Source organism: Vombatus ursinus, unplaced genomic scaffold, assembly GCF_900497805.2.
Source record: "Vombatus ursinus unplaced genomic scaffold, bare-nosed wombat genome assembly UNPS02000749.1, whole genome shotgun sequence".
NCBI lineage: Eukaryota > Metazoa > Chordata > Mammalia > Diprotodontia > Vombatidae > Vombatus > Vombatus ursinus.
The window spans coordinates 23469034-23613212 of record NW_020940527.1 but is presented as its reverse complement, the minus strand read 5'-3'; the positions used below and the strand labels follow the sequence as shown (position 1 = coordinate 23613212).

At 41.3% G+C, this 144179-nt stretch overlaps 4 protein-coding genes and 1 pseudogene across 10 annotated transcripts; 2 read left to right on the top strand and 3 right to left on the bottom strand.

Moving 5' to 3' along the window:
- Positions 1–1069: 1069 nt before the first annotated feature.
- SLC25A28 (solute carrier family 25 member 28) lies at positions 1070–13298 on the bottom strand. 3 transcript variants are annotated; one of them, XM_027860897.1, is made up of 4 exons: positions 13008–13298; positions 4740–4968; positions 3234–3290; positions 1070–1909 (listed from the first exon to the last, which is right to left on the bottom strand). In XM_027860897.1, exons 1-4 carry the CDS (start codon positions 13296–13298, stop codon positions 1392–1394), a joined length of 1095 nt encoding a protein of 364 aa, XP_027716698.1. In that variant the 3' UTR covers positions 1070–1391. The 3 variants fall into 3 exon arrangements, with proteins under 3 accessions (XP_027716698.1, XP_027716704.1, XP_027716702.1); XM_027860903.1 differs by lacking the exon at positions 13008–13298 and adding an exon at positions 10585–10664; XM_027860901.1 differs by lacking the exon at positions 13008–13298 and adding an exon at positions 5781–5981.
- A 10948-nt stretch (positions 13299–24246) lies between these two features.
- ENTPD7 (ectonucleoside triphosphate diphosphohydrolase 7) lies at positions 24247–62286 on the top strand. The gene is made up of 12 exons (XM_027860476.1): positions 24247–24461; positions 26244–26426; positions 36952–37157; positions 38805–38955; positions 46740–46843; positions 47965–48021; positions 48299–48426; positions 49330–49493; positions 50231–50555; positions 57089–57174; positions 57518–57679; positions 58135–62286. Exons 1-12 carry the CDS (start codon positions 24454–24456, stop codon positions 58364–58366), a joined length of 1806 nt encoding a protein of 601 aa, XP_027716277.1. The 5' UTR covers positions 24247–24453; the 3' UTR covers positions 58367–62286.
- A 5007-nt stretch (positions 62287–67293) lies between these two features.
- LOC114042674 (cytochrome c oxidase assembly protein COX15 homolog) lies at positions 67294–86774 on the bottom strand. 4 transcript variants are annotated; one of them, XM_027861361.1, is made up of 9 exons: positions 86583–86774; positions 85394–85584; positions 84548–84670; positions 83625–83811; positions 81598–81765; positions 73018–73099; positions 71951–72105; positions 69974–70087; positions 67294–67750 (listed from the first exon to the last, which is right to left on the bottom strand). In XM_027861361.1, the coding sequence occupies exons 1-9, from the start codon at positions 86664–86666 to the stop codon at positions 67619–67621; spliced, it is 1236 nt and encodes a 411-aa protein (XP_027717162.1). In that variant the 5' UTR covers positions 86667–86774; the 3' UTR covers positions 67294–67618. The 4 variants fall into 4 exon arrangements, with proteins under 4 accessions (XP_027717162.1, XP_027717170.1, XP_027717176.1 ...); XM_027861369.1 differs by having other exon boundaries at positions 86659–86768; XM_027861375.1 differs by lacking the exon at positions 85394–85584 and having other exon boundaries at positions 86583–86668.
- A 135-nt stretch (positions 86775–86909) lies between these two features.
- CUTC (cutC copper transporter) lies at positions 86910–105215 on the top strand. 2 transcript variants are annotated; one of them, XM_027860865.1, is made up of 9 exons: positions 86910–87087; positions 88379–88450; positions 89534–89593; positions 90747–90956; positions 92993–93028; positions 95242–95375; positions 101089–101116; positions 103606–103711; positions 104745–105215. In XM_027860865.1, the coding sequence occupies exons 1-9, from the start codon at positions 87027–87029 to the stop codon at positions 104854–104856; spliced, it is 819 nt and encodes a 272-aa protein (XP_027716666.1). In that variant the 5' UTR covers positions 86910–87026; the 3' UTR covers positions 104857–105215. The 2 variants fall into 2 exon arrangements, with proteins under 2 accessions (XP_027716666.1, XP_027716669.1); XM_027860868.1 differs by lacking the exons at positions 95242–95375; positions 101089–101116.
- Positions 105216–130328: 25113 nt separating this feature from the next.
- On the bottom strand, positions 130329–131198 carry LOC114040061 (annotated as a pseudogene).
- Between the last annotated feature and the right edge of the window lie 12981 nt (positions 131199–144179).

Sequence of the window (144179 nt, the reverse complement as noted above, 5' to 3'; positions counted from 1 at the left end):
AATGCCCTTCTCTAAAACAAAGAATCCCATTCTTTTCCATTTTCCCATTTGATCATATGCTCTTTTCCACATAGCCCCTTGGGACTAGGCACCTGGTGCTCCCTTGGCATCATCCCCATGGCAAATCCTCAGGAGGCACCTCACAGGTCTCTAGCACCATATTCTTGTCAACACATAAATAAAACTCCTGTAGCCACTACTCAGAATTTTTACCATCTTCTTTTCCCTTCTCACTTCTTAAATTTGAGGGGAGGACATGGCTTAAAATAAGCTTTGGAAAGGAAACCAAAAGAATGCTGTCTTAGGACAAATAGGTCAAGTCACTTTCCATCTCTGTCCATCAGAGTGAGTCACAATAGGCTGAAAACCCTTTTTCCTAGTTGACAGGGCCGAATACTGTGAATTTGAAAGAACTGAGCCCTGGGGCCAAGAGTTTGGCTCCTAGATTTTCCCACATCCAGTATAGCAGGCCTCCCGAAGGCAGGTCCAATACTTAATTTGCTTTACCAAGCATTCAGGTCAGCATAAACCAAAGAACTGAGGAACTACCTAATGGCACTTAGGTATTATCTGAAGTAAAAAGTTCAGCTCCTCACAGTCTGTGCACCATGTAAAAGCACAATGTGAATGTAAATACACAAAACCCCTGGCATCGTAGAACTCTTTCCCAGAGGCCTTCCAAGTTTTATTGTAAAACATAAGATCTTGAAAATACCCTAAAATGAGATACAGACAAAATGAAACTTTTATTGCAGGTGGTGTGAAGAGCTACAAATCAGCCCAGACAAGCCCCAGGAGCTCTCCAGTGTGGCACTATTCCTTCAGGGAAGAAAGACAAGTGGTGGGGCCTGAGTGCCCACCAGTGCGGTTGGGCACTCTGACAACTGCCCCCAGAGCCATAGCTGTCTTAACATCCTAAGTTCTCCCCTCCAAACCAAAGACAACCCAAGGAGGAAGAACAGAACGCTAGGAAAATTCCAGGCCCCTTTAACTCATTGCTTGGGATGGAAGCAAAGGTGGCCAGCAGCTTTTTACTTCCTTGTTTTGTAAGACAAACCCAATGAAACCATTTAATTTAAAGAAGCCTCTTTATTCGGAACCAGGAGAAGGAGCTCGACTTTTCACTCTATAATCTGGAGCGGGACACCTGGCCAAGGACGATGAATGAGCTGTGGATGTTGTGCTGCTATGTGCGGCACTGCCCTTCCTTGGGGGAAGCTCTGCCAGGAAAGGAAAGGCAAGAGAGCTGCAACAGGTACTGGCAAGAAGTGGCATTGGTGATGACACCCACATCCTCAGAAAAGCCTTTTCCACCTCCCCTCCAGCATGAATCGGAGCTGGTGACAGGGCAAAAGGAGCAGGGCAGTACCCAGCCCTGGGATGATGCTGCCTCATTTCCCAGCTCTTCGCTCCTCCTGGTGTTTGGTGATTAGGTATTTGAAGAACTCGTACACGGACCACGCAATGGCCGTGGAGGGGATCTGGTAAATGACTCTGGCCTGCACTCCTCGGAAGTAGGCGGTCACCCCGCCTACTTGGTACACCGTCCTGAAGGCACTAGCCATGCCTGTGATATGTCCACTAATATTTGAGTTCAAAGCCAAGGATTCCTGGGTGTTGAGCAGTGTTTTGCAAACGTCCAAAGGGGTAGTGAGGGCAGCAGCTACGGCTCCTGCACAGGCCCCAGAGATGACATGGGAGCTGGGGTCGTACTGTCTGTGTGGGTTAAAGTGCTCTTGCAGGAATTCGTAGGTCATGAAGTGAATGGCTTGGAAAGGGACATTCATGGTTAACTGGGTGGTGTAGCTGCGGTAAAAGGCTCCAGCCCCTTCGTTCTGCCACACTGCCCGAACACAGTCTGTCACCCGATGGTATGGTGAGTTGTACATCTGCATCCTCTGTTTGACCACTGGTGATGGCCAAAGAAGAAGGGAGGAGAGTGGTGGTGTCCAGGTTCAGATTCCCAAGCCAGCAGATCAGCCAATGAAAGAGAAGAAAAACAGAGATAGATAAGCTACGAATTCTGTAAAGAGAGATTGAGAGTGGAGAATGAGGACACGACAGATCCTTCATTCAGAATGTCTTACAAATACTTATAAGCCAATTAAAACATCCTTAATGTTCATAGACTTTCTTCACCTCTGAAGACTAAGCCACCTTGTGGCTTACTTACACCTACTCTCGTTCTCTCTAACACTTCCCCACATCCGAGCTAGAAATGTGGGGGAAGCACGGTCCCAGAGGCAACAAAGGCTTAGCTGTGGAGGATCACTGAACCTGGCCTCAGGACCGAGCTCCGTCTCTTACTAGCTTGGGGATGTCACAGCCTCGGAGCCTCAGTTTTCTCAGCTGCAAAATGGGGTTACTACTGAACTACCTACCTCAGAGGACTGTTGTAAGGATCAATGGCAGACAGGAAGTAAAGAGCTTTGTAATAATTAAGTGCTACATAAGATATTATTATTATTGGCAACAATAATAATAATAAACACAGACCTAACATTCCCAATCCCTTCTCCAGATACAAGAGCGGCTAACTCTGAATACAGAGACTGCTTCCCTCCTGGAGAAGCTGCATGAAGGAACGCTGGTACCAAAAGGAAAAGAGCAGTTAGCCAGAGAATTTAACTCTGATATCAGAGCACCTCCCCCTAACCAGGGAGAGAATGCTGAGGGAGCTACGTGTGTCTGCATGGCTTCTGACCTTTCATCAAAGCTGCTGAGCTCTGCAGATTCCCTCCACCTGGCCTTGGCCCAAGCAAGTAAGGACCTATAGCAATACGAGGTAAACCCAACTGTGCCACAGACAAGCCCCATTTATTTCTAGTTATATGGCTGCTTCTGTTCTCTACTGACCCTCTGACTGAAGGGTTAAGCATATTCCTCTAAGAAAAGGAATCCAGACTTCATCTTTACTTCCCATTTGAAGAAACCAAGGATGCTCAAACCTGGGTCTGCGCCCCACAGATGGACCATAAGTAGGCTCTACAAAACCCAGCACTTTTCCTGTCGAACATCCACCCCCTCCCACTCCTGCCCCAGTGATGCAGGGAAACACATCGTTACTGCCCACGGGGACTGCCCCACCAAGCAGAGAACATGAAGGACCCAAGGTGCAATAAGGGTGTGGAAGACTGAGATCCCACCAGCTCTCTTCCCCTCAAGAAGCCAAGGGAGTCCAGAAGAGCAGAGACCAACTCCCTATTCAGGGAGAAAGGTGGGAAAATTGTTACCTTCTGCTGGATTCATGGCCGCGTCATGGAGTAATGTTGCTACACACCCTGCTGCACCTGTAAATAAGAAAATAACTTCCACATGTGAGGCCAGGAGACGGCGAGCAGAGTGCTGGAGTGGGAGTCAGGACCTGGTTTCAAACCCCACCTCTGACTCTTACTAACTTTGTGGCCTGGGCAATTCACTTATCCTTTCTGGTCCTCATTTCCTTGTCTGGAAAATGAGGGTAATAACAAAGTGTTCTGCAAACTTTAAAGAGAACTATCTATACATATATCTACGTATCACTTTGAGCTGTTATTACTGAGATCCTAGGATGAAGTAGGACCCACCAGACATCAATCGCTGTGTCCCAAAAGTCATCCAGTGTGCTGAATGGAGGTGAAAAAAGGGAAACTGAGACTATACCAAGGCAAGAAATCAAAAGTCAACAGCTGTTAAAATCTAGAGATGGATGATCCCACCAACTTAAAACGAAGACAAGCCAATATAAGTCAGCGGCTATACACAATGGGAAGGAAACTTCCTGGCATTGCCAAATCTCTGTCAAGAGGCCCAGGAAGAGTCAATGAATATTACCCAAAGGTGTGCCCAGAAAAGACCTTTTTAGAATGGAATCAGCCTCTGAGGCAGTAGCCACATGAGCTACCCAAGAGCTGGTTTGTCTGAACAAGGGGAGAGGTAGGGGGTGAGTCACACAGGGATGTGACCTTACAGGGCCACCCTGACTTCACAGAGCAAGGGACTCACCTTATAGCTTCCTGACCCTCCTCTTTAAAGATCTTCCTGCCTGCACCTCTCCTTCACCCCTCAAACCACAAGCTCCCTAGCACATACCACAATCAACTCTTGAATTTGGGCATACGCTAAAGCTACAGCCTAACCTGCCTCGTTTTCTTCATGCCCCAAAGTCCCTGTTTACATATAACTTGCATGCCTTTTACTATCTGTCTTATAAACTGTTTCCACACCTATTCCAAAAACTTGTTGAAGATTCATCTCATTGTTCAGGACATTTAACCTCTAGCCTTTCTGCTCCTCTGAATATCTACTAGGGAGTGCCTCCTACTTTTTAGTCACAGTCAACAGATATCTATCGAGGACCTACTCTGTGCCAGGCACTGTGCTAAGTGCTTGCTTCCTATACCACAAGTAACCCTGCCCATGAGATATGACAAGTGCCTATCTAAGGAATGATGTGGAGACAGGTCATTCCATGGGTGTCCCCAATCAGCATGGCACTAGAAACTCTTGACTCCATGAGAAAAGAACATGGGGTGCAAGGAAGAGGAAGGAATACTAGGAGTGCTGTTGAAGCCAATGGGTTTTTTTAAGAACATATGAGGAAATTCAAGGTTTGCTGGTGCTTCCCTTCTAATCTGGCCTAATCTTGCCCAAAGCTTCACTTCAAAAATGTTTTGAAGCAGTTAAATGTTGAGAGCAGCAAAAAGACCAAAGAATAGGTTGGGGGTGGGGTGAGGTTGCAGCACAGGAAGGATCAATACCATTGGCAATATGGCTATTGCCCCCAGGATGGATTACATCACTCAATGTCTTTTTTAACTTTTCATAGCAGGCAAAATACAGGGCATGGGCAGGCCCGGCACCGGTTGCAGTGATGTTCAGCCCCCGCATGGGTCTCCATAGGCCTTCGGTTCGAACAATCCTCCACAGGGCCTCCAATACATTGCGATATCGAGCAGCTGGGTCTGGCTGTAGGCTCTGCATCCGGGTCTGAAACCACAGAAGAAAAGTGACATTAATGATGTCAGAGAGCTAGGCATCCTCCCCCGACCCCAACAAACACAAAGGTTCTGGGTAAATGGGAGGGCCTTCCACATGAAGTCATGCCATGCCCATCACTACTGATCTTCGGGAGTGATACCTGACTTCTGGCTCCAATTTTCTCCAAAACAAAAGGTCTTTCAGAGCCCCATGTCCCCTCTTACTCTAGCCAGCTCTGAACCAGAGAGTGGAACACCATTACTCCCCTTGAGAACAGTACAGCTCTAGATTTATAGAAGTGTCCTTTAGGGGAATCTCAAAATGAATTATACACGCAAGAGCAAAGAGGCTCCCTGTAATTCAGAGAGGGAAGTTTCCTCCAACCTCCATGAATTAGATACTTAATATCCAAATAAACTCAAGTTATCTGAGAGCTCTTCTACAAAATAGGTTTCCAATTCAATTTGACCAATACTTATCTAGTGCCTAGTTCCTGCCCACACATTATGCCATCTAATGAGAGAATGGCTAAAAGTTTTGACAAGCAGCAAGATGCCTTAGATTCTCTGTGGTTGGAATGATAGGCTCATGCTGGAGATTTGGTTTCCAAGGGACTGCCTTAACAGAGAGGGAATTCCTACTTTGTTTTATAGAAGGACAAAAGACACATAGGACTATGGTCTACTTGGAAACCATGCTTTCCTGAAACTCTAAAAGTGGTTTAGATTTACTTGGAAATCAATTCTAGACAGTAAAGTATCTCATATCATTCTTGTGGAGAAGATGGGGAAATATGGATTAGACTAGAATTAAATTCAGACCTGGTTGGATGACTGGATTCAAAGAGGAGTTAATGGTTCAATGGCAGTGTGGCAGGAGGTCTCCAGTAGAGTACCCAAGGGATCTGTGTGTGGCCCTGTTGAACATTTTTATCAACGACATAGATGGCATGCTCATCACATTTTCAGATCACACAAAGCTGAGAGAGATGGCTAGACAGAGTCAAGGTTCAAAAGGATCTTGACAGGCTGGAGCATTGGACTGGATCTACCAAGATGAAAAAGGGATAAATGTAAAGCCTTATCCTCGAGTATAAAAAAATCACCTTCACCAGTACAATTTAGGAGAGGTGTGTTTAAAAAGCAGTTGTTCTGAAAAAGATCTGGGGGTTCTAGTGGACTGTAAGCTCAATGAGCCAGTATTGTGATGTGGGAAACAAAAAGATGATGTGATCTCAGGCTGCATTAAAAGAGGGTGAGCTTCCAGGAAGAGGGAGGTGATGGTCCCACTGTACTCTAGGCCTCTATCAGCCAGATTATTAATTTAGTTCTAGTAGCCACAGTTGAAGGACATGTATAAGCTGGAGACCCTCCAGAGGAGGGCAACCACGATGGTAAAGAGCCTTAGGTGCATGTCACATGAGGATCAGTTGCAGAAACTGGTCACATTTGGCCTAAAGAAGCCTCAGGGAGGCCATGACAACTGTCTTCAATCATCTGAAGGACTGTTGTGTGGGGGAGGGATTCCACTTAATCTGTCTGGCCCCAGAAGATAGAATCAGGAGCAATGGGGAAAAGTTGCCAGAAAGGCTGCCTCAGGCCTGACGTCAGGAAAAACTTCCCCTAACAACGACAGCTGTCCAAAAGAAGAAGGGGCTGCCTTCTTTAAGAAGGGAGTATATTCTCCTTCCTTGAAGTCTTTCAAGTAGAAGCTGACTGATCCCTTGTTGAGTGTGTTAGTGCTGGGATTCCTGTGGTGTATAGGTTGGACTAGACAGTCTCTCAGATCCTTCCTAGCTCTCACATCCTGGGGTTTTGTGCAACGATGTGGCACTGAAGTTTCTGTTACCAAACTGGCCAAATGCCAAAGTGGTCTCAGGAGGCAGAATAAGCCCTGGAAAACGAGAACCCCAATAGTTCTCATGTGTGCCATCACTGAACCAAAAATGTGGTAGAAAATGCCATTCATCATTGGTAAGAATCCTCCTATGTGGTCCATGGGCAAATATTAATGTAAGTTAAGAAGTTAATCTTACTTGAAAAACCCTTGCAGACCACAATATCCTCTTGGCAGGTACTCCTCTGAAGAGCATTCTGCAACCCAAACCACTGTCTGTTCATCTGTGTGTTCCAAGTAAATGCCTGGAGGCCAGGAACCCTATCTCCAGCATCTTCTGTTCCTCTCAGGGCCCAACACACAGAAGTCACTGAATAAATGTTTGTGGTGTTGACTTGAAAACTTGAAATATCACATGGACCTGGGATCAACATAACACATCCTTTTATTGCATAACTGTGGCAACCCAGATTCAGAAGGTACCAGGCACATTTATCAATGAGTCAAATTGTGCCTGAATATGGTACTCTGTTTAAAGCTGCAACATTTTAAAATCTAGCTCCCTTTCCCTACTCTTCAAATCACTGGACTCAGTTGAATCTAAACAGCTGACCCTTTGGGCAAGTTCACTGTAATCCAAAAGTTGTATCACCAGAGTAAGCAACTGGAGTCCATGGGAGGCTAGATTAACTGGTCACTAATGAGAGCGCTCAGCAATCCACGTTCCTCTGCAGTCCTTTCCGAATGGACAGTCACTATGGATATGGCTGAAACCTAGAGGGGTGGAATCCCAGGGGATTATACAAATATATACTGACCTAACCATCACAGTAAGCCATTGTTCTTTTCCATGGAAAATATAAGTAAACATATTTACTAATCTTTCAGACCACCCAGAAAAAGAACTGTTTAGATGAGTAGCCTAAGCAGCTAACTGGCACTGAGTGGACAAGGTTACTGGTGAACAAGATGGAGAACAACCCCAACAGATCATCAAAATCTGACAGAGACTCAAAAATAAATATAGAATTGTGTTAATCAATAGAATTAAGTGGCCATTGGATCACTGGATAATAAGATTTGGAGCTGGAATGGAACTTGAGATTCATCAGGTCTAGCCTTTTCATTTTACAGATGAAGAACCCAAGCGTCAGACAGGTTAAGTGCCTAGCCTACAGAGGCAGGATTTGAACCCAGATCTGGCCTCCACATTCAGTGCTCTTTCCATTACATTGCCTCTCTGCAGCTTCTGGGCAGAGGTGGGGAGAGGGGGGAGATTTCTAAAATTCTTATTGATTCTTGCTGGAGTCAACACTGTATTTGGGTAATCTAGCTTGAATGTATCTTTGAGGAATTCTTACCACCAAAACAGAGGAAAAGAAATCAGAGTATATGTAAATTGATTTATTTCAATAACTCTAAGTCTACACCTAAACCCCATTCAAAAGGCTCATTCTGATGAATGTAGACGCTTGGTGAGAAGACTCATTTAGAATTTGAGAGAGGTGCTCACTTGCATAGCACACAAGTGGCTATGCAAGCTTGTAGGTAAAAAAGACCAAGCTTTCATGAAAATGAAGGGAGTATCTTCAAGCAAGGATTTTGACAGAACTTTGACGAGTTCAGTGTGAAAGTGGTTCCTGGCCCCTCTAAAGAAAACAAACTTGGTTATTACTGCACTTAAAGCCACCACACACAGTATCTTATCAATAACCCAGGTAGGGCCCCATTAGTGGGAGCAAACGAATCTCCTGAAATGATGACATGTATTTAAATTCTCATTCTTTAAAGTTTTAGTTACATAAAATATGATCATTGATTCAAGCCCAATGGGAATATGAAGAAAGAATTTCAGTCATGTGAACACTTCAGAGGAAGTTTCCTTATTCTCACCAACTAGGACGTCACTGTAGCTGATATTTACACAGTATTTTTAAGATTTATAAAGTGCTTTACATGTTATGTCATTAAGGGCTCACAGCAACCCTGTGATGTAATTACTTCACAGATGAGAAAGTCAGACCTCAGAGAAATTAAGTGACTTGCTTATGGCCACACAGATAGTTACTGAGTGGAATCTGAACCCAGGTTCTCCTGATTCCAATTTGCCTCCTCTGCCTCTTAATCTCAGAATGAATAGATCCAAACAATGAGTTCAATCATATTTATGATGACTTGAAGTAATTTCATTAGATATCTTCAGACTATGGAATTTAACTAAATAAATATCTAATTCTGGATTTGTTCTTATGTTAAAAGAACAAGTATTTTTTAGACTTAATAAGATATGTAAAAATTTTGAATGCCTAGAATACAATGAGGAAAAAGTCATATTCTTTGGACTTTAAGTATATATTATTTATATTTGGAGTTGGGAGGAACTTGTAGCCTTCTGCCTCCAGGCACATGACTATATCACTTTCAATATATACAAGGAAGATTTTAGTCTCTTCTTTCTTAACCTGTTAACACAATCATAAGAGAATCACAGGATTTGGACAGGATGGGTCTTAAGATCATAGATTTAGTGCTAGAAGAACGTTAGAGATGATGTAGTTCAGGGGAGGAAACTGACGCCCAGAGAGTAGGCACATGGGCACAAGTGACTTGCCTATGATTATATAAGTCACAGTAAGTGACAGAGCTAGGATTTGGGCTCTTGGATTCCACATCCATTATCTTTCCATCAAACTATACTGCTTGCCCCTCTTCTATCTAATCTTTGTACAGGTCTTTCCCCATGCCTTTGGAGAACATTTTTGTTGAGTTCATACCTCAACTGAGGCTGATTCTCAGCAGGCTGATGAACAACCTCTACGAATGCTATTGAAGAAGTCACTTCATCCAGTACTAAGGGCTAGGGAGGTTGTGACCTGCCCAAGGCCCCACAAGTACATGGTTACAGAGAACAGCTGGGATTTGAACTCAGGCCTTCTTACTCCAAGCCAATGTTCTTTTCCCTAGGACTCTCGAAAGTAGGGTGAGCATTTCCTCAGATGATGTTAAGGAGGTTACAGGACTAGGATGAACGTGTAGAACCCTGCTGATCAAATGTATACTGGTTTTGGAGGTACACCAATGGGAAACAGTGCTTCTTAGGCCCAAAGGCTCAAGGGATTTGGAGGCCATCTAGTTCAACCTCCTCATTTGGCTCCTACACCCAAATCACACACCCTTCAACTGTTTGTTAGATTACAGGCTCTAAGTGGTATGTCTGGCTCTGGTTCTGCCCTGCTGTGGCTGTGGCACAAAGCTGGGTATCTCTAGTTCGTGACCCTCATAAGGAGATTTCAGGCTGGCCTGATCTTGATAAGGCATCTGAGGGTTGTGCACGTTTGGATGCTAAGAGGAAGTGACAACTTTCAGTTACAGAGTTGCTGTGAATGTCCTTTGTCGTTGTGGGGTGAGGATGTGTGGCCAGAGGGCTTTTCTCCTTCTGCTTTTCCCCTTCCATTTGTAATGTATCTGCTGCAAGAATTGTCAGGGAAGGCTTCAAGGAGAAAGGAAGAGAACTGCATTTCCATGTGTGTAATAGGATCTAACTTCCTCTCACAAAATGTTATCTATGTTTAACCTACTTCTCTCCAGTAACTTAAGATCTAGCACCAGGGGAAAGAAAAAAAAATGTTTCTACTTAAAATAGCCTTTGTATACTTGAAGACAGTAAAACCTCCCCAAGGACTTTTGTTCTCTAAACCAACAAGATGAGAGTATCATCAAGTAGTGAGACTTTTTTTTTTTAACTTAAGAATTAATCCATTTGAACAAGTGCTGTCCTTCAGCAATTACCTTATACTCTTATTCAACTGGTGCTGTCATTGCTTAAAGCTTTCAGGGACTTCTGTCTAGTAGATGTCTTCAGGGTTGGTTTCTGGGCTGCACAAGAAAACTAGCTCCATTACTGTTATCATCTACAAATAGGCTTACTCAGACTAAACAGTTACAATGGTCACCAGGCTTCCCTCTGAATGACTTAGGACAACCTCTCAGTTCCCAGATTTTGCACTGAGGAGGGTGTTCCAAAGGACAGAGGGACCCGACAGCTATTCTTGGAGGAGTTTGTTCTGAGCTATGGCAGTATTAACTGGCAGCACTAGCCTTGCAAGGTGACACCTCTCATTTGAAGGCAGGCGTTTTGGTCTGCTTGTGAGAAACTAATCTCATTTCAGAGTTACTCATTTTAGTAATTTTCTGAATCACAAAATGATTTTCACTGCTCTTCCTTGGCTTGTTTCTTAATTTCCTGAAACTTTCCTTAAAGTATATAGCACCTTGAGCTAGATGAAACAGTCTAACAGTCTAAGTATAGTACAATTACTTTACAGTTGGACCACGCTAACTTTCTCAAATTTAATTGCTGATTTCTTTAGTCTAAATATACTTCATTGTGGGTTTGAATCTTTTTTCAACTGGACCCTTATCTGCTCTGTGTTTATATGATCTTGCCTTCTGTAGTTCCCTACTTGCTACTTGTCTCTCCTGAATTTCCTAGGCTCATAGAATGTTGAAAGGGATTTTGGAGAGCATCTCATCCTTTACAGATAAAGACAGCAAGTACTCATTCAAAGTCACACAGCTAGTTAGTAGTATAGATTAGATCTGGGCCTAGCATCCAGGTTTCCCAGGACAATATTCAACACATTCATTTCTATTTCTCCAGTTTATTGAGATTATATAGAATCTTTAACATTTGTAGCATCATGAGATCACAGATTTTGAGCTGGAAGCAACCTCAAGTGATCATATAGTCTAACATTCTCATTTTACAAAGGGGGAAACTGATACCCAGACAGGTTACATAACTTGCCCAAGTTCACAGAGGTAAGAATTAGCAGAGAATCTTGTCCACCAAAGTAACATTCGGTATCTTCTGTTTCACACTTGATATCACCTCCCCCAGCACTAGCTAGTCCTGTCCATTCACTGTCATTCATAAAACTTTAACAAGCATGTTCTCTATTTCTTTGTCCAGATTACAAATGAAAATATGAAACACTGCTGGAGCAAGAGGAGATCCCTGGAGAAGACTGTTTACCATGTATCCTCCAGGACATAAAACTAGGTTACTTTTAAGATACAATTCTCCACTTCAGTAGAAGAACAGTGTACTCTAAATCACATTTTCCTGTTTGGAAAAGAATACTTCACAGGGAAGAGAGCTTGTCAGCTGTCAGCTACTGTCGGATCTTTCGTGATGTAGTTGGGCCTCAGGACACTGCTGTTTTGTTATCACAACTCTTCCCTCCACAACCTGCTATTGTTTCTTTCAATTCTGCCCTCCTTTTATTCATCACCTTGACAGCTGCTTCATCGGCCAAACCAATAAATAGTAGGAATCTGCTAGCTTCCATAGCCTCTTTTGTCATGGGATCTAACTTTCTGATTCATTAATCAGACTGCTTTGTAATGAGCTGGTTCTGATTGGGGCTGACTTTGCCTTCAAGTGAATCAGACCAGATATTCTGGTGCTGTCTCAATCAATATGCTTCAAACACACTAATTTTCTCCTCATCTTCACCCCTGCTTTTGGACAGTAGCAGGTGGCCACAGAAATTCATTACCAGTTTAAGGCCCTGCCCACCTCCCCTGTTGGGGGTGCACACATCTATGTCCTGTTTCCAGCTCAATTTTCATGTTCAGGACATCACGCTCAATGCATTAAGACACTGGACACCCTCCTCTTCAGACTATGCCACCAAGGACCCCAGAATTCTGGCTGCATTTCTGATTCCCAGTCCCTACAGGAGGTAGAAGCATGACAGGCCAAGAGTTTCTCCTGCTGCCAAGTCCCAGACTCTGGGATGGCAGAGATGGCAAAGAGCTCCCAGGGCACATCCGATAACCGGGAAACACCCCCTCCTCACCCAGTGACTGCGAAGACCCCCAACCACCACCACCTGGCCATGCAGCCAGGAGACACCCCCACCCCTACTCACGCGCCTCCGGCTGCCCCTCCCTCCCTCCTTCCCCATCCACTTGGTGGTCCCAGGTCCGACCACGGGCCTTTTAACCGACGGCCTCATTTTGGATGGGACCTCTGCCTTGGGCCCGGTTCGGATGTCAACCCCAGTTCGAATCAGGTCCCTGCATCAGGTCTCAGTTCGAATCGGATCTCGGAGGCGGGTCCCGGCCAGGAGGGTGGCTCGGACCCGGGCCCGAGATTCCGGTCAGGACCAGGTGGTGCTGGTGGGGGATCCCGGTCCGGGTCTCACCTTGACACAGTCGACGGGGTACATCACGCAGTGCTCCAGGATCCCGGCCACGGCGCCGGCCACCATGTGGGTGGTGACAGTGGCTCCGGCGGGCAGCGCCTCGTAGTCCGGGTTGGGCTCCGGCTCTTGCCGGACCGGGGGCCTACAGGCCCCGGCCTCCCCGCCGCCGGCCCCCCGGCCCACGCCCCGCTGCAGCCATCCGTCCAGCAGCGCCGACTCCCCGGGGCTCCGCCCCGGCCCAGTCGTCGGCCCCCCCGCCACGCCGCCGGCCCCCCGCCCCTCCAACTCCATCCACCCGGGCCAGCTGCGGCTCCCACCCCTGCAGCCGCCACCGCCGCCGCTGCAGCCACCTCCCCCCAGCCCCGCCGTGTCCGCTCCAGCCGCGGCCCAGCGAGTGCGGGGCCTCCGGCTCCCGCTTGGCCCCCGCGGACACGCCCCCCAGTCAACCATTGGCGTAGCGGCCTTCATAGCCCCACCCCCGTCCTCGCGTGCCGGAATTGTGCACGTTCCATTGGTGGATCTACCCGTCGCTCCTTCATCCTGAGGCGTTGCTAGAGTTTGGGATCCGCCCCTTCCCCTTTGATCTTCAGAGCTTCTTGTTTATTAGCCATTGATTGGATCCTCTCCGCAAGTGACCCTCCCCTGTCCCCTTTGGAGGGCGGGAGAACTTCACGTTGAGCACTGATAGGCTAAAGCCTCCAGGAGGTTTGGTCGCAGCCATTGGACCCCACCACTTTGATATCTGGTTGGCCACAGAAAGAGAGGGAAGCCTCGCTGAGGGGAAGTGGAGTCGGGTGCGGGCTTCTTATTGGCTCCTTCTTCTACCGGCGCTGCGGGCGGGATGACGTAGGGGGCGGGGCGAGGGCTTCAAGGTCAAACTGGCCAGGGATGCCGTTACAGTCGCAGATCGAGCTGTTGGTCCGGCTTCTTCGCTTTCGCAGCGTTGCGGGCACTGCCCTTTTGTTTAGCGGGACTGGGGATGAGAAGGTGGGGAGGAGGGCTTGCCTTAGGAGCGAGGGCTCCGCCCCCTGGACACCGGGGAGCCTCCCGGCTCACCCCGCAGACGTGCCCGGTGTTAAGTCCAGGCAGGGCCCTCACATGTAGATCTAGTTCGTGGCCGGGCTTGTGGGCCGCCATTATAGAGATCATGTGTCCCCAGTGATTTAGTGCCTACTGTGGGTCAGGCGTTGGGGATACAGAGGCAAAATGAATCCTGTCCTCAAGGAGCTTAGAGTCTGCTGGGCATCCATGGGCCTGGAAGGCGCCCCCTTCCCAAGACTCAGCTGAGATCCTACCTTCTACAAGAGGCCTTTTCGGATTCCCCTGTCTGCTAGGGCCTTGAGGTGATCTTCCAATAACATTGCATATAACTTGTATGGATGGGGTTAAGATTATGAGCTCCTCGAGGGCAGGGACAACGTGTTTGCACCTGTTGCTGTTCAGTAGTGTCTGACTCTTTGTGGGCCCCATTTGGGGTTTTCTAAGCAAAGATAATGAAGTGGTTTGCCATTTCTTTCTTCTGGTTAAGGGACTTGCCCAGGGTCACACTGCTCGTGAGTGTCTAAAGCAGGATTTGAGCTCAGATTTAACTGACTCCGGGCCCAGTGCTGTATCCACTGAGCCACCTCATTGCCTAGTAAGTGTTTAATCAGTGCTTCATAAGGATGTCAAATGCAAAATCTCCAACAAGGCAATTTCAGGAGGTAGGGTACTCCGACCTGAAGCATCAGGAAAGGCCTATAGGGCACTTGGACTGATCTTTGAAGAAAGCTAGGAATTCTATGAGGTAGAGATTGAGGAGTGCCTTTGAGGCATGGGGGACAGTATAGTAAAACAGTAGGCTTAAGACTAGCATTCTCAGTTTCTCCTTCATTTGAAAGTGCCGAGTTACTAAATTCTATATCCATGTAAAGGCATAAAGATAGAATGTATCATGTATTTGAGTGAAAGGCTATACAAACATCGATTTATTTGCCCACTGGCAGTGGTCTGTGTCTGCCAGCCCTTCCCTAAAGGACACATTGGTCTTCCAGATGTTCTTCTTAGCGAATTGTAGCCTTAGTCATTGTACCCTTTGCTGTTCGGAGGACAACATAAATGGACAGTTTTCATCTGTGTTGTGAAAATATGTGACTGCCTGTAGAACTTGCTTGGTGCAGTCTTCTGAGGAAGGAGGATAGATGTTCAGAAAAGAGGGAGGAAAGATTGGGTGGAATAATCAGAAGGCAGAGGGATGGAAGATTGGACCTTTGGCTCTCAAATTTAAAGTAGTATTCCCAAAAGTCAGGAATATGTAGGGATGGGATAGAGACTTGACATCTGATTTTCTTGGTATAGGGAACTCCCAGGTAAAACATCAGGAGAAGTCATGTCTGGTCTGGGCCTCCTTAAAATGAAGGACTTGGAAGGAACCAGCTAATCAGAGCAAGGGGAGCACAAAGAGGACACATAGATTATTAGACATACAGAGGTTTTCTCTTCATCTCAGGTCAGCTTTTTAATTTTCCCCTAATACGAGCAAGCATATGTCCATGTCTCCCATCTGTCCCTCTCTGCATGCCCTTCCCTTTTATTGATAAAGGAAAGAAGGGAGGAATGATAAGGATGGTCTATAGGAGGACAGATTAGTTGTTGTGTTAGATGTTGGGGAAGATGAATAAAGCCATCTTTTATGGTTTAGTAGGAGAGATGAGACATGTAGACAAGTTAAGTATGAGACATATGGTGAATTGCAGTAAAAGGTGCTGTCTGCTCCGAGAGTTCAGAGGGACAGATAATTACTGGTTAAGAACATTACTCGTTGATAACAACTGGATCTGTGATTTCATTGGTCAGAAAACACCTGGTGAGGAAACAATGTGCCAATGCAAATTGGCACCTCCAGTTCTCTCGCACCAGTGCAAATTGGCACCTTATAGTCTTAGCTGCCTAGCGCATTGAGAGGTTAAGTAACTTGTGTAGAGTTACACAGCCAGGATGTGTTGGTCAGTACTTGAACTCAGGGCCTCCTAGATTTGTGGCTCTTTTCCACTTCTTACACTGCCTCATTGGATCATAGGATTTAGTTACAAGAGACCTTTGATATTACTTGGTCTAACTCCAGCATTTTACAGATGGAGAAAGAGTGGCACAGAAAAATGTTAGCTATTTGCCTAAGGTCACAAAGGTAAGTAGCAGAGTTGAGGTTCTGACCCAGGTCTTTTGACTCCAGATCCAGCGCTCTTTCCACTACTGTTGTCTCCCTTTCAATTCCATTCTACTCCAAAAACAATAAGTACCTATTATGTTCATTCCATCTTGACTCCCCGTGATGTTGCATCGGCTGCCTCCCATGCTTGGCATGTATTGCCTCCTACCCATCTCCTCTCAAAATCCTTTGTTTCCTCCAAACTTAGTTCAAATGCTTTTTTCTGTGTGAAGCTTTTCCTGATCTTTCGACTGGTGCCTTCTCCCCAAAATTACCTTGTATTGATTTTGAGTATAACTGTATACGTACAAGTCTCCCCTAATAGAATGTAAGTTGCTTGTGTTCCACTTTTGTCTTCATATCCCTAGCATCTAGCACAGTGCCTGACACTGTATCCAACTAATAAATGCTTGCTTGATTAATGGACTACCTCCCATGGGAACCAGAGCCAATCCAGAACAATTTGATTAATGCTTGTCTTCACTAAACAGCCACAACCTTAACAAGCAATGACTTGTCCTATGAGACCTGAACTGTCATCTCTGGCTGGTGGTGGCAAGAGCATGTCTAGATCAACTAATTAGTATCTTCTATCCCTGCTCCCAACACCTGACCCCTTCCTTTGCATTCTTTAGCAGGTCAGGCTGAGAGTGGGACCCAGAATTTGTGTGGCTGGAGCCTGGCTAGCATGGAAGTAGACTGACTCACCACCCCTACATGATGAAAGATGCCTGAAGGAGACTTTCCCCAACCCCTACTGGAAAATCCATCTCATTTTTTAGTACGCATGCTATCCATGTCAAGCTCCCTAGGGGAGCTGGCTTTGGTATAGATTCAAAGCCACACATGTAGCAGGTGGCAGCATTGAGTAAGTCAAGAAAACAGCTAACAGTGAGATTACCTTTGGCCAATACAGTTAAAGAAAAAAAATAGATCTTAAAAACAATCTAATCTAACCTCCTACACAGTGGTGAGTCCTATCTGTGACGTCCATGGCATGATTATCCAGCCTCTATTTGGACTCAACTAGTGATGTGTCAAGGTCACAATTTAGGAATTTTTGGATAGCTGTAATTGTTAAATCTGGAGTTAAAATCTGCTTTCTTGGTAACATCTTCTGTTCCCAGCCCTGCCTTCAGAAAGCAACACATGTCTTTTCTGTCCCACATGAAAAATCCTTCAAACACTTGAAAGATAACTGCTGTGTGTCATCCATAAATATGTTCTGTGCACATGACTACTATGGAAGTGTTTTGCATGACTAGACATGTATAATCTGTATCAAGTTGCTTGCCTTCTCAATGAGGGTGGGTGGGGAAAGAGGAAGGGAGAAAATTTGGAACACAAAGTTTTAAAAGCAAATGTTAAAAATTGTTTTCACGTGCACCTGGGAAATAGGATATACAGACAATGGGGTATAGACATCTATCCTGCCTGACAGGAAAATAGAAGGGGAAGGAGATAAGAGAAGGGGGGGTGATAGAAGAGAGGGCAGATTAGGGGACCGGGTATTCAGAATGCACACCATCTTGGGGTGGGGGGGAGGGGTGAGATAAGGCGAAAATTTGGAACTCAGAAATCTTGTGGAAGTGAATGTTTAACTAGAAATAAATTAATAAATGTTTAATATAAAAATATTTTTTAAAAATAGGTTCTGTGGGTTAAACTTCCCAGGGATGCTGTCAAGTCAGATCTTTCCCGTCCTGTATGTGTGGAATTAGGTTGTTTTAAATCTGAATGTATTCCAACAAAGTTTGTCCGGCAGTAGAAGATATGCCTAATGTGTAGTCAAAGCATATGAAATGTCATAATTATAATAAATGATCACAAAAGTTGGCTTTTTATAAAATGTATAGAATGTGTTTATTCAGCATCAATGCCTTCACAGTTAAATATCTTAAATTTTTATCCCTCAGCCCAGGAATTTTTCACGGGCCCTTTTCAGATACCAGAAGTTCAGCAACAATAGCATTGAGGATGTGTCTTGTGATTCTTTTTGGCCTAGAACCCACTTTATAAACCCAAATATCTGCAGAATACAATCTCTCACTCTGTTCTTACCCATGCTCTGTATTCTGTCAGCCATGAGGGATAGGATGGGATTGAGGACAGTGAAAGTAGACTTAACAGATGTGGTTAGAGGGGAGACCTTGGTGATCTTTGAAAAATCAATTTCTTTTAAATTTTATTGAATTTTTATTATGTATTCATTTATTTTGAGACTGGGTCTCCCTATCTCACCCAGGCTGGAAGGACAGCAGCTACTTATGGCTTCATGCCAGTCCTGGCCACTATACAAGCTTTACCCTATGGTCCTTTTCTCCCTGGAGCTTATCACACTGGTGCAATGCTTTGTGTGGACACCAAATAGACTTTAGAACTCTCCAACTCAAGCTGTCTACCAGCCTCAGCCTCCTAAGCAGCAGGGACTGTAGACATGGGCCCCCGCCTATCCTCAAATCAGACTCAATAGGATAGAAGGCACTAGATTCCAAGGGCTTGGGGAGTGAGTGGTGAGGAAGCAAGAGGTTAACTAGTTGTCCCCCAAGCCCTACATTTCATCTTCACCTTTTGTCTTTTACATTTCAGCTGCCCTCTGTGCCTGGGACACATAGTTTTCTCACAGCTACCTCTCAGAATCTCTAGTTGGATGGATAGCCTAGTTGAACAGTTAGTTGGTGCAGTGGATAGAGGGCTGGATCTAGAGTCAGGAAGACTTGAATTCAAATCCAGCCACGGACAACTCCTAGCTGTGTGACCCCAGGCAAGTCACTTAATCTGTCTCAGTTTCCTCATCTGTAAAATGGTGATCTAATAGCACCTACCTCCCCGGGTGGTTGTGAGGATCAAATGAGATTATTGTTAAGCACTTAGCACAGTCCAGTTCTATAGAAATGTTAGCTATTATAGTTTATTATTGTTATTCATCTTCAGTGCTACCTCCTACACAGGCTTTCCTGATCCCAGAGTTTGTTAGTGCTTTCTCTCTCAAACTACCTTTTGTTTACATATCTATGTAAAGAATATATTTATGTAAATATCTGTGTAATCATATACTTCCAGAAAAATGTGAGCTCTGAGAGCAGAGGTTATCATTTTTGTCTTTTTACCCCCTGTTGCTAGCACGGGGTCTTGCTTTTAGTAGGTGTTTAATAAATATTTGTTGGATGATACATCAAGTGCAGACTACTTTAAGATGTTCTTCCATGAAGGAAAGGAAATGAGATTCCATACTTTCATCGCATCTAAGATTTCGTTAGCTTTGGGGGCAGTTATGTCACACTGTTGCTTCACATAATGAGATTGTGGTTAACTAAAACTGCCAGATCTTTTGTTTCCCACATCATCTACTGTTAAACCAGCTGTTTCCCATTCCACAGTTATGCAATTGATTAAAAATACATACATATATATATATACACACACATATCTATTCATACACACATACGTGTGTGTGTTTGTGTGTGTGCTCGTGCAGAAATAGCCTCACAGAATTTCAGAGCTGTGAAAGATCTCCTTGGCCATGTAGTCCAACCCATATTCACAAAAGAATCTATGCCATCCTACGACCAATAATAGTAATCCAACCTTTGCTTGAATTCTTCCTGTGAGGGAGAATTTACTGCCCCTGAGGCAGCCCATCTTATTTTTGTTATAGTGCTGATTGTTAACATCCAGCCTGTATTCCATACACCTCAAACATAGCCTGGTACACAGTGGGTACTCAAGTACTTGCTGCTTGATTGAAGTCTAACTTGGCCTCTTTACAATTTGTACCCAGTGCTCCTAGTTCTGTCTTCTGGGGTCCTTTGTCAAATTAACCTTTAAGGTACTTGAAAACAGCCATCAGTCAGCATCCCTTCTCCCCATAGCCTCCTTTTCAGCAGTCTTAACTTTTGGTTAAACATCCCTAGGTCCTTCAACTTATTCTCATCTTTGATGGACTCATATCTTTTTACCATGCCTCTTTACTGTTCTGATTTCACTGCTCTAGAACCTCTCTATCCTGTCACTGTCCTAAAGGACAACCCCAGGAAATGAACACAGTACCCCAGATATAATGCGGCAATAGGCAGAGTACCACAGGACTATCATTTCTGCTGACTGGTTCAGCAGTTACATTTTGGCAGTTTTTTGGTTTTGTTTTTAAATTTTCAATACCCAAGGGTGTCGTCCATCTGAATCAGTTACTATGTCCTTACATATATTGGATATTAATGCCCCATCAGCCATTTTTTGATCTGCCTTTCAATCCAGAGGTCACTCTCCGTGGCCAAGAAAACTAAGTTAAGCTGCTCCACCTTTTTTGTGTTATCATTTGTGGTTGATCCACCCATCCTGATCTGTGGTGTCCACCTTCTTTAACCCTCTTCCCCAAAGCAGCAAAAAACAAAAGTAAAATCCTTGTTGATGCCCTTAGCTATCCTGGCTAGCCTTGCTTGGTCCTGAGCCTTAGCACTCTCGTTAAAGTTTTTATATGCCTCCTCTAATACTTGTTCTTGCTCCTACCTTTTGATCATAATTTTTAAAAATCTAGGTTGGTGAGTTCTCCATATACCCATGAGACACTTCATAAAATGGTTTCTTTTTGTGTCTTCAGAATTTCATCTTTAAAGTTTCCCATTCTTCCTGGACTGACTTTACCTATGAAATTTTAGCCCATCTAATACAACCTATGCTTCCTTTGAACCTATTCAAATCTGTTCTTCTCAAGTCTCTAATACATGTCAGACCATTCCACCTCCATGATGGTGTGGGCCCTTTCCTACCATGGTTCCCACTATTTCTGCCCTTGACACCAGCTCTTACCTATTGATGAGAATCATAACCAGAACGGAATTCCCCTCTGTTAGTTTGGTCATATTTTGAAGGATTAATTTATCATTAAGGAAAGCCAAGAAGTTATTAGGTACTTTACTGTTGGCGGGGAAGGAGCACTAGCATATGTCTGGATAACTGAATTTCCCCTATTGGTACTAAAGCTTGCCTTTTTTTTCTTTTCTTTTTTGGTATCCCTAGTGCTTAGTACAGTGTCAGACACAGTAAAAACTGACTTCTTTTGTTTAATTGTTTCATAAATTTCTCGTCTATTTCCTGTTCCTGCCCAGGTAGTCTGTAATATTAACTGATAGTAAAACATCTTAATCTTTACCAAAATGATCTCCAGTAGGCTTTCTTGCCTGGTTCCTGTATTTCCTCACAGGAGTAGACTTACTTAATAAAATATACCTATCCTTCCTTCACTTTTACCTATCCTGTTTCTTTTAAATATGATCTAGAGCCACATACTAGTGGTTACATTTATCCCTAACACATTTCATCCTGTGCTTTGGCCCACCAGTTCTATCCCATCAAGATGCTTTTGAATCTTGATTCTGTCATCTAACATGTTAACTATTGAACTCTCAGGTTGCGTGACATCTCTTTTATAGGATCTCCAGGAACACATGTATATTAATAGGAAGGAAGAGGCTTGTTTGTTTTTTATAAAAACTTAAATACTTAAACTTTGAATTTTAAATATGGATCTAAACAATCTTTGGGTTCAATTTAACAAGCATTTTTGAAGGCCTACTTCAAGAAGTTTATAGTCTCTTTGGGGAGATAACACACATGAAATAAACACTACAAAATGGCATATGAGCAAGTGTTACAGGAGGTGGAGAAAGAAGACAGCAATATGAATTGAAATAGAGAAGACGATGAAAAAGGTGACATGTTGAGTCTTGTATATTAATAAATGTTAAATGCCTACTATGTGCCAGGCATTGTGCTAAATGTTGGGGATAGAGAAAGAGGCAAAAGGTAGTCCCTGCCCTCAAGGACCTTACAGTCTCATGGGGGTGACAACATGCAAACAAATATATACAAAGCAAGCTATATACAAGATGAACAGAAAGTAATTAACAGAAGGGTAGGCAGACAAGGAAAAGGCAAACTAAGCTAAAGAGATTTGATAAGCAAAATAGTGTAAGTGAAATGAAGTTGGTATGTTTGGGGGACAATGAAGAGATCCAAATAGTTGGAGTGATGAGTTATTCTAGAATGGGTCAGCGTCTGCAACACCTCCCTGCTAAAAACCTAGATAGTTGCCCTTATTTATAGTTCATTTGTCGTACTCAGGACTCTCTCCACTACATTGGTTAGAAAGGTGTATATATGACAAGAAATTCTGTCCTATGACAAATCCTTTCACCTGTGTTTGCTTTTTGCATAGACTCCAGAAGCTGAGGAAGTGGCAGGTTTGAACAGGTCCGGTGGTCATGAACCATGCTGTGTATATAGCATGATGTAACTACCATCCCTCTTTCCACCTTCATTTCCTGCTTTTCCTCCTCACTGAATTTACTTTTATCCCTTTAATTTATTCAGTTTTTCTTCTTTTTGCTTCTTCTCCCTTTCTTTTTCTGTTTTCCTTACTTTCCTACTTTGGGTCCCTTTTCTTCCCTTCTTCTTGATTAAATTCCTAAAATCTCCAACTCTCATCTAGTCTTTGTCACGAAGCACATTTGGAGCTATGAGGATAGATAAGTTAACTTAGTCCCTCAAAGTCCCCCCCCCCTTTTGCTACTAGTACTTCCCCTTCCCTTTGTTTTTTTTTTTTTTTTTTTTTGCCTAATCTCCCCCCCCCCCCCCCCCCCCCCCCGTAAAGATGAAGGTGGAACACTGGGTAACTGCTAGAATGGTAATGATTTTGCCTAGGGATAGGGAGAGTTGGAAACATCCTGAGAAAATTGCAGCTACATCAGTAGATGTGTTTCCAGTAAAAGGCAGTTAAACATTAGTTTTGAAATCTGGATTTCTATAATGTGTTACAACATGTTTTATGCAATATAAAGTGAAAAAACGACTAAATCTGGTTTATAGCATGCTCTGCTCATTAGCACAGCGGATGAAAGGAGAACAAGGATTCAACCTATTTTTTTTTTTAACCCTGCTGATTGGATAAATCCAAACACAAACCTCTAACCTTTCAGTAAATGCCAGAGGGATTTAGTCAGTCTATAAAGTCTTCACCAGATGGACAAAGAAACCGGTCACCTCTGGTTTTCAAAAAGACAAAGGAAGTAGTAATGGGAGGGTTTGGGGATTGGAGAGGTAAATGAGGCATTGGTTAGCAATTATTGTTACAGCATTAAAGGAAGGTATTCTTGATACCATCGTACTGAATGTTCCATTTTCTAACTTGTGGGTGGATAGGAATCATATCCTGCACATTAAACAGTACTTTAAAACGTAAATTATCAGGAGCCTGGAGGGAAGGACAAGCATCTTAAGCAGTCATTCCCAACAGGATCCTTATCTGCGTATCCTCTCCAGGGAGCCGGCTTCTAGGGTGGGATGAAGGGTGTCCTGGGAGCCGGCTGGGCAGCTGCGGAGGGGACTGGGCCCGCGCCTTGCGGGCCAGAGGAGCTCGGAGGTAAAACCGCGGTCGAGCACATCTCGGTCCCTGGGAAGGGCGCTCGGGTGCGGCCAGAAACGCTAAGGGCAGGGTCCGGGGTCGCTCCAGGGGTGACGCCGCACGCCAGGGAAGGCAGCGGTCACTAGCCGCAGGAGAATAACGGAAGACAGAAAGCCCCCGTGTGGGCGGCCTGCTCTTCAATCCGGGAAGCCGCCCCCGGTACCGCCCACTCGCTCAGCTTCTTCCGCACGCCCTCCGTGATTGGCCGCAGCTGCGCCTCGGGGCGGGCTGTGGAGGACAATCTGTCCCGTGGATTGACTGCGTGCCATTTACTCAGCAGTCTGTCCGGCGAGGGCCGGCCCTTTGGAGGGGGAGGCCTCCTCCTATTGGGTCCTGACCGTTTCCTTGGGGACGTGGCGCCGCGGCCCCCCCAGGCCTTCCTGGGCCCTCCTTCCGGCCAAGAGTCTGAAAGAAGCGGCTCGGTCGGGGCTGCGAGAGCTCGGACCCGCTGAGTCGCGTTTGAGCCGCCGCGTGGGGACCCCAGGGGCGTGTGGCGGCCTGCGGGAGAAGAAGCCCCGGCGCCGACGGGGAAGTCAGGCCGCGGGAAGGGGTCGCCAGCGGGCCGGGGGAGGCGCCGAAACAGCTTCTCCGAGGAGCCGGAGAGGGGGCTGCCTTAGCCGGGCCGGGCCGGCGGGGTTCTGCGGCCAAGGCCCCTTGCCAAGCCCTCCCCTTGCCAAACCCTCCCCTTTCCAGGCTGGCGCAGACGGAGATGCCCGGGACAAGGAAGCCTCCTTGTCAGGGGAAAAAGAAAAGGAGGTGACAGGGGCTGAGCCCCCCGCTTCGCCCCGAGGGAGCCCATGGCCAGGTGTGTGGGAGCGTGATCGAGAGCGTATATGTGTATCGTCTGTGGGGTGTGAGATAGTGTGCGTGACTGTGGGAGTGTATATTGTGTGATTGTCTGTGGTGTGTGAGTATATGTGTGTATATGACAGTGTGAGTTGTGTGACTGTGTCTTTATGTGTGAGGTTGTGTGTGTGCCATCACCTCGGACCTCACCCTCCTCCACTCCCCCCCCCCCTCTCCCCAGGGAAGGCCACACTCTTTAGCCCGGCATTCAAGGTCCCTTTCAGGGTCAGCCCCAGCTTTTAGCCTTAGTACAGAGCACTGCTGGACTGGTCTCCGACCAAGCTGTGCTGTTGATTAGCTGTTAAGCTCGCATTGCCCGTGCATGCCCATCTCCTGGCCTTTGCTTGTCCCAGGTCTATGTCAGGACTCTATCTTCCTTCCTCCTCCCTCCCCATCCCCCCATTCCCCCATCCCCCCATTCCACGATCCCACGGAGCTCATGCCCACCCCTTGTAGGACCTGCTCACTTACAGCTTCCTCTGTGGGTCCCCAAGGTATCCCCAAGGGATCTCATCCTTTGGGGTTTCCTCTGAGCTTTTGTTTGGCGCTCCCCTGAGAACCTTATAGCACCCTTTTATGTTACCTGTTTAATCGCTCCTATTAAAATAGGAGCTTCTTTCTCAATGGCAGGAAACTATGTTTTATCTTGGTATTCCTCTTACCATCCAGCGTGGAATAGGTGCTGTTTAAATTGTTGAGTGTGAGAAATCCACTAACTGGACAAATCTGTGTGCCTACTGCTTATGTTGAAAGTTTAGGGAGTAAGTAAGTAGGCAGGCAGTCTAGGGCTCTGCAAGTCGGTTATGTCATATTTGTTACTCAGTTATATCAGAATGCTGTATCCTATGCCGGGAGATTACAGACCATGTAAAATCTTTTTTTTTTTTTCTGGCCTGTAGTTTAATTAGCTTAGTGTGGTGCCTGGTGAAGAAACCCCTTTTACCAAATGCAGATAGGCATCTATTCTTGCTAATTTTTGTTTGAGAGTGTTGGCTGGGGTCTTTAGATGGTTAAGTGACTTGCCCAGGGTCTCACAGCTAGTATATGTCCTAGGTGTTACTTGAAACCAAGTCTTTCTGACCCTCCAGGCTGACTATGGTACACTGCCTCTCCCATTCCTGTGGGCAGGAAAATTGTAATTGCAGTACTTTGTCCAACTGTGATTCTCTGCTCTGTAAGGTAGATAGATGTACTATTTCAACATTTGGTGTTAACTAGAGCTTTGCAAACCTTAAAATGCTATGTAAATGTTATTTATCCTCATCACCACATATTACCACACCGAATTCTGCCTGGAAAAATTGTCTTTAGAATCCTGAGTCCTATTCTGTTGCATCAGGACAGAAAGTTAATCTTGGAGTTAAGAACCTTTTTCAAGACTTTCTGGGGAGGGATAAAAAAAGACTTTCTTGCTTTTCTAGCAGCTTAGTAGAAATATTTAATTGCTGTGACTCTGTAATTTCATTTTGTGAGATTATCCAGGGAGATAAATGATCTTCTATTTAGTATCACAGTTTTAATTTCTTAAATCCCATCCCTCCAATTACATTCAAAGTGTACCAGGTGGTCCATGCCAACTTTGCAGTGCCATTACAGTACATTTAGATCCTGTTAGATGTCTGCTTGTTGATCTTGTAGCAAGGACTTTGATCAGGCTGTAGTGTGAATTAGCATTTTCCGTTGTCATCAATGAATCATAAGATTTTTTTTTTTTGCTTTACTAATGGTTTTTTTATTTCAGGATTAGTTTTTCATATTTCTGCCCGGCTTCCTGGTATTTTACTGTGCCTACAGTGAGTCCATTTGCACGTCAGCGGGTAGCCATTCTGGGACTTTTCCTCATATCCTGTCTCCTTCTACTTATGGTTGTAGTGGACTTTCGACACTGGGGCTCTCCCTCACCTCAAGATAGACAGTATGAAAGGTGAGTCAACTTTAGTATATCAATGTAAGTTTTGTCACTGAGGTTAATGTTTTAAGAGCAAATGGCTTAATAAGTCATTTAACTTGTTATGCCTCTTGATCTTTTCTAAGGGTGCTTAAAAAAAAGTAAAATTTCATGCAATTTATCACACAAATGTTAAAACTCATTTTTTCAGATTAAGGGTTGAGGTTCAAGATTGTTTATACTATTTTACCCCCATGGAAAAGGTCAAGAAAGACCATATTTAACTTTTTTTAATAGAGTGCATTTTTTTTATTGTTTGCCATAATTGTATTACATATAATCTTGAAGGTACAGCTAGGTAATATAGTGAGTGGATAGAATTCTGGATTTGAAATCAAGAAGGCCTGAGTTTGAGTCCTTCCTCAGACAGCCTTCTAGGTATATGATACTGAGCATGTCAGTCTCGGCCTTAGTTTACTGACTTGCAAAATGGAAATCATAATGGATTTTTAAATACTTTACACCTTCTAGTGTTACATACTTTATAGCAGTGATCTGTTTTAATGTTTTATGGTTTCTGATGTGGTAAAAATTAAAGTATTCTTTGGCATGTTTAGATGTTCTTGTCATCTTCAAAACCCTTTTTTTTTCCTGCCCAGGAACATTTTTGAGGATATTTTATTTAGATAATGGGGCTTTATATTCCTTTGTTAAATTATTTTAATCTTGCACAGATGCCTTTTTTATTCCCAAGGTAAAAAAATCATATTTTAACTTTATTTTTTATTGATACTATCTTTTGTTTTTGTAATACTTTCATTTTTAAATATGTACCTCCCTGTCCTCTAACCAGTGAGCCATCCTTTGTAACAGATTTTTTAAGAGACAAAAAGCAGTTCAGCAAACCAGCACATTAGCCATGTCTGACAGTCTATGCAGTATTCCACACCCACAGCCCCCTCCTTTTGCAAAGAGAGGACAGCATATTTTCTCACTTTTTCTTTGGATCCAAACTTTTTCATTATAGTTACAAAATGTTCTGTTTTTGTTTTTTATTATGTACTTCTTCTGAGAGGTACCATAGTGATACAGAACAAATTCTAAGACAGAAGTCGGGATATTTGGGTTCTGGTCCTTGTTTCTGTTACTTCTAACTTGATTTTTTACTTTGGGAAAGTTACTTAAACTCTTTGGCCTCAGTTTCCTTATCTATAAAAATGAAGGTTTGTCATTAATCCAACGCTAAGCTTTTAGACTGTTACCTTTTATGATTCTGTGACATACCCTCGTGCTTTACCTCTTGTACAACCTGCTGCCACAAGAGGTTTTCTGTATTACCAGTCCCTCACTAGCCCTAAAATCAGTAGGGGCTGCTCTCTGAAACTTCCCTTAACATTTCTGAAATATTGTACTTAATTTTCTCTTTCTGAAGCCTTACCTCCATGAATTTATCTTCAGGCTTCTGGTTTATCTTCTTGGAATATTGAACTTTTAAGGGAAGGAAAGGGCTTGACTTTATAACAGGATGATCATCCAGCCTGATTTATCTTATCTTAATGTGTTTATTCACACTGTCACAGGAAGCTTATATTCAGAGTTTAAGAATCACTTTAGTACTTCATTAAACCATTTATCTATGATTTCCATTGGATTGATTAGTTTTATTTACCTTTGCTAAGTTATCTGTGAAGGTTTATGGAGACCTCACAATTTTGGACCCCTACTAAAATTATGGAATGATAGAATATTAGAACTGAAAGTGATATTAGAAATTGTCTTGTCCAAACCCTTTGCTTTATAGAGGAGGTAGCAGATGTGGACAAAGTGAAGTGTTCTGCCCAAAGTCATACATCTAGTTTGTGGCAAAGAAACTAAAACCCATGTTTTCTGGCCCTCTTTCTTTCCACTGTTCTACCCAGGCTAATGAGATTTCTTGCCTTATTAGTCTGTGGTCTACTGAGACTTCAAAAATTTTATTTAAAAAGTCAAACACACACTGTCTCAAATATATGGTAATACCTCATTTATTTAGTGGTTACTTATTTGACACCCTCACCTTTCTGACAATTTGGAAAGGCAGTGTGGAGTACAAAAATGAATACCAGACTGAGATGTGGGAGTCTGACGTCTGAATCCTATTAATGATGCACTAACTGTGTGACCAGGAGCAAGTCATTTAACTTCTGTAAAACAAGGATAATTTGTATTACACATCTGGTAGGTTTGCTGTTAAAGTTCTTTTAAGTTATATAAAAACAAAAGAAATCCCCCCCAAAAAAGTATTCTTTTTTATACAAGAAAATTTATTTGTAAACCTTAAAGTACCATATGAATGTGAATTTTTCTTTTCTATCATCAGTAATAATGATGAGCATCCCTTCCTCAAACATCCTACTCTGGTGCTTCGTTGTGGTATGAAGGTGACTGAATTCTAAAAGCTATGCCAGCAGAGTGAAAGGTCTGACAGGTCTTACTAAGCTGGAAAACTTTGGTGGCAGACCAGTGCTGACAGTTTGAGGTCCAACCTAGCTAAGTATGGAGATGCTTATCACCAGTTAGATTGCCCACAGCACATTTTTCTTTTTTATTGTTAAAAACGAAAATTTCTAATGTTCTCATCCCAGTAGCCTCATTTTTTTCTTAGGGGAGGAAAATTCTGTCTAGTTTGAAGCACTGCTTTGTTTTATGAGGCTGCTTATCCTTTAGCTAGACAGAGAAATCTTTTTATGAAGCACTTCCTACATGACAGACACTTGCTAAATCCTGGGAGTACAAGTACAATTAAGCAAAACAGTCCCTGCCCTCCAGGAGCTTACAGGACTCATAAGGGAGAGACTTTGGTGGAGGTGTAGGAAAGTGGCAGGTGAGAAGTCTGGAGAGTGAGTCCAGGTTTGAGCGTCCATTGGGAAATGTTAATACTTGACTTAGTAGGTAGTGGGGGCAGATGCTATTACCAGGGATTCCCTTCTTAAGCATTCCTTTGACTAAGAAGCAGGGTTGAGTTTCAAGAATGAAATGGAAACGAGAAATTCTTGTGAACCTTTGGCACCACCATTATACCAGTCACTTGTGCTTATAACTTGCCGGTGCTCTTTGATGCCTTCTCCCTCACCTTTTACATCCATTGAGTTGAGAGGTTCTTTTGATTCTACTTCTTTGGTGTCTCATAGCCACCCTCTCCTTTTACATTCCTGCTGGTAGCACTCTAATCTAAGTCTTAATTATCTCCCCTAGACTGTTGCAACAGTCTCTAAAGCAGTGTCCCCACCTCCATTTTCTTTCCCTGATCCAGTTTTGCCTAGATGTTGTCTGACAAAGATATACTCCAGTGAGACTGCTTCAGTGGCTTCCATCTTCCCTAGTCAGTAAAGTCTTAATTCCTTAACTTGGTATCCAAGTTAGCTTTCCAGAACAGTAGCTTACCTTTGTGCCTTCCAGCTTATCATTCCTTATTCGAAACCAAATTAGACCATTCATTGTGCCATGAACATGCCCTGTCTTTTCATACTTCCTTTTGTTCCCCACTTTTGAAGTGCTCTCCCTTTTCTCTTGCCCTCTATCTCCACCTCTCAAAATCCTATCAATCCTCTTTCATGAAGCCTTCTTTGATTCCCCTAGTTAGAAAAGACCTGAATCTCTCATAGCCTTTGTTTATTCTGTTATGAACTTAATATATTCTATTTTGTACTGTAGTTATTTGTGTATCAGTCATTTATCTCCCTACTGCAGTGTGAGGTCCTTGAGGACAGGGACTAGTGTCTTATATCTTTGGATTGCCCTCAAACTTAACTTTAGAATTCTTTTAATGCTTTATACTTATTAGGTGCTTAGTATATTAATATTTAGCATGTTAATGAGCTATTATTAGTAAACTTTTATTGAATTGAGTTGAAAACCCAGCTATAGGGAATTTCTGGTTGACAGAAAAAGAATCTACCCCCTATCCCCTAGTAGCTAACTGAATTTCTCCTATTGGCAATATAGACTGTTTTCTCAGATGATAAACTAAATTTTATTGGAGGTAACCTCTAATCTTCAGAGGTGCTTTTCTGGGTACATATTAAAGTTCTAAGTCATACAGAACCACTGAAGATGAGAGTTAAAAGAGACCCTAGAGATCTTCTAGTGCAGGCCCCTTGTGTGAGAGAAAGTGATTGGCCCGTGGTCACATGACCAGGTGGGATCACCTGGACTTGAAGCCAGGTGTTCTGACTCCCAAGTCTTGACTTCTTTCCATTTTACTGCAGCTTTATTTTTATTTATTTACATGTATAAAGCACTCTATGTAAGTTATTTCATTTGATCTCTACTGAAGCTCTGTGAGCTAGATGGTTCTGTAAGAGAGTCAATTTGCCATAATGGATTCAGAAAATCATAGGTTCAAATCCTGTTTCTGACACTTCCTAACTTTGTAATCATGGGCAAGTCCCTGAGCTCCCGTTTCCTCATCTCTAAATTGGGAGTGATAAAATCTGCCTCATAGGGTTGTTAGGAGATGCCGATGGGGCAATCTTTGCAAATGCTTTTCGAGCTTTAAAGCACAAAATAAATGCCAGCTTTTATTTGATTGTTTTCTCCATTAGACAGAAGAAGAAACTGAGGGAGATTAAGTGACTGCCTTGCCAGGGTTAGGCAGTAAATGTGCACCATACTTTGAGCTACAGTGTGATTAGCTCTGGATAAGGAGAAGCTGAGCTCTACTAAGAGTGACAGTTCAGACTCCCCACAGAGCGAACAGGAAGGAGCTGCTTGCCACATGTTGACAAGTTGCCCCTTTAATTGTGTTTTCTACTATCATTGACTTCTTTTTGAGCCCCCAAAGGGGGGTATAATTGGAGTTGATTTTGTATACTGGATAATGGCCTAGTTTAATCCTGTTATGTTTTCAGGATAATGGCACTAAAAAGCCATGGTCTTCCAATTCTGCGTATGCTGATGAATGAGTGGGCAACTTTTCACTGACTCAGCTGAATAGAGAAAAATTTTGCTTTTCAAACAGCAGCGATCAATGTCTTTTAAGGAAAGTCCAAGACTGTTTCTCTTTGGGGACTTGAAGAATCCTAAAGCTTTGGTACATTTTTCCTTCTAGGATATCATTTCACTTTGGAAATTGGCTTAATGCAGTATCAGCAAAAATATTTAGTGCTAATAATTAGTACTGAGGCCTGCATCACAAAACCATGAGTGATAAAGTCTGTTCTGTGCTCAGGAAGCCACACAAAAAAGGAGTAGGCAGAGTGGGGCTTCCAGTTAGTTAAGTATAAAGAATCCCAGCTACAGTGTAGAGATTCGGGGATCAAACATGCTATTGTTACAATGGTGATTTTTTTTTTTTGTATTCTATGACTGCTTGTTTGCATATAATGAAGGAAGTCAGAACTTTGACAGTTTGGTCTGATGATGGGTATAAAGCAAGAGTGGAGGTCAATCTGTAGAGTGTCAGTGAAAGTTTCTGTTTTATTTCCTTGCATTTCAGCTATAGTTCAGAATTTTGGCTAAAGTACAGTTAGAATAGGGAAAAACTGGTAAGCATCAAAAACTGGTTGGCATCAAAAACTGGTTGGCATCAAATGAGAACATTCAGTTGCTTGTTTAGATAGGATCTATCAAAGATAACCCGAAGCTAATAAGGCAAGTTAAGGAAACTTTCCTTGAATGAGGCAAAGAGACTTTGAGTAGCCTTAAAAATGCCATCACCAGACCAGGACCCTTTTCAGTGGGCCTCATGGTCAGATCCCTCAGGCAGGAACATCTATCTGTGGGGTACCTATTGTGAACAGAATACCCTACTTAAGTAAGAATTGGGAGAATACTAAAGTTAGTGCATTTAAGGGGTGGACGGCCCTCCTGGAGTTTGTTATAAGCTAATGTTGGAGGCAGGTAAGTGCTGAAAAAGACCCCAGGTAGCATTTTGAACTGTAAACCAGCAAAAGAAGGCAGGTATTGTGGAGTGAAAAAAGTTGAAAGACCAGCTTTCAAATCCCAGTGGAGTTTTTTGTTTCGTTTTGTTTTGGCTAGGCAGTGGGGTTAAGTGACTTGCCCAGGGTCACACAGCTAGTGAATGTTATGTGTCTGAGGCCAGATTTGAATTCAGGTCCTTCTGACTTCAGGGCGGGGGCCTTATCCCCCCAGCCCCCCCCCCCCCCCCCCCAGCGAAGTGTTTTAAGATGTGTGTGGAGCTTGGGCAACTTTACATAGAACTTCAGTATTCTCATATGAAAGAAAAAATTTGGAATAAATGACCCCTAAGGTTTTTTCCAGTTCTAAATCCTTTGGTTCTAAGAGAAGGTTGCTTGAAGGAGTAATGGGATCTGATGTTTAAAGAAATGGTTTTATTGGTATATATAAATAGGGTAGATTGAAGAGGGGGAGAGATGAAGGGTGTAGAGCAAGGGTTCTTAGTCTGGGGTTGGTGAACTTGTTTTCTAAAGTACATTGACAACTGTATCTAATGTGCTTAGTTGGTTTTGTAATCTTCTATGTTTTTCATGTTGGGGCAGCTAGGATGGGCTCCTGAATTCAGCGGAATGTCTGGAAGAATTCAGAGAGATCTGGGAAAGTAATGACTCCTGAGGATCACTGTTGAGTGGTGGAAGACTTAAAATGGGAGCTTTGATAGGGACTGACCACTTTGGCACTGGGGACAGAAACTCTCCTTTTCTTTTTATTGGGTGGTTCCTTAATGGCAATGAAGTGAGTGCAAAACTTCTGTAACTTGGCCCCAAAGTCCTCAGACTTTGTCCCAGCTGTGAGCTCTCTGGAGCCTATTAGTGGGCCTTGAGCTCAAGGATTGGAAAATCTCTGTTGAAATGGGATCCTGAGGGCCAGAAAGAACATAGGATTTTTCAGTGACAACAGATTTTTGTCACCTGCCTCATTCCCATGAACACTTTTTCAGATTAGTGGATACTATAAAATAATTTCTTCTGTCTTTTTTTCCTCTTTTTTCTTTAACGTATTCTAATTTACTTAGAACATGCATGTAAGTCTTCTTAGAAAATTGTGTTTTTTGTAGTAGAATAGGAAAGATCTTTCATTTTTGTTTCTGCTTGGCCATTTTGATTTTAGGATTTTTTTTTTTTAAGCAGTTGGGGTTAAGTGACTCGCCCAGGGTCACACAGCTAGTAAGTGTCAAGTGTTTGGTCTGAGGCCGGATTTGAACTCAGGTTCTCCTGACTTCAGGGCCAGTGCTCTATCCACTGCACCACCTAGCTGCCCCCAGGATTTTATATATATACAGGATTTTATATGTATGTATATATATGTATGTATACGTGTGTGTATATATACACACACATATAATAAATATTTTGTTTTTAGTTAACAGTAATTTGGGGAAAAAAGTCTGCTTTCCTGTGATGATGAACTCTGCTGTCCAAGACTTGAGTTATCTGAAACAAAACAAGAGGCACAGGCTAGATTATTCTGAAGTCTAGGTCAGTCAGTCACTAAACACGTATTAAGTGCTTACTGTGTGACACATGTTAAGTGCTTACTGTGTGCCAGGCACTGTGCTAAGCCATGAGGATCCAAAAAGAGGGAAAAGACAGCCCTTGCCCTCAAGGAGCTTGTAATCTAACGGGGAAGAAAACCCACAACAAGAAGCTGAAAAGCAAGGCAGTAAGGAGAGTACGTTTGAGGGTTACAGCATTTGCCATCATAGGATCATATGATCTAGAGCCAATCCATGTAGAATTTGCTGCTTGTAGATATACTAATCATCACACATTTATTAAGCGCCTTCTGTGTGTCAGTTAACATGAGAGTTGCTGGGCATACAAAGACAGAAAATGAGTGCTGTCGAGGATCTTGATTTTCTATTGGGGGAACAACATATGTAAATAAAAGTAAATTCAAAGCATATACAAGGTCAATAAAAGTAATTTCAGGGATTCAGGGATTAGGAAGGGGGATATCAGAAGCCTGATGTAGCCCTTGAACCGAGTTCTGAAGGGAGCTAGGGAATCTGGGAGTGGAGGGGAGGATTGAATGCATTCCACAAACAGGAACTCTGCAGAGAGAGGCCCGGAGGTGGAGATGGACTGTGGAGTTTTGTGTAAAGACAGCAAGTGAGCCAGGTTGGCTGGAGCATAGAATGTGTCAAGGGAAGTAATGTGTAATATATTTGGAAAGGTAGGTAGGCCAATTTGTGAAGGTCTTTAAAAGCAAATAGGTTTGTATTGTACAATGGAACTGCCACAAAGAGATACCATAGAGGCAGAATTGACAAGCCTTTGGTGGCTGATTGGATGTGAGATGTGAGGGCATGGGAAGAGTCACAGATGTCTGGCATTTGATCGTTTTTGCCAATATTTCATCATATTCTTGTACCACAGTTTGTTCAGGCATTCCTTATCTGGTGCAATGAATCACTCAGAGCCCAGGGGTTCAAGTAAACAGTCTTTTTACTAGAAACATATCCCACCATCCCTGGATAGATGCAATTTAGGAAGTTAAAAGCCAATAAAAGGCATCATCTGGGAGGCCAAGGCCGCCCCCCCCCCCCCGGTTCTCAGGAGCTATCTGCCAAAGCCCTTAGAAGTGCCTTTGTCCTCTTCTGGCTCACAGGGCCCGCTGCAGTATCCCAGAACGAGCTGCCTGGGATCAAAGTTAACTCCACCTGTGCCCTTTGCTTCCAGTAGCACCAGCTGGTATTGTGGGAGTGTTGGGGTTGCCTCCCCAGTTCCATTAGTATCCTGGCCCACAGCAAGTCATTACCCCATTGATTGGTACTTATGTTGCTTCCATTTCTGTGCTACAGTAACAGGAGGTCACAATTTCTTACACTATCCTCATCTTGTTCTTTATATATTGAAATGTTCATATTCATTAATGATTAAGGTCACACAAAAAAGGAAAAAAAGAGGATGCAAGTATGATTCTGAGGTTGCAAACTTGGGTGACTAGAAAGATAGTGTTGGCCTCAACAGAAATAGGGAAGTTAGGAAGATGATGGATATGTAGGAGTAAAGTGCTTCAATACTATAATGATTGGTATTTCAACATTCATTGAAGATGATGGTAAATGATTCTGGGATGTGAGTCTTTTGATATAAAGTCTATGTAGGCTTCATTTTGTTTACTTATATAATATTTCTTCCCAGGGCTTTATGGAAAACACCACTATCAAGTAGGAAAAAGGCAGATGTTTTACCCATTGTGCCATGATACCTAGCAACTTGTTTAAAGCCAGAAAAAAAAGGCCGTGGTAGAGTTGGAACAATAATTTCACCTTACATATTACCCATAATACTAGCTCATAGCTTAGTAACAATGAGCAGTTAAGGAAATCATCCTAATTCTACTTTGTTGTCACTTTTGATATCTACTCAGAGGTTTGCAAAAGGATTAATACATTACTTGTCTTTTAGACCTGACTTCATTAGAAATGCTAGGCTTTTCCAGATAACCATCCATCTACATTTAGTAGAGAGGAGGCAGGTAACATTAATGTGAAAAACTCTTTATCTTTCAACTGAGCCACGTCTGTCAACATATGAGCTACTTGGTGAGAGCTCTCGGATTGTGATAATGAAAGCTTTGGATAAGAATTAGCAATAGTTATAATTTTTTGACTCAGGTTCTGAGAAAACTGAAATATTAACTGAAGCAACACCTTCGGTGATGGTATTACCTCAGAGTGAGGATATTATAGTTTACAGATGCTGTATCATAGGTTTTTTGGCATTGCTTGAACTCTCAGCCTCACCTCATTGTTCAGAATGGTGTTTTCAGAGGAAAGCTTTGTTTTCTTAATTCTGCCAGATCACATGAATGTCACCTTCTAGCTCTAGCTCATATTTCTCAGGATATACCTCACCCACATCTCTGGAAACATTTCCCCTGAGAGTGTCAGATAATCCCAATATAACCATGATGTTAACTAGGGGCTGCTGTGTACTCTGTGTGGGATGAAAAGGATTGCTGCAACAGTCAGCTTTGGTGCTTCACAAAAATATGGTGCAAATGAGCAGTTCTTCTTTTAAAAAAGTTGATTGCATTTTTTAAATTAACAAGTATTTATTTTCTCTTCCATCTTTCCCTCATTGAATTAAAAAAAAAAAAAGAAAAATAGAACACTCAAACAAATATACGTAGTCAAGCAGAACAAATTCTCCCATTGGCCATGTCCAAAAAGATAGGTCTCATTCAGCATTTTAAATCTTTTACCTCTTTGTCAGGAGGTAACATGCTTCATTTTTGGTCCTTTGGAATCATGGTTTGTCATTGCACTGATCCATGAAATCAAGTCTTTCAAAGTTGTTTTTCTTTATAATGCAGTCATTGTCTAAAGGAGTTCTTCTCACTTCACTTTCTATCAATTCATACAGGTTAGTGAACAATAATACTCTTAAAGGCAGTGGGAATTGCCTTGGTTAAATGCTTCTGGAGGAGCAGACTTGGTAAAGCGTTCTGACTGTGTTCATGTCTGCCAGTACAATCATCAGTATGGAAATCCATTCCAGGAACCCCTAGCTTGCTGTGCTTTCTAAATGTGGGGGATTGGGCTCCTGCTTTCCATGACTTGCTTAACTCTAGCTCCATCTTTCCCTTTTCTCAGGTATTTAGCTCGAGTAGGAGAACTGGAGGCCACAGATACTGAAGACCTAACTCTGAATTATGGCCTTGTGGTAGACTGTGGCAGCAGTGGCTCCAGGATTTTTGTTTATTTCTGGCCACGTCATAATGGGAACCCACATGATTTGCTGGATATCAAACAGATGAGAGATCGAAATAGCCAGCCAGTGGTTAAAAAAATAAAACCAGGTACTAATTGGGCTGTTTTCTTGTTATGGTGTTAAGTATCTACATTAAGTAGGACTAGGTAGGGGAAAAGAAGGAAAGAACCCATCTTTTCTCCTCATAGCTGCTTTATGGGGGAGGTGGGAAGTGGGTCTCTTGTTCTGGGTCCTCATAAATTCATATTTGAAATCAATTCAGCAAACTTTTATTAAGCACCTACTGTTTACAGAGCACTACATATCTTAGTGATACATATCGCTGCCCTCGAGGAGCTTACATTCCACTAGGGAGTGTATCAAGAGAGGTAAATACAAGGTAATCTGAAGAGAGTCAGAATATTAATCACTGAGAGGCTTCAAGGATGAGGTGGTGGTACCTGAGCTGATCTTCGAAGGATGATGATGATGATGATGATGATGATTTTGAGAAAATGAGGGAGAATATTCCAGGCACATGCTTGGTTTGTGCAGATGCACAGTGAGACATATAAAGTTGTTTGGAGAACAACTAGTGTTTTAGCTTGGCTGATACAGAGTGTATAAAAGGAGTCATTGTGGGATGGCAACTAGGAGGGTAGGTAGGAGCCATTTAAAAAATTTGTTCATTTTAAACTTAAATACAAAACAAGAAAAGAAAAAAAAACATTTCCATGTACACAGCAGAACATGAGAGGATTCAATACAAAACAATAAATTTCCATTTCACAAAAACCTATGTAATAAATCCTACACATTGTCTTCAAAACAATCCATTTTTTCTCTGCTTCCTTCTAGATTTTCTTTTGTTCTCTTCTGTGTATGTTTTAGTTTATTTTATTTTTCTCTCCTTGGCCCTTTCCCCCCCAAGAAGGCTGCAATTAAACTCGAATATATACACATATACCTACATATCTATAAACATATATGTACATATACTCACATGCATAGTATGATATTTTTATTTGTCAGATCTTTCTGTGGAGGATGGATAGCATCTTCCTTCATAAGTCCAAGTCTTTCCAAGTTTTTCTAAATCAACCAACTCATCATTTCTTATATCCCAGCAGTATTCCATCACAACCATATCTCTCTGAGAGATTGTCTATGAAAGTTTTTTTTTCCCATTTTTCTACTTTTCTAGTCTTGGATACATTGGTTTTATTTATACAAGAAATATTTAATTTAAAATAATCTAAATTATCTATTTTACACATGATAGGAGCTATTTGTGAGAGCCTTAAACTCTGGGATGAGGAGTTTGCATTTTATTCCAAAGGCCACAGGGAGCCACTGAATGCTTCAGATGTCTGCGTGGGAGATATGTTGGCAGCTGTGTGGCCATCAGCATGGGTGGAGGAGAGGTTGGAAGCAGAGAGACCAGTTAGGAGGCCGATGATACTAGTCTAGGTGAAAAGCGATGAGGACCTAAAAATCAGGGTGAAAAGAAGTGGAGAGAAAGAGATAGCAGAGGTGCTCCAAAGGAAGAATTGACGAGACTTGCAGATGATTGGAGAGGGGAGAGAGTGGAAGATGATCCCAAGGCTAAAAGTAGAGTAGATGGGGGTTGGTGATACCCTTTGTAGACACAGAAGTTTGAAGGATCCTGGCAATTGAATCCCTTGGGACTGAGGTGGTGGTGGTGTTTTTTTAAACTGTGTTGAAACTTTACAAATTAGTTTTCATTTTTGTTTAGGGATTTCTGCAATGGCAGAAACTCCAGAACATGCCAGTGATTACCTTCGCCCTCTGCTGAGTTTTGCTGCTGCTCATGTGCCTGTGAAGAAACACAAGGAGACACCTCTCTATATCCTATGCACAGCGGGCATGAGACTTCTTCCGGACAGGTGAGAGTAGAGCAAATTTAAATAAAATGTAGATGCTGTGTATTTGAGTCCTTTAGCCTTGGTGTGGAGGAGGAAATCGATCTTGATTGTCTGGAGTAGCTTAACCTCTCTTATCTCACTAATTGGAGATTCCTTTGGATTCTCTGCTCTCCTTTTGTGATGCAAATACTCTCTGGGAAGCCTAATTGATCATTCATACCTTAGTATGTCAGATAATAAAATGTGATAAGTGCCTACTACTCATGAGGCACTGTGCTAAGGACATGGGATACAAAAAGGGACAAAAGACAGTCCTGCCCTCTAGGAGCTCACAATCTAATGGGGAAGACAACATGCAAATAAATATATACGAAGCAAACTATATCCAAGATAAGTAGGAAATAATCAGCAGAGGGAAGGCACTAGAATTATGAAGAGTTGGTTAAAAACCTCCTGTAAGAGATGGGATTCAGTTACATTTAGTTAGTTAAAGGAAGCCAGAAGATAGCAGGCAGAAATGAGAGAGGACATTCCAGGGATAGGGGACAGCTAGAGAAAACTCTGGGAGCCAGGAGAGTGGAGTGTCTTCTTCATGGATTAGCAGGAAGGCCAGTGTCACCGGGTCAAAGAGTACATGTTAAGGAGTAAGGTGTGAGAAGACAGGAAAGGTAGGAGGGGGCTAGGTTATGAAGGGCTTTGAATGTCATGCAGAGCACTTTGTATCTGATCCTGGAAGTGATGGGGAGTCACAGGAGTCCATGGAGTAGCTAGGGTGATGTGACTGGACTTGCTTTTTAGGAAAATCATTTCAGTGGCTGAATAAGGATGGACTAGAGTGGGAAGAGATGGGAGGCAGGCAGACCCAGCAGAAGGCTATTGCAATAATCAAGCATGAGGTGATGAGGGCCTGCACCAGGGTGAATTCAAGAGCTGTTGCAAAGATGAAATCAGCAGGCCTTGGCAACAGCTTGGATGTGGGGATGAGAGGGAATGAGGAAGCCAGGACGGACTCCTAGATTGGGAACCTGAGGGACTGGGAGAATGGTGTTGCCCTCTGCAGAAATGGGGAAGTGAGGAGGTGGGAAGACTTGAGGGGGAAAGGTAATTAGTTTTGTTTTGAACATGTTGAGTTTAAGATGTCTATTGGACATCCAGTTCAGGATATCTAAAGGAAGTTGGAGATGTGAGATTGGAAGTCAGCAGCAAGATTGGGACAGGAAAGGCAGATTTGAGAAACATCAGCATAGATATGGTAACATCTGGGAGCTGATGAGATCTCTAAGTGAGGTAGTATGGAGAGAGAAGAGAAGAGGACCCAGGACAGAACCCTCAGTTAAAGCAGTCAAACCCTCAGGCACCTGCAGTTAAAGGAGACAGAACAGGAGTGGTCAGTGATTGGGAATTTAGGTTGGGCTTATTTTGGAGCTTGGAGCACTTAGGGAAGGGATGGCCTGTAACTGTTTGGACCTAAAAGATAAGAGTATAGAGAAGAGCAGTGAGGGGGCAGGCCATTTGGGGTCTTTGGGTAGGGCGAGGAACTTTCCCATTTTATTTAGAACTGTGAAGGTGACTTATTTGATACTAGAATATTGCTCCCCCTGCTGACTAACTTTGAGACTGCCTTGACTCATTCAAGTCAGGATTCTATGGTCTTTTATGGTCATTTAAAGAGCAAACCTCAGTTCACCATGGTTGGACCCAGTCTTCTTGACATCTGAGCTAGTCTAATCTTTTCCAGCTCAGCTGATCAGAGCCATAGCTATTCCCAGTCTCTCTCATTTTCCTCTCCATTTTTGATCCATTAAAGAAACCTCAAGAACTTTTTTCCTACAAATGCCAGGGCCTCCTGTGTTTGCTAAATACAAATAAATTACCAGGTGTTTTTTGTTTTATTTTCTATTTTTTTAAGGTAACCTCCAGTTATTCTCTCTCCTTCTTTTAAAACATCTTTCTTTTTAAAAAGGTTTATTAATGCCTTTTATTTTTACATTCTTGATATTCCCCCTTATTAAATCCTTCTTTTTGCCAAAGCAAAACATAAGCAAAACCAATCAATGCAGTGCAACAAATGTATCTTAAGCCCTTCCCAACTGCAAGGAGCTGTGCTGGCTGCTGCAGCTAAAAAATGAGAAAAAAAAAATGACAGCCCTTGCCATCGGACAACATTCACGCATGATTCTGTTGGGTAAAGGAGAAGTCCAAAATGCTCTAGAAAAATGTCAGATCACTTTCAGCTGTGGGGCTGGTGGGGGGGGGGGGGGCTTAGAGAGTCTGGAAAGGCTGTCCCTGGAGGAGATGACACTTGAGGGGGGCCTTGAAGGAAGAAAAGAATTTCAGTTGATGGAGATGGGGAGGGAATGAGGATGTGGGGGGTGACCCAAGTGAATGTTTAGGATGAGATCACAGAAAAGCTAGTCTTGTCCTTTGGCAACTCAGTGGTACAGTGGATAGAGTGCTGGGTCTGGAGTCAGGAAGAGCCAAGTTCAAATCTGGCTTTCGACACTTAGGAGCTGTTTGACCTCTTCCCAAGTCACTTAACATTTGTCTGTCTCAGTTTCCTTACCTGTAAAATGGGGGTAATAATAGCACTTACTTCCCAGGATTGTTGTGAGGACAGAATGAGATAATTCTTGTAAAGTGCTTAGCACAGCTCCTGGTACATAGTAAGTGGTGTATAAATGTTAGTTATTATTATAGGACAGTGGTGAGAAATAAGGCTGGAAGGGTAGGTTGTATTGTTGTGGAGGAGAAATACTAAATGCCAGACTGAGGAATTTATATTTTATTGTACATTCAGTGACAGTAGAGAGTCAGGGAAGTGATATTAGAATGTTAGAAAGATAGTTTTATCAGCTTGGTAAAGCAGAGGTATCAAACTGACTGGCAACAGGGACCTTCTAAACTCCCAAGTTTTTCATCTGCTGGAACTTGACTCAAATGTTATTGGGAAATGTTTAACAAAATAAGTAAAAATATAATACAACATAATGTAAATTTGTGGCTTTTTAAATCATCATGCCCCCACAGGGATCTATTTCTATTTGTATTTGACTCTACTGCTGTAAAAGATGAATTTGAAAAGGGGAGAGACTGTCTGTGGACTGGATACCAGTTGGCCCTCTCTTCAGTAGCTAGTTGAGAGGCAAGCAAGGTGATATACAAGGGTGATGGCAGAATGAGTAGATCTGGGAGAGATTAGTATCACCTGAGAGCAAATCAAAAGGACTTTAAAGCTCTTGATTGGTTATGACAGGATGAAGGAGAAGAGAGTTAAAGATCTATTTGACCTTTTTATGGGAAGGGCAAATGAGACTTAAATAATTTGTGAACCTTTAAAGGACCATTTAAATGTTACCTATTATTATCATTACTAATTTTTGTCAGAGTTCAGGGGTTTGCTGCTAATTAAGAACCTGACATTCTAAGATGCATAATCTATCTGCATGATTTGGTAGATCTATTCTAGCTTTATCAGCTTGACTGTTGAAATGAATTGCACCCAGTGTGAAAATGTGGGGTCAGTATTAATTGTAAATTCTGTTGTTCACCTGAGTAAGTCATAAAGTCATTCCTGACTATTCCCTGACACTTTTTAAATTAAATAACCACACCTAACCAAATGTAGAAAGGATGCACAGCCGCTCCTTTTAACTGGAGTGTCAGAAAATGGGTACAAAGACCACTGAATGTGGAGGAGAGGATGGAGGTTGAGATCTTAGTTCTATCCTGCTTAACCTCTCTGGGACTCCTATTCCTTTTGGTATCCATTCAGTATCCATTCTTGTTGATCCTACCTCTGGCCACATCTGACCTTATCCCCCAAAGGCATGAATGGTGATCTGGCTATGGATAGGTGGTCACATATCTATTGCTGGAAAGGGCTGTAGAGAGCAGCTAATCCTCATCTGACAGGTAAAGAAATGAAGTCTGAGAGCTTTTAGTGATTTGCCTGTGGTCCCTTATTTAGTAAATGGCAGAATTAGGGTCTAAACCCAGTACTTCTGACTCTAAATGCAGCACTTTTTCCATTGCTTTGTAATTCCTTCGTGGGGAATGAGCAATCGAACAGGTAGGAAAACCCCAGGGTGGAGGGGAAGGAAGGGAAGAGTGTGTGTTAGAGAATTAGCTAGTTGGTGATCATAGAAACCAAGGGAGAATCTCCTGAGGGACAACTAGAATGAAACTCATCAGAGTTAGTCATTATGAGATCATTGATGGCCCTGGAGAAAGCTGTTTCAATAGTGTTAAGGTTCAAAGCCAGATTTCAAGGGAATCACAAGTAACTTGGTGGTCTCAAAGTGGAAACTTTAAGTGGAGATGATCCTTTCTAAGAGATTAGCAGTAAAGGGAATATGGGCAGCAGGGTCAAAGCAAGATGTTGTTTTTTTTGTTTTGTTTTGTTTTTGTTTTTTAAGATGTAGATCAGAGCATATTTGTGGGCAAATGAGGAAGGCACCAATCTGATGGGGAGTTGAAGATGAGAGAGAATGATTGAAGGGACCACTTCCAGAGCAGGTGGGAGGAGATGGAATTGAGGGCACAAGGAAAGGGTTTGGCTTGGCCCAAAAGGGCCCCCTTTTCCTCTGTGACTAGATAAAGGAAGAGAGTGTGAGTGAAGACGTAGAGGGATTTTTGAGCTGTGGAGCTGGGGGAAGGAAGCTCATGACTGGCCTCCATTTTCTTGGTTAAGTAGGAGGCGAGGACATCTCTTGAAGATGATGGTGAAGGGTGTCTTTGAAAGCTTAAGAGATTTTAAAATTGCTGCTGAGGTAAGCAAGGCATAATGAGGGATGTTTCAGACATTCATAATGCAGTAACAGGTGTTGGCTCCAGCAGGCCTAAAAGGAAATCATCGTAGCCTGCAGAGATCTAGAATCCTGACAAGAGTGAGACCTATGGCTCTTTATCACACCATCTGTGAACAGCCCAAGCAAGATTGTGTAGCTGGGAAGGAAGGTTGTTGATAGAGAAGCCTGGTGAGGTCAGAGAGCATGCCAGGTGGGCTGTGCTGAGTCTGGAGACTTTGGCCCATGTTACAGCCACTGCCATGTCTTAGGTGACTAAAGTAAAGGCATGGAGGAGGGCCACGTCATTTGCTGCTCTTCAGCCTGTCCTCATGAAATCTCTGCTCCGTCTCATTCCTTTTTATGAGCAAGGAATTTCATTTCTTACAAATAAGTTTTACTGATGCCTTTTGTTCTTACGTCACAGTGATTTCTGAGACAATCGCTTCTCCCCTTAATATAACAAAGTAGTTACAATGACTTCATCTGACAATGTATGCAACATTCTACCTTTTTAGTCCTCTGCCTCTGCTGAGAGGGAGGGTTTTTTCATTATCTGTTCACTGAGACCGTTATTGGTGTTTTAGTGACATTTTCACTTACGTAGTTGCAATCATTTCATTTTTTTTCTCTGGATTCTGTTTATGTAGCTCTGCACAAGTTCATATATATTTTTCCATGTTTAAATTTCTCATTCATTTTGTATAGAATAATGTTAAATTTATATATCATATTTTGAATGGTGATTTCTTTTGCATTAAAGTAGAAACACTCAATATAAATGTTAGTTAACTAGAGCCTTGTAAAGGAATAGTCCTTTTCTTGCCCTGTTTGTAACTTCCCTTTTAATATGTCAGCAGCTTCCCTGTAGAAGGTTTGCATATTTGTAGTACCTTAAGAGGAAATCTATTTATTCATTTGGAGTTCATTCAGTACCTGAGGCCCTGAGGCCATGTCACCATGTTGGGTATTTGATAACACATGAAGGTAAATAAAACGTGGTCACCAGCCTCACGTAGTTTATCCAGTAGGGGCAGATGATGTGTACACAGTGTGGAACATGGAGCACTGGACTGGGAATTACAAGACCTGGATTCGAATCCTTGCTCTGCTGCTTACTGACTTTGTACTCCCACGGGTACCTGATCCTCTTGGGACTTTAGCTGTCCGGCACATAAGATGAAGGCATTGGGCGAGGTGATCTGAATTCCCCTGAAGCTCATAAGTCTGTGACTGACCTCTGAGGCCTCTTCCAGTCATAAGATAACATAGTTATATGACTTTGTTTCCCAAATTCTCTGCATAATTCAGTTGTTTTTCCTTTGTGTCCAATTCTTCATGACCCCATTTGGGGTTTTTTTTGGCAAAGGTACAGGAGGGGTTTGCCATTTTCTTCTCTCACTCATTTTACAGATGAGGAAACTTTGGCAAACAGGGTTAAGTGACTTGCCCAGGATCAGATGAGAACTCAGGAAGATGATGAGTCTTCCTGACTCCAGGCTTGGGGCTCTCTGCACTATGGCGCCACCTAGCGGTTTAGTTCAGTGGAGAATAGCTAACCCTGTGCCCTCATGGTGTCTTTCTTCTGTTGATAATATTTAACACGGAAATTTATGGCACATTGTATTTGATGTTGTTAGGGACCAGGGACCTATGATTGCATTAGTAGGAGGATGATTCCCTCTGCCAGTTCCAGTCTTAGAGAATTAGTGCCCAAAACACCAGGAGGTTAAACAGCCAGTGTGTGTTGGAGGCAGGGCTTGGCCCTAGAAGCTCCTGGCTTCTACTGTACCCTGTTACTTCTAATATAAGTTTAAGTTTTAAGTGCTATTCTTAACTGAAACTCAGGGTAATGATGGTATCCTGAGCCAATAATGCATTTCTAGTCATTTGAAATCTAGAAAAACCTAAATTGGCTTTGTTTAGTTATTGGCCACATTTTCCTCCCTCTCTTTTTCTTTTTTAACAGTTAACAAAATATTTAAGAAGTAATGAAATTTTGATAGATACACCATCTTGAGCCTAATAAATATTTGTAAATCTATTTCTATCTTCACGAAAATCTTAAATAACAAAAAGATACTGTAAACTTTGAAATGAAGTCTGATTATAATTATGTATTAGCTGTTGAATAATGTTTAGATTATTGAGATATGTATAGCAGTAGCCTTTTACCAAAATACATTTTGTAAATAAATATATATATATATGTTTTAACTTCTGTCTTCTTTGTATGTTCTCTTTACCGTCCACTCCCTTCTTTTCCCCTATTCTCATCCTAAATTTCTGACTCTGATGGTATTGGCCTCATGTTCAGTGTTCACAGGTTTTCTTCAACTTCTCCCCCCATGTTAGAGCATTTAACTTTGACAGTACTTCTGCTTTTACTGTTATTTTTTGTGTTATATGCCAATGTTAGTGTTGTCTATATCTGAAATAATATCACTTAAGATTTTAGAAGAAAACACATTGAAACCAGAGTTATAGTGACCTTTGAATTTTGATCCTGCTATATATTATTAAAATGAGAAGGATCTCATTGGTTGATGTTTTTATCTAAAAAGTTGACTTTTAGATTGTACATAGGAGATGATATAAATAATCTCATGAAACTAAGCAGTGATTCTGACTTGGTGACATGGTGCCTTGTTTATTGCATGAGGCACTGAAAGTGAATTTAATATCACTATGTGTTGACTTTGCTGCTTTCTTTGAAGATAGTTAGTAACAGGTATAATTATTTTATGGGTCAGAGAATTGAGCCATTGTTTTCCTGCAGCTAATTCAGAGCCGTGGTTGTACTTAATCCCTTACTGTATCCCCTGTTAGTCCAAAATTGGAAGAAGCTATGTTGGAAGACTGTTTTAACCTTAGAGGTATATTTTTTCAGGAATTAAGAGGTAGATAAAGAAAGTAAACACTGTGAGAACATAAAGGTTAAATTGAAATAACTGGACTAGGTAATTAAGACACCAGAAAAGCTACTTAATGTTCAATTTTTGGATCTTGTCTTTCCTGTAGCAAGCAGTTAGCTATACTGGCTGATCTAGTGAAAGATTTGCCCTTGGAGTTTGACTTCCTCTTTTCACATTCTCAAGCTGAAGTAATTTCTGGAAAACAAGAAGGTACTAGAACTTGATATATATACTTGATTTTTCACTTAAATGGATGTACTGTCTTAATAAAAGTCAAATATTTCACAGCATCTGAATTGCCTTCAAGACCATTTCATAAATAATTTTTATCTTTCTATATGTGCACATTTTTTATTCTGTTTTATCATGCATGATTATATGAATCTGTGTTGACATTTTATTTCAGATATAGTTCCTGTAGGGCAGGAATTTTGCCTGGTTTTAGTCTACTGTTTAAAACCCATATGCTTGAGGGTACTTAGTATTTAAAGATGATTATTCCTAGTGGGGTTTCTCATAGCTCATGGTAATTTTGGAATCAGCATGTGTCTTCAGAAACTTCAATTGATTTCCAAATCAACTGGCAAAGTGGACAACTGAATCGAAGTAGGAGAAAATGTCAGAATGCAGAAAGTACTTATTTACTGTGCTTTAGTCTGATTCTATTCTCTTAACTTGTTTTGAGATGGTTGGCCTTTTTTCTTTTGATATCTTTCCCTTCACCAGGAGTTCTGAGCCTTTTTTTTTTTTTTTTGTCATAGGCCCCTTTAGCAGGCTGGTGAAACCTTGTGGACCCCCACTCAGAATAATTTTCTTTTAAATTAAAGGAAATGTTAAGATCAGTAAAAATAAAGATGTAATTTTTCCCCCGTCCAAGTTCATAGATCCCCTGAAATCTCTTCATGATTTCTTTTGGAGGAGGAATCTGAGGTTAAAGATTCCTGTTCCTTATAGCTCCAGGCACACAGTGTTAGTGTCTCCATGTCAACTGTCACTACGTTGGGTCTGTTACCTTTGGGGTTAAATTTATAGGCTAATGTTTACATCAAATTGTTTTTCTATTTGTTATAAAAGAGGAGTAGATTTCCTGGGGTTTATGTCATATAGTTACCCATTGGCATCGTGTCAAAGTTTCTCATCTTTTCTCATGAAATCTGTAAGATACTGACATCTGATTGTATACACAGGGAAATGCCACATGTCTTTTCCAGAAAGAAAAGGTAGCTTATAGTAGGTTGTCAGTAGAGAATGTTTTGGTGGAGGCTTCAGGGTGACAGATGTCGGGTGTAAGGTGGAGAGACTCAAGTGAATGGTTTTTGTTTCTTACTCAGGTGTTTATGCATGGATTGGGATCAATTTTGTTTTGGGAAGATTTGACCATGAAGATGGTAAGTGTTTTATTGTGTTTCATTTAGTGTGGGCCTTATGAGAAATGTCCTGGGAGGCTTTAAGTGATGACTGTGGTTTGGGGGAGTAAGGCTCTCTTGATAATTATTAAATCTCCCCTGGAATCTGTCTGGCCCACTCAGAGTATATTCTTTCCTTCTATCTGGGTTTGCTTCCTGATTCTTGTTTTATTTTTACATTGATTACATTATTATGTTAGCTGGTTTTTTTTCCTCTTCTAAGAACTTCTTAAATAGATTTTTTTTCTTTCAAATACAGAATCCCTGGGTCCCCAAGAATCAGTGGCCGGACGTAGGAGGACAGTAGGGATACTAGATATGGGAGGAGCCTCTCTCCAGATTGCTTATGAGGTTCCTACCTCTCCTACTTTCCTTCCTCCAGAGCAGGTACATATGTCCCTCATGAGGGGAAATTCGGGTTTCCATGTGTCCCATTGTTTGGGTGATTTATTCAGATTGAGGTAGCTGGGTAGCATGGTGGATAAAGTGCTAGACTTAGGGTCAGGAAGATCTGGGTTCAAATTCTGTTTCAGACAACTAACAAGCTGTGTGACTCTGGGCAAGTCTCTTAACCTGTTTGCCTCAATTTCCTTATCTATAAAATGGAGATAATAGTAGCCCCTTACTCCCAAGGTATTGTGAAGACCAAATAGGATAATATTTGTAAAGTGCTTTGTAAACCTTAAACCACTAATGCTGCTATTAATAATATCGTGCCCTCTCACCTCCCTTGAGTTATTAGAGTTTATTTTAAGGGGAGACATTGGGCACATTGACAAGAAATGCAAATAGTACTGAATCGTGTAAGATACTAGAAAATAAGATGGGGAAATGTTGTTATCCTGTGTTCTGCAAGCAAGGGTATGACTCTGTTCCCGGCAGTCAGAGATAGATAATAAGATGGCAACAGAGGGCTGAAGGGTCCCTCGAGGGTTGAAGAGTCCCTCAAGGGCCACATGACTTGTCGATTTGTGCAGCTGTGGTATGGAAAGTGTACTGCACATCGTTTAACTTGGTTCTGGTGCAATAAAACAGAGCTTAATCCAACTCTAGTTCTGCTCTTGATTTGGGATCACAAAGGAATCCCCTAAAAGAGGCTTTAAGGAGGGCTTATTATAAAGGCCTTCTGGTGGGTGGTCTCTATAATAAAAATAATGTTGGAATGAAAGAGACGCCAGGGTTTAAAGTATATTCATAGCTCTCGAAACCAGGCATTTTGGCCCATGTTGTCCTTGCCTAGAAATTAATCAGTGATTCAACTTAGCTGTCTCTTTTCCCGCTGAATTACAGGAAGCTGCCAAAGTCCTGCTAGCCGAATTTAATCTGGGCTGTGATGTACAGCATACAGAGCATGTCTACAGGGTCTATGTCACCACCTTTCTGGGTTTTGGGGGCAACTTTGCCCGACAGCGCTATGAAGATGTGGTGCTGAATGAAACCTTTACCAAAAATAGGTAATGCTGTGTTGGGGTTTGAACTCTGAATTAGATTCCGGGCAGCCCAAAGATGTAATTCTCCTAGTACTGGGCCAGTATCTTGCACTTAACAGACCTTTAATGGAGGCCTGTTGAACTGATTGACGGTTAGGAAGAAAGAAGAGCATCCTCCTAAGGTAGATGAACCCTTTGTCATTTGGCTTGCTACGTCTGTTTTAGTGACCATCTGTGTCTGTAGATGGAACAGGCATCCCTCAGTATTGCTCTGTTTGAATCAGGATTTCTACAGAGAGGATATTTGAACTCTTAAGAAGTGCGTATTATGAATTATCTTACTATTCTGTGTATTTCAAAACAACATCTAAGAAGAATCGAGCTTCATTTAGTCACTTGTCTTAAAAATACGGTGAATACAGAGAGACAGGCAGCCTGGTGGAGTAGAAGGAACACTGAGCAGACCCATTCGGGTGGAGGCTGAACTCTTCTGCTTCTTCTCTGTGTGACCTTGGAAGAGTCACAGAACCTTAGTTTCTTTAACTGCAAACTGGAGACAATGATAGTAGCCTTCCCTCCCTTATAGGATTGTGAGGATGAAATGAGATAATCTCAGTGAGTGTGAGCTGTTGTTGTCATTACTACAGTCTGCTTCACAGAAAAATTACTAGATATGTTTGTTAAATTCATTGTGCTTCTTGGGGTGGGTCATTCAGAGAAGCACAGAACCAGAATCGTCATGACTTCTATCATTGTGGCAGGTTACTGGGCCAACAGACAGGTTTGACTCCAGAAACTCCCTTCCTGGATCCTTGCTTGCCTGTGGGCCTCGAGGATGTGGTGGAGAGGAACAGCCAGGTCCTGCACATCAGGGGAAGAGGAGACTGGCTCACGTGTGGGGAGATGCTGCAGCCGCTGCTCTCCCGGGCCAACGCCAGCCAGGCCTCTTTGAATGGCATCTACCAGTCCCCCATTGACTTCAACAACAGCGAGTTCTACGGCTTCTCTGAGTTCTTTTACTGTACAGAAGATGTATTGCGCATCGGCGGTCGCTACCATGGGCCGACCTTTGCCAAGGCTGCTCAGGTACATGATGGAAGTTTATTTGCATCTTTTGTGTACCACCTCCTCTCCCTGCACCCCCAGTTTCTGCTGGGGGAAATTTACCTCCAGTAAGCCTTCCCAGACTACCTTCCATCTTCCCACTGGATATGGTCTTTCCTTCCTTACTCTACTTGTATTTTCTTTATACATCTCTTATGTTTTTAACATTTCCAAATTATGTTAGAGTTGTTTGTGCACATGTCTCATGATAAATGAAAGAAATTTGAAGACAAGGAATAAGCCTCCTCTATTTTTATGTAAAGTTGATTTCATTTTAAAAATAGTGACAATAAAAATTCACAAGTCAGGAGAGATAAGCTGAGACATTATGTTTACAGGCTTCGCAGATAAGGAAACTATCATTAAATTTTTATGCATCAAGTGGTGTAGTTTCTAGGTTCTTAACGGAAAAACTAAAATGCAAGAAGATCTGACTAGTAATGCAATAATTATAGGAGATTTTATCTCTTTCAGAGTTGGATAAATATAACCCAGATTAACAAGAAAGCAGAATAGACTATTAAAAAATTAGATTTGATAAACCTTAAGGTATCTTTGGCATAAAAATGTTAAGGAATGTACGTATTTCTTAGCATGTTACAGTATCATTACCAAAAAGAAGTCCTGTCACCCCAGACCTCACTGAGAGCTGGAAGACCCAGCAGGACCCTTGGTGAGCCCTTTCCTCAGCCTTCCTGCCAAGCCAATGTCCCCATCCCCTCCTTGGCTGGAGATTAAATCCCCTCCCCTCAGCTCCTTGGCAGAAAATCCAGAGCCCCTGCTGCACTCTGGGACCTGCTCTCTCTAACCCCCTCCCAAGTGCTGTGGGCTGAGCCTCTCCAGCTGTTTCTCTTCCCTACTTTCTCCTTTTTATTGACATGGCTGTTGATACTTCTTGGATGAGCAGGAAGTCATCAAGTATGATTCCTTTGGTAAGACGAGGACGACTTGGCCTTGCTATCTCTGTTGTTGTTGTACCCTCCAGGCCCCCAGGCATTGCTCTCCGGCCTGCCAGTGCTCTCCTAGGACTCCTGAGCATGGCTCTCTACCCTGAAGCCCAGTTACCTTTAACCAAACCTTCTTTTGTTGTCTCTATGAACTTTCTGATAATAGGGTCTGGCTTGCCTTTCTGTTTGTGTCTCCTGGACTTTGCACAGTGCTTGCCCCATAGTAAATGCTTCATAAATGCTGCTTCATTCATTCGTATGCCGGGGCACAAGGGGTCATAAATGCAAAAAGGCAAAAATATTAAATGTCCTTGATAGACCATGAAACAAAAAGGAGCAATTAATGCAGGGAACACAAACCAAATACAGTACTAAATGGAGACTACATAACAACACCTTGAATAATGAGTGGGTCACAGCACCTGAATTGGTAGCTATGAAGAGAGAATGAAAACATTTATTCACTGTACAAAAATTCTGAGGATATGGAAAAGGAAGTTCTTAGAGGAAAAGTTACATTTCTGAAAAGGCATATAACAAAATAGAATAAGAAAGCATTAAGGAACCGATCGTGTGATTAAAAATCAAAAAACATTGAAATCAGAACATTGGTAAACCTCAAAGAAGAAGACATCTTGAAAATCGTGGGAGAAATAGATACAATTCAAAAGAAAAAAAAATGCCATAACCATGATAAAGCTGAGAACTTTTTTTTTCTTTATAAAAGGGAGGCAGCAGTGCCCAAGAGAACACTGGGTTCTTGAGAACCCAGAGTACTTCTACCACTTGCTCTCTCTTACTTAACCTCCCTGAGCCTCAGTTTCCTTGCCTGTAAAATGAGGTGATTGAACTAGATGGTTCCGAGGCTGTTTCCAGCTTTAGACCCGTTCTTTAATGACCATACTTTGAACATGGTAGGCAATTGGAAAAGCGGTTAGGTGGCACAGTGGGTCAGGCTCTGGGCCTGGAGTCAGGAAGATTCATCTTCCCAAGTTCAAATCTGGCCTCAGACCCTTCCTAGCTGGGTGACCCTGGGCAAGTCACTTAACCCTGTCTGCCTTACTTTCCTCATCCATCAAATGAGCTGGGGAAGAAAATGGCAATATCTCTGCCAAGAAAACCCCAAATGGGGTCATGAAAAGTTGGACCTGACTGAGGAACAAAACAAAGCCAGTTTGAGATCAAACTCCCACCTCTGACGTTTGCTAACATCTATAACCTTGGGTAGGTCACCTAACCCCACTTACCTCAGTTCCTCAATCTGTAAGATGGGCTAGAGAAGGAAGTGACAAACCACTCTAGTATCTCTGCCAAGAAAACCCCAAATGGGGTCATGTATAGTCAGATATGAGTGAAAGCTGATTGCCTAATCGCCCATAGTAGTTCAATTAGAAGATATCTATTGCTGGATTGTTACCAGAACTCACAGCTTTATCGTCCAGATTTTAAGTTCTTTTGGTTCCAGTTGAGTTTTTCTCTTAAAAACTTAAGGGATATAGGATTTTGTTGGCATTGTACCCTGCTCCAATGATGCAGAGTGTATCCCACCTACAATGTTGGTCTTTTGAGAATTCCTGTGGCCCTAACTCCTTCCTTGGAGCCATCCAAATTAAGCTCGACTGGTCTGTAAACAGCAGACCTACAGGCCTTTGCTAGACTCACAATCCAAGCCTTTCCAGCTTGGTGGAGGAGCCGCCCCAGCTTATACTTCCCTGGCTTAGCCTTTGTGACCCATTGTCAGCTCGGTGTCATGATGAAGCATCAGAAGAGGATCTGCCCAGGCTGGGGCGGGGGGGGGGGGGGGCGCGGGGGGGGGGGGGGGCGCGCGGGGGGGGGGGGGGGGGGGGTGGACCGCGGTGTGGGGCGTGCTCCCTCAGCTTCAGGAAGGATTGCTCCCAGTGGGCCTTCTCATTTGTGATTTGTGTTTGCATGTAGTGTCATATGGGCAAGGTCAAATTCTTTTCCAATGGCCTGAGCTTTAAAAAGGCCCCAACTTTCCTAGAATTCTCCCTTGTGGCCATGGTACGAGTCTGAAAGACTCCTCAGTTCAGCATGCCTGTGTTAAGCTGTGCCAGGGATACAAAGACAAAATGAAAAACAGACCCTGCCGTTACAGAACCTAAATTCTTCTTGGGGCGAGGGGATAGGATACACTATTTAAAGATATATGTATGTGTGTATATATGTATATTTATGTACACACACACATTATACATACATAAATACATACATATGTATACACACTTAACAACTTAGGAGATTTTCCTGCAGGAGACGGCACATATTATTAGGCTTGAGGGCTCATAGGGGACAGATGATAGGCAAAGGCACACAGTCAGAGGGTGGAGTGTCACATTCACAGACAAGCAGGCCAGTAGATTGCAACAAGTAGATTGCAGAATACAGTCAACTAGGAAAAGTGGCTTGGGGCCAGATTACAAAGAGCTTTAAATGCCAAGCTGAGGAGTCTGTATTTTATCCCAGTGGTAAGAGGAAGCCATTGAGTTTTCTTGAACAGGAGGGTGCTGTGGTCACACTTGTGCTTTGGAAAGAATGATTTGGCAGCTGTGTTAAAGATGAATTGGAGAAAGGAAAGACAAGAAGCCAGGAATCTAATTAAAAAGCTATCTTAATAGTGTAGGTGAAAGGTGGTAAGGGTCTGAATTAATGAGTACCTGTGTGAATGAAGATAAAGAGATGGACACAGGAGATGTTCTAAAGGTAGTGGGCCACTGATTGGATATGAGAGGGTGAAGGAGAAGGTGAATTGAGGATGACTATGAGATTGTAAACTTGGGAAACATGGTGGGCAGTCCCAGAAATGGGAACATTTGTGGGGATGGGCATAGGGGTAGGGAGAGAGGTAATGAATTCTGTTTTGTACACTTTGAGTTTGAGATGCCTATGGGATATCCAAGAGGAAATGTCCAGTGTCTGGTGGTGATACAGAACTGGAGATCAGGACTGAGATGAAGTTGGATATTTAAATCTTGGAGTCATCTGCATAGATGGTAATTGAACCTATGAGGGATGTTGACATTACCAAGAGAAAAGGGTAGAGAGAGAAGGGAAAAGGGCCCGGGAACAGTCTTGGGTTGTACATACAAATATGGGGCAGGTCGTAGATGATGGTCCAACAGAGGAAACAGTAAAGAAACAATTTGATAGGTAGAAGTGGCACAGGGGAGGCAGGGCTATGAAAACCTAGGTAAGGGAAAGTAACCAGTAGGAGATATAATGCCTGCCAAGTCTTGTAGACTTTTCTCTTTTCTTCATAGCCAGCCTACTTTTCTACTATCACTTTCCTTCTTTCCTCAGGTACTTTTAAGGAACTGGGCTGGTCCTTTGGCAGAATGTAAAAATAGGTGAAATCTATGTTCAACTTTTCCACTTCAATTTTTAGTACTGCCCTCTCACTCCCCAGCACCCTGCCCCCATCTGTTCAGTGCCCTCTTGTTTATTCTTTTTCCAGTACTTCTCCTGTACTCCCCATACCCAAGAACACCACAAAAATTCTTGGGTCCCATCCCCTTGTACTCCTTCTCTCTAAGGTTTGTAGAATTTAGGGCTGAAAGGGACCTTAGAGGTAATGTTGACCAATCCCCGCATCTTACAGGTAAAGAAATTAAGGCCCAAGAGTGGCTTGCTGAAGAGCACACAGCTAGTTAAGTGTTGGAGCTTTGACCAATCCAGTGCTTTTTCCAGGATACCAACCTTCTCTCCTAGGATTATGATAAATTGTTACTTGATCAGGTACTAATGGCTTAATATGTTGCTCTTTCTATCTGTGATACTTGTGTTTGACTTTGCAGAAAGAGTAATTTAACCAGTGACTAGAGGGAGTTGTGATTTGAGCACAGTGATGAGCTGTGATGGAATTTAGATCAGGGGACCTTTTTTTCATCTTAAAGTTGTAGCAGTTGGTCAGCCTGAAGATGACTGTTCTGTGTAGTTGTGAAGAAGGCTAGCCTTGTTTGGGAATGTCACATATAAAAGGAACCTCACTATGGAGTCCTTTGACCTAGACCTAAGCCAGTACCATTTTGGAATAGAGGTTCTCTCGAGACAGGTTGAAGTGGTTTCATGCAGCGATGGAGAGGAAAGCATGACTGAGGGCTCTGGATATTAGGAAGCTGGTATTAAGTTAAAATTGTGAATAGTTCTCCTATCATTATTATGGGATGGATTCTATGTAGTTCAATGGAGAAAAAAATCTGGCCCATTTGAAAACATGGAAATGAAGGACCTGTATCTTTTCCCTCTTTAAAAACATGAGGAAAATACTTTAGTGCTTTGTACTTACATGATTCCTTTTTCAGAAGAAGTTGGTGGTGCAATGGATAGAGTGCTGGGCCTTGAGTCAAGAAGACTTGAGTTCAAAACCTGCCTCTCAGACATTTACTAGCTGTGTGATCCTGGGCAAGTTACTTAACCTCTGTCTGCCTTAGTTTGCTCAACTGTAAAAGGGAGATAATAATATTACCTACCTTACAAGGTTGTTGTGAGGATCAAATGAGATAATATTTGGTTTTTATTTATTTTTAATTTTTTTATTAATTTATTTTGATTTATCAATAATCACTTCCATATGCTTTTGAGTTTAAAATTTTTCTCCCCCTTCCTCCCCACCACCCTCCCTAAGATGGCGCACAATCTGATGTAGGCTATACATTTACATTCATATTAAACATATTTTCACATTAGTGATGTTGTAAGTAGAAATTAAAACCAATAGGAGGAACCATCAGAAAGAGGAAACAGAACTCAACAGAAGAGAAAAAAAATAACAGTTCAGCTTCCATCATTCTTTCTTTGGGTGTGGATGGCGTTTTCCATCACGAGGCCTCTGGAGACGTCTTAGATCCTTGTATTGCCGGGAAGGGTCAAGTTTATCAATATTAGTCATCACACAACATGGCTGTTATCGTGTACAATGTTCTCTTGGTTCTGCTCACTTCACTCAGCATCAGACCCTACAAGTCTTTCCAGGTTTTTCTGAAGTCAGCCTGTTCATCATTTCTTATAGCACAATAGTATTCCATCACATTCGTATACCACAACTTGCTCAGCCACTCCCCAGCTGATGGGCATCCGGTGAGATAATATTTGTAAAAAGCACTTAGCATGGTGTCTGGCACATAGTAGGTGCTATGTAAATGTTTATTGCCTTCCTCTCCTCTTCTTCTACTTCCCCATCGTTATTTGTCAGTTTCTGTTTCTGGGCTTAAAAGACATGGTATACACAATGTATTAACTCAATTTTGTAAGGTTTACAAAGTGTTTTTCCTCCTATCAACTCTGTGAAGTAGTTCAGGCAAACTTTGTTGTCTTCTCTCTGTAGAAAAGGAAACGGAGAAGTCAGATTACTTGGTAAGAGCTCCCAGGGAGTAGATGGCAGGTCTGGGGTTCCCACCCAGGTCTCCTAAGTCCTGGGCTTTTCCCACCTCATCATACTGCATCTTCTTTTGTCAGCCTAGTCAATATGAATGGGATGAATTGTAAATTCTCCTTTTAAGTGTTTATCCTTCCTGGTTTATGTCATACATCCTCTTTATGTTGTCATCCTAGGACTACTGCAGTATGGCCTGGCCAGTATTGACTCAGCGGTTCAAGAATGGCCTCTTCTCATCACATGCTGACCAACACCGACTTAAGTAAGGCATTGATTTCCTCAAATGTCATCCTATGCAGGAGGGTTAATGGTGGAAGGGGGTGTTTGGTTCTTTTGGAGGATGTGAGGGCGTTTTGTAGTAAGCATATGCTAGGAGACTCAGGGACCCCTGAACTCATCAAAAGGAATTCTGGACTAGTGGGAGGGAAATGAAGATGAAACCCTTGATGGGGGTGGCAGCACTGGGGGAGTGTGTGGCAGTGGGAGAGCCATTCTGATGGGGCTCCATTCAGAGATAAGAAAGCTAAGGGGGGGAAGGAGAGGCACTTTTCTCTGGCATGGGATTCAAAGCAGGGATTGGAAGAGTAGGTCTGTTCTCTTTGCAGATATCAGTGTTTTAAGTCAGCCTGGATGTACCAAGTCCTCCATGAAGGATTCCACTTCCCATATAATTACTCAAACCTACAAACTGCCCAGTTGGTGTATGACCGGGAGGTGCAGTGGACCCTAGGAGCCATTTTGTATAAAACACGTTTCCTACCACTCAGGTAAAGCTGGGCACATTTAATGGGGTTTAAATCACTCTCTGCTTCCTGAGCTCGGGACTGTGGATTTAGGGTCGTCCATCCAACACTGCTGTTTGACTCGGGCCAAAGGGGCTTGTTACAGCTTGGGTACAGGGGCTGGTTAGGAGGGGCTTCCTTTGCAGCTTCTCTCAGTGCACTCTGTAAGGAAAAGAAAGAGCACAGCATGGGCAGAAAGATTGTACTGTTGTTTCAGCCTGAAACGTATGAAATGTCAGGAAGTACTTGAGGAGTCCTCTAGCACCAGCATCCAGTCATTGATCTTAACAGCCTTAGCAGCTCTAACGCCTGCAGCTGGCACTGTACAATATTTAGGTTGGGTGATTCCAATGGGAGCATGATAGTCTGTTTAATCCAAAATAATTTTTTACCTTTAGGAAGCTGATGTTGTCTTTCTGAACCTCCCATTGTTTCCCTAGGGATCTACGCCAGGAGGGTGTCCGGCAGGTCCACACTGGCTGGTTGCGCCTCTCCTTTGTGTACAACCACTATCTTTTCTTTGCCTGCATCCTGGTGGTGCTGCTGGCTATCATTCTGTACCTTCTGCGGCTGCGCCGAATTCACCGTCGACAAGCTAGAGCCTCCGCCCCCTTAGACCTGCTATGGATTGAAGACGTGGTGCCCATCATCGGGGTGCAGGTGGGACCATGATGCTGCTCCAGGACCAAAGCATCTCAAGAACCAGAGAACTGAAGCTCAGGCTGTCCTGGCCCCATCTTGGGCCTGTCTCAGAGGCTGCTTCCATGATCTGTGAGGCTATTATTGTGTTGTGTTCTCACACCTTCTCATGACCAGCTATCCACGAGAAGCCATAATCTAATCTGTGAAGTTACATTGCTGAGACACTCTGGTCTAACACAGGGCACTCAGCCTTGCTCTGCCTAATGCCTACAGGGTATGCTTCTACCCCTTTATCAGGGAGGGTTTGGTATTGGAGGAATGGTATTCTTGAGCTATACCCAGCTTTCACTCCCCTCAATAAAGAAAGGAGTGTGGCATTGGGCAAGAGGATACTGGAACTTGAGGCATCTGATACCAAGCCTAATAGATGTTAGGAAGCATGGCAATCTTTTCTTTCTCTGTAACAGAGAAGTCTCATATGTGGAGATCCACAGCTTTTAATAATGATCCAAGGATCTTTTGTGACCGTGGACCAGCAGAACTTCTAGGCAACTGAAATCACACCAATGAATTCTCTTTTTACCTGGCAGTGAAGCTCTCATGGGGTAGCCTAAGGCTCTGGCCATGGCTTGCTGCTAACGTGACTTAAATGGAATATGTCTGCTCTAAGGGCTCCATTGAAGACTTTTGTTCCTGTATGCTTGGCATGGATCAGTTTTTTCCATATCAATTTGCAGAAAAAGCTAGAGCAGGGGTGGGGAACCTGTGGCCTCAATGCCACATGTGGCCCGGAGGTTGCAGGTTCCCCACCCCAGGACTAAATCTAGGCATTATTTTTGCTTATTGAGCCTTACATATGCTTAAAGGACTCTGGAAGCTGTGACAGAGCAGGGTCCTTGGGTTTTGTCTGTTTTTTTAATTAGGATTCCTGTTCCCCAAGCCCATTTTTTCTGAGCCTGTATGTCTGGGTTCTAATTTGCCACTTCATTTCATTGCCAAGATAGATGAATAGTGTCAGAAGGGATGTATATGTTCGTGTAGAAAGGAAAAGAAATAGCAGAATTCTGGGAAAAAGGCAATAAAAGTCAAGTTTTTTAAAAAGTTGTTGATAGTTTTTGCCTTTGAGAATTTCTGAGGCAAGCAGAGTTCCAGGTAGGAATCAGTCTGATCTGGCCAGTTTGATAACTTTAAAACGCATTTCTCCCTCATCTCCATCAACATTTTGTGAGTAAAGAGAGAGAACAGGGTAGCAATAATTAGACTAGACTGTTAGGGCCAAAGGGACCAGCCTTTATGGGATGTCGTGGAACAATTACTATTTCATCTACCCTCCTTAGTTAGGTGCTTTTGGTTTTTCTATTCTTGCAACAACCTTTGATGATTTTTCCCCCTTAGTTTTTATAAAACCTCTTTTTTGACTTTTGATCATCCCCCCATAAGCCACTCTGACTTTTCCTTTCCATAATTTTGTCTTGGTCCCCTCTTCACTTAGCATGAGTAAAGAAAAGATCTGTAAATTAAACAAGGTGGAAATATACATACGTGCTTGGTGAGAACTGGAGATGAAACGGTTCCAGCCAGGTCTCAAACTGATTTTTGAGTTATTAGGGAAGGACAAACATCTCTGAATTTCTTTCAGGGAAATATTAAATGAATTCAATATGGAGATTCCATAGCTGTCTTTGAAAATGTTCCTATACTACATTAGGCCTATATGACTACTTTATCCCAATTTTGTCTTTTTTTTCCCCATTTTTCTGCTTTCATATTTTAAAGTAAAAACATGTTTGGTTGACATTTAAAAACATACAAATATGTTGGGGGTGGGGGTGGGGCAGTGACCTGGCACCAATCCAGTTCCAATTTTCTTTTCCTGCCTTGGCCTCCAAATGTTTGGAATGCTGACTTCAAGAAGACAACTAAACAAAAGCTTTCGAATCAACTGCCAATAAACCACATTCGATAGGGAAAGTATTTGGGGGTGAAGGGTACAGAAGGAAGAAAGAGTTGTTAAATACACGAAAGCACTTCCTTGTGTGTAGTTAATACTCTTCACTGTGATCATTCCTTAGGTTAAGTATATTTTATCATGTTTTTTGTGTAAATTATCTTTCATATTATTGAATTATTGGAAATGGTTTTTGGATTTTTTTGAATATGTGTTTTTTAATTACAAGGTCTGGGACCAATTATATTCTCAATCTCAAGTAAGTTATTACCCTTAAATTGTATGGAAACATGGAAGGAAGATATCTAAATGTTATCTCTTAAAACTACCAAAGACACTTAGTATTTGCTATTGGCATTTTATCTTGCATTTCATTCCTTTGCTTCTTCTGTTCTCCCTTTGTCAGCTTCCAGATGATGTCTTTTTAGAATCACAAAGAACATCACTTCCCTGACAACAGAAGAGCTGTACTTGTTACCTTCTTAGGACTTGTTCGTAATTGTGATTTGCATAGTTCAGTTTAGCTTCCGTAATCTCATCCCCCCACCACAATCTTTCAGTCTTTTTGCATTTTTTTTTCTGCTTGGGTATCCGTAATTGGAATTTTTCTCCCCATGAAGAGAAAGATCAAATTGAATGTTTTTTTCCCTTGCAAATTTTAATATGATCTCTGCTGTTACTGATTCAGGTCAAATCCCATTACATTTCCTCGTAAGAAAAATTGTAATGACATTTTCCTTATCTCAGGACAACAGATTTTTATTTGGAATAATTAAATGCAATGTATCCTTTTGCTCTTCAACCTTTGTCTATATATTCATTCCTTGGTGAAGCAGGAAAAAAAGGTGAATATTCAGTAGTTTGACATAATACAGGCTCAAGCAGTTAACTGTTAACCCCTCACACATGTCCTTACTTCTACTAACTCTGCTTTTGGGCCAAGAAAAGGGTTTTTAAAGGGTCTGAAAGATTTTAGATTTGCTTGTTAAGTATCCTCTGAAAGTGTTCGTCTTACTCCAACCCTGCCTTTACTCTAATTCACTTTGAGGATTCTTGGGAAGTATTTCTTAAAGTGTGGCCCATTAGATGTTATAAGGATAGAGACTGGACCAGACATTTCATTTTTATGGGGAATCCCTGGAGGAAGAAACTTCCCTCTACCAGTAAACCTCAGCACTTTCTCTACAACTCAGACTAGAATGCTGTCCAAAGAACAGAGAAGTTTAGAGATTTGCCTGGGGTCACGCTGCCATTATGAACCTAGGCCCTCCTGGTGGGCCTGCTTCCCAAGGGGGGAGGTTTTGGGAATATAGTCATTTACTTACATAGTGTCAGCCTTTGCTGACATCATTAATACCAATGACCTAATTTCATGGGCCTTTAGTCCACAGATCAAAACGTTTGAGAACTTAAGCAAGTGGGAGGGCTGGGGGAAGAGCCACTTTGCTGCTTTTAGATACTAATCCCTTAAGATGATAGGGAAGACATCATTTCTAACAGTAATTGTTACAGGCAATTCCAGCAGAATAAATATATTGACATGCCCTGCTCCAAGAGTTGATTATAACAGTATCATTTGCATAATATATTCTGGTGTATGTTTACCACCTTCCAGGAATACCTCAATGCCTACAATTACCTTTGCTATGCATTTGACTGCTTTGCTCACATCTGAATAATTTTCATTACTAACAAATAAGAGTATTAGCAGTGTTTAGCTAAAACTCACATACTGGCTTCTGCTCTTCTCAGTCAGTTTCATGATTCTCTAATTGAGGTAATAGTAGGCATGTATTTTTAAAATTTGCCTGCCTTTATACTCAGTAATTCATTCAGCCAACAGCATCATCCAAGGTGTTTCCAGGCTAGTCACATTCCAAATTATCGAAGGACTAAATGGATAATAAGCTCTACCTCATTAAGCAATTGGGCAGCTAGATGTTACACTGGATGGAGCACTGGGCTTGGAATCATGAAGACTCATGTTCAAATCCAGCCTTGGACATTTACTAGCTGGGTGACCCTGGGCAAATTACTTAACCCTGTTTGCCTCGGTTTCCTCATTTGTAAAATGAGCTGGAGAAGGAAATCATAAACTACTCCAGTGCCTTTGCCAAGGAAACCCCAAATGGGGTCACAAAGAGTCAGACACAACTGAACAGCAACAACAAAAACATTAAGCAATTGGATTATTATTGCAGGTGTCTAAACTTCCAGTAATAGCTTTCTTTTTTGCTGCCTTTAGTCTCTTGGCAAGCAGGTTTAGAGTTGTCTGATTCCCTCCATTTGTGCAAATATGTCTGTTATGTCACTTAGCTTAATTTCAATTGGATTAAAAAATAAGGTGGCAGTAGCTACAGTTGAGGCTTAGAATTCCACTTAGAGTTAGTCTCTACTGCATTCTCATTTTATTGCCATTTGTGGCCAAATACTTGAGTCTGTAAGGCTTTTGTATTATCCAAAAATGCTGCTAAAATCAGTTCTTGAAAGCCAAAAATTGCGGTTCATTTTATACTTAAATTTGCCATGCATTTCATGAAGACCTATTGATTATACCATGAAAAACAATGACCAACAGATGAGGGGCAGCCCAGTAAGGCTGATGCATTGCTCTGTAAGTCAGGGGCCTGGGGTTTTAGTCCATTTTCCTGTTAACTCATTGTGTGACCGCAGGGGAGTCACCGCTGCCTGTGGAACTGTTCAGCCATCTCTAAATGATTCCAGGGCCAACCCCTTCCAACTCTAGCCTTCTATGCTTCTGTTTTTGTTTTGCTTACACCATTCTCAAGTCTAACCTGGATTTCACCTTTTTGAGCCCAGTCTCTTCTTGGGCTTAGAAAGTGGATCTGCCCTGCTTAGATAGACAGCTAGTGCTTTTCTTTTGCCTCTGCTCCAGCTCATGGTTTTCCTCCACAGCAAAGTCCATTTTTATCATGACAGCTAACTTTTTAAAGTGCTTTCTTTATAAAAATGGATATTATACCCATATTACAGAGGAGGAAAGTGAAGGTCAGAGGGGCTAAATGACTTAATTGTGGTTACATAACTAGTATTGAGTTGAGGATTCAAACTCAGGCCTTCTGAGTCTAAGTCTAGGATTTTTATGTCCTCTTTGGGTCATTTCTTCCCTACTGTGCTAAACTCACAATCGGATATCCTCAAACTGTAATAACAGAGGTCACCTCCTGTCTGTTTACGGCTCAAAAATCTCCTCCAGAAGGGGCAAGACAAAAGAATAAAGCATAAAATTCCCATCACTTCACACTGGCCATTATAGTTGGAATACTCTTCTGGATACCTGAAGCAAAAAGAGTACCTTTCAGTTTATACAAACAGAATTCCATTCAGTAAGCTCTTACTAAGGTAATTAAAAAATGATTTTTCCTTCCCCTCACGGAGTTTACATCTGGTGAGTAGAATATATGTACATGAGTAAATAGGAAATATGTGTCAAGTAATTTCAAAGACAGAGGGCTAATGAGTGAGATGGGGAAGGAGGTCAGGGAAGGGCTACCTGGACTGGTTTGAAAGAAGCCAGGGAGTGTGAAGGGGAGAGCACATTCCAGATATGGGGCCCCACTTGTGCAAATGGAAGGTGGGACAATTTGTCAGCAGTTTGCCTTTATGGTAGTGGTTTTTCTACTGACTCCAGTTTTTATATTTATACAAGTGGTTTCTTATAAATCTTATGTAATTTAACAATTTAAATGGAAACAAGCTTGCTATGAAATTGTTTAATGTCCAATCATTTGTACAGTGATATCAAAATTAAACTTCTTTCAAAGTAAAAAAACAAAAAGCACTCGCCTTCTGTTATGCCATTTGACACCATGTGTGACAAATATTTTGTCCAGGCCTTGGGTAAAAGGTTCTTTCGTATCTCTAGTATTTGCTTTTTCCCGTCCCCACAGTTGCTCAGATATTTGGGTACCTTCCATGTCGGACGTGCTATTTCCTACCCCAAACCCCGGGGCCACGTCTATGAGGCAATTGGGGTTAAGTGACTTGCCCAGAGTCACACAGCTAGTGAGTGTTGTGTCTGAGACTGGATTTGAACTCAGGTTCTCATGTTCCAGGGCTGGTGCTCTATCCACTGCACCACCTAGCTGCCTCCATGTCTGATTTCTGTTCAGTAGTTTGGACCCTGCAGTCCCCACTGAATTCTGCTCTAAGCTAATGATTAAAGATAAAGGAGGCCAAATGCATCTACCACTAACTTCAGGTGTTCCCTTGGGACAGTCAGACTAACGGGGCAGTGTCCCACGGCCCTCTGCCCACTGAGGGATGAATGAGGCCCAAGTCTGCCACCAAAGAAGGCGCTTCTGTTTGATTCCTACAAAGGTAGCTTCCTGAGAGGTATAGGCCTGCAGGGCAGGCTTTTCAAACACAGTCCAAAATACTCCCCTGCTTGGCCTGAATGTAGATAATGCACCACCAGGGATCCTTCCACAGAGTTCAGTGGCCTCCATTTCTACGGGGGTAGGTGGGACAGAAGGCTGGGCCAGGGGCCTGCAAGATCAAGGTCACGTCAGTTAGAAAACTGACACCTTCCTTCTCCCCCACGTAGTCACAGACCCTTCACCTGTTCCATTCTTGGAATAGTCACAAGTAAGGTTTGTTAGCTCCTTGGAGGCTAGCCGCTACAGGCATTTCTAAGCCCTTGAAATAAGGTATTTGGCTCTGCTATAGGGGCTTCATAATTAACCAAGTGATAAACTACCTCTAGATTTCTGGCACAAAATCTGGATGGGTAAAGAAGGTACCCAAAGTGTTTGGGCTAAGGGAAGGCAGCTAAAATATCAGAGAGAAGAGTCCTACAAAGAACTACTCACAGTGACAACTGTAAAACCTAGGTGAAAAACAAAACAACTTAAAATAATACAGAATTGATCAGAACAGTAAATGCTTTTTAAGTAAGGAAATGATAGATTCTAGTGGAGATGTAGGCTCTAAGCAAATGGAAAAAACACAGCAAAGTCAGTGTCATTTCAGGGGTCAAACAGAAGGCAGAACAATCAGAGAGTGCCTGAAGGGGCCCGAGTCCCTAGTCCAACCCGTGGAGACCCAGGACAGAAAAGCAGTTTTGCCGTGGTGATGTGAGTGGCAAGCATCAGCTCTTAAAGGAACCTAGGCCTCCCACCTGGAAGCCACGCCCTTCCCTCTGTACCATCCTGTGCACACACACCCCGAAAACAGGACAATCTCGAGGAAAGGAGGGAAAGCCCAACCACTGCAGGAGGAAAGGCGGGAAGAAGTCAGAAATAGAGGAGCATGGTGTTAAAGCCCGCTCATGAACCAAACAAATGTGAGAACACAGCGGCAGTCATGTCAGGACACTGGCTCTAGGCCTGGTTTTGCCACAAACTATGGCCTTAGCCTTGCCAGCCCCTTCCCCTCTCTGGCTCTTAGTTTCCTTATCTGTAAAATGAAGAGACTGGGTAAACAAAGGCTCCAAACTGCCTAGAACCAGTCGGTGCTCCTCCATCAACCAACACATCCATTAGGCTCTGTCCTCTTCAGCACTTGGGCATCTGGGGTGGGGGGACTGGACAGTGCCAAAATTCTCACTGTTAAGATTTTGACTCCACATGACAAAGCTGAAAGCTTTGCAGCCAGGAAGGCCTGAAGGGGTCCTGCCTCTAACCTCCACTGCCCATGTGACCCTGGGTGAGTCACATTACTTCTCAGTGTTCTAGGCACCCAAGGCAGTAAGGTGCAGAGAAGATGCTGACCTCTGTACCATGACATTGTACCACTGGTGGAGGGAAGTTCCACACCAGGTTTCCCCTGCACCAGTGAAATCCCAGGTTCAGGCCCTAGCCCTAGGATTCTGGTTTAGTCTTGAAATATGTCCGTAGGGGAGCGTGTGCACAGCTGGCTCTTGGGAAAACTGTGATGTGGGCAGAATCCTTTACTCTTTAAGGAACCTCTACCCAGCCCCCTTGACTAAAAATCTTACCACTTTACTTGGGCTAAAGCATCATTATCTAAGGTAATACATCAGCCAGACAATATGTTAGTAGTGTGCTTTTCTGGACGCATACACAGAATTTTAAATTAGAAGGGACTTTTGATATCGTTTAGTAAAATCTTCTCATTTTAAGACCTAGAGCTTCATGGGGCTGGGTGACTTGCCCAAAGTCATACTGCCACATGTCCTGACTTTGAGTCAGTTAGCTTTTGCCTTTTCCATGACTGACCTATCATAGGCAGCTCAGCCAGGAGAGCCCCGGCGGAATGAAACAACAGGACTGAGGTTGTGTGCCAGAAAGGGAAACATCAATGATAGAGGCTACTTCTCTGGAGGACCAGAAAACAGAGTGACCACTGAGGGCAAAGGAACAGCTTGAGAAGAAGTTTCTTAACCAATACTTCACATTTTGTTTCCCCATATACCATAAGACTGTATCAGAATCAGCATCTTTTAAAATAATATTTTATTTTTTTCCCCAATTACGTGTAAAAACAAGTTTTAACTTCTCTTTTTTTTAAAGTTTTGAGTTCCAAATTCTATCCTTCCTTCCTTTCCCCCCTCCCTGAGATGGTAAGCAATCTGGTTACACACATTTGATCATGTAAAACATTTCCACAGTAGGCATTTTGTGCAAGAAGACTCAAACAAAAAAAAAGTGAAAAACAGTATGCTTCGGTCTGTATTCAAACATCAGTTCTTTCTCTGGAGGCAGATAGCATTTTTCATCATGAGTCCTTTGGGAATGTCTCCAATTATTGTGTTGCTGAGAATAGCTAAGTCATTCACATCTTCACTGTACAATATTGCTGTTACTGTGTACAATGTTCTCCTGGTTCTGCTCACTTCACTTTGCATCAGTTCATGTAAATCTTCCCAAGTTGAAATTAGCCTGCTCATCATTTCTTATAGCACAGTAATATTCCATTACAATCATATACCATAGCTGGTTCAGCCATTCCCCAATTGATGGGCATCCCCTCAATTTCTAACTCTTAGCCCCCACAAAAAGAGCTGCTATAAATATTTTTGTACAAATAGGTTCTTTTCCTCTTATTTTTATTTTTTAAATCTCTCTGAGACACAGACCTAGCAGTGGTACTGCTGGATCAAAAGAATCAGAGTCCTAAAAGTCTGGAGGGTTCTTAGACACCATGTTAAAAAGCAAGTGACAACTATTCACCTTAGGGGTAAAGAGTAGTTTTGTTTCATTTGACAAAGAATCCTCAGCCCAGTAACTCCATCTTGATCATCTGATCTATCTCCCACATCATTTCTTCAATCTATCAGGAGTGGAAGCCCAATGCCCCCTACAGAGCTCTCAAAAGTCTAGGCATGGCCCAGAAAGTAGCTGCCCTGAGCATTACTTTGGGATTCGCCGCAGTTCATTCATAAGCCAAAGGGCAACACTGAGTAAAGCCAGGGACCCTGACTGGTGAATTGCAGCCAAAGGAGTTGGAACATACATTAGTAGAGTACTAATGCCCAAGCCCACCTGTTGAAAAACAAACAAAACCACAATGAATAAATGAGAACAATAGTAATTATAGTGATTTTTAAAAGAAACTGAATATGGCTAGCCAAAATAAAATAAGCTTTTGTATTTCCATCTGTTTTCCCATTAGTATTAAATGTAAAATAAAGTGGAAATATTCCATAATAATTAATAGCACATAATCAAGCTATATCCACAGAGGGCAAAAAGGCAGATTATAGAGAATACAAAAGGATACAACAGAGGGAGGGGAGGTACACATCACAATGCCAAAAATTCAAATGCTCCTTTATTTTGGGGAAAAGAAGAGTAGCTAAGTCTTGTGAGAATGTGGTCACATCTATGATGCAACTGCTGGGTAGGCACAGTGGAGACTGCCAGGCCTACAGCCAAGGAATCCTCCTCTTCATGAGTTCAAATCCAGTCTCAGACACTTAATAGATGTGTGCCCTGGGCAAGGCAGGTAAACCTGTTTGCCTCATTTTCCTCATCTGTTAAATGAGCTGGAGAAGGAAATGGCAAACCACTCCAGTATCTCTGCCAAGAAAACCCCAAACAGGGTCACAAAGAGTCAGACATGACTGAACAACAAAAGATCATAGGTTCACTGAATTCTAGATTTAGAGCTGCAAGGGACTTCAGAAGTGATCTGATCTAACTTCTTCATTTTATAGATAAGGAAACTGAAGCCAAATTAAGTTTGTGACGTGCCTAAGACTGCACAGGTAGTAGACATCGTAGACATGATTTGAACCCAGTTTCTGACTCCAAAACTCTTTCCACAACATGATATTGTTGGGGAATCCAGATTTCTAGCTCCTGGTTCTTAAGAGGGGCCCCGGTTATGAGAACCATAGTATGGCTGGAAAGGCAACAGATCCCTGATAAACAGTGGAAGGAGAAAGCTTCTGGGGCTCACAGTAAAAAGAGAATGAGAAAAGATGGTATAGATCAGGGAAAGACAATCAAGAAAGATGGGGTGGTTCTGGAAAGACAGCACAGGGCATTACTTCGTTCATGTATCCAGTCAATATTTATTAAGCTCCTGCTATGTTCAAGGCATTATCCCTGGTCCAAGGGGAAAATCCAGACAAAAGGGATGCAGAATGGCCTGGTGGAAAAGGCCCAAGACCGGGGAGTCAGTTCCCAGCTCTGCCTCTTCCTTCTTGCCTTGGCCTTCACCAGTCACTGGTCTCTCTGGACTTCCATTTCTTCAGCTATGAGTGGGGTTGGACTCTATGACCTCCAGGGTCTCACTCACCCAGTTCTACATCCAACCAGGTCATCCCCTCTGTTAAACTTCCATCAATCCTTCCAAGATCCATGATTTCATCAGCATGAATACTCCCTCTACCTACACATTAGCCCTCCACAATCTGAATAATCTTTGAGAATTTCTGTAGATAAAAACATTATTCTTCTGTAGACCACCCAGGCAATAAGCCCCTCCAAACACAGCTAGGCTGATCCAGACAAAACCCATCCAGTGCGTCACTGGCCCATACCCAAAGCCTATCCGGTCTGGTAAAACCTACATTGGCCTGCTGAGCCAATAACAATCCAGGATCACCTCCATGACACGATCATGAACTGGGCTGGGATTTTACATGGAAACAGTTGTTTAATGGAAGTGAACATTCACAAGCCATCAGACGAGGCAATCGTTTATCACATACTGGCCAGCTATTTATATGTCTAAGATCTCTGCTGCTCCACAGTCTGGGGCAGGAAAGTTCTGAGCTGTGAGCAGAACACAGTGACATCAAGGACATGCTCCAACTAAAACATGTGACATAACGGAAAAACACACCAAACTCAGCATCGCAAGACTATGGGAGTGTCACTAGTCACAGTTTCCTCATCTGTAAATGGGGATGATAACAGCACCCATACTACCTTCATGCCACAGGTTTGTTGTGGGGATTAAATGAGATCATGTAGGCAATATGCTCTGAAGCTGTAAAGTATCATATAATGCTGGCAATCATTATTACCATCATCATTATAGGATTACAAGATCAGGAGCTAGAAGGGTCCTTAGTCCTCATTTACATGAACACCCTCATCTTACACATAAGTAACTAAGGCACCGAAAGCTGAAGGGATTTGTCCAAGGTCACAAAGGTACTAAGAGCAGAGCTGGGATTTGAACCCAGGTCCTTCTACCTTCAATCCTGTGCTGTCCCTTGTATATACCTTGCTAATTAAAGAAGTGCTCAGTACCTGTGCATAGGCCACAGTCAGCAATGTTGCCACAGCCATTTTGGCCCTTCGAGGAAGGGGGATTCTCCGGGAGAGGAAGTAAAGCCCGGTAATGGCTGTGACTGTAGTGATTCCCTGCAAGAAAGGAAGAAGCTGGTCAGAGCTGCTCATAAGAAATAATGACTTTTCCCCAATTTCTTCCACCTCTTAGACTCTGTAAATATATGCTGTTTTCTGGCAACATTACTAATGTCCATCTATAATGCTGTATAGACCAAGAGACAGGATTGTTTGCAATGGAGACACTTTCCCCAAAAGATCTAGGTAAAGCTAGCATGGTTGCTGTTTTCACGATCCTCTGATACAGTGTTAGAAATATCAACTATAGCAACAAGAACAAGAAACTGAGAATGAACACAGGCAAAATTATCTCTCTTTATAGATAACAGGATGGTTTGCTTGGAGAACCCAAGAAATTCAATGAAAAAATTAAGAAATACAGTTAGTGGTCAACTAGAGCTGTGATGTCATTGATTTGGATGTCCCCTCAATGACTCACCCATGCTGTCTCGCCGTAAGTTTACTGAAAGCCTTCCTTTTCTCCTGACTTTGTGAAGGCATTAAGGGGGACCTCAGGCTCTCTACCTGTTATTCTTCCTTCTCACTACATAAGGAGCCCATCTTCTTTCTTAGGCAGGGAAATCCTTGATGACAAGCTTAATCCAGTTTATTCTTTGAAAGTTCTTATTTGTCATATGTTTCAGTCTGTTCATATATACTATATACCCTGCCATCACTCTCTGTAATTCTTCCTTTTATTTTTCCCGAGACTAAGCCATATCTTGCAGCCATATAACCTGTAGAGATTATTCATCTGTATGTGTATGTATACATACATCTGTAAATGGACACATACAGATACACATGTCATTATATACAGGTACATATGCACTCACAGGTTCAAATGTATATGAATATATATACATATATGTGTATACACACACACATCTGGTATAGATAATACAAGTAGACACAAGTTTAAGACCAAAATTTAATGTGAGGACACCGAAATGGAATTGTTTCAGGAAACTGCAAAGTTCCTTTGCCCACTCCAAACTTTTCCCAGAAGTAAAGGTCCAGCTTTTTAGTCCCACTCGTTTTGCTGTATGACATTGTGTACTACAAAATAATTAATAGCTTCCGTAAAGTATTAAATAGAACTATAGAAATTATTAGCCTATCTGTATAAAACCCAAGAAGACGTACAAAGAAAAATTTCATCAAAATAACAACATGCACAAAATACTTGGGTGTTAACCTACTGTAACACACAGGAATCATATAACTACCAATAAAACACTCTTTACAGAATTAAAAGAAGTTTCCAAAGCTCTTTGCCAATTATACTTTTAATTTTTATTTTCTGCCTTATTCTTTTCATATTCTATCTTATATCACGTTCGATTCTATTCAACACTTACTAAGCAGCTGTGTGCCAGGCACTATGCTAGGCCTTGGTGACACAGCAACAACAAATAATAATCCCTTTCCAAGTAGCTTACATTCCACGGTATTCACGTCATATCCCATCAGATTGTAAATCCTTTGAAGGCAAAGACTGTATCTTTTTTTACTTCTAATGGAGCCGGGCAATCACCAGTTGCTTAATAAATGTTTCAATGTATGCTCCTTGAGGGTGGGGAATTTTGTTTCTGCATCTGCATTCTTAGCGCCTTAAGCAGGGTCTTGATAAGCCCTCGAAAAATATTTGTTGAAATGAACGGAATTGCCAAGTGTGGTAGCTAGTGGGCCAAGGGCATGTCTACCATAATTTGAGAGTTAACAGCGTGTGGGGCTGGGGGGCCACTAGGCTGTCTAAGGGGGGACAAACAATCCCAGGCCAGAAATTGATCAGGCCAAAGATCCTGTGCTGATCTGAGTGGGACTGGGTATGTAAATAGCCCTTCCACTTCCAGCTTCCTTTTAAGACAAACATACCAGGATTCGGTGATCAAACTGCACCATGGTTGGATTCTCAAAGACGTTCCTAAGGACTGGAGAAAAAGTAAAGAGATCCTCTGGGATCCATCGCTCTCCCATCTTGGGGAAGGAGTTGTATACAAGTCCGGCATCCAGGCCTGCCACAAAGGCCCCTGTAGTTCAAGATAAATTAAAAAACTCAAAATAAGAGAGAAACTAACAAATATAATACCTTTTTACACGTAAAAAGCACCCCACCACAAAACAAATACACTAATTTTTTATCCCTGTGCTACAGGGCAGAAACAGTAAAAGTAATAGAGGTATTCTGGTAATCAATCCATAGGCATTTGTTAAGCAGCTATTATGTGCCAGGCTCTGTGGGCACAAAGACAAAATAAACTTGTTTGAATGGAGGAAATCACAGGTACACACCTACATGATACACTGCACAAAAAATAACAGCCAGGTGAGTAATATGTGTATAAGAAGATCAGAAAGGCAGGCTGGGGCTGGGTGGCAGCGAACGACTTTATATTTAATCAAGTAGCCATAGAGAGCCCCAGGAGTTCATTGATTAGGAGCGACATGGCTAAATTTACACTTCAGGTAAATCTCTTTGGCAGTACTAAATGATCACGAAATAATCTTTACCCTTCATTGGTGCTCCATGAGAAAAATACATTTAGGGAAGGCTTAGACAAAATTATGGATTACAGATTCAAAATTGATTTGGTAAAGTGAAGCAAGGAGCAAATGTGGAATCTCTCACATCTCTGGGATGAAAGCAATGCTTTCTCAGGAAAACATCCCTCAGAGCATTGCTATTTCATCAATTACGTTTTGACGTGACAAAAGACTGGTAAATTAAAGACGGAGAAATACAGACTCATATTTGAGAATCAAGGTGATGAGAAAACAGAGGCTGGACAGCAGGGGATGGTGGCAAGGGAGAGGAGGGGTGAGGGGGAGAGTGATGAATAGAAGGGATGGGGAGGTGGGACACAGTAGGAAGGCACGAGGACTCAAGAGAGGATCACAAGATGAAATGATGGTAGCACTCAACTGGTAGCAATGCCTCATACCTGAAAGAGCTGTAAGGAAAACCAGGCCTGCCGTCCCATGAGCAAATCGCCTCAACTGCAGGAGCTGACGGGTTTCCGGCAACTGTACAACACCAGAAAGATGAATCACTTAGACAAACGATATTGCGAGATCTAAAAACTGGCAACATTTTTTTCAAAGCCAAATAAAAGTGAAGAATAAAGGCATTTAAGTGGCTAATGCAGGAGGTTAAAATGCTTTACCATGTTTGAAGAGATCTGTCCTAAGAGGTAAGGCTGTTTTGTATAGTATTGAGTGTTTAACAAGGATGAGTCAGTTACATATTCACTAGATGAGCACTGACAAGGTGCCAACAGAGCAAAAAAAAAAAAATGAGTCTATGTCTACTTCAGTTTTCTCTTTTTTCTTTAAAAAAAAATTAAAAAAAAAATATTCTGCACTTAAACACCCCCCCCAAAAGAGCATTTCCACATACACAGCAAAACATAAAAAGAGGATTGTATATAAACACGTGAATCTTTGGGTCATTTTTCTTGCTTTTTTAGAATGTATATAACAAATTTCACTTTATTTTCAAAACTCTCCTGTTTGTGACTCCTTTTGAACTTCCTTAGGTGCTCTTCTATGCATTTTTTTTTTTTTTTGGTGAGGCAATTGGGATTAAATGACTTGTCTAGGGTCACACAGCTGGTGTCAAGTGTCTGAGGCCGCATTTGAACTCAGGTCCTCCTGACTCCATGGCCGGTGCTCTATCCACGACGCCACCTAGTTGCCCCATCTTCTGTGCATTTTAAATAATGTTTCAGGAGCCTTTGTTGGGGTGGGGACAGTTATCACTATTGCTGATCTTTCATCACCTCCTCCATTGTTCCTCCAATTAAAAATCAAGAACAACCAAAATATCCCTTGTAATAAATAAGCATAGACAAGCAAAATCAATCATCACAGTGGCCATATCTAAAAACTATCTCTTTTTGCGCCCTGATTCCATCACCTCTCTGTCAAGAAATGAATGAATGAAATAACCATTTCTTAAGCACTTACTAAAGGCAAAGCATTGTGCTAAGTGTAGGGGATATGGATAGAAAAGTAAGATGGACCCGGCCCTCACAGAGATCCCATTCTAAAGGGGAAAACAACACACATGAAAGGTTTCAGCTACAAGTAAGATAGAAAGGCCCCACGGGTCCTTAAGGTACAAAGCAGATTTTAATGCCTCTTCTTTTCTGTCATTTCCACTGATAAGATGGTGTCCATTTCCAAGACTGGACCACTTGACAGGGCCAGCGACTTTGGGGATAAGAGCATTCCTTTCTAGATCTTCAGTAGATGTGGCTGTAGCTCCTGCAGGAGCAACTGCCGGCCTACATCTTCATAGAGATAGCAGATGCCCAGGATGGTGGCTGAAGGCACTGGGCGAAAAGCCCAGCACATGGTTATTCCCAAGGCTCTTAGGCTCAGGATCCTGGTCTATTGCCATCAGGGTCTGAGGGGAGATGGTTGGTCCAGAGGGTGCTGGTAGTTTGACTTGCCTGGCCCATGCTGCCCTCTGTCCCTACCTTAGGGTGCCTTGCCTTGGTACCTTAGCAAAGTTGGCCTGCCTCCCTTGTAGATGGCACTGGGTGGTAAGAAATATAAGATAACAAAAGCCATATAAAAATGATCCAAACCACCAATAATTAGAGAAATGCAAATGAGAGCAATTCCTAGGGTTTCGTGAAAGAGCAAGACATTTTTTAAAAATTGAGGAAATCCTAACATACCTGATACAAAAAATAACTGATCTAGAAAACAGGCCGAGATTTAAGGATCATTAGATTCCCTGAGAACAATGATTAAAAAAAAAAGCTTGGACATTATATTTAGAGAAATCAAATGAAAATTGCCCCTCCCATAGGTCCCTATGAGTATGATATATTTTTACACCAAACCTTGTGTCTAGGCGCGTATGTTCAACTCTCCTTTGTCTACCTGAAATAAGAGCAAGCTTCATACAGTGCCTGTTCCTCCCCCCCCCCCCCCCTGTTTAGATATTCTTTTCACTTGCTCCAACTATGAGTAACAGAGAATTCTACCCCCTTCTTCCTATTTTCGACATGATAGTGTAGAAATAGTACTTTCTACCTTCCTTTTACCGCCCCCACTTTCTCTTTCCCTTCTTAAAAACTACTGAATAACATTAATCTACTCTCAAGTACTCTTTCTTTAAAAAAAAATTTTTTTTTAATTCCCTTAATGCTTTTTGGAGATACTGAGGTCTGAAGAGACACATTTCTTCTCATCCTTCCAACTACCCTTTCTGGTTTCTCTGGACTCTTGTGTTTGCATTTTATACTTGCTACTCAGCTGTGGTCTTTTCATCAGAAATGCTGGAAAGTCTTCTATTTCATTAAAGGTCTATTGTCTCCCCCTGCAGGATTTTACTCAGCCTCACAGGCTAAGTTATTCTTGATTTTAAGTCTATCTTCTGCCTTATAGAATGCCATATTCCAAGATCTCTCATTTATTGCAGAAGCTGCCAGGTCTTGCATGATCCTGGCTGTGCTTCTTTCTGGACACCTGTAGTATTTTTTTCCTTGACATGGGAGCTATAGATTTTGGCTGTGACACTTCTGGGACTTTTCCTTTGGGGCTTTCTTTCTGGGCGTGATCAATGGATTCTTTATATCTCCACTTTGCCCTCTAGTTCTAACACATATGGGCAATTACCTTTCAGATCTATGATGGCTTACTCATCTCTCCAGCTTTAGTTCCTGAACCCATATATGAATAAAAATTCCCTCTACAATATATCTGATAATGGATCATCCAGCCTTTGAGGATCTCAAGTTAGGGAGAACCTAGTCTCTGCCAATGCAGGGCACTCCACTTCTGGCTGGCTTTAATTGTTAGAGTTTTTTCTTATCTTAACCCTAAACTTGTTTATTTAAACTTCTATTCATTGTTCCTAGTTTTGCCTTTTATGGCCAAGGAGAAAAAGTCTTAATTTGTCATTCTACATGATAGTTCTTCAAATATTTCTCCTTTCCTCTCTTCTCTAGGCTAAACATTTCTAATTCCTTCAACCAATCTTCATGAAATTATCTCCAGGACCCTAACCATTCCAGCTATCCTACTCTGAACTTTCCAGCTTATCACTGTCCTTCTTAAAAACACAGAACTGAATATAACATTCCAATCATAGTCTGAGCAGGGCACAACAGCAACTGTATTATCATCTCCTTATTCCTGGAAGCTATGCCTGTCTTAATGAAGACCAAGGTCACATTAGCATTACTGGTTGCCATATTACAGTTCTGACTTATAAAGAACCTTTAATGTACTCAAACCTCCAGACCTTTTTCAGGTAAACTGCTGTCTAGCCACACCTTTCCCATCTTATACTTACAAAGCTAAGTTTTAAAATCCAAAGTTTAAAACTCAATATTTATCTCTATTAAATTCAAAATTATTAGATGAGGACCAACATTCTTGGCTGTTAAGATATTTCTGGATCATGTCTTTCAGTGTGTTAACTATTCTCAGTTTTGTGTCATCTGTAAATGTGATAAGCATGCTCATATGTAAGTCACTGACAAAAATGTTAAATACCACAGTCAGCTCTTTGGGGCATTCCACTCTTGATCTCTTTCCAATATGACATAAAACCATTAATAACTGCTTTTTGGTTTCTAGCCATTAAACCAGTTCCAAATCTATTTAATTGTTCTATCACCTAGCCCTTATCTCATTGTGATGAGATGTGAGATGAAAGAATTTGTTAAGTGTTCTACTAAAATCTAAGTAAATTATATCTACAACCTTACATATATGTGTGTGTGTGTGTGTGTAAATTTAGTAATCTGTCCAAAAAAAAAAAAGAAGTGAGATTACTTGGTATGACCAATGTTTATAGAAGCCACATAGCCTCTTAGTGATCACTGCTTCCATTTCTAGATGCTCATTTACCCATCTCTTTGATTACCCAATCTAGACTTTTCACAGAAATCAAAGTCAAGCTCATGTGCCTGTAGTCTACAGATTCTGCTCTCCTACCTTTTAAAAACTAGTAACTTTTACCCAAGTCTAGCACTGTGGAGGCAGTGGGGGCCTCACTATCACTGGTTCGGCTGAATATCTGTCAATTCCTTCAGGATACTGTGATGTGGTCCGCTTGAGTCTAGTGACTTGATCTCACCCAGAGGCAGCTAGATGATCTCTTGCTAGCTTTCTACTTATTCTGAGTTTCAGTTTCCAATTTTGGTTTTGTTCTTTGCAATTAAAGATTATTCCTCTTGGCAGAGAAAAGAGAAACAATTTAAGAGCTCAGGAGCTCCGCCTTCTCCCACCCCAACGTTCCTGTCTTCTCCTTTGAATCTTCTCTTTCTCCAAATATAGCTTTAAAAAAATGCTTTTTGTTGTTTTTAGTTGTTTTCAACCAGCCTCATTTTATTCTGAATTTTAGTATTCCTGTCACTATTCTTATAGGACTGTGCTATGCTTTTAAATTTACCCTCGGGGGCAGCTAGGTGGCGCTATGGATAGAGCACCAGCCCTAGAGTCAGGAGGACCTGAATTCAAATCCAGCCTCTAACACTCACTACCTGTGTGACCCTGGGAAAGTCACTTCACCCCAACTGCCTCAAAAAAAAAATTTATCCTCCATTTCCTGCTCTTTTTTTCTTGTCTTAAAACTCAGGATGGTCAGTTAGTTTCCTATGTACCCATATCATTCTCTATAAAGACTGATGTGCACAAAGTGATAGCTGAGGGACTAGTGAATGAGATCTCTGAAAGAGAAAGAAAAGCAGGGGTTGAGAAAAGAACTTTGGAAAATACATATAGTTAGTGGAAAGAAACTGAGTGATTAAGAGGCAGGAGAACCAGGAGAGAAGTATCACAGACACCAAAAGGGAAAAAGGTTTCAAGGAAGGAATACTCAATAGTGTACAAAAGCTAGAAGCAGATTTTTTTTTTAAAGAGTGAGAACTGAAGAAGACCAGGTACTTAGGAGGTGTCCAGAATTCAGTTTTGGGAAGGTCCACATGCCAGATTATAGATGATAAAGAGGGGGTGGATTTTGAGGAAGGCAGCAAGGGTAGACTACCTATTCTCTAGGCTGGACTGCGAAAAGTAGGAAAGCAATAAAATCATCCAAATGTAGACTGTTATCCAATTTTTAATTCTATGTTGGCTTTTCACTGACACTCAAAACATTTATGTGCAGCCTTTCCCAACTATCGAGTGGTTTAGGCTCAGGTAAGACAAATTAATTTCAATATTAGAATGAGAAAAAAAAAAGCAACTCTGAAGACAAATTCACTGCAAATCGCACGCATGCGTACACACACACACATACACACACACACATGCATACCTCATTTTGTCCTCTACATGTTCATAAAACTATAGATACATCCAGCTTTCTTCTATCCTTAAAAAACCCTCACTTAACCCTACCATCTCCTCAAGCTATCATCCCCTCTCTTCCCTTTCACAGCCAAACTAAAAAAGCTGTCTACCCTCGTGCCTTCCACTTCCCCCATCACCCACTCCTCAATGACCCTCATAATCAGGCTTCCAGCATAATCTCTCAACTCAAACTCTTCTTTCTCTCCAATGTTACCAGTTACTTAATTGCCAAACCCAATGGCCTTTTCTCAGTCTTTCTCTTTCGTGACCTCTCTGCAGTATCTGATGCTTTGGCTACTGCTTTCTGTATGCTTTCTCCTCTGGGTTTTCATGACTCTGCTCTCTTGACTTTGACTGCCTTCATGACCCTGATTCTCCTCCTTGGATTTCTTTGCTGCATCATCATGTACAACCCTGCCCCACTGAGTGAACTCCAAGGCTCTGCCCTGGACCTTATTTTCTTCTTTCTTTCAATCTCTTTTGGTGACCTCATCAATTCCCACGGGTTTAAGCATCTCTTTGAAGGTGACTTGAAGAGCTACTTATATGGCTCTGAGCTCCAATCTTACATAATCAGCTGCCTGCTGGATATTTCAAACTGGAAGTGCACAGGCATTTCTGCCTTAGATTCCACTTCTTTTCCTAGGTTCCCTATTTCTGTGAGGGCTACCACCACCCTTCCAATCACCCAGGCTTGCAAACTTGGGAGTCATCCTTGACCCTACGCTCCCCACCCCTCGCATCCAAAAGGGTGCCAAGTCCTGTCAATTCTCCTTCCACATTTCTTCAATCTTTTCCCTTCTCTCTACTTACAGAACCACCACTCGAATTCAGACCCTCATCACCTCTTGTCTGGACTTAATACAAAAACCTCCTTCTTGGTCTCGCTGCCTGAAGTCTCTCCCTTCTCCAATCTATCTTCCACACAGCTGCCAAAGTGATCGTCCTAGATCACAGGTGTGACCACTTCACTGCTCACAAAACTTCAGTAGCTCTCCATTACCCCTAGGATCAAATACAAATTCTTCTGTTTGGCATTTAAAATCCTTTACAACCTGGCTCTAGTGTACCCTTCTAGGCTTCTTCATTCCTCCCTTCACAAATTCTGTGATCCAGCCCAACTGGCCTTACTCCTCTGTGCCTTGCACAGGCTACCTACCCAGAAAGCTCTCAGCTCTTTCTTAAAATCCTTAATTTCCTTCAAAGCTCAAGTCAAACAATGTCTCCTGCATGGAGCCTTAACTAATCTCTCCAGCTTCTGGTACTTCCTCCCAAAAATTACCTTGCATTGATTTTGCACATATTTATATTGTTTCTGTTGTCTCGCCCAACGTAAGCTCCTTGAGGGCAACGATGGATTTCTTTTTGTCCTTGTAGCCCCAGCACCTGGCACGCGGCAGGCACTCCACAAATGCTTGTTGTTGTTTCGGTAAAGCCAATCATAAAACTCAGTTCATCATTCCCCTTCCAGACAATGGATCATCTTCCAACGACTCTAATCTGTCAGTGATCATCATTCTTTCATTCACTTAGTCCTGAGGAAGGCAATTAGATGTGAACACCCCATCCTTCTTCCTCTCCACTTCTAGATAGGTTTTTTTCTATCCATTCTTCATTCTTTCTCTTCTATATCAATCAATATTTCTTGAACAAACCAATCAAAAAAGGTGTCTCTACTCTCAAAAATTAATCCTCTATTATACAGGTTTTCTTGAAATGGAAATTTATGGTTTTATATTGAATCCTCTCTTATGTTCTGCTGTGTACATGGGAATGGTTTCTTCTTTTTCTCATTTTGTATTTAAATTTAAAATGAATAAAAAATTTACCAAAAGAAAAAGTTAATACTCCACTTGTACACTTGCCCCTGCTTTCTCTAGGCCCTTATCTTATTTTTCTTCCATTCACTGTCAAACTCCTTCAATTAGTCACTCCACTTGGCCTCTCCTAATTTTCTGCCTGCTTCTTCTCACCTTTAATTCCTTCTCCTTCCCAGTCCACTCCTTAAATGCTCTTAATCCTCACGTCTCTGTATTCAGCCTTCTGTTTACACTCTCCCTTATAAAGTTTGCCCATTCTTACAATTTCAACTATCACTTTAATGGAGATAACCCCAAAGCTGTATCTCTAGACGAGAACTTTCTCCCAAGCTCAAGTTCTCAATTTCAATGATTCTATTTACAGGCTCTATTATCACCTCAAATACACTCCCACCCAAAGCTTATCCAGGACTATTTTCTGGCCATTCTAGGCAGCTTATTATGCTTTTCACACCTGCTATAAAGTGTATTGGTGTGAACAATGATGAAAGTGTCATATAGGTACAATATGGAACACATCAGTATCAAAGATCTCTATAAAAAGCATCATGCCTTGCTTTTACACATTAAGTTAGTCCAGTTACAGTGTCCTTGAACTAATATATAGAACACACATTATCACATCACTAAAGTACTATGCACACACTATATTCTCCTGGATTCAACAAGTAATAAAGATAACACTAAGTATATAACACTTTTCTTATTCTATGTTACCTTACATTCGCAGATAACCTTTGGTCTGAATCTCATCTTTCTTCCTTTGGGTATTGGAGAGCCTAGGGTTTGGTCTTTTAGTGAAGGGGTTCTTAACCTGAGGTCCACGGACTCGTTTTTTAAAAAATTGTACCTAACTATAACTAAACATATTGGTATTCCCTTGTAATCCTATGTATTTATTTGATGCATTTAAAACAATCTTCTGAGAAGTGGTCTGTAGGCTTTCCTGGATGGTGCCAAAGGGATGCAGGACCCAAAAAAGGTAAAGAGGCATTGCTCCCATAAGACTTCTTCCAACTTCATTATTTAAAACTTTCTCATCATCTTCAATGGACTCCATTGCACACTGGCACGCTGATAAAATGTCCTGCCCTTAAATTGATTCTGCCATGGGTGACTATGCTCCAGGTCTCTTCCAAAAATCATGCAGCATTCTATGACATGAGTTATTTAGGTCGTAGAATTCAATGTTCCTTTCATTCTTGGCTACATTTTCTTTCTAAAACATCGGTAGACTTCATTACAAGGAAAACTTTATTTAGGTCAACCATCATCCACAGTTCACTAACTTCTAAATCTGCAATGAGCTAGGACATTCCCTGACACCAGTATCACTACAGAATACAAGCAGACATCACAGCTGTCTGCGGCATGCAGACTGCCTTTTACCTTGTCTCGAGGAAGCAAAAGGGAGAGTGCAGTCCACAAGCTGGCACAATAGAGGACAAGGGCTGAGGCCAAGTGAGCAGCCAGGCGATACTGGCTCACCCGAGGGATGTCATGAGAATCTGGCTTTTCTTCTAATCCACTCTTCACCATATACCATCCCAGCAGTCCCTAACAACAAACACAGAGAGAGAGTGAGAGATACAACATGATTCAAATCAACCACATAACTACACACCTTGGAGAGAAATAATTTAACTTTATTGAGGCTAAATGAATAGTGTCCTCCCATGTCCCTGAGGTTCCAGAAATTGGTATTTACCCCCTTCCACAGCTAGACAAATCCCTCCCCCAACATCTATCCATTTTTTGTGGAGTAACTTCAGGATATTTCTCCCCTCACACTTCAAAAATCTAACAGCTCCAAATGTGCTCTGGGTCCTATCTTATCCAAGGGACATTGATTCTACCTTTATCCCTTTCTGCTCTGGCATCAAAGCCATAGCACTAAGGGCAATCACCAGCTCAAGTGATTTGAAGAGACAGTGTTATGGTTGTGAAGTGGCTCCCTAGATGGTACCTATACCTCCCATCCCCCCCCCAATGCAAAAGATCTCAGGATTACGGATTTCAAACAGGAAGGGCTCTTAGAGATCATCTAATCCAACCCTCTCCTTTTATAGACGCGGAAACTGAGAAGCAATGAGGTTAAATGATTTGTTGAAGGTCATACAAACAGAACAGGATTTGAATCAGGTTATCTGACTCTGAAAGGTCCTTTTTGTGACTTCTTTCCCCCTTCAAGGCAGCTCTTGGTGTTAATTTTAAACTACTTCTGTGTATATAAAAATGGTAAAGGGGAATCACACAGTGATTTGCCCTTCCCTATACTCCTAGAAGCTTTCTGGCATCTTTCTTGGCCCCTCTGCCTTTAACATACATATTTCTCACTCTGAAAAAAGTCAGTTTCCCCTCTGCCTTTTCCAATTCCTCTTTCATCTTCTGTCTCTCAGCAGGCGAGTCCTGATGCCCTTACCTCCTTTTAGCCTTCTCCACTGCTCTGGACTCGTGTTTCTGCAGCTCCAGGGACACTGTACTTCTGCCTCATGTTTCTAGCATCTTTCAAGCTCTCATATTCACTGACCCATTAACTGTGGGGAGTCTTTTAAAGCTCTTTTCATTCAGGAACTTGACATATACAATTTCAATCCCTATTGAGTCTTCGCTTCTCACCTGTCTGCACTCCTCAGGACTTGGCCTTCACTAACTACTCTGGGAATCTCATCACTTGGCAAGATCAATTCAATCCTGTAACTTAAACCTTATCGTACCCCCTGGCCCTGGGGTCATGCCCCCTGACTGGAGAGCTCCTCTCAGAACCTCCACTTAAGGAGGGCATCCAGGCCAGCCATCAATTAGTTTCCCATTCAACTTCACTCTTCAGGACTTTGTCATCATGTTCCATCCCCCTCCTCCTCCCCCTGCTCCCTAGCTTCCTTCTATGTTGTCTTCCACCATTAGATTGCAAGCTCCTTGAGGGCATGGCCTGCTTTTCCTTTTCTATTCCCAGTGCTTGGCACTGTAACTGGCACACAGTAGATGTTTACTGATGGAAGGAATGACTACTCTGACTTTCTATTGCTCAGCTAAATCTCTAGTTCTGATTTCTCACCTGCTTTCTAGTTCCCACTTCACTTAGATGTCTTGCTGCCATCTTAAGATAAAACCCCTACTCCCAAGCTCTCCACTCTTAACCAATGCCACCCTGACACAACTTCAAAACATTCTACGGTACAGTTACAAGGATTATACATCCACAACTGGAAGGCACCTGAGGATTATCTAATCCAAGCCCCAGTTATAAGAGGAAATCTAATGGCACAAAAAAATAGTTATGATACTTAGGAAAGGCTTTCTAATTCTGAAGGGATCTAGAAACAATGAAACAAAACATTATTTAGTCAAAAAATAGGTTGATTTGTAAGCTCAAGTGGATGTTTCTAAAAATCTTTGAATCTTTTATGACTCACCTGGAAACAGACCAAGCCACAGAGGGCAAGAACACGACCTTTCATGCCATGGTTCAGCCAGCCCTTTCTCCAAAAGTAGACAGTGGGAAGGATATATGCTAGGCCCACAATCCGTCCCCACATTCGGTGTGAATACTCCATGTACCAAATAAACTTGAATTCTGCCAAGGTCATGTTATGGTTCAAGCTAGGTGAGAGGGAAATCAATAAAAGAGAATAAGAAAATATTTTTAGTTAAGTTTAACATGATAAAACAAAGGTACATTTGCACAGCCTCACAAAATAGGAAATACCTTTTTTTTTTCTTGAAGGCAGGAGTTGCTCCTTGCTAAAGAGAGTAAACATTACAGTATATCTTATTTGTCAATGGGAGATTTTTACTTCCTGGGGGGGGGGGGGGGTGGGGGTGTGTGTGTGTCTGTGTGTGTGTGTGTGTGTGTGTGTACACACAAAATCAAGCTGCACTAAGAAGTTTAACTTCCAGAATCCAAGAAGTCAAGTAAAATTGTTGACCTAGTCTCTCATTTGCTGGAATATTCAATACAAACAGCATTTTACATACATTAAGGAAAATTCAGTATCTTCAGTATTACTCTGGCATTCCTCAGAGGAATATCCTATCCTCCTGCAGGATTCTCAAGTCTATTCCATGACCAAAATGCCAAGTTGGAGTTTCAGGTATAGTCCAGAGAACACACAAAGCCTATCAGAACCAGACACTAACAAAGAGAATCACATATTTTGAAATATTTGATTATAGGTAATGAAATAGTAAAAATAAATGAATAAATAAATAAAGCAGATTAGGATGTTCCTATGGGATTCATTTTTTGTTTTCCCCCATACTTCCACTCATAAACTCAATTCAATTTCACCTAACAAACATTTGGTGCTTGTTACTACTTTCAAATTATTGTGCTTACATTTTAAATTCTGGAAACTGCTGGTATTTTTGGAATTCTGCTTCCCATTCTTCTTGGCTTGTGGGTGGTTTCATCTCCTTTATCAAGTGCCAATCTACCATGGAGAGCCCAGACTCTGTCAACCTTAAGATGAAAATAGAAATGGACAATATTAAGATCTTAAAAGAAATCTACTGGCTCCATTACTTACAGACTAAAGAAATAAATATCTGAATTTAACCTTGCTAAGGATAACATTCTGCTTTCCCTCCTCTCACTAATAATTTTTTTTCCTAATTTTCCTTAAATCAGGCACACGTTTATCCCACCTTTTCTCTCATCTTTCCCTTTCTCTTCCTACTAGTCTTTGACTAGCAATATCAAGTTTTCCTATGAGATCTATCATTCTGTATTTTTAGAGGTTTAGAATTTCAGATCTGAAAAGAGCCTGAGATCATATAGTCCAACCCCTTCATCTGACTGATGAGGAAACTGAGGCCCAAGGAGTTTATATAATTTGCCCAAGTTAGTGGAAGTATCCCAGATTCTGTTTCTGAAATTTGTGCTCTTTTCACTCTGCATTATTGTACTTTTGAAAAACATCAGAATTATTTGTTGTTCGGCCATTTCAGTTGTGTCCAACTCTTTGTGACCCCATTTGGAGTTTTCTTGGCAAAGATACTGAAGTGGGTGGCCATTTTCTTCCCTCATTTTACAGATGAGGAAACTGAGGCAAGCAGGGTTAAATGAGTTGCCTAAGGTCACAAAGCTAGTAAATATCTGAGGCTGGATTTGAACTCAGGTCTTCACTGGATAGTAAATGATGAAGCTCCTAACTCATTTCAAGTTTTATTGGGGATTGCTCACCTAGTCACTCCACCAAGAATAACTGCTCCTGCTACTGTTCCACTGCAGACCAAGAGCCAACGGCCCATAATCCGATTGGCAGCCTTCGTGGGGACAGACACTGCCCCACTTCCAGACTGCAAAGCTACTTCAGACAGAGTACTGTGCTGCCTTTGCAAGAGAGGGAGCTTTTGCCCATAATGGCAACCACACTAAGGACCAAGGGAAGAAATATCATGGTTTTAGCATGAAGGTAAGACCTTCTAATATGCTAAACCTTTACCATTAGTACACTCTATGCTTTTCTACCATATTGCCTTGTCCAATTCTTACTAGTTATAAATTCCATGAAGACAAGGGGACATTTTATCAAACTCACAAATTATAGTAGTATTGTTTTCAAAGGGCTTTCTTCACAACTTGGAGGTAGTACGCAGCAGCTGGATTTGGAATCAGGAAGATCTAGATTCAAGTCCTACATCAGATACTTATGTAGAACTGGGAAAGTCACTGGACTTGTCTAAAACTCAGTTCCTCCTCTACAACTTAAAAGAAGAGGACTGGAACTGAGTCCCCTTCTAAATCTTGAGCTCTTGATCTATGATCCTATGAAGTCAGAGCTGGGAGTCAATCACACGCCATTATGATAACATGATATATCACTAGAAGAAATCTTAAAGATCACTTAATCCATTCCTCTCATTTTTCTGATGAGGAAACTGAGGCTCAGAAAACTTATGACTTCCAAAGGGTATACATTCATTCATTCATTCATCCATTTAGTCAATATTGAGGAAACTGACACGGACAGAGGTGGTGATTTGCCCCCTGGTCTTCCAGACTTCAAAACCAGCTCTACAAAGTAACAACAGTATCTAGCATTTGTATATCGCTCTGGGGTTCGCATAACGCTTTACATACATTATCCCATTTGATCCTCAAGGAACTTACTTTCTATTGGGGGACAGGAAACATGTACACAGGTACAAAACATATACAAAGTGATTGCGGGGCAGAATCAGGACAATAACAGAACAAGGAATGAATAAAAGGACATTGCAGGGGTGGCCCTCCAATACGACCTCGGGCTCCCGGGCCCATCCCATCGCTGGCCCTCATTCCCTCTCCGCCCTGACTGACCCCAGACCCGCCCCTCACTTCTCCCTAAGCTAGCTCTGATCCTCTGAGAACCCTGCTGGGGCGCCCGTACCCGGGGAGCCCCCCTAGTAGCCAGGAGCCGGACGCCTGGACTCCCTAGCACCGCTTTTAGAGGAGGAAAGAGTAACCGCAGCATCGTGAACGTGACTGCAGCTGGACGGACTGCGAGGCCCTCAAAAATCACTGCTCCACTGCACACTTCCTCAGTCGCTCCACGCCGGCTTCCTCCCCGTGAAGAAATGTACTTCCGGGGCGCGCAGAGTCCGTCGCAGGGGATGGGGCTTATCTCGTCACGTGATCACGGACGCAGGGAGTACGTTGCCGGAAATTTGACTACTGCGCCTGCATCTGCGCCTGCGCCTGCGCCTGCGCTCGCGACGCCACTGAGGATCCTCCTTTCGGAGGAGTGAGGTGGGAAGGCGAGGGATCGTTGGGGTCACGCGCCTGTTGCAAACCAGCATCCAAATCGCGTCCACCCCGGACTGAAGCCGTGAGGATGAAAAGGCGGGGAATCTCCAAGGAGCAGAAGCGAGTCCGTGTAGCCCCGGTCCAGCCAGGTGAGCGCCGCCGGAGGGATGTCGAGGGGCTTAGCTCGTTTGGCGTGAGCGGCAGCGTGGTAACGCGGGGTGAGCGCCGGGTTCGAATCCGGGCCCTGCCTGGTGTGCCCTTGGGCGAGGCCCAGCCTCTCAGGGCGTTGGTTTCCTCGTCTGCAAAATGAAGGGAGGGTGAGGTTGGGGTTGGGGTTGGGCTGGAGTCGGCAAAGCGTTTATAAAATGCTCTGCCAGGCCGTGGGGATACACAAGGGAAAATGAGTGAAGTGGTGCCTGCCCTCAGGGGCGTGTGTCAGCCAGGTGGCGGGATGGTGGAGGCAGGAAGTCCCCGTGACACGTACCAGCCGTGTCTGATCCTTGGGTGACCCGGGACATGTCATTTCCCCTTTGCCTCAGTTTCCTTATCTGCAAAATGGGATTAATAGTAGCACTTGCCGAGCATAAAATAAGGTCGTATTTGTGAAGCACTTTGAACCAGCACTTGTCGATGCTGTCATTATCATCTAGTAATACAAAGTGAGGAGGGAGAGAGTACATATATAGTATGTATGTATATATGTACCCCATTCCCGGCACACTCAGTGTGTGGTCTTGAGCAGGTCACTTAAGCTCTCCTGCCCCCCAGTTTACTTATCTCTAAAATGAGGAGGCTTGGACTAGACAGCCTTCTTTCAGTTATCAATCAATAAACATTTATTAATCACTTATTATGAACCAGGCAGTGTGCTAAGTACTGGAAGTTCCTTCCAGTGCAAAATCTACGTCCCTATGATCCTATCAAATAGAACAGGTAACTAGTAATTTGGGGCAAGCAACATTAAATCTGTCCTATCAACCCTGGGATTCTTTATAGTGCCAGTGTCTTGTTTGTACATAATTGTTTGCATGTTGTCACCCCTGTTAGACTGAGAACTCCTTGAGAACAGGGACTGAATTCTTTGCCCTTTTTTTGCCATTGCTTAACACATGCCTGGCATATATTAGGTGCTTAATAAATGCTATTTGACTTGAACTAATTCCAGGCCCAGCTGGGGAAGTGCTCTCTCCAGATAAAGACATTGTGTGGTCTTTGCAGATTATATTAATTTTTCATTTCCTTATTAGTTGCACTGCATCCAGTTTGGTCTCTACTTAACTAGAGAAATCACGCAAGGTTGGGGGAAGGGGAGGGTGGTTGTCATCGTTAGTGAATTCAGAGGTTGCTATGCTATGCTACCATGATGTTGAATGTAGAATATGCATTTGTGGGATGGTCTAGCACGCTGACAGGTTTGTTTTTGTACCTTGCAACTTTTAGAAATGACGAACGGATTTCTTATGGAGGTATGTGTGGATTCAGTGGAGTCGGCTATAAATGCAGAAAGAGGAGGTAAAAGAGGTACAGGGGAGGGGGGATGAAGTGTTCTGAACCTTTCTCACATGCTTGTAAACAGACCCTGGGGAACCCCTTGTGATCACAAGATCTTGGATCTAATCCTTACTGCCTCTCTGAACCTCGGTTTCATCTTCTGGAAAATGAGCAGTGAGATAATCTAAAATCCTTCTCTAAAAATTCTTTGATTTTTGTGAAAAGTAACTGAAACCGGGGGTGCTAGGTGGTGCTATAGTGCACAAAGTGCTGGGCCTGGAGTCAGGAGGCACTTAACAGATGTATGCCCTGGGCAAGTCCCTTGACTCTTTTTGCCTCAGTTTCCTCATCTGTAAAATGAGCTGGAGAAAGAAATGTCAAACCACTCCAATATCTCTTTCAAGAAAACCCCAACTGGGGTCATGAAGAGTTGAACACAGCTGAAAAATGACTAAGCAACAGCAACAAAACTGGGAAAACAAAAGCGGCATAATAAGGGGAATGTGAGGCGGATCATCCGATTCAGCCCCACAACATGAAATGGAGAGCCAGATTTCATCTCTTTCATTTACTGAGCTGGAATTGTATCTCCTACCCCAAGGTCGTCTTTGTACTTTAGCATTACCTAGTTTAAAGGAAGATTTCCAACATTTCAGTAATAGGCTTTTAGTTCTTTGCCACTATTCTAATTTCATTTCACCAGTTTGCATTTTCTGTAACCTAGTCCTTTAAGTTTTCTGATTTTTGATATTGATTTTGATAGGTTCTAACTAGTAATTTGCCCATGTCCTAGACCTAGTATAACTTGGAATTACTCAGAACCAAATCCTGTACTTACTCATATGTAAGAAAGATTTAATGTACCTCTGGGGTCAGTCTAGAAACGTATCCTCTATTCCAGTGCCCTTCTTCATAGTCTTCTTTGGTGTCCTGTAGAGACCTTGAGTGGGATATTAACTTTTAGATCTTACTGTGATTGAGTCTGCTCTCACTGCAAAATGTAGATGGGCCAGAAGATAGCTTCTTGTTACGATGAATATTTGGAACAAAGAAAGACAGACTTTGTCTGGGATTTCTGATGACTTTGAAGCTCTTTTATCACAGGTGCTGGCCGCATTGAATTGTGTTCTGGTTTGCTGGAGGGAGGAACTACACCCAGCATGGGTGAGTGCAAGTTCTTCTAAGTAACTCCGTATTAAACCCTTGGGCCTAGCCCATTGCATCAAACAGCTAGCAGATGCTTAAGAAATGTTTTTGGGTTTTGTTGCATTCGTTTGGCCATCTATTACTATGACATAATTGAATTAAGTATGATGTAGATTTTGAGAACTCCTGACCATGCAAGGAAAGCAGCCCATTGTTGTAGAAAAGGTGCTTGAGTAAGGGTCAGCGTACAAAGGACCGACCTTGTCGTCACGAAGATTTAGGGTCATGTCCCGTCTCCAACACTTACCACTGTCTGACACAGGGCAAGTCACTTAACTTGCCAGTGCCCCAGGAAACTTTAAGACTGTTGGTTGTAAAGAAAGTGCTGAACTGCTTTGGAAGAACTCTTTACTGGTACTTCCCTTCTCCAGTGAAATCACAGGTCCAGTTCAGAAAACCAAAGTCTATGACTTATCACCTGTGTGGCTTAGGACTTTCTGCCTGTGCTCAAATAACTTTGGTTTCCTAAAGCGTAAAGTGAGAGGGTTGGGAAAGGATAATTCTCTGAGGTCCTTTACAGCTCTAAATCTACGGTCCTGGCTAGCTATACGATCTGTCTTCTTTATGTGTCTTCATTCCTATATCTTTGCATGACCACTCAAAACAGAAACTTTTGTGAAGATTCACAGAAGGGACTAAACAATTTGCATTTGTGTGGTTTGGGAACACAGAACTTGGACCATTAGAGTTGGTTTTAAATAGTGCTTCAGAAGAAGACGCAGGAGGAAAAACTTGAATCTCAGTGATTCTGCTGGCAGAACATGGAGATTAGTAGCTGTTAGAACAGAATATGTTGTACAAGATTCTACAAGAAGTTTTATGGAGCCTTGAGTGACAAGTACTTTAAAGATTTCAGTGTCATTCTTTGCTAGTTTCTAACATTACAGTTGTCTGTTACTTAGCCATGGCTCTTGTGCATTTTTCCACTTTTTCTCCACTCCCACACTCTATTTACATTTCTTTTGGCCTCGCCAGTTTGCTTTTCCTTTTTTGCTGCTGGTGACATTAAGAAACAGATTGAAGAGGCCAGAGATATTTTTATGTTTATCTCTAAGAGTTAAGAGTTTGTTGCCCCTGCTTGGTTTTTTCTTTTCACTGTGCCTTCTTATAGGTATTCTCCAAGTGATTAAGCAGTGTGTCCAGATTCCTGTCTTTGTGATGATCCGACCACGTGGAGGGGATTTTTTGTATTCAGACCGTGAAGTAGAGGTCATGAAAGCAGACATCCGTCTTGCCAAGCTTTATGGAGCTGATGGGTTGGTATTAGGAGCATTGACTGAAGATGGACATGTTGACGCCGAGCTCTGCATGACACTTTTATGTAAGGACATAAATGTTGAAATGGAAATGTCTGTTAATTATCCACAATGTGATTATATCCATATGTACTCAATGTACCAGTAGCCAGGTCATTTGTTAAAGATGGTGCTTACAATAGGGAAGAGGCATTAATCAGACCACAGATACTAGTATGTAAAAGGTTGAATAAACCTGCTTATCCAGTGTGATGAAACTTAAGGAAAAATTCATTAATTTCCCATTTGTTACTCCTTGCTACAATATTTGTTGAAAGCCCATTGTCAGGCAGCCCATTAATGCTATTCAAATGCAGCTTAAATGTCAAAAAACTTTGAAAGAGGCTGCTATTCATATATCATGATAGAAGCAAAATAGACAGCGATGAATCTATTAGAAAGAATTCAGGTTTTAACAATTTTATGACTTTGAAGTGTGAAAGGTATAACAATTTCCACTTGAACACAGGTTTGTTCACTTGGTTTGTCTCCAGTCATTGTTAATAGTCCTAATGATTTTGAATGGTATTAAGTAATTTTTAAATTTGCACAGGCTTCTATATATGACCATTAAGACATACATTACAGTATATATGTAGAAACAATGCCATTTGTAAATGGACTGTTCTAGCTGCAATATTGTTATGCAAGACCTGCTCAAGAATAGGGAAAAAAATTGATGTGACTTTGAAAATAGCAAAGTTAACTAAAAATATTTGTTGATAATAAAAATAATGAATTAAAAATTGGTTTAATTTGCTAAAATAACTTATCGAGTTGACAAAAATTTTAAAAATTATCTGGTCCAAAGAAGTAAAGTTGTTTTTAATAACTTACCTGTTTTGAAATCCAGTTTGTTTGTTTATTTAACTCAGATTTTGTTTAAAACGAATTAATGGTATTTGAAAGCTTGAAATCAAGAATTTTTTTTTTCTCCCTACATTTGTGGTCAGACCCTACCTTTCAGTTTTGTGGCCTGCCAAGCTTACAAAAATAGTCTACATATAAGTCTTAATTTACATGTACGTATTAGCCTTAGTATATGTGTTGATTAGATGGCCATTGTTGATTTTAGCTAGAGATCATTTCTAAGAATGAGTTAATTATAACATTGTTTAGAAACCTTCAGCATTTTTTATTTCTTTCTTTATTTCTATTTTATTTTTATTTTTTTGGCAGGATAAGACCTGGAATGTATGATAGCCTTTATTTAGAATAGCATCATGCCAGAATGGGCCATAGCTCATTTTTGTTTCTTTCCCAGTACCTAGTACAATAAAATTGAATTGTCAGAAGAATCATGGCAGGAAAACATTAAAGAATGGTGTAGGCTTTAGAGCAGGCCTGTATGACCTGTGGCCAGTGGATGTGCAGGCCTGCCTTAGGGAATGGGAAAGGGAGGAGCTAGGGGCAACATTTTAAATTGTTTTAAATTTGAGTTTACTATTTCTTTGATGCTATTGCCACAACTAGAATACATGTGGAATCTGAGGGAGGTTCTTCCATGACTTTTTCTCCTGTTCCATTAAAATAAATTTTAAATTATGTGACAGTGTGTCTGTGGGAATAGGAGGGGTGGGTAGGAGTATGAAGCAGGACAGAAGAGACCCCCAGTTTCCAGACCAAAATAGAGTATTGCTTGTTAAAAATAGGATAGATAAAGGAGGGAAAGTAGCAGTCTTAACACTGAGCTTGCGGAGTTGCCAGGCCTTTATCAAGTTATTTGTCAGAAAACAGTAGGTTAAGGAAGGGGTCTGGGTCTTTTGTGTATTTCATTCTGTCATTCCCTCATTCTTGTATTTATCGAGCACCCACATATGTAAGGCATTGTGCTTTGGAGAATAGAATGAAAAACAGGGCAAGGTTCTGCTCCTGGTGAGTTTATAGTTTAGTAAAATTTGTGACTCTCCTTTGACTTTCAGTTTACCATTTAGCTGCCTCATAGAAGTAGTTGAGAGATTTTGGAAATGGGAAGTTGAAATCTGTGTAATACAGATTTTTTTTTTTTGAGTAATAAACAATGTTTATATCATGTATTTATCACATGACTTTCTTTTTACAGCTGCTTGCCGTCCCCTGCCAGTCACTTTCCACCGAGGTGAGTCACGTGTTTTTGAAAGTTCTATTGAAATAGACTAGTGTCTTCACCCAATGCCGTTTTATAGGACATATTTCCATATCTTACGACAACTAGGCTCAAAATAAAACTACAAAATTTTTGCACTGTTGCCAATTGGTTTCTTTAAACTGATGGAAATCACAGATTTAGATATGTAAAATGTTGAGAAATTTTTAAGGGAAAAACAGTGTTGTATTGTGTTGAACTTAAAGGGAAGAGAAAATGGAATATACACATGCATACATACATGTGTATATGTGTGTGTATATAGATATACACACATATACACGCATTTTTATATATATACACAATTAATTTTTAGGACCTTTAGATCTAAAGTTATTTGTTACTTTGTCAGCATTGAAATGTCTACATAAGAAATTATCATCTTGGGCATAGTTTAAAATGTGAAAATCTCATAGAAAAGGAAAAACTGGAACTTTTTTTGCTTAGGCAGTTGGGGTTAAGTGACTTGCCCAGAGTCACACAGCTAGTAAGTATCAAGTGTTTGGTCTGAGGCCGGATTTGAACTCAGGTCCTCCTGACTTCAGGGCCAGTGCTGTATCCACTGCACTACCTAGCTGCCCCTTGGAACTTTCTTTTTTATAGAGTCTTAATATTTCCATTTAGATTCCTATATGAACTTCTTCAAAGAATGAATTAGAGAAATGATAACTTAGGCCAAGTAGGAAATTTTTTATTCCTGAATAACTGAAAAGTTTTGGATTACTATGTTTTTTTCAATATTGTATGGAAAATGTTTTTTATTCATGCTTTGCCTTTTCTTGTCCAAAATTATCTCTATAACGGTGCAATAAGATTTTAATGTAAGATCGTCTCTTTCAGTTATATTATTCTTGTATAGGATGTTCCAAAAGTCTTTTTTTTTTTTTTTTTTTTTTTTGGTACGTTTTGGTTTTTTGTTAGGCAATGGGGTTAAGTGACTTGCCCAGGGTCACACAACTAGTAAGTGTTATGTGTCTGAGGCTGGATTTGCCAAAAGTCTTTTGCAATAAGACTTTTGGGGCACAAACAGTACAACACAACTTTCAAATGTAAGATGTTGATCATTTATGCTTCCAGAGAATATTGCTATTTTCATTAGAAAGAAGGATCTTCAACCTTCTTTCCTTAAGGACTTTTTCTTGTTGACTTTTAATCTGTATATTGGTGAATATATTTCTGTTACGTAGATGAGGCGTCAAAAAACTGAGAGTATAGTATATATCAACATTTCTATCCATTTATTCCATTTTTTTTTTTAAAGAAAATTTTTTATGTGTTTTTATATCACCTTCACTTCCAAATGTATATTCACCGTAGACCACTAACTCCTGTTCTACGATAGAATAGGTCAGCACTTCCATTGTCTGTTGTACAAATAAACTATATTTTAAAATTTAACATACCAAGCATGAAAATTTTATAGCAAGTATACAGAATACATTATTTTTGTTGCTAAAATAAAGGAACTCTAGAATTGCCAAGGCTTTAAAATATGTATCTCTATCTATAGATCTATATCTACATAGATATTTAAGGTATTTCATATATTTCTATTTTTCTTCAAATTTCTGGCCTCTCCAAGGAAAATATGAAGTAGAGGGTAGAGCTTTTTTCCCCATGGCTTTCAACTTTCTGAAAATTTTATATCTCTGGGGAGATTGTCTCTAGGGCTCCACAAATTTGGGTTTTCATTCTAATATTAGGATGGGGTAGCCAAAGGTAAGTAGGGGACACCACTGGGACAAAAGGCTCAGTAGCCAGCTTAATCTAATTTTAGTTGAATTGGATTGGTGGAGGTCTCTCACCTGTGTCCTTTGGATCTCTGTCTTGTCAATCATATTTCTGTACACTGGTAGCACTTGTGCTAACCAGGGCAAAGGACTTCTTCTCTAAAAGGGTTCTGTTGTCTTTGACTTCTTTCATACCTGTGCTTATAGGTAGAGGGAGGGAATCTAAGAGAATTGGAGTGAAATCTCCAGCTAAAAATGATATTAAAATGCCCTGTTCTGTCATTCTGCTGTGAACTTTTGCATAGGATATCCTCTAGAATATTAGTTAAAATGATGTGATGTTCTTTTAGAAATGATGACTTTTATTCAACTCTGTAATTAGGATGCCATCTTCCATGATTTCTCCGGTCCTTAAGGATCTGTGATCAAAATCCAAATTGTTTTATGTATTTTCAGCCTTTGACATGGTTCAGGACCCAGTGGTGGCTCTAGAAACCCTTTTGACCTTAGGATTTGAACGTGTGTTGACCAGTGGTTGTGACAGCTCAGCATTAGAAGGGCTGCCCGTGATAAAACAACTCATAGAACAGGTATGCAACCCCTTAAAAATATATAGATATAGCACACTTTTGGTTACTTTGGACACTGCTCTTCAGAAACCCTGTGTCATTGTTTTATATGCTATTGTTATTCATCATTATTGTTTCTAGGTGGAAAAAGGCGAGTAGACAGGTAGATATTTCCTTCTTAGGCAAGGAGTCAGATTTAATTACATTTAACTCATTTATTCACATGATTATCCACAGCAAATTTGCCTTCTCTCTGCCATCTAGTATGATTCTAGGCTAACTTATCCTCCTTGTGTCTAGGAAGTCCAAAATGATTTCAGTATTAACCTAAGAGAAACGTAATGTAGAAGGTAAATTCCACAGCACCTTCATCCCACCTCATCAGGCTGCATTCTAAGACTTATATTCTTAACGTTCCATTATCTTTTCTACTTCAAATCCCTTACCATCCACCTCCACCCTCCGGTTTTGAGGAGGAAATACAGCATTTTCCCCCATGTAATATATCCTTCTCAAACTATCATCATCAGAAGAAACAAACAATTAATTCATGCCAATTTGAAATAAACCACTTTGGTTACAACCTGGTTCAGGCACTGGCTGGACTAGAGAGCCATAGAAGCTTCTTCCAGCAGTGATTCTTAGCTTCTGGGAGATTGACTCAGTCATTCGCAGTGATTGTAGAATGAGCTGTTCTGAAGAGTGTTTCCTCTTCCCTCATCTCCAAAAGTAACTATGATTATCCTTTATAAACAACAAAACATTTTTATTTTAACCATTTTAAATAGAATTCTTCCTAAAATGTAATAGGTACCTTTTTTTTAGCTTTAGTAATAAGCAAAGTATGTCAACCTTAATTTCACCTTGTTTTAAGCAGCTATTTATATTTACTTAGTACTTGGGTGGGTCTGTTATATCACCAGTTACAACCCAACTCTACTTTTTCATCCTTTGTAGCTCTGTACTGGGTCTTCAAAGGGAATCCACCCAACAGTGGAGTGCCTTTCCATTAGTTAACACTTGGGTGCCACTGAAACATGTACATTGTCAATCTGTTATCCCTTGTCTTTGCTATATTATCAGTCTTTCCTCTTTTTCCAGCTATGTATCTCTTGGATAACATCTTTTATGCCACTTCTTCATATGTCAGCATTGGTAATATGCCGTAGCCTAATGACGTCTATCATATCTCCCTCCATTGTCTTTTGGGTGAACTGAACTTTTAATTATTTAGAAATCGTGATGTTTCACTACCGTAGAGCATCACTACATGATATGAAAATTAAAAACGAATTTTCATTTCAGGGAGAAACTTAGGATTATTGAAAGCATGGACCAGTTTCCCAAATGCAATCTAGTGCCCTGATTTTTGTCTACTCAGTTTTAGGCCACGCTCACTGTCTGTCTGCATTGTCAGTCTAACATCTGTGTGCATCACTTGAGTACACGTTGATTAAGTGGTTTTCATGTGCAAATCATTGTGCTGGATGCTGGGGATCCAAAGCTGAGAATGAAACAGCTCCTTTCCTCATCCCCTGAGAGGAATAAACGTTCTCAGAGAAGTCAATAAGAAGTCGATAAAAGGAATATAAATAGTTTCTAGAGGGAGAAAGTACTGTCAGCTAGGGTAGGGGATCAGAAAAGGTTTGGGGAGGAGACAGCAGCTGAAAAGGAAGCTCTGCACACTGAGAGGTGAGGCAAGAAGGGGATCCCACCTGGGCCAAGGCACGTGGGCCGGAAGGGAATTGTGGGAACAGGTAGCCTGGAGGCTTGTTTGATCAGAACAGAGAGGGAATAGTACTAAATTAGAAAAGCAGGTGGGGGTCAAGTTGTCCAGGGCTTTAAATACTAGACCAATGATTTTTGTATTTTTTATCATAGAGACAGGGAATCACAGCAGATTTTTGGGGGGGGGGAAAGACATGGTTAAATCTGTTTTAGGAATATCAGTTGGCAAGTCTTTGGAATATAGATTGGAGAGGGGAAAGCCTGAAAATACAGAGAGAAATTAATAAGATACTTTAATAGTCTAAGTGAGAAATAATGAGAGCCTGAACTAGGGGAAATGTGTGTGAAACAGTAGTTGATGAGGTAGAATTGATAGCATCTGACTAGATGTGAGGTGGGAGTGCTGGTGTGAGAAAGAAGAAAGAGTTAGGAGGAAAATTGTGAATGAACCTGGCTTGTTGGACAAATGACGGGCTGTGTGTGTGGTGGAAATAGGGAAGTTTGGAGGAAGGATAGGTTGGGCAGGGGGCAGTATGTAAGTGATTTCTGTAATAGCTAGACAACTCCCTGGTCTCTTCACTGAACTGTGTGTCAGTGTGGACAGTAAGCAGTCTTCTATCTACGTGGTTTTTCTTGATGTCTGTCATTTACGATCTCAAAAGCTAGTGTGGGAAGTTGGACTGAATCTGTGCAGCTTGGAGAACGTGCCCCAGAACTTTCTTGCAGAAGTTATGATGGGGCTCCATCATTCTTGGCACTGCCTCCCTTCCTCACCCCCACAAAAAAAAAGAAAAAGTGAGGGGTGTAAAGCCCATTGCATTGCCTCCCAGGCTTTTCTGAATAGTTAATAGTTGGCTTAGAGGTCAGAGCAGCATTTATTCAAGTTGTCTTCCACGAATTCTGAGATGATCAGTGGGAGAATTCAGGGAAAAAAACTTTATCCGTCTCTGCAATAAAGTATTCTCTGTAAGCAGCAGATAAAAGGAAGCTACCTTTGGAAGCTCTGAGATAATTTAAAGCTATGGATCTTATAGTATTAATGCACATAGGAACATTCAGCTTGTTATTTAAATTTGAGGGAAGTTGATTCATTAGCAGATGCATTATTAAAATAGGCTAGGTTGATAAGCATTGAAAAATTTTAGGGGTAGACTGTTCAGAAATGAATCTGTTTCCTTCCCACCCGTGTTCTCTCCCCCACCCCCCAAAAAAAGAATACACAGCACTTGTTTTTGCAGCATCGTTGTCGCATGTTTCTTTTCACCATATAAAGTATTTTGCCTCCACCAAAGCTATACTGCCATCCAGCCATGCCTCCTCATGGCATTGGGGGGGGGGGTGTCAGATAAATAACCCAGAACTGTCAGTAGACCATGTCAGTGGAGTATAAGCTCTGGCCAATTCTTGCATGCTGGAAAGGCTTAAGTATGACAACTACATGTTTTCTTGTCCAGATTAGCTACATTTAGAGAGGTGCGGCACTGCTTTGCATTAAGTGGTTAATTTTTCAGCCATAGGAACTCTCAGAAATTTCACTACTGTGTTAGAGAGGGGTTATAATCTGTGTATGTGATAGGATTACCCTTAAAAGCCAAATTGAGGAGCTTGAAATATTGAGTAACGGCACGTCTTATTTTTTTAAATAACTCAACTCTTCCAAAAATACATGGGGCTCAACTATATTTGCTTCTCCCTTTAGCTTTTAACTGAAGGAAATTTGAAACCCACATCACAATAGCTTCTACAATACACTTGGGTCTGTTGTGTTGCCGTTATAATTTAATTAAGGGAATATGGATTGTGTTTTAGCTTTGCATTAACAATGCCTCAGAGGTAGTAGAAATGAGTACGGCTTAGATTGTCATTACAGGTAAGAGGGAATGGGTTTGTCTCTTCTCTGTTCCCTTCCCTGCTTGTTGCCCCTTGACATTGCTCACCTGTGGTGGCATCTTTTGCTTCCTGTTGCTTCTCTGACTCTTGTGTTGCAGTCGCTTCTGCTCTGTTTCACTGTCAGTGCTTCTCTTCTTTACTCCAGTCTTCGTTCTTCTCTCCACTTTTCCTTGTTTTACGATGTCCCCTTTGTGTTCCATGTTCGTGGCTTTTCCTTTCCTCCCTGCCTCACTTTCCCTCTCTCTCCTTAGGTATATCTTTTTCTTGCCCATTCTTCTTGACTCTCTCTCCTGTTCTTTCCATCTTCCTCCTACCATTTGTCTCCTTCCTCCTCTTCTCACTGCTTCCTTTCCCCTTTATCTGGCTTCTCTCTTCCTTTCTTTTTTCTCTTCTTATCCTCTGCAACTACCTTTCCCTTCTTCCCCCTGACCCTTAACTGTCCGTAATATGGAATGCTTCAGGTATGCTTTTTAGTACTTATTTATGATTGAATGATATTCTTCCTATTTGTCATGTGCCTATGTGGGGAAATAAACAATTTTCTTATCAAGTCAGTTATCTCCCCACCTAGATTTTTTTTCTTGTGGTTTAATATCACTTAATAGAAAAAAAAAATACCTATCCTTCTTACATCATATGCTCATGTACTCCTGGAGCAGTTGAAAAGGTGCTGGCTGATGAGAGAACGTAGTTGACATTTACATGTGTTGTCTCATTTGGACTCCCCACAACAACCTTGTGATGTGGATGAGGCTGAGAGATTGAGAGACTCGTCTGTGATCACGCAGTTACCAAGTGTCTACTGCAGGATCTGAAGTCAGACCTTCAGACTCCAAGCTCAGCGCTCTGTCTCCGGCACCACTCAGCTGTTACGAGAAAACTGGGCCATGTTTTCAAAGCTCATCCTGGTGTGGATAACCAAGAATTGACCTTGTTTATTTTCAACTTTGTTTTCCTTTTGCTCTGCATATAGTAATAGCTCAGATTTATGTAGCACTTTAATGTTTGCAAAGTGCTTTATAAATATTATCTGATTTGATTCTTAAAACAACCCTGGCAGGTGAGTGCTATTATTCCCATTTAGCAGATGAGGAAACTGAGGCAGATAGAGGTTGCGTTTGCAGGAGTAACTTTCCCGTCCGTTGTCACTTTTAACCCACCTGCTTCCCAAGAGCCCCAGTGACTTTGAGTCAGTGGGGTCGTCTTGTTCTAAATTCTAAATTAGCGGTTATTTACGTCGTGATAGACTTTATTTAAAGAATAAAACAAAGCCAAAAAAGATGATGGAATATTGCAAGTTTAAACAGAAGTCAGGAAATCTCAAGTTTTATCTTCCACAATTATTAGAATGTAAATCATATTTAGGAACTAGTATTTCATTACTGGGAACTAGATAAAGAATACATTAAACTGTATTTCTGGTGTATTGATGTGATGATTCAGCAAGAATACTTGAGGATGTGTAGGGTTTAAGTTTATGACATTCCTTTTTCAGTAATTTATCTTTTAGACTTATTTTGATGCTGTCATTTTTCTGTTAAAGGCCTTGTGGAAAATCAGCTATCATCCCTTCGATAAATTCGTGGTCATTTGAGACAGAATTTTTGGGGACTTCATTAGTGGTGATTAAGAAAGATTTTATAGTGTTTTATGATTACAGAGTGCTTTTCCATACTTTATCTCACTTAATTGTTTCCTGTGCCTGGTGAAAAAAATACCATTGTCCTTGTTTGCAGATGAGGATCCAGAGTCTTATGGCTCCAGATTTTTCCAATAAACTACACTTGTTGATCTAGATTCTCCTAGGTCCCATAATCTTTTAAGCTACTTGGGTTCCATTAAGACATTTCTCCTTCAGTATGTTAAAATTAACCTTTTAGGTCTGGTAAAGCTCTTTTATCATCGCTCTTTCTTAGGGCAGAAAGTAACTTACATTAGATAACAGAATACAGTTACCCCACTCAAAGGCTCAAAAGAAATATGGTAGACCTATTTGAAATCAGACACCAAACCTGATAATAAGGAACTAAATGTGCTTTGACTCATATTTCTGTCCTCTGATTCATTATCACATGCAAAGGAAGAATATTTAAATTTGCCTTTTTTCTTTTTTCAGGCAAAAGGCAAGATTGTGGTAATGCCAGGTATTTATTTATTTATCCATTTGCTAGCAATAACATTGAAATTTAGTGTAAGATGAGAAAGGAGGCAGATAGAGTCAGAAGAGAGCAGTCTAGCAAGCATTGGTCAAAAAATACGAGTACGGTATTTAGGGAAAATGTTCTAGATTGGCAGACCTGTGCTGCCTAAGAATTTCACAGAGGGGGTATTTTGGTGTGAAGAGATATTCTGGTAGGGGGTAAGCTAGTCAGGACTTAAAATTGGAGAACTCCTAGGATGGGACAGTATGTCCGTGGAGTCCAGGCTTGTCTTTTTGTGGAAAGGGTTTCCTGGCATCATGGGAGTTCTCCTATGGTTACTGCCTTTTGGCATGGATTTTTTTTGCTGAGGAGAAACAACATAATGCCCTTGGGAGAAACTCTGTGCTAGAAGGATGGACAGCAATGTGGAATTATGCCTTTGGGGATAGCGTCGTCAAGGTCGGCAGTCACATTTTGTCAGGTCCAAGTCAGTGAGTCTGTAAGTGGAGGTGAAGGACTCGGCAAGATGATGTAGTCAGTAGTATTTGAAAGGAAGATTGAACTATTTGGGCAAAGTGCAGATAGATATAAATGGAGCATCAAATAAGTGGGGTGCTTCCTAAATTCCACTGGCCACCAAATTCTGGCTGTTAGCCAGTAAATCCGTGATGAGAACAATCTAGTCTAGGTGCTTCCAGCCATATGTAAGAAATTGTGGCTTAGAGGCAAAATAGATGGTTCACTTTGCAAAGAGTTAGTTAAAGGGACCCAGGGTCAAAGCGAAGGACTTTACTCAGAAGAAGGAACTTTAAGTCAAGGGTGTTGGGGGTAGGCAGGAGGCAGGAGAAGCAGAGAGGGGAGAGAAAGGGTATGGTTACAGGTTAGATATAAGTTGGAGTTTAAAAAAGGAATTTTGGAATAGAAAAAGGTCAAATGGAATTATAATAGTTGTGAGGTCCGTATATAAAAAATGTTTAATGTTTCAGGGAAGGCAATCTGTTTATTGTCTATTTGAGTTTAGAGAAAGACATTCTGTATCTACCTTTTGCTTAAAGCAGATAATTTAAAATTTTATGCAATCTTTAAAACAGCTTCCTAAACTACTAAAAATTTCTAACAGCTTTAGGAATAATATAGTAACAGTTTAGTATGAATAAATGCATAGAAACAGAGGGGGAGAATTTATGCTTATGAGGAGAGTCATTGTCAGTAAATTAAAATTAGGGACATAGTTCAAGAGTAAACTCAATGATGAGAAGGATTAGCAATGTAGCAGTTGAGACAATTGGTTTAATTTCTGGAGAAAATAATTAAGTTGTCTCAGTTGTCACTGAGGTGAAGTGATTTGAAATTCCAAATTCGTTATGTTCATTTGTTTTAAAATGATTCAGTACAAATTTAGAAGGGATCACATTTAACTGAGTATCTGGGACATTCTGTACATTGCCCAGAAACTATTAACTGATGAGGATCAATTTAGTACCTAAAGGTGGGAAAAGAATAATCAGTGTTAGCATCCAGACTGCAACACTGAGGGACTGCCTTAGCAGCTAGCAACCTATATATTAAAAATTGATTGGTAAAACAAAACAATTTATAATACTTAACGTTTGAGAAAATAGACATAGCCCAGAAGAAAGTCTATAAGTAGTACAGCAATTTCTTGAAAAGAAAGGTCTACAGCTATATGCTATTCACCAATCTTAGCCAAAACCAGATAAGCAAAACTGGTCATTTATGGCTGCAGGATGGCTTGGGGTTCAGTGAGACATGAGTCACTGTTTCTGTTCAAGATAGTATTGGCAGCAAAAGTTCTGAAGTACAACTTAAGTTTCCTTTATTCTTAAAATGCATAATTCAGTCTTGTTTATGAAGGAAATATATATTTCCTCTTTTGTGCACATCATAATTTCATTAATGAAATCCCATAGGAAAAAATTAACATGATATAATAAAAATCTCAGTTAAGGATCCTGGTAACTGGCTAGTCTTATAAAGATGAGTTGGTTGTAAGCGCCAGCACCGTACCTTGCTGACTCTGGTAACTAGACTTCTGTTCATCCACAAGTGGTTTCTGGCATGGGCAGGGCCCCAGAGGGGCTTGGTTTCACTTGTGTTGATCATTCGTGTTCATGTAGGTTTAGTGTGTTGTGATTTTTTAAAATTGACATCTCTGGTTTACGTGGTAACATTATTAACCAGAATTTCCGATTTAAGAGCCTGCCTGTTGTCTTTGCTGGGGTGGATTCTTGCCCCTTATTGCCCTGGGAACCTGAGCAGGTCAGCCCCACCCTTCTGGGCCTCAGTTTACTTCTGTGAAGGCCCTTCTAGCTCTCTGGCGTTTAAGCTTGAACCCTGGGCTGGCCCGTCCGGGGCCGGTCTGGAGCCTCGTGCTTGGTGGGTGTTGGCGTCGGTGCTGGCGGGGTGGGGGTGACACGGGGCTCCCGCGGGGTCGGGGCGTCCGTGATGTAGCGCTGGGCTCTCTCCCCCAGGGGGCGGCATAACCGAGAGAAACCTGCAGAGGATCCTCGAGGGCTCCGGCGCCACCGAGTTCCACTGCTCCGCGCGCTCGGCCAAGGACTCCGGCATGAAGTTCCGGTAGGGGTGGGGCCTCGGGTGGGTGGGGCTTTGGGGAGGGGAGGAGCTCTCTATGGCTGGCTTTCCTCTAGGACTCCCGGCCCTGCTCAGGCTAGGGTCCCCGGCCACGTACATGGCCTTGCAGGGGGCTGAGGGAAGCAGTGAGGAGCTGGCTGGGTGGCCCGAGGTGGCCTCCGCCTGGGACTTGGGGGATCCCCAGGGCCGGTTCCTATGGCAGCGCCCCGTAGGCTCCGACTGTCCTGGGAAGTGTTTCTGTGGGCTGCCCCCGACAGTGAAGGGGGAAGGGCAGCAGCTTAGGGCCGGCTTTGTAGGAAAAGGGGGAAATCTCATCGTTGTGGGACACGTGCTAATCATCGTCGTCATCATCATAAAAATAGCTAACGTTTGTATAGCACTTACTATGTGCCAGGCACTGTGCTAAGTGCTTTACAACTATTATCCCATTTGGTCCTCACTACAACCCGGAGAAGTAGGTGCTATTGTTAACCCCCATTTTACAGAATGGGAATCTGAGACAAACGAGTGAAGTGACTTGCCCAGGGTCACACAACTAGTAAGTGTCTGAGGCTGGATTGGAACTAGAATCTTCCTGACTCCAGACCTAGCGCCCTATTCACTGAACAGTCAACCAGCCTCATGACACTTGTTATCATTTAACAACAAAGGAAAGAGACTGAATCTGAGAATGCAAAACTTAGAGTGGAAGACCACTGCAAAAAGTGATCCTGACACACACCCCACCCACCACCCCATTTCCCCAAACTTTGGCCAACAGAAAACATTTTCATGTAGTCCTGATCTTACAAAGTGAGATAAGCAAAGCCTGGAAGTATGCTACTAAGAAGGATCATAGAGTCTGGAATCCAGTTCTTCTGGGCTACCCTGATCTGGATCTGTGTCACCAGGACTAGACAGAAATAGTGTTGGGGATTTAGGTACAAGTAGCATGTGCCATCTATGGAAGACCATGCTTAACCGCTTGAGGCCATCAAAGTTAATGTAATAATCTGTTCCTTTATAATTTCTTTGACAGAAATACTTCTGTTGCCATGGGAGCTTCACTTTCCATCTCAGAATATTCCTCAAAGGTAACCGATGTGTCAAAAGTAAGGACCTTGAGTGCCATTGCAAAGAGCATCCTGTAGGATTATCAGAAGCCATGGGAGAGACATGAATACACCTGGATAAAGGTTCAGAGAGGCCTGATGTCTGAAGCAGCCATGACTCAGATACTACAGTTTTACCCTTCTCTGGGCAGGGCTTGTTATACATGGACCATAGAGAATCCTTCCAGAAGAGCCACAGTTAGTTGGAGAAGCTGCAGTCTCTTCATCTGATTATTCTGGACAGCCTTCTTCATCATCATGACTAAATATAGCTGGATCAAGACTTTGCTAGAGTCTTAGTCTGCCCAGTAAATGGGATTAATTGATGAGCTGGAAAAAATTAAATTTGAGATTTACTTTTGATTTACCTTTGTGAAATAAAGTTTTCATTTCTGTTAGATTTTTGTCTATTTAATTTTATTTTGCATGTAGTCTTTAGCCCAGGTAAAAAGAATAATTTGACTTTTGGATTGGACTTTTTTGGGGGTGGGGTGGGATTGGGGAGGCAATTGGGATTGTGACTTCTCCAAGGTTACACAGCTGGTGTCTGAGGCCAGATTTGAACTCAAGTTCTCCTGACTCCAGGGCTGGTGTTCTACCTACTGTACCACCTACCTGCCCCTTGGATTGCACTTTTAAAGTATCAGTCAACCAACAAGTGTTTGTTGATTGGCTCTATGTGTCCTGCACTGTGTGTAGTGTGTGGGGGGAAATAAGTAAGAAAAATGGTTCTTGCCTTTAACTATTGCAGTCTCCGCTAATCTTCTTTTCTGAACTTCCAAAACATATTTTGGCTGTGCTACATAATTAATACTCTTAATGCTATGTGATATGATTTCCTTTTTGCTTCATTTGTATTTGTCTTATCCTAATTAGATTAAGCTAGAGGACAGAGACCATGTTTTGCTCCAATATCTGATCTTTTTCTGGTCATGCCATACATTTTCCTACTCCCATGCCTTCATTTTCTTGAAATCTATTGTCTTTTATTCAATATGCCCAATTCCTAGCCTGCCTTCAAGGCCTAGGTCAAAAGCTTCATCTTCTGTCTTCCTTGATCATACCAGTAGGAAGGAATTTCTCCTTCTTATGAATTTTCATGATATTTCATTTATTCATCTGCAGCATGGAGCAGTGGAAAGTGTCCTAGATTTGGAATCAGACAACCTGGGTTAAAATCCTGACTGCCATTTACCAGCTTTGTGACCTTCAGCAAATCATTTGATGTCTCTGGGTGTCAATTTCCCCATCTCTGAAAGGGTAGTGGGGGTGGGAGAATTCCAGTCTCAGTCTCTAAGGCCCTTTTTACCTCTGAATCCTGTAAGCTTGAATTTTAACTCTGTATTATAGTTTTTGGTGCACTTGTATTTCCCCTGGTGGACTGCAGGCCTCTTAGGTAATAATTACCTTGTCTTATTCATTTTTGTTCCTACCATTCCCCTTCCCCAGTGTCTAACACAAAGTGGGGACTCATTCTCTCATCTCCAGCACACATCTGAACAGGAATTTCACCTACAACAATCCTAACGAGTGATCATCTAGGCCAAGTGTTGACAATTGAGATCATCAATAAATTGGGAGAGCGTATTCAGTTGAATGATGAAATTGGAAGACAGGTTAACAAAATTAAGAGTGAGGAGATAATCATAGACTTTTCTCAAGGAATGTAGCTACAAAACGGAGGTGAGGTATGGGGCAATAGCCAACCAGGATGAAAGGATTGAATGAGGGGTTTTTGAGGATGAGAGAGACATGGGCATGTTTGTAAGCTGGTAAAAAGGGAGAGATTGAAGATTAGTGAGAGCTGACATGATAGAGGGGGCAGTGTGCTGGAGGAAATGGCATGGAACAGGATGACATGCATGCCAAGAAGGCCCCCGTCTTCATGTATGACTGGTGAAGGAAGAAATGATGGGAAACATCTTGAGTTATGTGGTGAGAGGAGGGGAGAAAAGCGCGCTCAGCGAATGACCTCAAATTTTTTCAATAAAGTCAGAAACAAGGCTCTCAACCGAAAGGGCTGGGAGAAGAAGGATGGAAAGTTTCCCCAAAAAGCCACTGTGGTAAATGGTATAATGAATCCAACAGGTACATGTAAAAGTGTGGCCTTGGGGGGCAGCTAGATGGTGCAGTGGATAGAGCACTGGCCCTGAAGTCAGGAGGACCTGAGTTTAAATGTGACCTCAGACCAAACACTTGTCACTAACTAGCTGTGTGACCCTGGGCAAGTCACTTAACCCCAATTGCCTAAAAAAAAAAAAAGTGTGGCCTTGCTGCAATGCGGACCCAGGGTTCCTTCATTTTTCTCCAGCTTCATTCAGCAGCACTTGAATAAGAGCAAAGGCAGGAGGTGGTGGTGGTCATGCTAGGCCCAGGCCTGGCAGGGCCAGATCAATAGCACATAGCATAAGGGGGCAAAGGGACTCGAAAAGAGAGGACAGTGGGACAGCATAGAGTTGGACTGGTTCACCAGCTGGGTCAGGATGGGGAAGAGAGGAGAGTGTACCCAGTGATGCAGGGATGGCTCGGGGCAGAGGAGAGGGCTGGAGGCAGTGGAGGTCATGGTGAGAATGGAGAACAAGGTAACAGGTTGCAAGGCAGAGAAAAAAGTGAAATGACAACACATTTATGAACAGGGAATTTGGAGAGTCCATGAACATCAAGTGGAACACGTGCAGGTGATGGAAAGTCTGAGCGTCTGTGTGTGTAGCTAGGGTGGGGTGGGGGAGGAGGTCATGGGAAATGAGTGAGCTAACGAAAACAGGGAGTGTCAGTATTAATGCTGAAGTCCCCTGGTAGGAGGGCAGGGACTGGGGAAGAAATATAAAAACTGAGCCAGGCACCGGACTCATTAAGGAGGAACAGACAGGTAATAGCCGAAAGAATCCTGAGTGGGTGACAAATACGGATTGAATGAACCCCAAAGGAGGAGTGGTTACTGAGTGATGGTGATAGAGGGAAAGTCTGGAAGTAGCCATGAGGGGCAAGGAGTGTCTCCACTGCCCCACCACCCAACCTGTCAGTCAGGTATATGAGTCTACATGCCGCCAGGGCTGGGACGAGTGGCCAGAGAGGCGGTATCAGGAGGGAGCCATGTCTCAGCGAGTGCAGGAAGACAGAGTGAGAAACAAAGAAGTTTGGGATAAAAGCAAGCTTGCTCCCTACAGAACAGGCATTCCGAAGGGCACAGGGTGGGGACGGGTAGTTTTAGAGTGGTAAGTTGGGGCATAGAAAATAGATTTATACGATGACAGTCACTGGGTTCAGAGTCAGTGGAATGGGAAGGCTAGTATGACAAAGTATAAATATCTTAATTATTGAGGAATGACTTAAGAAAGTAGGTTTTGATCCCTAGGGTGTGGAGGTGGGGCAGGCTGGTAACACAGCATGAGCAGAGAGGCTGGGCCTTCTCACAATGCAGAGGTTCCAGGCAGAAGCTTAGCAATCTGAGTCAGCCTCAGGGTGGAGGTTGTCAGGCCACCATGTGTACCTCAAAGATTGAGGATAGAAGCAGGAGAACAGTGGCTGGAGAGGGTACCAGGAGGGTGGTGGAATGGTAATAAAGTATTAAGCTTCTTGAGCAAGGATGCTTTTCTTTCTCTCTTTGTATCTCCAAACCTCGAGCACAGTTCCAGGCATATAGTAGGTGCTTAATAAATGCTTCTTGAATAAATTAATCCCCTGTCTCTCATTAGTCATCTTCCACATAGCTACCAATCTTCCTAAGGCACAGGCCTGACCTTTCCCCCAAACCTTGAGTGACTCCCTAATATCCCTAGGATCATGGGCATCATAGAACTAGAACTCATGGCTCAGTGAATAGAGTGCTGGGCCTTAGTTCAAATCTGGCCTCAGACACTAGCTGTGTGACACTGGGGCAAGCCGCTTAACCTCAGTTTCCTCAATTGAAAAATGGGCATGATAACAGAACCTATTTCGCAAGCTTGTCATGAGGGTCAAACAAGATAACATTTGAAAAGCACCCGGCACACAGTAGGCACTATGTAAATGCTTATTTCCTTTCTTTCCCTTCCCTTCATAGGTCAGTTAGTCCAAACCCCACATTTTACGAATGAGGAAACTGAGAAAGCACAAATTTTTCACGACGTACCAGTTATTCCTTGAGTTTCACGTTCCTTCCTTCTCTTGCCTGTGTATTTGTCCGAATGAACTCATCTTCCTGGAATGGTGCCCTTCCTTTTTACTTTTCACAGTCCTATCTTCTTTTAAGGGTCAACTTAGGTGCCCCCTTTATTGTGAAACCTCTCTTCCCTTTCTTTTCAAATGGAATATTCCCTTATCTGTATACATGTCTATTTACACGTGTACATGTACATATTTACTCATCTGTGTTTACATGTGTACATATACATATTTACTCATCTGTGTACATTTCTCCCAATATATTGTAAGCTCTCTGAGGGCAGAAATGGCTTCATTTTTGCCCATGTAGTCTTTGATTCTGGTACAGGGTCTTCTGCTAATGCTTCATTTGTTTTCAGACATTGGCACAGTACAGGCATTCTACTTCATTCTGTTTGCTGCTTTTATTAATGTAGCCTGAGCCAGCTTTACTTTTCTTGGACTACCATGTCAAACTTCTGCTGACGTATACAACTTGTGGTCTGCTAAAACTGCTAGCTCTTTTTCATATGAAATGTTGTCTAACCACACCTGCATTCTGTATGCACTAGATACTTTTTTACACAACTACAAGATTTCACTCTTATTCTTATTAAATTTAATTTTATTGAGGGAGAGATTTCTTTCTACTATTATGGTTGTGAAAGATTTCATGGAAGAGGTGAGTTTTTAATTGGGTTCTGAAGAACGGAGAGGATTTCGATCGACAGAGCAGTTGTTTGAGGGATGGCGTATGTACACGACGGGTGAGTAAACCAGCTTGGCAGGAGTGAGTAATCTATTGCCTCTAATGCTGTGTGGCAGCCATTCACCATGGCACCTGCACTTAGCATTAGGATTGGGCAAAGTCAGGTTCAGGTAAGTACTTGCCATGCTCTTTAATGACTATGGAAAAGACGGAAATCTGTTTAATCATTGGAACTATGGAATCAAAATTGGTCGTTAGAATAATCTGTACATCTACTTTCTCACTCCGACTCATTCTTTTTTGACTATTCTTCATTGTTTCCCCTAGTGAGGGGTGAGCATACATTCGCTTGTAAAGTTCCAAACCACAGAATTACGTCATCATCATCTGGATAGAAATTTTGTCCTCTCAAACATGTCGTACCCTCCCTCTCTCACATCCTGTTTTGGTCTTCAGTTATTTAGTTGTGTCTGACTCTTCATGACCCCATGGAGTCTATTCTCCACTACCTCTCAAAATCTATACTGGAGGACATTTGTAGGTCAATCTGGATTGAGTCTGGAGTTAGCTCTGATTTGACAAACTGGCTTTAGAGCTTAAGGGCCTAGATCCTGTGGATTAGTAACAGCACCAACACAACCTGATCCAATGATCTGTGGCCAAAATACCTTCTTCCTTTCCAATTCTCTCTCCTGATCTTGATTAGTTATTTGCTGATCCACTTTTGGCCAGGACAGTTGGTTGTTATTAGAAATGATCCTGGACTCGTCATAGAACCTGTAGGGACCTCTGGGGTTATTGGGTCCAACCTACTTATTTTACAGGTGACAAAATTAATAAGAGGAGAGATTTAATTCTTATCTCTGCCCTTTATACCACATTGCCCTAAGAAGCATGAAACCTTAACTTCTCAGTGTACTAGGTAACTCTCTTAAGAGTAAAAACTATTGGGTGAATCTTACTAATTTGTGGGAAGATGAAGCTGTTTAGACTAAGTTAAGATAAGGAGGTACAGGTTCCTAAATCTGGCATCCACTTGCTACTAAATATACAGGCATCCTTGAAATACCTCAGAATGATAAGGGAATAATTGGACAGATATGAAGATATTTGTGGGACAGAGATATAAATCTACTAATTAGGTTAAAATGAGAAACATCTTCTGTTTGTTTTAAGGAAAAGAATTTCAGTGGAATCAGTAATCTTAGAAGAGAGTAACTGAACATATTTAGTCTTTTGTGGTCTGTTACAAATGAAGTTAGGTGAGTATCTTTTTAGTTAAGTCAAGTCCATCAGTCTCTTAGGGTTCTTTTGAGGAACAGTTTTTTTGTAAATGGCTTAGTTAGCACAGTGCCTTGCCCTCATCGTCTATCAAGCACTATACAGATGTTGGCTATTGTGATTACTTCATTGTACCGGCTGCGCCGACCCTCTCCTCCTATAAGGAGCAGGCTGCCAGAGTCATACTCACTCTCGAGTCTTCGATACTCAGCCGGATAAACACACAGAGATGAGCCATCGGGAGGCGCCAACACCAGAGCTTTATTCAGAGGCCATCACAGCAAGCCCAAGCAGCAAGGCCAGAGCAACAGAGCAGGAGCCAAGAGAGAGCACGTGATCTGACCACGCTCATTCCTAAGTACCTACTTAGCCCCTCCTCCCCAGCCTGCTTACTAGCCAATGATTGTAGGGTCAGATACCAGAAGGGGCTGTCTGAGTTTAGCACACCAAGGAAGAGGGAGTGACGTAGGAGGCTAGGACCGGATACAGGAAGGAGGTGTCTGGGATTAGTGCATAGACAGAGTATGTGACCGAGGAAGTCAGACTCAGATACTGGGAGGAGGCGTTTGGGGTCAGTGCTACACAAAGGGACCCAGGAAGTCAGGAAGGTCACAAGATGGAGGTGTCTGGGGTTGACATTGCATATAGGGAGGGGACTAAGCAAAGGGAACTCAGTCCTCTGCCGTCCCACTCCCATGTGGCACCGCCCCTTGCCTCAGGAGCACAAGCTCCGGCTACTTCCTAGCACCCAGCTTATCTCACATAGCACTGCCCACTGCCTCAGGGCTTCTCCGTACCCAGCCCATTCCAGTTCACCACGACTCTGCCTACCACAGCCCCTGCCTCGACTTCCAAATATACCCAGATCTTACCCTAATCTTGCCACAGCGCCCACCTGGTAGTTGCCAACATCAGACAGTCCCTCACAATTCCCCCTTTTTGTTTAATAGAGGGGCAGAGACGGGGTCTCCATACTAGGCCTTCGGTTCTGAGTGCCTCTGTAGAACCTCTAAGAATCCTAAGAAAACTTCCTAATATAGTGGGTAGTAACAATAACAGTATAAATGCAAAAGAGTTATAAATGCCCAATGGGTTACAAGGGAGGGGATGGGGAAAGAGGCATGCTTAATCCAAATCGCTAAGGTGATGAACAATATCATCAGTCTCGTGTTGGTGCCAAGTGTCAGATATGTTCCGTGCCAGTCTAATTAACACCGTAAAGCCTGGAGTACAGAGGAAAAATTTGTAGCCTGGATCTGGGAAAGGGCACGGGTATCATTACATAAAATAGAAAAGAAAAGAGAGTGTCATTTATGCTTTGTGAAACGGTGTCGCAAGTGGCGTTATGGTTTAAGGGTGTTACACAAATGGATCAATATCTGCCATCACATGGCAACTGCTGTCTCAATTCCAGCCACATAAGTTCATTCCCAATGTCCTGAGTAGCCAATGCTACTTTTTTGAATCTGCTCCTCCAGCTGCTGATCAATATCAGCCTGCACTTGGAGGGCTTGGGCGAATTTATTGGCCAGTTCCTCTATTTTTGAGGCAAGCAATTGCTATCCACTATATAAGTCCTGTATCTGGAACTCCTCGAAGATGGATGCTGCCAACGCCAAGTGCCCCAGCCATTCTCTCTTGTGTCCTAGGACACTGGAGCTGAGGCAACCTGTGGCAAAGTCCTGATCGCGCAAAAAGTGAAAACAGTTTACTCAGTTTAGTCATCCTGTCTTTTCTTTCTGCTCTCTCTGAATTTTCTGTTGACTGTGTTTCTTCTCCCATCCTTGTTATCTCTCCCGGAGCTTCTTCAACTCGTTTTGTTCTTCTTTCTGGTACCCAGCGGCTCTGGCCATCAGAATCTGTAAGACATAAATACCCCGGCCCTCTCCACAACACTACAGATGGGCCTTGCCAGTTTCCCTCATCGTCCTTCCAGAGGACTTTCTGGTTAAGGGATGGTGCATGTAGTGCTGTTTTTAAGGGGCCAGTTGAATTACAAGTGGGTGGTGTTATTAGCTGTAGCATGCTAGGGGATAGGCCCGTGTCTCTATCTAGACAGAGAAAATTATATGTATATAAAGCTTTATCCACATCTGCTTGGGTAGGCCACCGCCCTGAGCCCCGACCTCCTACTCCCCCTTTCTGTTTACTGAGGGTAGCTTTCAAGGTACGATGGGCTCGCTCAACAATAGCCTGACCTGTGGGGTTATAGGGGATCCCTGTAACATGCTTAATGCCAAAGGATGTAAAAAAGGCAGTCATTTGTGTAGATAAATAGGCAGGCCCATTGTCAGTTTTAATGACGTGAGGGATCCCCACAGAGGCAAAACAATGGTACAGATGCTTAATAACTGATGGGGCGTTCTCCTTACTGGATACAGTGGCCATTATAAATTTGGAAAAAGTATCAATGCAGACATGAATAGTGACATGGCCAAGATGAGTAACATTCATTTGCCACAAGTCATTGGGAAAAAGACCTCGTGGGTTAATCCCCTTACTGGATGGAAGGGGGAGAAAAGGAACACAGCGCACACATCGCCTCACAATTTGTCGAGCCTGATCACGAGTTAAACCATACAGGCGTCTCAGGGAGCTTGCTGGTAGGTGTAAAAAATCCTGGGCTTGTTCAGGAGGGGTGAGGACTGGCAGTAGGGAGCACTGTAAGGCACGATCCGCTACATCATTGCCTTCAAAAATGCGTCCTGAGGTGGACTGATGAGAATAAGCATGGAGAATGTAGAGGGGGTTGATTCGCTGCAACAAAATTTGCTGTAATTCCCTCAGGAGAGAGGATATGGTGGACTTATGAGGTTGGAGGACGGCGTCCTCTATGCATTTAAGAACCTTTACTGCATATAGACTATCAGAGATTATGTTTATAGGCTCAGGATATTTACGGCAAGCCTGGAGGATGGCAAAGAGCTCATTTTTCTGGGTAGAGTCATAGGGGGTTTCTAATATTGTTATTTCCTTGGAGGTCTCATGATAAATAGAGGCCTTTCTGTTTTTTGTAGCATCAGTGAAAACATTTGAGCCTTGAACAGGTTCTCCCAAAACCTTTCGTTGGGGTGGTATTAAGGTTATTTGCTCTATCATAGGGAGAAGCAGGCAGGAGGAATGGGGACTTATCTCAGCCCATTAGGAGCAAAGTGCCCAAGACCAATAGGTTTGCATAATGGCTTCTCGCTGTCCAGGTTCAAAAATCGAGTAAAGTAAAGGTCGCTGCCCAGACAAGTGGACAGCCCTTTGTACTGCAGCTAAGGCTAGTTCCTCTAACATCTCATAATAATTTGGCAGTACCTTGTGAGCCTTCTTTGCATATACAAATTCTAATAATTTGGGACCTTGGTGTATAACACAAAAAGGGCTCTGTTGATTGACCAAGGAGACCTCTATTCTACCTTTGGGGTCCCATCTGGCGGTCTGGGCCTGGGCAGCAAGTGAGAATATTTGGGACACTGCTGCCTTAGCAGCAGGAGTCCATGCCCGAGGGGAGTTTAAATCTGAATTTCCTTTTAAGATATCATATGAAGGCTGCATTACAGCAGGAGGAATGGGTGTTCGAGCCCTGAGCCATTGGATCTGTCCCACTAATTTTTGGAAGTGATTCAAGGTGGTTATCTTATCAAGCCCTAGTTCAGGAATTTGATTGCTAATAGAAACAGCCTCCATACGAAGGCCAAGGTATGTGAGTGGGTAATTTTGTTGGACTTTGTCAGGGGCCACCACCAAACCATAATGAGCAAGTGCAGAGATGGTTTCTTTTACTAATCTTGCTAGTGTCTCATCACTGCTAGTGGCTAATAAAATATCGTCCATATAGTGAAGTATTGTGGCTTTAGGCCATTTGTCCCTGATAGGGTCCAGCACTCTCCCCACATAAGCCTGACATAAGGTGGGACTGCATCACATTCCTTGGGGCAGGACTTTCCAATGATATCTTAAATCTGGTCCTGCATTATTGGTAGTGGGTATAGTAAAGGCAAATCTCTTTCTATCTTCTGGGGATAATGGGATAGAGAAAAAACAATCTTGGATGTCTATGACTGTCACAGGCCATCCAGAACGCACTAAATTAGGAGACGGAAGGCCAGGCTGTAGGGTTCCCATGGGCTCTAGGGTGGTGTTAACCACCCTGAGATCTATTAACATTCGAAATTTCCCTGATTTCTTTTTTATTACAAACACTGGGCTGTTCCAGGGGCTGGACATGGGCTCAATGTGCCCCACCTGTAACTGGTGCTGCACTATATCACGTAAAGCCTGGGCTTTCTCTGCAGGGAGGGGCCATTGGGGTACCCAGACTGGGTTATTAGATCTCCATGTTAGAGGAGTGGGTCTGATACAATAAAATTTTTCTTGTTGCCCAACGGCCCCAATTAAAAATCCTGCGGGGGTGGTATATAAACAGATGCACCACAAGCCTTCAAAATATCCCTTCCCCATAAATTGTATCTCAAACCAGCAACCACCGGGGTCGATTTGGAAAATTCCCTTGCTGAAAAGGGGAAGTCCGAACCACCGGTAAAAGTCGGAGATTTTCCTGATGCAGCCCCGAGGGCGCATTCTGAGGGGGTGGAGCTTCCATCTGGTAAGCTTGTTGAGGGGCCCTCCTTGCCCCGCCTCCCGACTGGCTTGCAGCATTCTTTAGCATAATGGCCGGATTTGTTACAATTGTAACAAATTGCCTTAGGGCAGGCTCCACCAGGTTTCTGGCGGCATTGTGCCTTAAAATGACCAGCTTTCCCGTATAGATAGTACAATTTAGTCTCTTTTGTTTTCAGCACTTCTGATAGTCCTCTCCAAGCGGCTGCCTGTAGGCAGGCCACGAAATCCGGGAAGGGTTTATCAGGACCTTTTTTAATATTGGTCAATGAGGGCCTTTGTTTCCCCAAAGCCTGAATCTTACTAAAAGCCCGTAGGGCCCATTGGGAAACAGCTGTAAACACTATATTTAGTGTCTCTTTTAACTCTTTAAATTTCTTCCATTCTAAAGGGGCCCAGGTCCTCCCTCCGTTGGTTAAGTGTGGGGGAGGGGGCCGTCCCTCCGAGTGGCTTTCCTTGCTACGGTTTCTTGCTCTCTCCCGGCTACTGCTCTCCCGCTCCCGCCCTCCTGCCCGGCCTTGCTTTCTTTTCTCTTGCTTATTTTCCCATTCCCTGTTTCCAGTGTCCTCTGTCTCACTCCCTGAGTCTGTCTCACTCCTTGATTCTTCCTCACTACTGATTTCCACTTCTTTCACTCTTTTATACACTTCTTTCCCTTGCACCTCCCGATCCGGGACCTTAACAAACAACTGTCCCATCTTCCTTCCTTCACCCTATCGGCTAAGAGTCTCGTCTCTCTTCCCGTGACCAGACCAGCTGGTCCACGGGGCCTCTGGCCTATTTCCTCCGCCCCACATTGGGCGCCACTTGTACCGGCCGCGCCGACCCTCTCCTCCTATAAGGAGCAGGCTGCCAGAGTCATACTCACTCTCGAGTCTTTGGTCCTCAGCCGGATAAACACACAGAGATGAGCCATCGGGAGGCGCCAACACCAGAGCTTTATTCAGAGGCCATCACAGCAAGCCCAAGCAGCAAGGCCAGAGCAACAGAGCAGGAGCCAAGAGACAGCGCGTGATCTGACCACGCTCATTCCTAAGTACCTACTTAGCCCCTCCTCCCCAGCCCGCTTACTAGCCAATGATTGTAGGGTCAGATACCAGAAGGGGCTGTCTGAGTTTAGCACACCAAGGGGGAGGGAGTGACGTAGGAGGCTAGGACCGGATACAGGAAGGAGGCGTCTGGGATTAGTGCATAGACAGAGTATGTGACCGAGGAAGTCAGACTCAGATACTGGGAGGAGGCGTTTGGGGTCAGTGCTACACAAAGGGACCCAGGAAGTCAGGAAGGTCACAAGATGGAGGTGTCTGGGGTTGACATTGCATATAGGGAGGGGACTAAGCAAAGGGAACTCAGTCCTCTGCCGTCCCACTCCCATGTGGCACCGCCCCTTGCCTCAGGAGCACAAGCTCCGGCTACTTCCTAGCACCCAGCTTATCTCACATAGCACTGCCCACTGCCTCAGGGCTTCTCCGTACCCAGCCCATCCCAGTTCACCACGACTCTGCCTACCACAGCCCCTGCCTCGACTTCCAAATATACCCAGATCTTACCCTAATCTTGCCACAGCGCCCACCTGGTAGTTGCCAACATCAGACAGTCCCTCACACTTCATCCTCAGTGTTCCATCTAGATAATTATATACTAGACCAGGTTTAGATAAGACTATAATATAATGCGTTAGGTGTTTTCTTATATCATGCAAATCATTCTCTCTTTATGTTCCCTGGCCTCTATGCCTTGGGTAATCATAACCCCTGTTAAAATTCTTAAGAATTTTGGTTTGTACCTAAGTCAGGAATACCTAAATCACAAAGAAGCCTGGGGGTTCTTAGGAGGAGTCATTGGTTGGTGCTTTACTTCAACCATTTTGCACCAATTCTCAACAATTAGGAGCTGGGCCCTGGGAATAAACTGAGGGTGCTAGATTTTGGGGGGAAGGTGACTGGAGCCATATGAAAGATACAATATAGATTTTTCTTTTTCTTTCCTTTTTTTTTTTTGCAAAATTACATATTTGTGGATTTTTACATTTAGTATTTTTTAAAACAGTTTAAAGAGCAAAATAAATTTGTATTCTAGTTGCAAAGTGTGCACACATATATTTTGAATGGCTTTATTTTTATTGTGTAAAACTGTTGAACACATAACTGTGATGCATGAATTCTTTACATGTTAAGGAGTCTATGCATTTGACAGTAACTTCTGTTTTATAATTGGGTAATGAAACAGTTATACATTGAACCACTGTTATATTAAAACACATTTCTTTTAAGGTTGTTATTACAAAACTGTGTTTATTTTATAAAATGGATTTTTGTTTTCCTAATGTCATATTGTTTACTTTAGCCTGTTTGACCTTTCCCTTTTCCTTGGTGTGTTATTTGCATGTTGTTCTGTATGATAAGAATGAATGTAAAGGCTATTGTGACTGATTAATTTTGTAAAGGGCTGGTCACATGTGGATCTGTTTTATTAATGCATTTTAAATGATTTTGGTATCCAAACCATCTTTTCAGAAATTTGGTGTTAATACCCCCCCAAAAAAAGCCAAACCATAAAAAAAAAAAAAAAACCAACTTTTCTCAACAGAAACTAATAGCTGGCTCTATTTTTTTTTTTAACTGTGCAAGAAAATAAAGTTGATTTTCAAGATTAAAAAAAAAAAGAACTTTGGTTTGAAGAAATGGGATTACAACCTGTCAGAGTGAGACTGGACTCCTTGGAGCCTTTTACTTGGGCCAAAAATCATAATACCCTTCCAGCCTCCCACCTAGATTAGTAGAGTAAGAAATTTTAACAATGGCTTATAATATTTAGCTCAGGGTACTTTGAGCTCACCTAAGAATAACAGTTGTAAATTTAAACCAGTAGAGTGTTATATGTAGTTCCTAGTAATATAAATGTGAGATTCATTTGTCTCATTTCATTTGATTTCATTTATAGTGAGATATAGCTCCCTATCCGGATATCGCCGCTCCTTCTCACCTCTGTTTCTCAATCTAAAGCAGGCCTGCACAACACATGGCCCATGGGTCACTTGTGGCCTGCCAAAGGATTGTGGGCAGCCTGTGAAAAATGTAGAGGATGTAAAATAAAGATGTAACAAGTGTTTTGTCCGTGCCCCACTTAACCTACCTTCCAGTGGTCACTATTGTGCCTGTCATGTAATTTGGCCGGTGGGTTGCCACTGCGCACTTTCTCCTGTTTGTCACTGAACCCACGGCAACCAACCATTATCAGTCTGTCTCTAGTCTGAGAGGAGCGAGTCTTATCTTTTCGATGTGTTTTCAACATTAACTGGCATTAAGCAGGGACAAAGTGAGTGCTGCTACGCACCAACGCAGCTGAGGCCCGCTATGCCATGAGCAGCAACGATGAGAGGGCTACTTCCCCTCACTTGCTGCGTGGCCGCCCTCCAAGTTACATGAGTGTCTGGCGCTCTCTCCAAGGTCAGACACTTAGTTCAGTATTTTTTTGTACATGAGCGATTGCTGTGAAAATTTTTTTTGATGTTAACATTAAAGTTTTTGGGGTGACTTTGTAAAAAGGGTGATAAAAAGAAACAGAACGTCAAATCAGAACATAGAGTGTTTAATCCAGAGTGGATAAATAGATACTTGTTTACTTACACGAGAGACAAAATATTGTGCCTTGTTTTCTGAGAAGTAATAGCCATTCTGAAGGAATACAATTTTTGTCACCATTTTGAATCGAAACATTCTGACTTAAACAAATTGGACACCAATGAAAAACAAATTAAAGCGTCCAAAGTGTTGAAAAATCTCAGTGGGGAACAATGGTTTTTCAAGAAAGTAAACCCCGAAAATGAGGCAGCTACTAAAGGTTAGTTTTCAGATTTCTAAAGAAATTGACTTCAAACACGATTCTGGAGTATGATAAACTGATTGCCCACAAGAAATGTAATCCGTCCTATTAACTAAATGTAAACAGTAAGAAAACCTGGTGGACTTCAGAAAAACCTAGACTTGCATGAGCTGATGCTGAGTGAAGTGAGCAGAACCAGGAGAACATTGTACACAGTAACAGCCACATTATGTGATGACTAACTTTGATAGACTTAGCTTTTCTCAGCAATGCAAGGATCTAAGACAACTCCAAAAGACTCATGATGGAAAATGCTGTCCAAATCCAGAGAAAGAACTATGGAGTCTGAATGCAGATCGAAGCATACTATTCCCTCTCTCTTTTTTGTTTTGTTTTGTTCCTAATTCTTTAAATCATGACTAATGTGAAAATATATTTAATATGAATGCATATGTAGCGCCTATATTAAATTGCATGCTGTCTTGGGGAAGGGGGAGGAAAGGGAGGCAGAGAAAATTTGAAACTCAAAAGCTTATGGAAGTGAATGTTGAAAACTAAAAATAAATTAATTAATTTAAAAAAACAACTAGGAAGTCTGAATGTGGATCAAAGCATGCTATTTGTTCTCTCTTATTTTTTGTTTCTTCTTTCTTGTGGTTTCTCCCATTGGTTCTATTCTTCTTTCCAACATGACTAATATGAAAATATATTTAATACGAATGTATATGTACAGCCTATATCAAATTACATGCTGTCTTGGGGATGGGGGAGGGGAAGGAGAGAGAAAATTTAGAACTAAAAATCTTATAGAAGTGAATGTTGAAAACTAAAAATAAATAAATTAATGAATTTTTAAAAATTTTTAAAAATTAAAAAAAAGAAAACCTGAAAACTGTACTAAAACGTGTACCTCTTAGCAAAGTCATTTTTTTAACATTAATGTGATTTTGTGATAAATAAAAATCTTAAGTAATAAATGTAATTGAAATTAACTGAAATTTCCCTTTTTTAAAAAAAATATGATTTATTTGCAAAATAGTTTAATCATTAATTATACCTTTACTTGGAAAGTGAGCTGCTAAAAATTTATCTTCAGCCGGAAGAAGGTTAACCTGTTTTAGTTTTGGCCGCTGCCTACTGCCAGGAAGTGTAGGTCTGGTCTAAAGGGATAAATTATAACATCCAATCCCCCCACCCCCCTAGGGTTGTCCCATGCATATGCTACCTTTTTATTGCTTATCTTTAATGAAATGTGTTTTGTATATACGCCTCGCCAAATGATAAGGATTTTGAGTTTAAAAGCCATTTGTGATAAAAGAATGTTTTCTCTTTAAGATAATTTAGAAATGCATTTGACTGATTTCATATCATCTGACTAGTAATAAGTTTTATTGTATGCTTTTGTCAACCATTACAGAGTTTATTCTAAGAAGGACAGACAAAATTAGGATGCATGTGCATGTTTGTTTCTCTCAAAGCTGGAGAATCATGCACATAGAGATATGCATGGGAGTTAATTGTGAAAATGAGCCCAAGGATGATAGAAAAAGGAGACCTTATATCCTCAGAGCAATTTCCTCTTACCCCTCCCTCCCTTCCTCGCACGGGACGCGTGGGTAAGCCAAAATTATAGTCTCCGTATGTGTTAACCGTGATATGAGAAAGGAATTTCTTAATAGGATCGATTGTAAACACAATAAGATAGAAGAAGTGTCAAAGTGTCCATTGAAATTATAGTTCCAGGATGTTTGTCTTTCTTCTATCATTAACATGACATAATATAACATAACATAACATCAAGAAAGAGGGATACCATTACTCAAGATAGTGGCCAACAAAGGAAAATCTCCAAATAAGATAAGGAAAATATCCAATGGGCCTGGTCCTTGTCTGAAGAATGTTCCCAGTTAGCAAAATCCAGCAAGAAAGCTTGGATTCACTCAGAGAGCAAAGCAAAGCATGCAAGGCATTATGGTAGGTTAAGCTCAGAGTGGGCCAGAAATGTCTTTCTCCTGATTGGTCAATCCAGGTTTTAGGCCTTTCTCAGGTGAGGGGGGGTTCAAGCTGATTTGGGGAGGGTCCTGGCTGGTTCACACTTTAAATTCATGATATTGTGAATGTTGTTGTTGTGTTTCTGCTTTTTCTTGTATTGTAAATTCTGGGAAATCATTGTTTAAGAAATATTATTTAGAGAATGATAAAATGGTGTCACTGAAGAATTTAACTCCTTTTTGATTTGGACATTGTGAAATTATTAAGTTATTAAAAACTGGTCATATTCTCAAAACCTATAAAACATTTAATTGGATATATTTTAAAAGGGAGAAAATAATACTTACTTTGTGAAAAAGAAAAAAAAAGAGAAAGACTTCATAAAAATCTTCTTATTTGTAAACTTACCAAGTTTCTTGGGACCATCTGCCTGAGTAAGGTCATAAAATCTTATCAGCCCCATGAAAGAACTTGTGAGTTGGTTTACTGAGAAAATGGGTTCCCCTCTTGTATTAAAACATGCCTTGACAAAGTGGAAGATCTATAAGATTTGTTTATTATGAAAATTATGAAGTTATACCTGGAAGACTATAGATTGAAGTTATATTTTTTTCCAAAAAATTATTTATTATTTTATTTTTCCCCAATTACATTTAAAAACATTTTTTAACATTCATTTTTAAAACTTTGAGTTTCAAATTCTCTCCTTTCCTCCCTCCCCACTCCCCTCATCGAGAAGGCGAGCAATTCAATATAGGTTATACATGTGTAATCATGTAAAACATATTTCCATGTTAGTCATGTTGTGAAAGAAAACATGGACCAAAAAAAAACCCACCCTCAAGAAAAACTAAAATTTAAAAAGGGTGCTTCAATCTGTATTTAGACACCATCAGTTCTTTGTCTGGGGATGGATAGCATTTTTCATCATAAGTTCTTCAGAGTTGTCTTGGATCATTACATTGCTGTGAATAACTAAGTCATTCACAGTCAATCATCTTACAATATTGCTGTTACTTTGTACACAGTCCATTTCACTTTGCATCAGCTCATATAAATCTTTCCAGGTTTTTCTGAGAGCATCTTGCTCATTATTCCTTACAGCCTTACATTCCTTATAGTATTCCATCACAATCACATAACAATTTGTTCAGCCATTCCCCAATTGATGGGCATCCTCCTAATTTCCAACTCCCTGCCACCAGAAAAAAAGCTGCTGTAAATACTTTCATACATATAGGTCCTTTTCCCTTTTTTTTTTTTAATCTCTTTTGGGATACAGACCTAGTAGTGCCACTGTTAGGTCAAAGGGTATGTGTGATTTCGGGCATAGTTCCAAATTGCTCTAAAGAATAGTTGAATCAGTTCACTACTCCACCAACAATGCATTAATGTACCAATTTTCTCACATCTTCTCTAATATTTATCATTTTCATTTTCTGTCATGAGATTTTCCAGGAGCTGAAGGTATAAGGGATGCCAAGTTGTCTTTTAACTATCTCAGAGGGGAAGCTGAACTCTTGTGACTAAGAAATGTTCATTGTTTGAATCCACTTACAAGGTTAGAGATAGTGGACCAGACTCCCTGGTGTCCACCTGCCTCCCTCAAGGATAACAGATTTCCTTGAGGCAAGAATAGAACAGTGGTTAGACCCGTAGGTGTTCAGTTCTTCCAAGGTGGTGTGATCTAAGAAGAGGTATTTACTACTGTCCTGGCCTGTGCTCTGTTCTGTGAGTGACCACAAGCACTCTTTTCTGCCTTGAAACTACGATGAGGATCCCTGCTAACTTTGAAGCCCTGACCTGGTACATTTCTCCAGGACATACTTGCTTGTCCTTTGCTGTCCTTGTACAATTAAGGAAAGCTTCTCTTCCTCTTAGGAGTCAGGGAGCCTGCTACCCTGGGCCAACTATCAATAGCCCCAGGATACAGATAGGTCCCATAAATCAATTAAGCATTCCTCTAAGACCGAGAGGGGTGGTTGCTAGCCTCACGTGGGTGCTAGCCCACTCTTCTTAATGCAAACAATCATGCTGTCCTGACTCCATGATGCTGCCAACCTATAGCCAATTGTATTATTTTCTTCACCTATTCAGTTCTGTTCTTTGTTTTAGCTTGTAAAAAGGAGCTCTGCCTCCTCCCCTGGGTAATTGAGGTAATCATTTGACCCACATTGTTAACAGGTTCACACCCTGTTAATAAACTGATAAAGCTCAGAATTCTGTGCCTCAGTTTACCTTTATTAAATTTACTGGAGACAAGATGGCATGTCATGTGAAAGGAGCGTCAAGCAGGCCATTGTAGCTGGATTATAAAATGCTTTGAGAGGTGTAAAGACAGGAAAAACAGGAAGAGACCAGATTGTAAAAGGCTCAAAATGCCAAAGAGGATTTTATCTTTGTTCCTAGAGATAAAAAATAGATTTTATTGAATGGCTTCAGGTTGAGGGAGGGTGACAGAGTCAGACTGGTAATTTAGAATGACATATAGTCAGACCTGTCCTTTTGGAAAATCCCTTTGGCAGTTGAGAGGAAGATAGGTTGGAGTGGCAAGACTTAAGGTAGACCACTTAGGAGGTTATTGGAATTGTGTAGAGGAGATGTGATTAGAGCCTGTAAAAGAGTGGTGACTGAGTGAGTGAAGAGAAGGGGTTATACAGGAGAGGTGATGTGAAGGTTAATAATGAGGGGGATTTAGATGGATTGTAGAATGGGGGTGAATGAGGTGTTGAGGATGACACCTTGGTGGGGAGTCCAGGTAACTGAGAAGATGGTGGTTCCACAATTTGTGTGAAAAGACTCTGGGAATTTCAGTGGATGACAAGCTCAATATAAATGACATGAGAGCCAACAGAAGTCATGCAATCTTTTTTTTTGAAGAATCAGGAGTTAATCATATCATTTTATTCTCTTTTTTATTAATTTATTTTGATTTATCAATAATCAGTTCCATATGCTTTTGAGTTTAAAATTTTTCTCCCCCTTTTTCCCTACCACCCTCCCCAAGACGGCGCACAATATGATATAGGCTATACATTTACATTCATATTAAACATATTTTCACATTAGTGATGTTGTAAGTAAAAATTAAAACCAATAGGAGGAACCATCAGAAAGAGGAAACAAAACTCAACAGAAGAGAAAAAAAAATAGCAATTCGACTTCCATAGTTCTTTCTTTGGATGTGGATAACATTTTCCATCAAAGGACCTCTGGAGATGTCTTAGATCCTTGTATTGCCAGGAAGGGTTAAGTTTATCAATATTAGTCATCACACAAGGTGGTTGTTATTGTGTACAACGTTCTCTTGGTTCTGCTCACTTCACTCGGCATCAGACCATACAAGTCTTTCCGGGTTTTTCTGAAGTCAGCCTGTTCATCATTTCTTATAGCACAATAGTATTCCATCACATTCATATACCACAACTTGCTCAGCCATTCCCCAACTGATGGGCATCCTCTCAATTTCCAATTCTTTGCCACCACAAAAACAGCTGCTATGAATATTTTTGTACATGTAGGTCCTTTTCCCATTTGTGTGATCTCCTTGGGATATAGCCCTAGAAGTGCTATTGCTAGGTCAAAGGGTATGCACATTTTTATAGCCCTTTGGCCATAGCTCCAAATTGCTCTCCAAAATGGTTAGATCATTTCACAACTCCACCAACAATGCATTAGTGTTCCAATTTTCTCACATCTTCTCCAACATTTATCATTTTCCTGTTTTGTCATGTTGGCCATTCTGTGATGTGGTACCTCAGAGTTGTTTTGATTTGCATTTCTCTAATCAATAGTGATTTAGAGCATTTTTTCAAATGATTATAGATGGCTTTAATTTCTTCATCTGAGAACTGGCCATATCCTTTGACCATTTATCAATTGGGGAATGGCTGGTATTCTTATAAATTTGAAGAAGTCATGCAATCTTAAGCTGCATCAAGAGTGCCATAGTGTCTGGAACATGGGAGATGATGATTTCACTACATGCTTCCCTGGTAAGAACAAATCAAAGTGTCATGCTGGGCTCTGGCTGCTACATTTTAGAAGTGATATTGATAAGCTGGAGAGCATTCAGAGGAGGGTACCTGGTGTGGTGAGAGGCCTTCGTATGACCACGCCATGCAAAGGTCAGTGGAAGGAATTGGGAATGTTTAGCTTAGAAAAGAGAAGTATCATGAGGAATGTAATAATTGTCTTCAAGTATTTGAAGGGCAGTCATGAGGAAGAGGGATAAGAATAATTCTGCTTGATCCCAGAAGGCAGATCTGGGAGCAAAGAGCGAAAACTGAAGAGAGGGAAATATGATGAATGCGGAGAAGAATGGGAAGACTAAATATAAACTGATGCAAAGTAAAGTAAGCAGAACCAGGAAAACAATATGGCCAATGACAATAACAATGTAAGTGGGATACAAAAAGATCCAAACTGAATATTGTGAAATTAAATGACCATGCTTGGCCCCCCAAAATGATATGAAATAATACCTCTCTGTGACCTCTTTAGAGAAGTTGGGAAGAAGAGTTTGGAACACTGGATATAGCATCCCAATTTTCCAATATTTTGGTTAGTTTTGCTGAACTATTTTTTCCCCCTTTTAAAAATTCTTTATTATGAGGAAGGGCTCCCTGGGAAGGGACTGAAAGAAATGGGAGTGGGAAATGCAACAGGAAATGTAAATGATGTAAAAATAAAATAGACCAATAAAATATATCAGCAAGTTAATTTTTAAAGAAAGTTTAATTTAATTTAATTTAATTCAAAAGGAAGTTGCATTGTTGGTGAAGATGTAAAATGATATAACCATTTTGGAAAGCAATTTGTAATTATGCAAATAAAGTGACTAATATGTCCATATCCTCTGAACCAGAGTCTTCATTACTGGACCTATATCTGAAGGAAGTCATTGATAAGAAGAAAGTTCCCATATAAATCAAAATATTTATAGCAACCCTTTTGGAAGTAGCAAAGACCTGGAAACAAAGTCAATTATAAAAAGTGAATGTAAGACAATTACAAAGCTTGAGCATGACCTAAACGAAGAAATATGAGAGGATACCCTCAACCCACCCCTTTGGGGTATAGGAGGTCCACAGATGTTTTCAGACTTTTTCAGTGTATTGATCAATTATACTAATTTTTTCCTCTTTTCCTTTTTTGTCTTTTAAAAATATTTTTAAAGCATTTTTAAAATGCTTTAAAAGTTGACTTTAAAAGTTTGTTAAATGCTATGCCCAGAGGGCAACCAAAGTGTGCGGTGTACCCTTTGATCCAGCAATACCACTACTGGGTCTGTATCCCAAAGAGATCATAAAAAAGGGAAAAGGATCCATATGTGCTAAAAAATTTATAGCAGCCTTTTTCGTGGTTGCAAAGAATTGGAAATTGAAGGTATGGTCATCAACTGGGGAATGGCTGAACAAGCTGTGGTATGAATGTAATGGAATACTACAGTGTAATAAGAAATGATGAACAGGCAGATTTTAGAAAATCCTAGAAAACCTTGTGTGAACTGATTCAAAGCAAAATGAGCAGAACCAAGAAAACATTGTACACAGTACCAGCAATATTGTGTGATGATCAATTATGAATGACTCAGCTCTTCTCAGCAATGCAATGATCCATAACAAGTACAAAGAACTCACAAAGGAAATGCTATCCATATCCAGATAAAGAACTGATAGACTCTGAATGCAGATTGAAATATATTTTTATACTTACTTTATTCTTCTCATGTTTTTTTAATCTGTTTCTTCTTTCACAACTGTGACTAACATGGACATATTTTTAACAAGATAGCACATATATAAACTATATCAAGCTTCCTACCATTTTCAGAAGAAGGGAGAGGAGGGAGGGAGGGAGAAAAATTTGGAACTTGAAACCTTGTAAAAATGAATGCTAAAAATTTTTTTGATATATAACTGGGGAAAAATACTATTTAAAAATTGTTAAATTGAATGGCTCTCTGGGAGGGAGATGAAAAGGGATACTGGGAATAACTGTGATGATATAAAAATAGAAGACCAATAAAAACTTATTTTTTAAAAAGTTACAGAGAGGTTTCAGGGTGAAAAAAAAAATTCCTTCAATTAAGAGTTATTCCATGGTATGACCTTGGACAATAGGTACTCTGACACCAAAGGCAAGATGACTACTTGTCAGGCCTGTTGTAAGTACAAGTTGCACAAGATGGCACCTGGAGTTTCTTCCAACTCTAATTTTATATAACAGTAAAATGACATAAATATCAACTTGTAGTCATAGCAGGAACAATAAATCACTTGGCCAAAGCTTATGAAAAAGCCCTTTTTTCATACCTGACCCATCACTCATGTTATCCATTATCTACATGAGACACTTTCTGCATGGTGGCTAGTTCTAATTAGAAAACTCAATCCAGCTTTTTCTGATAAGCAAGGACTCAGGCACCAAGAAGTGGCTTTAAGAGACTCTCAGAAATCTGAAAAAAATACCCTTCTACCATAGCCTGGAGATCCACTTATCATAAGAACTTAAGTCTTGAGAGGAAAATGATAAATGTTGGAGAAGATGTGGGAAAATTGAAACACTAATGCATTGTTGGTGGAGTTGTGAACTGATCAAACCATTCTGGAGAGCAATTTGGAACTATGCCCAAAGGGCTATAAAAATGTGGATACCCTTTGACCCAGCAATACCACTTTTAAGTCTGTATCCCAAAGAGGTCATAAAAATGGGAAAAGGACCCACATGTACAAAAATATTTATAGCAGTTCTTTTTGTAGTGGCCAAGAATTGGAAATTGAGGGGATGCCCATCAATTGGGGAATGGCTAATGGAATACTATTGTGCTATAAGAAATGATGAGCCAGCAGACTTCAGAAGAACCCGGAAAGACTTATATGAGCTGATGCTGAGTGAAGTGAGCAGAACCAGGAAAACATTGTACATAGTAACAACCACACTGTGCAATGACTGACTTTGGTAGACTTAGCTCTTCTTAGCAATGCAAGGATCTAAGACATCTTCAAAAGTCTCATGATGGAAAATGCTATCCACATCCAGAGAAAGAACTATGGAATCTGAAAGCAGATGGAAGCATACTACTTGCTCTCCTTTTCTTTTGTTGTTTTGTTTTATTTCTCCTTTCTCGGGATTCCTCCCATTGCATCCAATTCCAAATCCAGTTCCAATTCTTCTTTACATCATGACTAATGTGAAAATACATTCAATATGAACTTATAAGTAAAGCCATTATCATACTGCATGCCATCTTGGGGAGGGGGGGGAGGAGGGAGAAAAAATTTGAAACACAAAATCTTATGAAAATTAATGTTGAAAACTAAAAATTAACAAATAAATGGTTTAATAAAAATAAATAAAAGGTATACTTAGAAACTGAAAAAAAAAAAAACTTAAGTCTCTTATTTACTCAAAATATCTCCTTCCCAGAGAGATGGAAAATTTGTATCTCCCTTTTTTTATACTCCAGATTATCCAACAAACCTCACAGGTCCCTTTTGTGTACCTCATCCTAGGTCAGTTATGGTACCTATATTATATTTCACAGTTTCCACATTCAGTGAAATATTTAGGTAAAGGTAAGCATGTTCAATTCTAGTGTAAACCGTATTTATCTCCTCTGTCATATTTGCTTGTGTTCATTAAAAATTAAAGATTGTTCTGTTCTGATCTTACCTTTTCCCTTTTTTTTGCCAATATAAAAATAAGTTTTATTTTTAGCTGTCATAAAGAATATATATTTTAAACATTGACAAGTTGTTTTAAGTTAACAAAAAATAATCTCTCAATCTGTCTTTCCCTGAACAATTCACTTATGTTATGAATATGACACAAGTTAAAAGTATGTTGTAAATAATAACACTGAATACCTCATCTTTCTAGCAAATGTTTTTGTTTCTCTAAATTCTGAAGGAAGGCATATCGTCTGTCAATTTATCTCATCCCTTGGAAAGAATGCTTAGATAGGTATTTTCTTCTATCTTAAGACTGCTTTTGCTACAGAAATATCTATCATATTTCATGATAGGAAATCACAAAATTAAATACCAGCTAGGGAAAGCAACCAGAATTCATTTATGACCCAGTTAAAAGACAGATTAACTTAGCAAGAGGGGGAATTAACATAATAAGACACTAGTGATTCTTATAAATTTTTCCACTCTCTTTGGTTGTGAAAGCAACAATTAATCTGTCAGTGATGAATGTTTTCTTTCTACACAAAGTAATTCTTAATACTTCTAAAAAAAGGAGAGAGGGTGGTATAATAATGAAAGGGTTGGGTTTGTCATGACTAAAGTGAAGACCTTGCTCTGGGCTTCTAAACTATATATAAACATATTAAGGAAACAAGTGTTTACACCTAACCAAAAACTATGATAAAGAGTATCACTTCAGGAGCATTTTTAAGAACTATCATGATAAAAAGGAATGGGTTTCACTGTGCTAAGTTAGAAGGCAGAATCAGAATAAGAAGTAATGGGGATAGGTGAGGCTCAATATAAGGAAAGACTCCCTAACAATGAAAGCTAAGCCTAAGTGGCCCAGGCGGACTCCTCAAACAATTGACTCACCCTCACTAGACATCTTCAGCCACAGACTGGGTGACCATTTGAAGGGTATATCGTAGAAAAGATTTCTGAATAGTAAGGGTATGAGCTAAAAGAACCTGGAGGTCCTTCCCAGTTCTGATATTCTATATGATAAAAAAAAGACCTCAACTAATATGCCAATTCCTTTTTCCTCATCCTGATACACTCCAGTAAAAGGATCACTAGTATGCATTTCTTTTCTTGGTAGTTCAAGTTTAAATATTAAGTATTCTTCTTCAAATATGACTTATTAACATATTCTTTTAAAACTGCACAGCAAATATTACTTTATAGGCCAAACAGGAGAGAGATTCTGTACATTTGTATGAGAAGATTTACCAGCAATGCTTGAGAGTACGATAGCGTAATTATTTCTTCTTCAGTCAAATCAATTGGAACTTGGCCACCTCTGGCATTTCCTCATCGGAGTCATCTGATCCATCTTGGCTGTCTATTTTCCCCAAGTCTACCTCTGTAGACACAGTATCTTCTTAGCCTTGTTAGAAATTCCATCACTAGCACAAAATTTTCTCATCTTAATATCTGGCAGTTTCTGCAGATCACCGTCCCATTCCCTGAAAGTTCTCAGATGTTTTGCATTCACAAGGTCAGGCATTTCCATGCCATAGCCTTCGTAGAGTTTCCGCTCACGTGATGACTGTTTCTCGAGAAAAGTGCCTCCTTCCCTGTCTGCCTTTGATGCTGTTCTGCAACTCAATCTGTTCCAGTTCGCTGTTGAGCCGATGTAAATAACTCTCTATTAGTTCACAAGCATCTTTTTTTGTATGCTCTCTTTTGTCAGGATCAAGGTGACTTTGAAACCATTGCAGTTTCTCACCTATGTTTAGACGCAAAGCCTTTCCATTCTTCAACTTTTCCTTTCTTTCTTATTGGTGAGCTTCTCCACTAAGTTGAGCTGCTTTTCTGCTATAAGGATGGATAACTTTTTTCTGTTGTCCGGCACTTTTCCCCTTCCGTGATTTTGGCACAGTGACGTCGACGTCGGCGCCGGGGCTCGCCGTCCCCACCCGACCTCACGGTCCACGAGTGCGGCGCCCCCAGGCCGCCCCCAAACTTCTCGGCAACCCACGTGCCCCGGGGGGAAGTTCCGGGAGACGGTGGAAGAGGAGCAGGGTGCGTCCCTCGGCGACCCACCTTTTCCCTTTTAAACATAGTTTCTTGGGCTTTTCATGAAGGGAACAATCATTTTTGTCCAAGAGCTCAAGCCACAGTTTATCCAAGTTCAAGCACATAGCACAGAATGCACTTTAAACCTTGAATTGCACACGTGGGATTATATTTTCTATGAAGATAGCTCACCTGTAAGTAAATCACCTATAAATAAATTCCTTTCTAGGAATCTTTCCTCTTATTCTTAAGACTGTTGGAGAGAGAGCCCCTTTTTCTTCAAAGGTCAAAGATCTAGTGTCTCACAGGTAAGACAGAATCTTTAAACATGTGCACAGTTGGAGTTACTAAAATTATTAAATTTTATTAGAACAAATTCCTTTTAAATTGTAATTTTGTTTTTTCTCCCAAGAAATCCATTTTGACTTCCCACTTGGTAGATGTGCTTCCCTAATTTAAATAAAATTAAAATCAGCACAAGAGGCAGTATGGCATGGTGAGTATCAAATTGGCATTAAAGCCAGGAGGACCAGGGTTCAAATTTCGCCTCTGACAAATATTGGCTTCATGACCCTGGGTAATATCCTCACCTGGGAGTTCCCTATATCAATGAAATATAACAGGTCCAGTTCCCATCCCATAATTAACTGAAGCAAATGATATTATGACAATTCCACATGCCCTTTATAGCCGCAGAATACAGAGAACATCTCTTCTGGTCCTCACACCTCTCAATGATGTGGCAGCAGAAGCCACATAACTTTGAGGGTAGCACCCTGCATAGACTGTCAGCTCTATTTTGCAGATAGTGAAACTGAGGCTTAGAGTGGCAGGACAAACACTCAAACCCAGATGTTCTGATGATAAATATGGTGCTACTCCGTACACTAGCCTACCCTGAAGCTAATTGCTGGGAGTGGGAGGGATGGTAGAGGGGGAGAAGCTGATTAAAAATAATTTGAAAATATACAATATATATGTATGTATATATGTATATGTATGCACACATATATGAATGTATATGTATATATAATGCACATGAAAAGAAACACAACCTTGCAAATAAGTTTTATTTTTTTTAATATTTTTTATTTCATTAAATATTTCTCCATTACATTTTTTAAAAATTTAGTATTTAACTTAAAAAATTTTGAGTTCCAAATTCTCTCCCTCTTTTGCCCCTCCCCAACCCCTTGAAAAGGAAGCAATATATTGATTATAAATGTGATGTCATGCAAAACATTTCCATATTAGCCATGTTGCAAAAGTCAGCACACACACACACACACACACACACACATCCCCCAAGAAAAATAGAGAAAGTGAAAAAAGTGTGCTTTAATCTGCACTCGGCAAATAGGTTAAAAAAAATAAAGCAAAAGACTTTTCATTGGGCTTACAAATTAGGTGATATTCTACTAGTAGACCTGACCTTGGTTGAAGGGTTAAGGTAGTTAGATGGTTACAATGGTTAAGCTGAACTTGGAGTCAGGAAGACCTAAATTCAAATTCTGCCTCAGGCATTTACTAGCTGTGTGACCCTAGGCAAATCACCTAACCTCTTCCCCAGTCTCAGCCTTAAAGTCAGAGTTAGGGGTTAGGATTCTCTCTGCTCATACAGCTGCCACTTTAGTTCTGGGCTTTATAACCTCTTGCCTGAATTATGGCAGCCTCCTAAATGGCCTGTCTGCTCTAAGTCTCTTCCCACTCTAGTCCACCTCTACATTTGCCCGGGGTCTCTACACCTGGACCATCGCTTGGATACTTACCCTTCCCAGTCTTCGGACATCTCCAGCCCCTCCGAGGGTGGAGAGGAATGACTAGACAGAACACCCGAGCTGGCAGCTGTACACGATTTATTGGTTACATGCTCTCCTGCCTCCCAAGGTCCCGGCCTCTGCTCTCACTCCCACCCGACTCCTGATCTCTCCCCCAGACACCCCCGGGGCCTGCTCTTATAGCCCTAGCTCCACCTCGTGGGTGGAACTTGCCTGAGCTCCTCCCATGTTCCTCCTTCGTAGGTGGAGCCAGCGTCTGTTACTGAGGCATTCCCAGTACCCCAGAAGGGGCAGGTTAGTACCTCCAGGCGTCTCTTACTACCCCACAGGAGGCCACAGTCCAGAGCTGGGCCCTAACATGCATTCTTATGTTCATTACAAGGCAAAGACAGTTCTTCCATTGTTTTCTCTTTTTAACATGCTTCCTTGGACTTTTACTAGAAAAGAGCATCATTTGCTTTGGAATGTTTAAGTCTCAGTTCATCCAAGTTCAAGTGTATCCTATAAAATGTACTTTGTACCATGAATTGCAAAAATGGGGATTATAGTTGCTATGAAGATAACTTGCTTGTAAATAAATCATCCTGTTTAGGATTTCATGTGTTATAAAGTATTTATTATCTAAACTATTTCATGTTGTTATTCACTCCTGTCCAACTCTTTGTGGCCTTATTTGGGGTTTTCTTGGCAAAGATACTGGAGTGGTTTGCCATTTCCTTCTTCTGCTTATTTTACAAATGAGGAAACTGAGGCAAACAGGGTTAAATGATTTGCCCAGGGTCACAGAGCTAGTAATTGTCCAAGCCCAAATTTGAACTCAGGTCTTCCTGACTCCAGGCCTAGTGCTCTATCCACTGAGTCACCATACTGGTTTAAAAAGGCTCTAAGAACCTTAGTCAATTGAATAGATAAGATAAATATGACCAATAAATAAACATATTCAGCAGCTTAGTGTTTTTTGATAAACCTGAGAACACAAACCACTGAGGAAGTGGTTTTAGTTTTTTTAATTCGATTTTTTAATTCAACAGAATAGTTTTTAATTCAGTAGAAACTTCTGGGGAAACCGAAGAACAATTTAGTGGAAAATGGGTTTAGACTAGCACCATACACTATGTACTACAATGAAGTCTAGATGGATAAATATAAAATACCTTCCATTAAAAAGCTGGAGGAGAAATACAAGGTTAAAACTATTACAGCTTTAGAGACTGAAATAATTGGTTAGAAGCCTTGTGTAGAGCCTATTCATTGTAAAAGACAAAATAGGACCTTTTGATTATATATCATTTAAAAATCTTTTACACAGAATCAGTGTAGCAAAAAGAAAAAGAAAAGTTAGTTGGAAAAAACATTTGTATTAAACATCCTTTACAAAAGTCTAATACCTCAAGTCTATAGAGAACTGGCACAAGTCTGTAGGATACCATAATTGGTGAAAGGTCAAAGGACGTAAATAGTTTTCAAAAGAACGAACACCAAGAAGTGATGTAAAATAAAGTGAACAGAACCAGGAGAGCAATGTATACAATATAAAAAAACCCATATATTAAAAAAAAAAAACTTTGAATGACCTTAGTACCATTCCTGATCAATGCAATGACCAAGTATGTTTCTAGAGGACCATTGCACCCTCAGGGTACAAAATGAGACATTTTTTTTTTTTGCACATAGGAAATGTAGGAATTTGTTTTGTTTAACTATGCATATTTACTAGAAGGGTTTTGTTTTTATTTTTCTTTTTTTCCAATAGAGATGAGAGGAAAAGAGAAAATAAATCTATTTTTGTTAGTAGAAAAAAAATTGATTAAAAAAAGAAGCACCAGCTATCAACAATCATCTAAAAATATGTTGAAAAATCACTCATCAGAGAAATGTAAATTAAAATTTTCCAATATTACCACATATTCAACAGGTTGGCAAAACTTACTGTGTGATTCAGACTGTAGGAAAACAGGCCCATCGTGGGTGCATTTGTGAAAAGTGTTGAGCATTCTGGAAAACAATTTCAAATCCTGTAAGAAAAATCACTGAATTTTTTATACCTTTTGATTCTGTGATCTCACTACTAGGTTTATATCCCAAGGATGTTACTTACAACAAGAAAAGACCTACATGTACAAAAATATTCATAGCAGCACACTTTCTAATAGTGAAAAGCTGGAAACAAATTGTGTTGGGGAATTGCTAAACAAACGTGGCATATTAACATAATGAAACATTGTTGTACCGTAAAGAATAACAACTATGAAGAATTCAGAGAAATGTGGGAAGACTTGTATAAAGAAACGCAGAGTGATGAAAGAAGAACCAGAAACCTAATATACATGATTACTATAATAATGAAAATTAAGACAACGCTGAATATCAATGCAACTCACGTCAAATATAATAGAAAATGTGAGTACCAAATTATTAAGGTCAAAGCTCACAACAGAAAGAATTCTTTCTGTTAACAAATGGCAAAGTATGGAAGTGGAAAGTGACACAACTGTTCTTTTAGATAATTTTGTTTAGTATTTTTCTGAGGATGTGCTTTGTAAGGGATTCAATGTTTACTGGTTGGAATATTTCTGCTATGTCAAAACCAAATGTAGCAATAATTTTTTAAAAAAGAATATTTGAAGATAGCTAAAATATGTTTGAACTGTGCTACTACTACACGTTTCAAAACATGTTCCTGAACCAAAAAGATCCCAAGCTGATAAAATCATTACTAATAATTAACTAATTCAAGCAATCTGGGACAATAAAGGTATCTACAAACATTGAACTTTGGGTATTTTCAGTAGCTTATTAAAGTGATAGGGAGGAGGCACTTAAGAGTAACCATTAGCTTGACAAGTATTGAAGGCAGAAATGAGACTGCAGTTTTTGAGGGGTTGTCTCATTCGATTATCAGTGGGAGGGAATGTTTGGAAATTATAGCATGACATTTAAAATTGCCTGCTTGCCGTGTAATTCTTTTTAAAATCAATTTTACACTACCTACATTTCCCAGTGTAACCCTCTTCCCCCTCCAAGAAAACCATCCTCTATGATGAAAAACAGGAAATAGTTCAGCAAAACTAACCAGCATACGTGTGTGTGTGTGTGTGTGTGTGTGTGTGTGTGTATGTATATGGTTTGACATTGCCTGTAGTGTCTTTTCTCATAGTCTCTCATCTCTGCGTGGAAGGGAAGGAGGAAGCTTTTCATCTTTTCGTTTGGGTCAAAGCTGGCTTATAATTTCATACAATGCAATTTCAGTTGTTTTATTGTTGTTCTTCACATGTACATTGTTTTAGTAATCATGTAGATCTGCTTACTTCAGTTCGCATCCATTTATAGAATCCTTCCTATGTTTCTGTATATTATTCATATTGTTTCTTACATTACCATAATATTTCATTACATCCGTATACCACAATTTGATTGGTTATTCTCTATTCAGAACATGTAATTTGTTTCTAGTTTGGGAAAATTTCTTTTTCTTTGCTACTAACGAAAAAATGCTACTATAAATATTTTGGAGAATAGATAGGTTCTCTGTGTATGTCTCTAGAGAAGGATCAATGTTAGAACTGGAAAGGATTGAACAGGCTGTTCAGTCCAAACTGTTTGTTTGAAGTGTAGCCCTGTTTTGATGCTGTCAAAGAACAGGAAAGGCAAGGCCATCCAGTTCAGGTAGAAAGGCTGATTTCCCCCAGGGGAAGTGACTTGTTCCTGGACTGACATTGCCATTTTTTTTTTTTTTTTTTTTTTTGACAAACTAGCCCCTTCTATCCTAAGGGAGGAGTAGGGCAGAAACCAGGCAAGAAGACAGCAGATGCTTCTCGGTGGAGGGGGCGTGCTGGGAGAAGTCCTGACAAGGGGCAGAGCAGGAAGCTGGGAAAGCAGAAGCTTCAGAGAGCTGTGTCTGTCACTGTGGAAGTGACAGAGGAACAGTACAGCCCAGCCATCGGGGTCAGGTCCAGGAGCTGTTAAGTCTGGTTGGGTCCTGTTTTTTTGGTGAGCTTGTGTCTATATATATATTTACTACACAGAGTGTACTTTTAAGCTTTAATAGCTAAGTTTAATAGATATTAAACAGTTCTTGCTAGATATTTCATAACCATTATTAAATAGATATTAAATTATTATAGCTTATATATGATATACACTATCATACATGTTACATAAAATAATATATGTTAATATATGTGATAAAATAGGTTGGATATCTAAATTATTGTACAATTATATTATTATAAATTATTATTAAATAGATATTTAAGTTATTAAAGCTGTACTGACTTTTGAGACATTGTGTGTGTGTGTTGTGTGTGTACATATACCTATACCTATCTCTCATTAGAATGTAAACTACTTGAGAGTAGAGATTGTTTCATTCTTTTTCTTTGTATCCCTAGCAATCAATCAGTCACTAAACATTTATTAAATTTGCCTACTATGTTGCCAGGCACTGTGTTAAGCACGGAGGATACAAAACAAGGGGAAAAAGATAGCTCAAGGAGCATACGATCTAATGGGGGAAACGAGGTAAACAAACAATTGGCACAGGGAAGACACTCCAATGAAGAAGAGATAAGGAAGGCTTTCTGTAGAAGGTGTGATTTTAGTTGGGATGTAAAGAAAGTCAGAAAGATCAGTAGGCAGAGAGAGGGAAGGAGAGAGAGCATTCTAGGCATGGGGGACAACAATAGAAAATTCCCAGAATGAAAAATGGAGAATCTTGTTTATGGAACAGCCTGGAGGCCAGTGTCACTAGATCAAAGTGTAGGTGGTAGGGAGTAAGACTGAAAAGGTAGGGTAGGTTATGAAGGGCTTGGAATGTCGAACAGTGGATTTTGTATTTGATTCTGGAGGCAATAGGCAGCCACTGAAGTTTACTGAGGAGGGGAGTGCCATAGCTGGACTTGCGCTTTAGGAATATCACTTTGGTGGCTGAATCACTGAATGGCAGCCTCCAGCATAGTGCCTAGCACATAGTAGGTGTTTAATAAATGCTTGTTGAATCTGATTTGTTATTCAGTGTATTAGTGCTCCTTTCTAGTTTTGCATCATTGGCAAATAAAGTACACTTTATGTCTTCATCCACATTATTAGTAAAAATATTGGGTCAAGTATAGAGGTGAATCAGTCCAATAAAGACATTCTTCTAGGGTTAGATGTATTACTCAATATTTTTAAAAGCATAGTTACTTAACAAGTTACAACTCAATTAAATGTACTGTCATCCAAACTTTTTTTTAATTGACCTTTTGTTTTTATATTACTGTAATTTCTAAATAAATTTCTTCCCCTCCTCAACTCAGAGAACCATCTCTTGCATCAAGAATAAAAAAAAGAGAAACAGAAAACAAGTCATTAAAGCTGACCAACACATCGGTCAAATCTGATGGGATTTGAACCAAGATCAGTAAGCAATGCTCTGCTCCATTCATAGTGGCTTACTTCTACCAAGAAAGAGGAATGAAGTACATGTTCTTATTTCTTCTTCAGAATCAGTCTTGATAATTATAATTCCCCAGTGGTCCATTTCTTTTGTTGTTCTCTCCCTTTCCATTATTCATTCAATCTACGTTTTCCATCTTGTCCACAAGGTTACAAGGGGGAGACTCTGAGAAGCATCTTGCTGAAATTGAGACACCTTATGTCTACTCTAGAGCATTTCTCTCATCTGCTAATCTTATGGACCTACTAAAAAAAAATTAAGTTTATTTGGCATAACTCTGCTTTTTGTGAACTCATGCTGTCTCATGGTGATCACTGCCTCCCATTCTAAAAGCTTGAGAAGTATTTGGTTAGAAATTCATTAGAGGATTTTGCTGTGGATTAATGTACAACTTATAAGTATTGGTTTTTGTTTTGTTTTACCAAGTCTATTTTTTGGAAAAATGGACCCACATCAGGCCATCTTCAGTCTTCTTGTACTCTTCTTGATTTTCCTGGTTATTTAAAGATTACTAACAATGATTCTGAGGTGATATCTGCAAATTCTTTCAATGCTTTGAAAAATACCCAAGTGAAAATCCAATAAAGCATATAAGATTATCCATTCGACAGGTGGCCAGCCCCTCTATTATCAGGTAGCTGTGGTATAATGGAAAGAACGTGAAATTTGGAGTTAGAAAACCTACATTGTAGTCCTGGCTCTGCTACTCCACCACCTATATGACTTTTTGGCCAAGCCACAGATTCAGTAGGACTGTATCTCTTCATCTTCAAAATCAGGTTTGCCGTAAATGATTTCTGAGTTCATCTCCTGGGATCCTTGACCCATGACTGTTCTAACTTTTCCATTTTGAAGATGCTTATCCTTACTGAGGAAGTTCGCAGCAAAATAAAAAACGAGCAGTACTGCTATCTCTGTTAATACTCATGCAATATGCCCTCTGGAGTTTCATTAATAATTGACATTAATGGAACTCTCTGAAGTTTGCAAATCACTTTTTTTTTTTTTTTTAGGCCAGGAAGAATCATTATGAGATAACAACAGAACTAGAAAACATAAAATGTCAAAGCTAGAAAATACATTAAAATACAGAATGTTAGAGCTGAAAGGGATATTAAAACATAGAATGTCAAGATCAGAATTTTTTTATATATATATTACTTTTCTCTTTATTACCATCATATATATTTATATATGTTTATTTACTTACTAAAATTAAAGTTTTTCTTAAAAGCTCTAAGAAAGTGTCTCCCATTTTTATGTTAAGATCATATAGGAATTTTTTGATACATGCAACCAAAATGAACTATATATTTTAATAATGACATGTAGAGTAATTTAAACTTCATAACTCTACAAAAATTTTCCAAGTTTCTATTGTTAGAGAAATAGTTCCATACTTAGTAGACTCAATAAAGCCCACCATCTGGCTTTCCTTTTTTATGTTAGGTCTTTACACTTCCTCTTTGGTAATTCGACTTAATACTTACTTTAGTTATTTTTCTCTGTGTTACAGAAAAAAATGCCTAGCCAATTTTGAAAAAAAAAAATGTTTTAACAAGTTGTAAAATTCTAAAATTCTCCAGAGACTGCAAAGCACTTTTACATACATTATCTCATTTGAACCTCACAACAACCTTGGCAGGGGGGTAGGTGCTACATAGATTGTTACCCCTACTTTACATATGAGGGAACTGAGGTTCTGACCTATGGTCAGTCAGCTAATAAGCCACAGAGGCAGAATTTGAACCCAGATCTCCCTAACTCTAAGTCAGGCATTCTCCACTATGCCAATATGTTTATCTCTTCTTTCCTTGTTCATTTTTCCATTCTAAGTGCAATTAAGAGAGTTCTTTTTGCTGTCTTGAAGATAGCAAACTCAGAATTTTTTTTGGAGGCAATTAGGATTAAGTGATTTGTCCTGGATAATACAGCTAGTAAATGTGTGAGGACAGGTTTGAACTTTGATCTCCCTGACTCCAAAGTCAGTGCTCTATCCACTGGGTCACCTAGCTGCCCCCAGAATTTTTTTTTAAGGATTTCTACTGTCAGCCCCCACCAGAGCCCAATTAGAACATTAGTTAGAAGAAGAAAAAAACAACTCATATCATTACATTTTATTGGAAAAAAAAAGTTCAGAATAATTAATAACCCTCAGTCATAGGGAAAGAACTCTAATCTCTCAAAAGAAAAAAGATAAAAAGATATGATACCTTGACACATTCTGCATACCAAAGAAACTTTCAGACATAACTTTGTAAGTTCTGAAGTTCCAAAGTAGAAGCATTTCAACCTAAATCATTCCTTTATAGATATGCCAAACTTTTAGAATTTCTTAGGAAAAGAAACATTTTTAAAAATTACAGTTTAAAGTCTGAAGATAAAAGTTCTAGTGTAGAGTGGGCAGTTATAGAATTTGAATAGCTAGTTTATGTTTCAAAGGGCAATACTACTAATAGGTAACTTCTGCTGCCCACAGCACCACTGACTAACAGGATATTACCAGGAGGTATTGGGGAGTGGTTCAGCATCTGGAGCAAGGGATCACTGGGGGAGGGGCTGGGAGGTGCTGAGGTTCAAATAATCAATGCCTTTCATAAAAATCTATGTGTATATCCTCAGATAAAAGCAGTTCAAAAAGGAGTTCAGAGAAGTTAATGTAAGTTAAGGCCTCCAGCAAGGGAATTTGAAGAGTTATTGAGGGGCATCTAGGTGGCACAGTGGATAGAGCTCCGACCTTGGAGGTCAGGAGAACCTGAGTTCAAATTTGGCCTCAGACACTTGACACTTACCAGCTGTGTGACCCTGGGCAAGTCGTTTAACCCTGATTGCCTAAGAAAAGAAAAAGAAAAAAGTTATTGGTAAAGAGGTTACTTGTGATCTCAGGAGCTTTCCCCGACTCCCAAAGAACAAAAAAACACTTTTATATTCTTCTTGCTCAGAGGGTCCAATGGCGGCTCCTAGATCAATCAACTTGGGTTCAAAGTTAGCTCAGACTTGCTCAGGTCTGCATTCTAGCTTCTTCCATCACATCCCAGCTGGTGTTGTGGGAGGAACCTCCTCCCTCCCTCCTTCCAATAGGCCTCCCCAGGTCCACCAATATCTTAGCCCATTTACCCCAGCCCCCCACAATGAGCCCAAGGCGTGGCATAATATACCCTCAGCCTAACCCTTTGGGTTTATCACTCACCATTCCCCAACTCTGACCCCTCCACTCTAGGCAATCTGGATTCCCTAGGCTCCAGAATGTGTCTTACGCTTTCCCATCTCCTTACTATTTTCTCATGCTGTGGCCCTGGCCTGAAATACCTTTCTGGCATCCTCTAAGAGGAGGAATAGTTCCTCAGATTCTTGCCTTTCAAGACCTAGCCTCTCTGGTGCCTTTTCTGAAAACTCCAGCTACAAGTGATCTCTGCCTTTTCTTTTATCTATCACTCTTACTACCTATGGTTGTATTTCATGGAATCTTAAAGCCAGAACTGACTTCAGAATCCATCAAACCCAAACTCTACCTGAATAAGATTCTCTTGTCTAGCATCCTTAACAAGTGGTCATCCATCGCTTGAACCCCTAACAAAGGGGCTGCTACTATGTCCTCAAGGAGGGCGTTCTACTTCAGGATAGCTCTCATTGTTAGGAAGTGGAGGGGAATCTATTCCCGCTTAGATATGAGTTGAACTGGATGACCTCTGAGTTCCACTCCAGCTTTGAGGTCCTAACCTTTCTCTTCTATGGAGAAAAATTTTTAGGCTGAAAAATATAGCTCAAAAAAATGACTAATAAAGTGTAGAAACCCAAGGTAAAAAGAGGGTCAGAAAGCATACAGTTGCCCTCAATGCCTTCAAGTCCCCAGACCCTGATGAATAACATCCCAGGTTACTGAAGGGATTTATGGTTGGGATTGTTGAGCTATTATGAGTGATCTTAAAAAAATACTGGAGCATGGGTGGGGGGGGGTGATGGTGCCCTGGGATCAGACACGATCGCTCTAGGCTGGTGAGCTTGGCTGATTTCTGGCAATACTTAAATGGCCTCTGTTTCTGTTTCCTGCTGCCCTTTTTTCTGTTTTCCTCTGTGCATTTCTAAAATAAATGTTTCAGTGACCCTCTTTTCTTGCTTTTAAAAATATTATTTATTTATTTTAACATTGTTTTCTTTTTTTTAAATTTTGAGTTCCAAATTCTTTCCCTGCCTCCCACACCCTCCCCTCCCCATTGAGATGGCAAACAATATGATGTCAATTATACATGTGAAATAATGAGAAACATATTTCTGCATTAGCCATATTGCAAAAAAATTTAAAAAATTAAAAAAAATAAAGACAGTAAGAAAATTATACTTCAGTTTGCATTCAGAGTTAATCAGTTCTTTCTCTGGAGATGGATAACATTTTTTCAGCATGAGAGCTTTGGAATTGTCTTGGATCATTGTATTGATCAGAGTAGCCAAGTCTTTCACAATTGATTATCATTACAACATTGCAGTTACTCTGCACAATGATCTCCCGTTCTTCTCACTTCATCTTACATCAGTTCGTATAAGTCTTGCCATGTTTTTCTGAAACCATCCTCCTCAGCATTTCTTACAGCACAATAATATTCCATCCTAATCATATGCCACAACTTTTTCAGACATTCCCCAATTGATGAGCATCCCAATTTTCAATTCTTTGCCACCACAAAAGAGTGGCTTGAATATTTTTGTACATATAGATCCTTTTCCTTTTTCTCTGACCTCTTTGGGAGACAGACCGAGTAGTGATATTGCTGGGTCAAAGAGTATGCACAGTTTTATAGCCCATTCAGCATAGTTTTAAATTATTGTCCAGAATGGTGGACCACTCCACCAACAGGCTCCTTATATTGTCTGAAAATGTATTTCTCATTCTGCACCTTGAGTTCATCGTCAGACTGTCAAGGGGTTGGATGGCATGTTTCATCACCAGTCCTCTCAAATCATGGTTGATCATTGTGTCAATCAGAGTTCTTAAGTCTTTCTTAGTTGTCTTTCTTTATAATATTGTTGCTATTATGTAAATTATTCTCTGGGTTCTGCTCACTTCAATCTATATCAGTCCGTACAAGTCTTTCCAGTTCTGTCTGAGATCATCCCCTTTGTCACTTCTTATGGCTCAATAACATTCCATCACATTCATATACCATAATTTGTTCAGCCATTCCCTGTTAAGGGAGCTCTCCCCTGAGTTTCCATTTTTTGCCACTATGAAAAGAGCTATTTTAAATATTTTGTACATATTAATTTTTCCTTCTTTTGATTTCTTTGGGCTATAACCCCATTAGTGGTATTAATGGGTCAAAGGATGTGTACTGATCCATGAATTTGGGGGTATAGTTTCAAATTACTTTCCAGAATGCCTGGACAAATATATAGTTCTACCTATACTATGACTGTTTTCTTATTTGGTGTTCAGTCATTTTTCAGTCATGTCCAACTCTTTTGGACCCCATTCAGGGTTTTCTTGGCAAAAATACTGGAATGGTTTGCCATTTCCTTCTGCAGTTCCTCATTTTACAAATGAGGAAACTGAGGAAAACAAAGTTAAGTGACTTGCCCAGACTTACACAATAAATAAGTGTCTGAGGCCAAATTTGAACTCAGGAAGATGAGTCTTCCTGATTGCAAGCCCATTGTTCTATCCACTGCACCACCTGGCTGTTCATAGACTCTCTAATAATTGTCATTGTGGCACAGAGTGCTGCCTCACTGCTCTCATGGCCAGTGTAACCTCTACTTTTTGGTTTTCCCTGGCGCTGGGAATAGGGGGAAGAGAGTGTAGAGTTGAGTTCTGTTGGGAACTTATGGGTCCCCTTGGATAGTCCTGCTGCCCCAGTATGGTGGGCAGTGGGGGAAGTGGTTGCTGAGTGAGCACT

Coding starts and splice junctions, on each gene's coding strand:
- SLC25A28 (XM_027860897.1), bottom strand. CDS start 13,298: ATGGAGTTGGAGGGGCGGGGGGCCGGCGGCGTGGCGGGGGGGCCGACG. Junction 3,291..4,739: donor CAATAGCCATATTGCCAATG/GTATTGATCCTT, acceptor TCTTATTTACAG/GTGCAGCAGGGTGTGTAGCA. Junction 1,910..3,233: donor GGCCATGAATCCAGCAGAAG/GTAACAATTTTC, acceptor GGCCATCACCAG/TGGTCAAACAGAGGATGCAG.
- ENTPD7 (XM_027860476.1), top strand. Junction 26,427..36,951: donor CAAGATAGACAGTATGAAAG/GTGAGTCAACTT, acceptor CCCTTTTCTCAG/GTATTTAGCTCGAGTAGGAG. Junction 49,494..50,230: donor GAAACCTTTACCAAAAATAG/GTAATGCTGTGT, acceptor TCATTGTGGCAG/GTTACTGGGCCAACAGACAG.
- LOC114042674 (XM_027861361.1), bottom strand. CDS start 86,666: ATGCTGCGGTTACTCTTTCCTCCTCTAAAAGCGGTGCTAGGGAGTCCA. Junction 73,100..81,597: donor TTTTGCTTCCTCGAGACAAG/GTAAAAGGCAGT, acceptor GGTGTTGTACAG/TTGCCGGAAACCCGTCAGCT. Junction 70,088..71,950: donor AGTTTGATCACCGAATCCTG/GTATGTTTGTCT, acceptor CCTTTCTTGCAG/GGAATCACTACAGTCACAGC.
- CUTC (XM_027860865.1), top strand. CDS start 87,027: ATGAAAAGGCGGGGAATCTCCAAGGAGCAGAAGCGAGTCCGTGTAGCC. Junction 87,088..88,378: donor TGTAGCCCCGGTCCAGCCAG/GTGAGCGCCGCC, acceptor TGCAACTTTTAG/AAATGACGAACGGATTTCTT. Junction 88,451..89,533: donor TATAAATGCAGAAAGAGGAG/GTAAAAGAGGTA, acceptor CTTTTATCACAG/GTGCTGGCCGCATTGAATTG.